The 142526-nt window shown below is 47.7% G+C and overlaps 5 protein-coding genes across 8 annotated transcripts in view; 3 read left to right on the top strand and 2 right to left on the bottom strand.

The window, feature by feature from the left end:
• Positions 1 to 1764: 1764 nt before the first annotated feature.
• On the top strand, positions 1765 to 27496 carry LOC142250355 (uncharacterized). Of its 2 annotated transcripts, none has more exons than XM_075322508.1 (7): positions 1765 to 1848; positions 2800 to 2966; positions 21735 to 22049; positions 22258 to 22390; positions 25079 to 25110; positions 25367 to 25440; positions 25519 to 27496. In XM_075322508.1, the coding sequence occupies exons 2-7, from the start codon at positions 2933 to 2935 to the stop codon at positions 25612 to 25614; spliced, it is 684 nt and encodes a 227-aa protein (XP_075178623.1). In that variant the 5' UTR covers positions 1765 to 1848; positions 2800 to 2932; the 3' UTR covers positions 25615 to 27496. The 2 variants fall into 2 exon arrangements, with proteins under 2 accessions (XP_075178623.1, XP_075178622.1); XM_075322507.1 differs by lacking the exons at positions 1765 to 1848; positions 2800 to 2966 and adding exons at positions 20269 to 20360; positions 21464 to 21574.
• Positions 27497 to 30803: 3307 nt separating this feature from the next.
• DDAH2 (DDAH family member 2, ADMA-independent) lies at positions 30804 to 45651 on the bottom strand. 2 transcript variants are annotated; one of them, XM_075323453.1, is made up of 7 exons: positions 45630 to 45651; positions 37236 to 37647; positions 37022 to 37121; positions 35987 to 36060; positions 34068 to 34187; positions 33795 to 33938; positions 30804 to 31732 (listed from the first exon to the last, which is right to left on the bottom strand). In XM_075323453.1, the coding sequence occupies exons 2-7, from the start codon at positions 37497 to 37499 to the stop codon at positions 31616 to 31618; spliced, it is 819 nt and encodes a 272-aa protein (XP_075179568.1). In that variant the 5' UTR covers positions 37500 to 37647; positions 45630 to 45651; the 3' UTR covers positions 30804 to 31615. The 2 variants fall into 2 exon arrangements, with proteins under 2 accessions (XP_075179568.1, XP_075179567.1); XM_075323452.1 differs by lacking the exon at positions 45630 to 45651 and adding an exon at positions 38603 to 38712.
• Positions 45652 to 48303: 2652 nt separating this feature from the next.
• Positions 48304 to 63879, top strand: LOC142250356 (CCN family member 1-like). The gene is made up of 6 exons (XM_075322509.1): positions 48304 to 48389; positions 48479 to 48683; positions 50350 to 50529; positions 59418 to 59570; positions 61593 to 61792; positions 63390 to 63879. The coding sequence occupies exons 1-6, from the start codon at positions 48324 to 48326 to the stop codon at positions 63699 to 63701; spliced, it is 1116 nt and encodes a 371-aa protein (XP_075178624.1). The 5' UTR covers positions 48304 to 48323; the 3' UTR covers positions 63702 to 63879.
• A 10445-nt stretch (positions 63880 to 74324) lies between these two features.
• On the bottom strand, positions 74325 to 116838 carry CLIC1 (chloride intracellular channel 1). Its single transcript, XM_075323454.1, has 6 exons — positions 116650 to 116838; positions 90741 to 90850; positions 85830 to 85955; positions 83909 to 84015; positions 78204 to 78385; positions 74325 to 77171 (listed from the first exon to the last, which is right to left on the bottom strand). The coding sequence occupies exons 1-6, from the start codon at positions 116683 to 116685 to the stop codon at positions 77010 to 77012; spliced, it is 723 nt and encodes a 240-aa protein (XP_075179569.1). The 5' UTR covers positions 116686 to 116838; the 3' UTR covers positions 74325 to 77009.
• Positions 116839 to 131714: 14876 nt separating this feature from the next.
• The window catches only part of MSH5 (mutS homolog 5), a 72711-nt gene continuing 61899 nt past the window's right edge, over positions 131715 to 142526 (top strand). The window contains exons 1-3 of one of the 2 annotated variants that reach the window (XM_075323455.1): positions 131715 to 131856; positions 137611 to 137699; positions 141854 to 141977. In XM_075323455.1, the coding sequence (XP_075179570.1) occupies positions 137628 to 137699; positions 141854 to 141977 (196 nt within the window). In that variant the 5' untranslated portion in view covers positions 131715 to 131856; positions 137611 to 137627. Of the gene's footprint in view, positions 131857 to 132277; positions 132376 to 137610; positions 137700 to 141853; positions 141978 to 142526 lie in introns of those variants that run through there. The other variant, XM_075323456.1, reaches the window with a different exon arrangement.

The following is a 142526-nucleotide window of genomic DNA, read 5'->3' on the forward strand; positions in this document are numbered from 1 at the left end:
AGTGGGGATGGTGGTGGTGTGGGACGAGGCGCGCAGCCGGGGAGGGCCGCGCTGTCGTCCAACGGGTCGTGACACCACCCACGGGTCGTGGTGACGGGATGCACCACCGCTGTGGCTGAAGCGAAGGCGGGCTCGTCTGGGATCGGTGTTGCGGCTGCAGCCTAGATGGCAGCCCCTCCATGGGTAGGGGTGGTGTGGCCCGGGGCCCGGATGGTTGGGGAGACTGGAGCGCTGGTGTTGTTGTCGGGGTGCAGGGGTGCCGTGCTGCGGTGCAGTGTTGTGCCCGGATGGCACTGGTGTACTCACGATTAATTCACACTCAGAGTCACTGGTAAACCAAAGTTCGGGTATGATCGGGTCCCGCAGCCGACTGCTCGTGTCCCCTGTGAGGTTGATAGGTTGATGGTGGCCCCTTTCCCGTGCACTTCTGTTTGTGGTTTGTTCGGATCCCCTGCCTGAGTAGTGGTAGCCTGCTCCCCGGCGTTGAGCTGCCTGTAGGAGCCCTCCGTTGCCCGCAGGCGCTGGCCCGTCGGGTGTTTGGCCCTTGGCGGTGGCGCTCACCCGGTCTCGGTGGGCTTTTGCCTTCTTTCGGGACTTTGGGTGTGGATGAACCCGTGAGGTCCAGCCAGCAATCAGTCAATTTGCCTATACTCAGTGGCTTTTAAGCTAGGACGGGGTCTGAGTACCCTTCTTCTGGTGCTCCAGTACACGGTTGACTCCCCGGTTCAGGGCCGGCGGGCTCCAACCCTGGCCCGGTCCCTACGGTTCCGCCGGTTGCTGTACCGGTACTCCTGCAGGCGGCCACCACCATCTGCCTGCCTGACGTTTCAAGGGGCCCAGGCTCCAACCCGGGTCCCTGACAGCTCTGCTCCACTACCACTTCACTCTCTCCCTACAACTGTTCTGCTTGTATTTCCTGCCTCAGGACAGTAGTCTCCTCGTTGGGCGTTCCTTTCCGCCTGACTCTGCCCACCTGGTGTGCCCTACTGGCCCTGAGGGAGACATCAGGTCTCCCTTTCGGGTGACTAGTGTGTGACCTCACAGGGGGTGGGGGTGTGTGTGAATGTGGTAGGTGTTATTACCTGTGACCCCTGGGGTCCAGGGCGTCACATATTAACGTATTGTTAATGTGAGTAAAGAAAATCAATACAATTCTCACTATCTAAGGAAGGGATCCTAGATTCCCACTTATCCAACACCGTCAAGGTTTTATTTTGTGCTTTGGCATATATAAGTGAGGACGACAGTCTTGATATTAAGCCACCAAGACCTTGAGACCTAATAATCCCAATTACAGAAGAGAATTGTCATGGTGACTATGGGATAGCGGGGAACTGGGGCTCCTAAACTGTCCCTCAAGCTAGATTTTAGATAATTTAGAGGAAAAAAAGGGGGTTTATCTTACTGAGGGGGGTGGCAGCAGTGGTGGAGTGGGGTCGCAGGAGGCAGGGGCAGTGGTGGAGCAGGCCGATGCTGTAGGCAATGAGGCCAACGAGTGTCCCAGATGCTGTGAGATAGGCAAGTTCCTGAAACCATCCGTGGTGCGAGCTTCAAAGAAATGGCACCCGGAGTCAGTATGTGAGCAGATTGAGCTATGGGCTCAATGACGAGCTGAAATCTCATCTCCTCACGCGCCACCTCCTGCTCCTGTGAGATCACTGGGCCGGAGGCGGCGTGTGCACTGATGAGATCTTGAGCCAATATCTCCATCTCCACATGTACTGACTCTGGGCGTCCTTATTTGAAGCCCCACCCCTCACAGCACAGCAGCCCAAAGCACCGCAGCACAGCGACACGCAGGCCCCAGCATTGCCCCGACCTCTTGCTACCCCTCTCCACCCCCTCCTGGTAAGGTGCATGCGGATTGTAAGAGGCACCCCTCATTTTCCTCCAAAATTTACGGGAGGAAAAGTGCGTCTTATAATTTGAAAAAATACGGTATCTTCCTAGACCACACTATCTACGACCTGTCACCAAATTTTTCATGTTGCACAGCTATATACCTGCTACTAAGCTGTGCCATCTGCATATATCTGTTCTCTACTTGTGGGAATCAGGAATCTTTTATGACCTCTTTAATGATAGCAGTGACTTAATTTATTATGCTGCGCTGATGCCATCCTTTAACCCATCCATATACCCATGAACTCATAAGGCTCTGTGCGCACTAGAGCTTTTTACCCGCGGATTTACCCGCGGATTTGCCGCGGAAATTTCTTGAGAAACTTCACATTTCTAGTGCGCACATAGCCTTATACTGCTAATTAACTGCAGTATATTGCCCATAAAATGCCATATCTTACATGACTAATGGGGTGTTTTGCATCGAATTTTGTGTGTCGCCCAGGGAATAGGGTACTCGGTTCCGGGCAGTTGCAAATGGGGGATGTCACTTTGGTGGCCGTTGCCCGGTCCCGTGCCCTGGGTGTTTCCCTTTTAATGGGGAGAATTTACAGTAGGGATAAAAGTTAGTTGTATGACGCCACCTTGCGGATAGGATGGTAGAACCGCCACTGCTGAATGTGGGTACTCCCAGGGCTGGTGGTAGTTTCAGCTATGATGGTAGGAAATCCGCAGGTAGGGCTGTGCCCGGGAGATGTGAAGGAAATAACTGAGACCACACCGGGGTTGTAATGAACAGTCTCTACTTACTACGGCCTGTGGACGACTGGTTCAGGTCCCGTGGAGTGCCAGTGCCAATGTAGTGACCCTGGTTGCTCCGTCCCCGGCACTCTCTGTTTGGTTGGGTCCCTGTAGCATGGAGCGTTTGGGGCCCAACTGTCCCTTTTCTCCACTCAGGAGAGGATGGAGGCCGCAGCCAAAAAGGAACTGATTTCTCCATGAGAGGAGGGCAGAGCTGAGGGGACAGCAAGAAGATGGAGGCCACACAGCTCCACATCCACAGCAGGAGAGGAAACACAGGAAAAACTCCATGGGTCATCAGCAACCTATGAAGAAACAGAGAGGTGAGTATATACTGTGTTTGTTTTTACATACCTATGTTGCTTGTACTGTATATAATTGTGCATGTATCTGTTCATATCTATATATATATAATTACCTTATTCTGTCTGTCTGTCTGTCTGTCTGTCTTGCTCCAAAATTGTGTCCTTACGGTGACACAAAGCTGATTGGCCGCTGGGCTCGCCATGGCCCCGCCCCCCCGCACGGATTGGCCGCTCGCCTCGGCTCCGTCCCCCCCACGGATTGGTCGCTCGCCTCGGCCTGGCCCCGCCCTCCGCATGGATTGCCCGCTCGCCTCGGCCCTCCGCACGCATCGCCAGACATAACCTTGCGCTGCTAGGATCGTGACGGAGCCGGTGAACGCTGGTAACCATTATACACATCGGGTAACTAAGGTCCCTTGGTTACTCGATGTGTATCATAGTTACCAGTGTACACCGGCTCCGTCACGATCCCAGCAGCGCCACACATACCCTTGCGATGCTGGGATCGTGACGGAGTCGGTGAACGCTGGTAACCATTATACACATCGGGTAACTAAGGTCCCTTGGTTACCCGATGTGTATCATAGTTACCAGCGTACACCGGTTCCCGGTACACATGTGCAGGGAGCCGGCATTATACTCCTCTCCCCCCAGGACTACTCCTCCTATTATAGTCCTCCTATTATACTCCTCTCTGAGTATAATAGGAGAACTATTATGGCATGGGGATGGAGCACGATGGGGTGCACAGCATGGGGGATGTAGCACCATGGGGGGTGCGCAGCATGGGGGATGTAGCACGATGGGGAGTGCGCAGCATGGGGGATGGAGCACGATGGGGAGTGCGCAGCATGGGGGATGGAGCACGATGGGGAGTGTGTAGCATGGGGGATGGAGCACGATGGGGGGTGTGCAGCATGGGGGATGGAGCACGATGGGGGGGTGCGCAGCATGGGGAATGGAGCACGATGGGGAGTGCGCAGCATGGAGGATGGAGCACAATGGGGAGTGCACAGCATGGGGTATGGAGCACGATGGGGAGTGCGCAGCATGAGGGATGGAGCACGTTTGGGGAGTGCACAGCATGGGGGATGGAGCATGATGGGGGGTGGCAGCATCGGGGATGGAGCACGATGGGTAGTGCGCAGCATGGGGGGTGCGCAGCATCGGGGATGGAGCACGATGGGGAATGCGCAGCATAGGGGATGGAGCACGATGGGGGTTGGGCAGCATGGGGGATGGAGCACGATGGGGGGTGCGCAGCATGGGGGATGGGGCACGATGGGGGGTGCGCAGCATGGGGGATGGAGCACGATGGGAGGTGCACACCTCCCCCCAATACACACACACACAACACACCACACACACACTGGGAACCTCAAACACCGCCCTACACAGACACCCACACACACAGACAACGCCGCACACACACAACACTGAACACACAAACACCGCGGCATACATAAATATACGCACATACCGCACAACACACACATTGCACAAAACATACCTCCCCGCAAAACACACCACACCCACACAAACCGCGCAACACACACACACACAACGCGACAGACACACAGCGCTCCACAAACAACGCAACACACGCAACACACATACAACACCGCTCTCACCCCCGCCACACCCAGAAAACAACCAGAACATGTACAGCGCCCTACACAAACACTTGGTAACTACACACAACAACATCTATATATATATATATATAACAAAAATCATACATGAACTACACAATACGTAAATTCTAGAATACCCGATGCGTAGAATCGGGCCACCTTCTAGTATAGTATATGTGTGTATGAGAATGTATCTCTGTGCATAAATAGTATTTGTGTATAGGTGTATGTGCCTCTGTGGATATATAGTATATGTGCTTGTGTATATCTGTATATGTGCCTGAGTGTATATTTAGTATATGTGTATGTGTGTGTATATAGTATATGTACTGTATCTCTGTGCAGAAATAATGTGTATATGTTCCTCTATCTATATATGTATTTGTGTATATAGTATATGCGCCTGTGTATGTTCCTGTATATATGTGTATATGACTCTTTGTATTTATAGTATATGTGCTTGTGTGTATATATAATATATGTGTGTATGTGCATATGTGTATATAGTATATGTATCTCTGTGCATAAATAGTATGTGTATATGTGTGTCTGTGTATATATATTTTCTGTTGTATTTTTTTTAAGCCCTTAGTCTTGTGCTAGGGAAAAACAATAAATTCAGGGTCTCTTGTCCTCCTCAGGACCAGCAATTCCTCTTTACTATACTCTGGTCTATGTTAGTGTTGAGGGCGGGGGCCAGCTTTCCCCGTCGCGGGGGCTGCTTGGGGAGATCGCGCTCGGATCCGGTGCCTTCTCCTCAGTGGCTCAAGTGGGCCGCACCCGGGGCTCGAGCAGCGCTCCTCGCCCACGAGTGAAAATGGGAGAAATTGGATTTGTTTTGGGATGGATAAAGTTCGTGACGCCACCCAAGGGTTGTGGTGATGGTGGGCACCACCGCTGCTGGTGACGGGGTTCCCGGGAGCGATGGCGGGGAGCAGCTAGGTGTTGACCCCTCCGTGGTTAGGGGCTGTTGGTCCCGGGGCCCGGTGGCTGGTTGGATTCCCGTAGGCTGGGGTTCGCAGGGTGCAGGGTTGCGGTGCAGCGCAGCGCAGCGCGGTGCCGGATGGCACTGGTGTACTCACTTAGACACAGATGGACAGAGTCTCTGGTAAACCAAACGGCTGGATGGACGGGGCCCGCAGCCGGCTGCGGTGTTTTCCCTGGATGGGTTGATGGTGGCTGTCGTTTCCCTGCACCTGTGTTTGTATGTTGACTCCAATGCCTGGGCACCGGTAGTCCGCTCCCCGACGTATACGTGCCGGAGGAGCCCCTTTGCCCGCAGACGCTGGCCCTTTGGATCTCTGGCCCTTGGCGGTGGCACTTATCCGGAACGGTTGGGCTGTTGCCTTCAATCGGGACTTGGTTGGGAATGAACCCCTGAGGTCCAGACCGCAATCAGAGAATTTGACTAGAGGTTGGCTTTAAGCCTAGTCGGGGTCTGAGTACCCTGCCTGGTGCTTGGCTCCAATCGGCTCCCCGGTTCGGTACCGGCGGGCCACCGCCCGACCCCGGTCTTACGGTTCCGCTGACCTTCGCCAACTCCTGCAGACGGCCACCACCGTCTGCCGACCTTGCTGGATGTGCCTGGGCTCTGACCCAGACACAGACAGTTTTCACTCCTCACTCACTCCTGCCCAGAACTGGACTCTTTGACCATCACTGGACTGACTGACTGACTACTGTGTTTTTCCCGCCTCCAGCCTGTGAACTCCTCAGTGGGTGGGGCCAACCGCCTGGCTCCGCCCCACCTAGTGTGGACATCAACCCTGGAGGGTGGCAACAAGGGTTTAGTGTTTGACTGGTGTGACCTGTCCAGGGAAGGGGGTGTATGGTGTGGTGTAGTGACCTGTGACCCCTGGGGTCCAGGGCGTCACATTTGCAGCTGTGATATCATGACTAAAGGGGGCTTTACACGCAACAACATCGCTAACGAGATGTCGTTGGGGTCACGGAATTCGTGACGTACATCTGGCCTCGTTAGTGACGTTGTTGCGTGTGACACCTACGAGCGACCGCTAACGATAAAAAATACTCACCTAATCGTTGATCGTTGACACGTCGTTCTAATCCCAAATATCGTTGCTGTTGCAGGACGCAGGTTGTTGGTCGTTCCTGCGGCTGCACACATTGCTACGTGTGACACCCCAGGAACGAGGAACATCACTGTACCTGCGTCCTCCGGCAACGAGGTGGGTGTGACTTTCATGCGGCTGCTCTCCGCCCCTCCTCTTCTATTGGACGGCTGCTGTGTGACGTCGCTGTGATGCCGCACGAACCGCCCCCTTAGAAAAGAGGCTGTTCGCCGGCCACAGTGACGTTGCTAGGAAGGTAAGCACGTGTGACGAGTCCGAGCAATGTTGTACGCCACGGGCAGTGATTTGCCCGTGACGCACAACCGATGGGGGCGGGTGCTTTCACCAGCGACATCATTAGCGATGTCTCTGCATGTAAAGCAGCCTTTAAACTTGTGACTGCCAGAACCAGCCACTGAGCTCAGCCGTCACACCAAGGTAGATGGCGTCAGTTGCGGAGCTCTGTGATTAGCTTAAAGTGGTCACTTGTGACATAATCACTGCTTCCTGTAAATATAGACGGAGCGGCAGAGAGACCTCACTGGACTAGGTGAGTGTTACGGGGGGGCTGTCTGATAAGAACCTAAAGGAGTATCAGACAGTCAGGGTCCACCGTGCAAAGACTCTGCTGCAGACTATGGCAGAGTGCAATACCTCTGTTAACTCACAGAAGGATATAATAAGTAAGTAAAGCAATTCCTCCCTTACTTGGAGGGTGTGTGGAATGATCTCTGTTAATAATCACAGAGACAAAGGCAATGTGTGCGAAATGGCACATAGCTAGGTCCGCTCTTCTAGTGGTGCAAAAGAGACGGACAGCAGCGTAAGCCGCACAAATCTCCTACCTGCGTTCGCTCCACTAGTGTGCGAGGACACGAACCACTAGATATGGCACCTGCCTAGGTCCGCTCTTCTAGTGGTGCAAAAGAGACGAACAGCAGCGTAAGCCGCACAAAGCTCCTACCTCTGTTCGCTCCCCTAGTGTGCGAGGATACGAACAACTGCCAGACGCAGTATAAGGAACGTTACCCTAGCGGCAACGTCCACCTACGAGTCGAACCACAAGGCCCAGCCAGACCATGTGCCCAGGCACCTGCCTATGTCCGCTCCCCTAAGAGGTAAGGATACGGACAGCAGCCGAAGCTGTAAGGTATAAGAACGCTACCCTGCCGGTAGCGCTCACCTAACATAGACAGAGGAATGCCTAGAGGACCACGCACAGAGCGTCTACTCTTATGCATGAACCAAGAGGACTGAGCGCCGTGCGGCGTGCGTCAGGGTCTTATATAGACTCTGTGCCTCATCCAAGATGGAGGACACCAGAGCCAATCCGCTGCCAGAAAGACAGGAGTGACGTCATGCTGGCCTATCACTGAGCAAGGCATCACAAGCACATGACCAGCGACCAATCGGCATAGAAGGTGTCAGAGACATGTGACCTCGTGTCAGCGATGATGTCACCCGCACATGTGCAATGGCTCCAAGATAGGACTTAGTCTCTGGCGCTCGCACATGTGCAGTAACAAGAAATCTGGACTTAGTCTCCAGCGCTCGCACATGTGCAGTAGCAAGAAATCTGGACTTAGTCTCCAGCGCTCGCACATGTGCAGTAGCAAGAAATCTGGACTTAGTCTCCAGCGCTCGCATGTGTGCAGTAGCAAGAAATCTGGACATAGTCTCCAGTGCTCGCAGCAGCCATAACAGTGAGAATGAGTAACTCTGATTGTATTATTTTTTTCCCCAGTGCAAAATGATGAGCCCAATAAAGCTTAAAATGGTAAAATAGAAGACCCCAAGAGGCAGAGGGAGGTAGGGGAAGGGTCCGGGGAGGGCGGCCCATGGTCAATTCTTGCACAGGGGCCCTTTGCTCTCAGTGTCCGCCCCTGGTGATTAAGTATTATCACAATATACAGACAAACTGAGAATGCCCCGGTCGCCATGTCTCAAAACACCCATGAGTGTTTCCACAGCAATAAGTCATATTGTCCCCAAATAAAGTCCCTATGTCAGATATAGAGTTCCCCTTTAATTTGTACTAACCGGGGGATAGCTCAATAAACAACGTCAGATCGTGTCCAAAATCAGTTTGAACTCCAGGAACCAAGCAGGAAACTGGGGAGAAATATTCATGTGCGGTCACAAGCGAAGCCATTGATACTTCAGTGAATAAACAGAATATAAAACAATCATTCCAAACAATATTTTTTTCCTTGTTGCACTGTGTATAGTAACCGAGATGATATGTGTTATCAGACGCATTCAGAGTTAATACAGGGACATTATCGGCCATAAGTCCTTGTGTGTAATCAGTGCAGAATTTCCTGGTTGCACAATTTTTTTTCTCGATCCCTCAGTAAACTCTTCTAATTCCGGCAAAGTAAACTGGGTCCAGAATGTCGTCTATATAACGAATACAGGGCCAGGTGAAAGGGAGGGCACATGTGTAAACAGGTTACAAGGATGCAACAGCGCAGAGAAGGATGAGTCAGTGGTAACTAAAACAACAGATATTTATTTGGCTAATACAGTTCGATGTAACATCTAAGGCGCAATATCAAAGCGGAAAAGCAAAGAGTGAAGTTACAATGAATTATTGTGCAAAGCGTTTACAACAGTATTCACAAGACTATAGTAACACACTACCGGTTTGACTATTGAGAATAAATGAGGATCATATACAGACAGTCAAGAAAATACAATAATTAAAGCAAATATAATGACAAGACTGCTCGTAAGAGCTTATGTGTCGCACCACCTGCATCGGCCGGCCAAGGGACTTCACTCCACCTTCGGGGACGCCGCAGGGTCTTCACCTTGGTACTTCTGGCTACAGGTAAGTCAGGGTTATTCACATAGGAGTCGTGACGCCACTCTCGGTTTGCGGTCAGGGTTTGGGTGACCGCCACTGCAGCTTTTTTTTTAAACTTTGAATTTTTATTGAGATTTTCAATTTACGTTTTTCATACATAAAATAAAACATAAAATTCACAATTCTTATCGAACCTAGACAAACAATGACAGGACAGGTGAGGAGGGTTAGGAGGGGAGAGGAGAAATAGGAGGGAAGAGGGAAGGGTTTCAAGAGTCCATGCTCCTTCCATAGGACCCATAGGCCTCAGTCTCACAGATCCTCCTGTCCCGCAAAGTAGTCCCATGGTGCCCACACGGCCTGGAAGCGGTCAACTGTGTCATGCAATAGTGCCGTGAGATGTTCCATGCGTCTAACGTCCAGTAATCTATACTTGAGGCTCTGGAGTGAGGGTGTCCCTGGCTGCCTCCAATTCTTTGCAATTAAGCATCTGGCCGCCGTAAGGATGTGGGACAAAAGCTTAGAGGCCGTTTTTCCCAATCCCCCATTCCCAAGACCCAGAACATAGATCAGGGGATCAAGATCAACCTCTATATATAGTACTTTATGGATCAACCCTCTAACCCGCTCCCAGAAGGGGACTATCCCTGGACAGGACCAGAATATGTGCAGAATGGTGCCCCTGCCTCCCCCGCATCTCCAGCAACAAGCCGGTATGGAGGGGTCTATGCCATGAAGGAAATCTGGAGTGTGGTACCAAAATAGCAAAATTTTATAGATATTTTCCTTATATAGTGTGCATATTGACGTCTTGGCGGCGTTTCCCCAGATTGCTGCCCATTCCTGAGGAAGTATCCGCCTTCCCAATAGAGACTCCCATTTCCGCATGTATGGAAAAGACCCCTCGGGCCCCTCCCGTGAATCAGAAAGCAAAATGTAAATTTCCGAAATCAGCCCCTTAGTATCAGTGCCCCTTCTGCAAATTTTCTCAAAATCTGTGGGAATCGAGGCCCCTGCCCTGCCAAACAAGGAGCCAGCCAAGTCTCTGATCTGCAGATATTGGAAAAACTCTCGATTAGAGAGAGAGAATTTATCTCTAAGGTACTCAAAGGAATGGATCTGCATTGTACTTCCATCTATAATGTCTGCAAATCTGAATAGACCTGCCTTGAGCCAGGGGTGCACCATGTCCGACTCCAGACTGCTTGGGAGCAAGGGTTGGTATATGAAGGACACCAGAGGGGAGCAGGGGGATGCCAAAGGAAATCTTCTAATGCAAAATGCCCAGAGGTCCCTAGTGAACTGCATCGGTCCAAGAAGAGGGGGGGGCGAATCACACTGGGCCGGGGGCCACAGGAGCGCGTTTGGATGTATAGGCGCCAGCCAAAGTTTTTCAATCTCAGTCCACCTGTTGTATGCCCAAAGGGACACCCAACAGGGGATCCTCCTAAGATGGGCCGCCCAATAGTATTTTAGGATGTCCGGGACAGAAAGCCCCCCCCTGTTTCTCCGAGCCATCAACACCTCCCTGGCCACCCTATGACGTTTGTTACACCAAATAAATCTAAGGATAGCCGCCTGAAGGGACTTCAGCTCCTTTATTGGTACCTTAACTGGGAGGGTTTCAAAGAAATATAATAATTTTGGGAGCAAGCTCATTTTAACCGCCGCAATGCGCCCCATCCACGAAAGAGGGAGGGGCAACCACTTGCTCAAAAGAGTTCTCAGCTCTCGGAAAAGGGGGGGGAAGTTAAGGTTATAGAGGGAATCATAAGTAGATGTGAGGTTAACCCCCAGGTACTTGACCGCATCTGTCTTCCAACGAAACTTAAAATTCAAACGCAGGTAATCCAGGGCCACCGGGTCGAGATTCAAGGGCATTGCCTCCGTTTTGCTAGAGTTGATCTTATACCCCGAAAGGCTCCCGTACCTACCCAAGGTGCACATTAAAATTGGAAGGGACACATGGATGTTAGTAAGTGTAATGAGCACATCGTCGGCAAAAAGTGAGATTTTAAATGGTTTATTCCTGACCAGGACCCCCGAGATGTCTGGGTTGCTCCTGACCGAGGCCGCGAGGGGCTCTATGCATAGCACAAAAAGGAGGGGGGACAGGGGGCACCCCTGCCTGGTGCCATTGGAGATGAGAAAAGGCTTAGAGATGTGGAGGGGGAGTTTGATAGAGGCCGTAGGAGCGCTATACAGGGACTTCAAGGCCCGCATAAAGCCACCCGAGATCCCAAAGACCTCCATTGTCTTGAAGAGAAAAGGCCACGCAAGGCGGTCAAAAGCCTTCTCTGCATCTAGACTCAACACCAACGCCTGTTGCTTCGTCCGATTTGCCACATCCACCAGGTCTATGACCTTCCTGGTGTTGTCCCCCCCCTGACGGCAAGGGACAAAACCCACCTGGTCTTTATACACGAGTTGGGGCAACCATCGATTAAGCCTGGCCGCCAAGAGCTTGGTGAACATCTTCAAATCGGAGTTCAAAAGGGCTATTGGTCTATAATTAGCACAGTCCAATGGGTCCCTGGGTGGCTTGGGCAGGAGGATTAAATGGGAGTGTAGCATGGATGGAGGGATAGGGTCACCCTGAAGGAAAGAGTTAAACAAGGCGGCCATGTGTGGGAGGAGCTCCGCCGCAAACACCTTGTAATAAAAATAAGTAAAGCCGTCCGGGCCCGGTGACTTCCCGCCAGGCAGGGCTTCCAGAACTTGCTCCAGTTCCTCTGTAGTAATCTCTTCATTCAAAGCCGCGGCTGCTCCGCAAGGCAGTGAAGGGAGCTCAAGGGCCGAAAAATAGTCCCCAAGTGCCCCAGCCCCGCGCGAAGCCATGCCCGGGGGAACCGGAAGGTTATAAAGCTTGTTGTAGTAATTGAAAAAAATGTCAGCTATTGAAGCGGGGTGATAGTGGATAGTGCCCTTTTCATCGCGCAGAGCCTGAGGGCATGAGGATGTAGCGCGCTCCTTAAGCTGCCTGGCGAGTAAGGTATGAGCCTTATTACTCCTTTCATAGTATCTTTGTTTGGAAAAGGTTAGCAATTTTTCTGCTCTGCCAATTGCCAAGTCTCTCAACTTTTCCCTAAGGCTGATGACTCTCCTAAGAATAGTCAGTGATGGGGCAGCCGCCAGTCTCCCCTCCTGTAGCTTAAGATGGGCCGTTATAGAGTCCCGCTGGCTTGTGGCATTCTTTTTAGCCCTGGCGCCCTCTCTAATGCATAGTCCCCTCATCACTGCCTTGTGAGCTTCCCAGAGTGTTGCCGGCGACGTGACCGTGCCCGTGTTCAACTGAAAGAATTCGACCAGTTGCTTATTTAAAAAGGCCCTAGTGTCGGGATTTTTGATCAGAGATTCATTAAGGCGCCAATGCTGAGGCCTAGGTCGAGGACCATCTTTCTTGAAGTCCATTATGAGTGGGGAATGGTCTGACCACGTAATGGATCCCATTTCCACCCTCTCAAGACGCCCCAGCAGCTGTGAGTCAATGAAAAAATAGTCTATTCTGGTGTGCGTCTGATGCGGATGCGAGTAGAAGGAAAAGGCCTTCTCTCCCGGGTGGTCCACCCTCCAAGCGTCGTATAAAGCCCCTGATCTAATGAGCCTACGAAAGTCCCGGGACAAATTTTTCAAAGCACCCGATGGAGGGTGTCCACCCACAGAGAGTCTGTCGGCCACCTCCGAAAAAGGAATGTTAAAGTCTCCCCCCAACACCGTAGAGGCCGGTGCCAGTCCGCCTATCAGATCGAGTATTTTCTTAAGAAAGCGTATCTGCCCTTCATTAGGTGCATAAATGTTGGCCATTATGTGCGGGGATCCCCCCAGTTGGCCCTCCAGAATCACATATCTACCCTCTGGATCGCAGTGAGAACCCGTAATTTGTAGAGGACAACTGGAGGATATTAAAATAGCAACTCCCCCCCTCTTGGAGCCCGAGTAAGCCGAGTAATGGATGGGAAAGCGGTGGGACGCAAATTTGAAAGTGTTTGATTCCACAAAATGTGTTTCTTGGATAAAGGCTATGTCTGCACCTGATGTTTTCAGTTCCTGTAGCAGCAATTTCCTCTTACGGGGTGAATTCAGACCTTTTACGTTAAGAGAGATAATGCGGGTCATATCTAAAACTTAGAAGTAAGAAAAAGCTAATGGCACACCTATACCGTCGGGGGCATGACTTCCCCTGTGAAGCCGGCCAGAGGAGATGGTCCATACGACAAAGGGCCGCAGCTCCCAGGGACTCTAGAAGGGGTGGTACCTGAAAGGACACATAAGGAAAAAACATCGGGGAGGGGGGAAGACAAGGACAAACATAGAAATGAACATGAATTAAGAACATTAACCAAAATGCATAAACCTTAGGCATAGATTCCCGGGGGGTCAACCCGGAAGGGAGAGACCTAGAGGGAGGTTCCCCAACCCGTCTGAGCTAAGAGAGCCACCCACCTCACTCCCCAGTAGCCCTCCCACGGGGGTCAGTCCAGTGGGCACGGGCCCGTGCCAAAAGGAAACAAGGGGAAAAAAAAACAAAACAAAAAACCTCAACCACTAACTCCAAGTAAGGGGACCGGGCTCCCGCCAACCCCCCTACCACCCACGGCATCATTGTGGCTACAGCCCCCCCCCTTATGCAGCTCAACAGACCCAGAGGGCCGCAGATGACACAATGGACAGTCAGAGGCTTGCTGTAGAGAGAGTCACAGTATCACAAAGCATGCTCAGCCACTGGAACTCAGAGGGTATAAGAAATAGGCACCAACCAGGTTAAGAAGTGTCCTCAACGGTGAGCCGGGGAGGGGGGCGACCCGCGGCCCCTACCTCCTCTCCCCCCCAAAGCCCCACGCCCTCCACCCCTCACCTTGGACCACACGGGAGGGGGCGGCCCTTCCAACCTTTGCAAGTCCCAATCTGGGATACAGACCGCTGGAATGTCCAGTGCTTCACAGAACAGAGTGGTATCTGCTGGAGTGCGAAGGGTCGCCGATTTACCCCCTCTGCGCGCTGTTAGTGCAAACGGGTAACCCCAGCGGTATGGAACCTGGTGCTCCTTCAGGCTCGTGAGGAGGGGTTTGAGGTGCCGCCTTTTCTGGAGTGTGATGCGAGAAAGATCCGGGAAAAGCTGGATTTCCTTGCCATTGAACACAGGTGCCGTGCGCCTCATTCTAGCCTTAGCCATGATCAGTTCTTTGGTGGAGAAGTCGTGAATGCAACAAATGATGTCCCGGGGTTGGGTGGATAAATTCTTCGGCTGTAAAGCCCTGTGTGCCCTGTCCAGCTTGATGATGTTAGAAGGGGGAGCGTCCAACACTTCATTAAAGATGGATTGTAGTATGGAGTTTGTGTCCTCGGGCCCATCTGACTCTGGGACCCCCCTCACACGGACATTGCAAAAGCGTCCTCTGTTGTCGAGATCCTCTATGTGAGACTGCATATCCTCCATTATTTTTTGTTGCGATGTTGCCAGTTTGTGTAATTCTGATACATGGGATCTGGTGATGTCATGCTCTTCCTCCAGGGATTCAATTCTGCCAGACAATTGCTGCAAATCTCTCCTCACTTCAGCTATTTCTGACCTGCAAGTTGCTTTAACCTCACGTATGAGGCATTGAAAGTCCTCTTTAGAAGGAAGTTTACTTATGAAATCATGCATGTCCTTATAGAAGGTGTCTGGCCCTTTAAGGTGAGCACCTGCAGTAATAGACACTGGAGTTTTAGTCTTGTGCTGGGGAAGCTGGGGAAGTTGATCTCCACACCGAGGCCCAGAGGGGGGAAGCAGGCTGCTCTGTTCCCTGATATTACCAGCTGTAGCTGCAGTCCCTTCTCCCGGCAGTGGGGAGGGCTGCCCCCCGACCTCCACCTTATCTCCCACGGCCACTATGTGCTCCTGGGCCTGCTGCTGCTGTGCCTGAGGATCCGATGCAGTGCAGGGCTGCTGAGCCAAGGCATTCCCTGTTGGAACTGCTGCAGAGATTCCTCCACTTTCCCCTGTGTCCCCGCTCACTCACTCCTCCTTCTCTTGCTGCTTAGCAGGCCAGGCCAGTGCCTCCATTTCCCCTCCATGCTCCTGGAAAGATGGCGTCCGGGCCTCCCCTGGACCCTGTTCCAGGCCCAAGAAAGTATCCAGCGCCGTGGTGTGCAGCGGGGGGGCCACCGATGCCTGCTGCGATGGTTTAATCCTCCGTGGTCCCATCCTGAGAGCCGGTGAGTAGGTTTATGCTTATGATAAGTGCTGATTTAGCTGAGGGTCAACAGGAGCTCCTCTTCCCCACGTCCACTCAGCTCAGCATCCTGGACACCCGCCACTGCAGCTTTAACGAGCTTCTGGGGCTGATGTGGTCTGCAGTCTGGTGGTGTAGCCTCCCGTGAGTGAGGCTGGCCCCAGGGGCTCTGGTGATAGAACAACAGGTCCCAGAATAACTCAGGCACAGTCCAAAATGTCTTTCAACTTGTTTACTCACTTTCAGGTGTTTTTGTGAGGTAACCCGGGCGATGCTGAGATAAACCAGGTGAAACCAGGTATCCTTCAGGCTGGTATAAGGGTAACCGTTATCTCGCCTTCCTAGCACTTCTTGTTTCGGATAACCCCTGACTTGAAGTACCATGGGGTTCATCCAGGGAAGTCGCTACTGCCTTTTCTCCCCTTTTTGGCCCATTTGCCGGCAGCGTGGACCAAGGTGGATAGTAGCTTCAGGCTCAATCCCCCTTATGGGCCCCCTCGTTGCTGCTGAGGCTCGGACTCTAGTTGGTTGGTGAGGGACTTGTGGTCTCCCTCACCGGCAGGTTTAGCAGATCATTAAATGGACGTCTACTTTAGGGACCTGTTCCCCATGCGTGCCTAGCTACCAGGAGTCTCTGTACTCCTCAGCGTCTTTCTAACCGACTTGCTGATAACCGTTCTCCCCCGCCAACGGCTACCACACGTGCAGGGTCTGACTAGCATGTCCGCGCCCGTCACTCTCTTGCCACTTCTCTTGCGCTTCTCCACTAACAGACTTGCTAGCTCCTCCTATTTTCCTTACAACCGCTGCAACCTTAGCTTCCAGGCCCTCCCTTAGATCCCTAGCTGAGATATGGAGTAACGCCCCCTCTTGGGTCTGCCCAAGGGTCCCCTCTAAGGTGTGGGAGACCTGGTTGCTATGTGTCTGTGCGTACACACCCTATTTCTGCCTTTGGATTTACCTGAAAGTACTGCCCCAGCAGGGGTGCAATACTCAGTGGTGCCTGACCAGGTCAGGGGCGCCACACTTACAATCTACAATGAGGTGGGGGTGACACAAAGCAAAGGTGTTTATTTACAGTGATGGTCCAGCCATCGTGAAGAAATGGGGGATAGATAAAGGCTACATGAGCCGGTCAACGGCCAATCTTTGGGTGAGATGGGGTATGATGGAAAATTATGTTCAGAGAAAGAGTGAATGGACTGTATATAAAAGGACTCTGATGATTAGGGAACGTGATAGGCCACCCTAATAAGATGTTGTTTTGAAGGAACGTCTAAAACTGTAATTTCTCGGGGTAGAGCATTCCAGAGAATTGGTGCAGCGCGGGAGAAGTTTTCAGACATGAAAAAAAAAGAGTAGATTGGGGACAATGATGAGTGTAGAGAATCTGTAACTGTCTGAGGGTCAATGGCCCGTAGATTTCTGAATGTGTGATGGGGTGGGCGAGGATTTATGAGCATGAAGGAGAGAATGTTGTGGTGAGGGTGAAGAGGCGAGTTATCTAAGTGAGAGATTGAGCAGAGGTGGACAAAGACCAGATCAAGAGTGTTACAGTCTTTGTGTGTCTCAGAGGATGAGAGCTGTAAGAGGCCAAGAGAGGTGGATAGAGATTGAAGATGGGATGTAGATGGGGAGGTCGGATTGTTTAAGGGGACGTTAAGCCTTCCAGGATAAGGGTTGATAATTCTGAGGACATGACGTGGGGCAGCTAGACAGAACAATGGTCAAGGCACTGGGTGGGTGAGCATCCAGCCCCTCGCACCCCGCTGTATAAAATCTGGCCCTGAGGAGCAGAGGGCAGAAAAGTCACCACCGCTCTGCTGACCCCATAACTGCAGAGTCCAGACCTCCTCCGGTAACATCAGCACAAATTCTGCGTCTGCCGGGAGCTTCATGGCAGAGCAGCTGCAGCAGGCATACATCACCAAGCACAATGCCGAGCCGTACATCACCAAGCACAATGCCGAGCCGTACATCACCAAGCATAATGCCGATCCGTACATCACCAAGCACAATGCCGATCCGTACATCACCAAGCACAATGCCGATCCGTACATCACCAAGCACAATGCCGATCCGTACATCACCAAGCACAATGCCGATCCGTACATCACCAAGCACAATGCCGATCCGTACATCACCACGCACAATGCCGATCCGTACATCACCACGCACAATGCCGATCCGTACATCACCAAGCACAACGCCAAGCCGTACATCACCAAGCACAATGACGAGCCATACATCACCAAGCACAATGCCGAGCCATACATCACCAAGCACAATGTCGATCCGTACATCACCAAGCACAATGCCGATCCATACATCACCAAGCACAATGCCGATCCGTACATCACCAAGCACAATGCCAATCCATACATCACCAAGCACAATGCCGATCCGTACATCACCAAGCACAATGACGAGCCATACATCACCAAGCACAATGACGAGCTGTACATCACTAAGCACAATGCCGAGCCGTACATCACCAAGCACAATGCCGAGCCGTACATCACCAAGCACAATGCCGAGCCGTACATCACCAAGCACAATGCCGAGCCGTACATCACCAAGCACAATAACGAGCCGTACATCACCAAGTACAATGCCAAGCCGTACATCACCGAGCACAATGCCGAGCCGTACATCACCAAGCACAATGCCGAGCCGTACATCACCGAGCACAATGCCGAGCCGTACATCACCAAGTACAATGCCGAGCCGTACATCACCAAGCACAATAACGAGCCGTACATCACCAAGTACAATGCCAAGCCGTACATCACCGAGCACAATGTCAAGCCGTACATCACCAAGCACAATGCCGAGCCGTACATCACCAAGCACAATGCCGAGCCATACATCACCAAGCACAATGCCGATCCGTACATCACCAAGCACAATGCCGATCCGTACATCACCACGCACAATGCCGATCCGTACATCACCACGCACAATGCCGATCCGTACATCACCAAGCACAACGCCAAGCCGTACATCACCAAGCACAATGACGAGCCATACATCACCAAGCACAATGCCGAGCCATACATCACCAAGCACAATGTCGATCCGTACATCACCAAGCACAATGCCGATCCATACATCACCAAGCACAATGCCGATCCGTACATCACCAAGCACAATGCCAATCCATACATCACCAAGCACAATGCCGATCCGTACATCACCAAGCACAATGACGAGCCATACATCACCAAGCACAATGACGAGCTGTACATCACTAAGCACAATGCCGAGCCGTACATCACCAAGCACAATGCCGAGCCGTACATCACCAAGCACAATGCCGAGCCGTACATCACCAAGCACAATGCCGAGCCGTACATCACCAAGCACAATAACGAGCCGTACATCACCAAGTACAATGCCAAGCCGTACATCACCGAGCACAATGCCGAGCCGTACATCACCAAGCACAATGCCGAGCCGTACATCACCGAGCACAATGCCGAGCCGTACATCACCAAGTACAATGCCGAGCCGTACATCACCAAGCACAATAACGAGCCGTACATCACCAAGTACAATGCCAAGCCGTACATCACCGAGCACAATGTCAAGCCGTACATCACCAAGCACAATGCCGAGCCGTACATCACCAAGCACAATGCCGAGCCATACATCACCAAGCACAATGCCGAGCCGTACATGACCAAGCACAATGCCGAGCCGTACATCACCAAGTACAATGCCAAGCCGTACATCACCAAGCACAATAACGAGCCGTACATCACCAAGTACAATGCCAAGCCGTACATCACCGAGCACAATGTCGAGCCGTACATCACCAAGCACAATGCCGAGCCGTACATCACCAAGCACAATGCCGAGCGTTGTATGGAGCAGTGTAAAGCCACCACCACTGGACTCTGGAGGAGACGTGTTCTGTGCAGTGATGGAGCGCACTTCTCTATCTACATCTAATGGACGAGTCTGGGTTTGGTGAATGTCAGGAGAACGTTACTCGCCTGAGTGCCTTGTGCCCGCTGTACAGATTGGCGGAGGAGGATAATATTATGGGCTGTTATCAGGGGTTGGCCCCTTAGTTCCAATGAAGGGAACTCTTAATACTTCAGCACAAGACATTGTGGGCAATTGTAGCATCCAGCTTTGTGGGAACAGTTTGGAGAAGGCCCTTTTCTGTTCCCCAGTGCACAAGGTCCATACAGACATGGTTGGGGGACTTTGATCGTATGTACAAGGAAATAACTCCTATAATACTGCCCCTATGTACAATAATATAACTGTTATAATACTGCCTCTATGTACAAATAGCATAAGAATTGTCCCAGCTGGCTGCAATTATTTTTGCAGATAATTATTTTGCTATAAGAAGTGATGATGAGTCATGGTGGATGTTTCCGCTCTTTCCTCTGTCTCTTGGTTTATACCCATGTATAGCCCGGCTGGCATCCCAAAGATGATGGATATAACATGTCAGGGCTGCCCGTCACAGATAAAGCTTCACATCCTCATCTCTTTCTGATGATGGGAAAGAACAGTGAAAGAAAAGAACAGACTGACACTGAGGCCCCTTCATATACAGGCAGACTGGCACATAGTAGGTGCAGACACAGAGAGAGGCACGCAGGAGGTGCAGACACAGAGAGCGGCACGCAGGGGGTGCAGACACAGAGACCGACACACAGGAGGTACAGACACAGAGACCAGCCCACAGGAGGTACAGACACAGAGACCGGCACACAGGAGGTGCAGACACAGAGAGCGGCACACAGGAGGTGCAGACACAGAGAGCGGCTCACAGGAGGTGCAGACACAGAGAGCGGCACACAGGAGGTGCAGACAAAGAGACTGGCACATAAGAGGTGCAGACACAGAGAGCGACACACGGGAGGTGCATACACAGAGTGCGGCACACTGGAGGTGCAGACACAGAGTGCGGCACATAGGAGGTGCAGACACAGAGGCCGGCACACAGGAGGTGCAGACACAGAGACCGGCACATAAGAAGTGCAGACACAGAGACCGGCACATAAGAGGTGCAGACACAGAGACCAACACACAGGTGGTGAAGACACAGAGACTGGCACACAGGAAGTGCAGACACAGAGACCAGCACACAGGAGGTGCAAACACAGAGGCCGGCACACAGTAGGTGCAGACAAAGAGACTGGCACATAAGAGGTGCAGTCACAGAGAGCGACACACAGGAGGTGCATACACAGAGTGCGGCACACAGGAGGTGCAGACACAGAGGCCGGCACACAGTAGGTGCAGACAAAGAGACTGGCACATAAGAGGTGCAGTCACAGAGAGCGACACAAAAGAGGTGCAGACACAGAGTGCGACACACAGGAGGTGCATACACAGAGTGCGGCACACAGGAGGTGCAGACACAGAGGCCGGCACACAGGAGGTGCAGACAAAGAGACTGGCACATAAGAGGTGCAGTCACAGAGAGCGACACAAAAGAGGTGCAGACACAGAGTGCGACACACAGGAGGTGCATACACAGAGTGTGGCACACAGGAGGTGCAGACACAGAGGCCGGCACACAGTAGGTGCAGACAAAGAGACTGGCATATAAGAGGTGCAGTCACAGAGAGCGACACACAGGAGGTGCAGACACAGAGTGCGACACACAGGAGGTGCATACACAGAGTGCGGCACACAAGAGGTGCAGACTCAGAGACTGACACACTGGTTATGTAGATAGTAATGTTCTCAGTAGTATAGATGCGCACGCTGGCACCACAGTAAAGCTTAGGTGACAAATTCCGTGTCTGATAAATAGGATTGAACTATACTTGGTAGAGAGCACAGAACATGAGTGCGATGATTCAGGACGTGATGGATTTTCGGGTCATTTTGGCACTGGTCCTTGTGGTGCCCTGTGTTGTAGAAGGTGAGATGGACGGTGCGGTGCACATACATTGGTGATGGCTATTCTGATCACATTATATTCAGAAATTCTGTAATTTTCTAATATGACGCCTCTCAATATGCTCAAGATGTCTGCTTGCTGTCAGTGAATGTAACCTTTCCCATTTCTTTTTCCCCCACAGCTTGCTCTGTTTCTGCGCCTCCCTCCCTCTCCCTGTCTTTCCTGATCGGACAGAAGACCCCCGCCCTGCAGTGTCTCCTCTGTCCAGACAAGAAGGCTTCTGCTCAGCGAAATTTCACCTTCACCCTCACCAGGAATGGAAAAGTCACTCGCTTCAGCCAGATATCGAGCAGGAGGATAGTGTATACACTGGAGAACAAGAAGAACCACACCGGCCTGTGGAGGTGTCATGTGCTGGAGTTCCCCAACCTCAGGGCGGACTATTACTTGGGACCCCCTGTACCTGCTCCGCCGGCGGAAAAGAAGAAAGATGCAGGTAGGTAGGGGCTGGGGTGACATACTGGGGGGACACTGGGCAAGAATGTGGGATCAGTATGGTAAATATGACTGTGCCCCTGGCCCTTTAAGGGGAAAAACATGACACATATGAGCTCATCTGTCCCCCCATATCCCCCTAAAATATATACAGTCATTCCATTTCTCTCCCCCATAGCTTAATACATTTTTCTCTGCTCACATATAAGAAGAGACGTCGTCCCCTCCCTCGGCGGTGTCCACCAAAGTCCTGCTGACCATCGCGACTGCGGCGGTCCTACTGCTCATCCTCATCATCGTGACATCGGTCACATCGGGCATCTGTATAAGGAAACGATGCAGGTAGGGGATGTCCTCAATAAGGCTGAAGTACATTCAGCCTGGTCAATTAGGGGGGTTTAACCCTATATTCATGCTGTCAATCACTAATAGAGGCATTTTAATGCACTGGTTGCCAGTGTAGGCACGCACAGGTAGCCAGTGGGCTCATATGACTCCTGGGAGGCTTCCGCTGCTGCCATCTCGGTCCTCCTTTGAAGCCTGACCTCGAAATGTCAATTCTACCTACATATTGCGTTAGAAGGAAGAAATAATCACAGGTTCAGGAGACAAAAAAAAATTAAATATATTAAAAAACTAAAAACATATACAATTTTAAATCACTGCTTTTTCTTGGTTAAAAATAAAGAAGTTAAATAAAAAAAAATAAACATTCGGTAACACTGCAACCGTAAAAAGTTCAAGGAAAATGTAAAAAGAACATATTTCTACCATACATTAAATAAAAATTTAAATGATTCCCCCCAAAAAAACAAGCCCATAAGTCTTAAGAAAAGGCAAATTTTATTTTTTGTTTTTTGTTACAAACTTCTGATTTTTTTTATTAACCAGTAAAACATATATATAATATACACACACTATATTTATGTATCTATCTATATATATATTATATTATATATATATATATATATATAAAAAGGTGTGTGTGTGTGTGTGTGTGTGCGTGTGCGCGTGCACGTGCGTGTGTGTCCGCTAAAGGAATCCGCACCGTCGCATTTACAATCACGAAATTTTGCACAGACGCCCCATGTGACTCAGGGAACGTCATAGATTATGTTTGGACGGGAAAATTTAACCCCGCACTTTACTCTCCAAAAATCCTGCCTCCGTTTAAGTCAATGGAGCTGCGAGTTATTAGGTTATTAATAGCAGCTGTGATTGGTTGCTATAGGAACAAAATAAATAGTTAGTATAAGAAGCTTATGTGTGAGGTAATAGGATGTCGGTGGGGAGATGGATAGAGACAGACAGAGAGAGTGAGACAGACGGTCAAATAGACAGAAAGAGGCAGACAGACACAGACAGACAGGGAAAGAGACAGACAGGCAAAGAGGCAGGGAAAGAGACAGACGGGGAAAGAGGCAGGGAAAGAGACAAGGAAAGAGACAGAGACAAGTAACTAGACAGGGAAAGAGACAGAAACAAGTAAAGAGACAGACAAGAAAAGAGACAGGGAAAGAGACACTTTTACATATAGCTATTGGATTTTTCAAGTCAGTATTCACACAGCAGTTTCTGCTATTACATGTATTCCTCTTACATAGTCACTGGTGTGCATACCTTATCTCCCCATAGTGATGTTTTTTTAGGTTTTTGCACCCAGTTCAGACTTAGAATGGAGTTCCAAATGTTATTCCTTATTTGTTAGTAGTTTTTCGTTTGTGAACCCTCCCCAACCACACCTATTGCCAATCCATATCATACGCATAAATAGCCTGGGTCTCAGCTTCCCATACACGGTAAGTTTTTTAACTGCATGAGAGGACACACACAAGCTAGGGGCCCCAACGTAGAGAAATACTTTGGCGTAGTCTTGCGGCTCTATTGCATTGATCAATTCAGTAGCTAAATTTCTCTTAATTCATATGTTCATGGCAGTAACGCAGATTCCATTTTTCACATTTCATTCTTACATATAGCTATTGGATTTTTCAAGTCAGTATTCACACAGCAGTTTCTGCTATTACATATATTCCCCTTACATAGTCACTGGTGTGCATACCTTATCTCCCCATAGTGATGTTTTTTTAGGTTTTTGCACCCAGTTCAGACTTAGAATGGTGTTCCAAACGTTATTCCTTATTTGTTAGAAACAAGTAAAGAGACAGACAAGAAAAGAGACAGGGAAAGAGACAGAGACAAGTAAAGAGACAGGGAAAGAGACAGAGAAAAGGAAAGAGACAGAGACAGACAGGGAAAGAGACAGACACGGAAAAAGACAGACGCGGAACGAGACAGACGGGGAACGAGACAGACGGGGAACGAGACAGACGGGGAACGAGACAGACGGGGAACGAGACAGAAAGATAGAGACAGACAGAGAGAGACACTGAAATAGAGAGACAGAGATAGAGACAGACAGAGAGACTGATACAGACAGACAGAGACAGACAAATAGAAACTCGGAGACAGAGAGACAGTTACTATCCCGGGTACTACAGCTAGTTTATATATATATATATATATATATATATACACTGTATGCATGCATACAGTATATATATATATATATATATATAAAAATAAATAAACAGTGTATATCTATATATAGACTAGCTGTAGTACCTGGAATTGCCCGGGATAGTAACTGTCTCCCTCTCTGTCCGTCTCTCTCCCTGTATCTTTGTCTACCTCTCTATCCGTATCTGTCTCTTTGTATGTCTCTCTCTGTCTGTCTCTTTCTCTCTCTGTATGTCTGTCTTTGTCTGTATCTCTATCCATATCTCTGTCTCTCTCCCTGTCTGCCTCTCACCCTGTGTCTCTGTCTGTCTTGCTCTGTATTCGTCCCTTTCTATCCGCATCTCTCTCTCTGTCTGTGTCTGTCTCTCCACAGAAATCATATTACCTCACACATAAGCTTCTTATACTAAGAATGTCCTTTGTTGCCTATAGCAACCAATCAGAGGTTCAGAAAGGGGTTAATAGAAAATATTTTTTGATATTAAGACAATTTTATACTTTTATTTTTAGAAAAAAATCCACTCCCTGTGAACATCGCAAAGGTAAGAGTGAAATATTCCACAGATGAAATTCTGAGGGGGTCACTTACTTCCTCAGCCTATATCTTACATTACACGACGTCGTCTATGGTTACAATACGTTCCGAATGCTGTGGGTCCCGGTTTGGAGCACAAATCACAGTCATATGTCACGTTGGGGCCAAACTGCTGACTGTTTCCAAGAGCAAAGTATCAGAATATTGGAACAGATAGACTCTGGGGATTTTTCGCTTGTGAACCCTGACTTTTCTTTGTACAGATGGAGACAGATCTGACCACTTCCCTCTTACAGAGAATCTTGGCCCCATCCTGAGCAATCCTGATCTAGAGACAGTGAGTATCGCCCCCTGCTGGACACACAGGGAATCACATACTGATATTTATGAAATCATTTTGTCCTAATTTTTCCAGGACACAGAAGTTTCTTACGTGGAGCTGGAGATCATCCGGGATCCTTCTCGAAAACCATCCAAGAGTATTAATACGATATATGCAAACATCGTGTGACGTCAAAAGAAACGGCAGGAGACTGTGATCAGCGGAGGAAGGACGAGTGCGGGCGTCCTATACATCATGATGAAGACCCTACAATCATCCTCTACCGGAGAGCTGCCTATTGGAGGATCCATACGGTTCCAGTGGAGATAAGCGGCGCCGTGGCTGCATGTATGACGCTTATCTCCAGTGTTAGTAAAATATCATACAACTTTATGGGAAAACTTAAATCCTGCTTTTTGTATTTTAGACTCTCCCATCCTGGGATAATCACACGTCTCTACATTTATAGGCAAAATGCTCACCTTATTACCCTCGTATTATAGGGCAATTCACCACATGTACATGCAAAATAAAGAATAGCGGAGAATATTGTGCTGAGCATTTCTACATTAGGCACACACCAAAAAACACCAAATGTGAAATAATGGATTTGTGTGATCAAGAGATCATCTATCACCAAGAAATTATTATAGCAGAATAGTGAGTGCAGCTCTGGAGTATAATTTAGAATGCAACTCAGGATAAGTAATGTAACATATGTACACAGTGACTGCACCAGCAGAATAGTGAGTGCAGCTCTGGAGTATGATAAGATGTAACACAGAATTAGTGATATAATGTATGTACACAGTGACTCCACCAGCAGAATAGTGAGTGCAGCTCTGGAGTATGATATAAGATGTAACAGAATTAGTAATATAATGTACATACACAGTTACTGCACCAGCAGAATAGGGAGTGCAGCTCTGGAGTATAATACAGGGTGCAACTCAGGATCAGTACAGGATAAGTAATGTAATGTATATATGTATAGTGACTCCACCAGCAGAACAGTGAGTGCAGCTCTGGAGAAAAATACAGGCGGTAACTCAGGATCAGAAATGTAATGTATGTACACAGTGACTGCACCAGCAGATTAGTGAGTGCAGCTCTGGAGTATAATAAAGGATATAACTCAGGATCAATAATGTATGTACAAAGTGACTGCACCAGTGAGTGCAGCGCTGGAGTACAAAACAGGAGGTAACTCAGGATCAGTAATGTATGTACACAGTGACTGCACCAGCAGAATAGTGAGTCCAGCTCTGGAGTATAATACAGGATGTATCTCAGCATCAGTACAGGATCAGTAATGTAATGTATGTACACAGTGACTGCACCAGCAGAATAGTGAGTGCAGCTCTGGAGTATAATACAGGATGTATCTCAGCATCAGTACAGGATCAGTAATGTAATGTATGTACACAGCGACTGCACCAGCAGAATAGTGAGTGCAGCTCTGGAGTATAACACAGGATGTATCTAGGGATAATTAATGTATGATACAAGAATAAATTGGGATAAGGGAGCAAAAAAAAAAAAAATTAAATTTTTTTTTTTTTAATATGTCTGTATGGCATTTTTCTTTCTCCACACAAAGAACACATTTTGTCTTGACCCCTAGGGAAGGCCCCAGAGAAATTATGGGTGCTGTGGGGGGCAAACATTTAACTGACATCCGCTATTAGCATTGTGCTCTGCTAAGTGAAATCATATGGAGAATTTTTATCCATAGAGGTTAGGGGAGTATATGGGAAAGTGCGAGCTGTGCCGTATACCAGAATCACTGCATTCAGCATTCCACCATTTAATATTAAAAGCATTTTTAGATATCATGTCACACTTCATTTAACCATTGTGTGCCCGTTATTGCACATGTAGCAATGTGTGCCTCTCATTAGAGAATGTGCGCCTGTCGCACAGACCTACATTGCCCTCACTAACTCTCTCCTGCATTCACATATGTTGCCGCTTCCTTAGACAAATCACTTGTATTAGTAATAAAGCATCCCCTTCTCTGGTCCTCAGTTATTCTATCCCTGCAATAGTCTGGAGCAAGTCAATGTGTGTTTTGCTGGGTGACTAAATTTTTATGAAAAAAAAAGAAAAAGTGCTCTATTTGCTTTCTATAGCCTCTGTGTTGCACTGCCTATTGCTGGCTGCAGAATGGGTTAACTGACAATCTGTCAGTGAGCTCATTCTGAAAGTCCAATGGGAGAGTTTCAACTATTGCCTGTTTTTTTCCCCGAGCTCATTTTAGCCATTTATGTCCACAAGTAACAAAGTTGAATGTGAACATCTCCTTCCAAGAGGTAGCCCTAGAATTCAAGTTCCTTTCCTCAATGAAGAGGCAATTTGCATATCTGTAAAATTAGAATTTTTTTTTTTCCTTTTTAGGCTGTCTTTATGGTACTTTAGTCATGTGCACTTCTCGTGTCCATAAGGCTGATAGTTGCTCTGGCCTTTCTATATAGGTCTTTATATCTTGTTTTTCCCTCATCTTTTTTTAAAGATATATTCAAAAATAGGGGTTGGTGTTAATTTAAACAATTACAAATATTAGGTTAAGAGGTTTATACTATTTTGAAGCAAACAAGTGGGGCCACTCCTCACTAAAAACTAACATCTGACTTTATATAAATCGATTTAGTTGAACATATGGTCAACAAAATCCACTTCCTCTTTCCACCAACCAAAGTAGATGTTTGCAAAAGTTGGCGTGATACTTGCCCCCATTGCGGTTCCACATTTCTGAAGAATGTATTATACATCAATGTAAATGGTGATTAATACAAATTGTTTGCACACTGGATAATAGTCAGTCACCACACAAAAGTGGGAGTGAGATGTAAAAGCCATACAGCATCTCATTGTTTATACTGGTGTTTTAATTCTCTACATCACATCTCAAATCATTCATTAGTCCAAAAGTGCTTTCTTTGAGTTCTGTAAGACTTTGTATGGTGACTTATATATGATGCCTATTTATAACCTCTTCATTCTTGATCTAGACAATTGGTATGGGTATTTTGACTATAAAAACTTCCCAAAATCCATAAGAACTCAGCAGTGTTAGACAACAACTAAAAATGGACACATATACACCATTATATATTAGATTATATTTCACATTATACCAGAAACATCATGCAAACTCTTAAAGAATTTGAGGGAAGTATCTTGGAACCATCTGAATTACTTGCAACACGTGATCTAGAGCATTAATACTCCAGTATAAACAAAGTCTGTTGTAAGCTATTTTTGTTATGGAGAGCATGACTAATCAAGAACACAGATTTGTATTTTGCTTATGATTTATGTTGAAGCTTAACTACTTCCTCTGTCGGTCACTAATATTTGCAGATAAATGGAACTGCAATGGGAACAGCAGTCACGCCAACTTTTGCAAACATCCATTTGGGTCAGAACAAAAGAAGGGGAAGTAGTTTATGCTGACCATGTCAAAAATATAACAAAACAAAAAAAAAAAAAAAAAATATATAAAATTGTCTGATATTTTATAGACCATGTATTAGTAGTCTAGACCGACACCTTGTGAACACCAATAAGTCATAAACCTCAAGTAAAATGAGAACCTTTTATTAATGTCTTTTTAGCCAAGATCCAATCCCCTTTTTGGATATAACTTTAAAAGATGAGAAAGGGGGGGGGGGGGGACTCCCCATGTTATTCTATGGGATTTGGGGAGTGCTATATCAATGCTGCAGAAAATGCTGCGGATGTCCTGTGCAGCTGCACGTAACTGCATGCCCATTATTCATGCGTAAATATCTGCGGATGTCCCGCCTTTCCACTATGGAGGTAGAGGTCGGGACGTCCGCAGGTATTTCCGCACTTGTCCCGCAGGTTTACCGCAAAAAAAAATGCTCGAATCCCGCAGCAATGGATAGCTGCGGATTCCAGGGAGCAGCTGCAGGAAACCTGTGCTAAAGTTCGCAGGTACATTGTCCCGTGGGCACATAGCCTTATAGAGAGGCTACAGCAAACCGTAACTAGTATTAGACGCAAGAAGTGCCCATACCATATTATCAGAGCAATCCAAGTGATGTAATGTATGTACACAGTGACTGCACCAGCAGAATAGTGAGCGCAGCTCTGGAGGATAATACAGGAGGTAACTCAGGATCAGTAATGTATGTGCACAGTAATACAGTAATGTATGTGCATTGTGCAATCATTTTCTGTGAGCATACAAACTGATATTCCGCTCCATCTATTGCGCAGTATGGTAGGAACTAGAATACATCAGACAGGTCACATCATCTTGAAGCAGTTTATTTATAAATTCAGAGTTAAAAAAACAAAATTAAAACAGTTTCCAGCATATATTAGATTAGAGCAGAGGGTGATGTGCGGCACAGATCTTCCAACTGACCGTGTATTAAAAGGAACAGAAAAAAGATCAATCACTTTCTCAAAACCACAGGGAGATAACGCTCCCCATACCACCATCCAATCAAAAGTAGCACCAAAAAAGGCAGCGTTCGATGACATCACCAGTCAGGATCCCACAGGCCGGATTTGCCGCTGACAATCACGATGTTTACATTCAAGATGACAATGGAAGAAGTGACGAGTGGTGCGGCCGTAGTCTGTAAAGAAGAGTTGCAGCACCCCCTAGTGGACATCTGCCTGATTGCTTCAGACCAGTTCTCCACAATCTAACTTTTTAGCTGTAGGCAAACTACAAACCCCAGCATGCCCTGGGAGCGTAAAGCTGTCTCGCCATGTTTTTTTATTTCGGCAGACAACAACATTAACCCTAACATGTATGCAAAAAAAATTAGTTGGAAAACCACCTTTTCTTCCTTATCTCAAACTTGAAAAACAAAATGTCCCTTATACTATGCTTTACTGAATGCAGGGAAGAAAAAAAAAAAAAAAAAAAAAAAAAAAAAAAAAAAAAGAATTGGGGATTAAACCTCAATCATCCAAGATGTCCATAACAGTGTGCAAGGGGGCAAAGGCACCGGAAGAGAACTGCGGTCAAGTTTTCACTCCCTTTATATAAAAACCACAGTATTACCACCTCAGTGCTACAGCAATGGCTCAAGGGGGTGCCCATCTAAAAGGGATATTTATATACAGGGAGGTCCAACAGTAGGTGGACAGTATGTGTAATAGGGTTATTAAACATGGTGTAAAGTGAAACTGACTCAGTTGCCCTTAGCAACCAATCAGATTCCACCTTTCATTCTTCACAGACTCTTTGGAAAATGAAAGGTGGAATCTGATTGGTTGCTAAGGGCAACTGAGTCAGTTTCACTTTACACCATGTTTAATAACCCTATTGCACATACTGTCCACCTACTTTTGGACCTGTGTGCATATGTATGTATGTATGTATGTATGTATGATATATATATATATATATATATATATATATATATATATATATATATATATATATATATATATATATATATATATATATATATATATATATTTCTCAAGAACAGTGTGAATTTAGTGCTAAAAATCCTCCCTCCCCCTCCAATTTAGCCGTAAAGTGGGAATCTAGACAACCCCCTGCACCCTGGGACAGGCTCATAGGCCAACTATGACTGGGAATAACAGTTTGTCACCGAGCTATTCTATAGCTTATTTTTCCCGGTCACAGTCGGCATTAGTAATCAGATTTTTTACTATACTGTATAGAAACACCAACAGTTCTAACCATAGAGTATATTGCATTCTTCAGGTGCTTGTGAGCACCATCTAGTGGTCAAATAAGACATTACAGTGACAGTCATTTGTGTAAGCTTGAGCTAGATATTTGTAGAGAAATTTTTTTTATCCAAGAAAAAAAAAATATCAGGCCTTGAAAAAGCCTTTAAAATGTTCAGATATGAGTGTATTCTGCTGGAATGTCATTTATGAATTATATAAGCCACTAAAAAGGCGAACATCCCACAGCCGGACTCCATTATCCGGGTATGTCATCTATAGAAAGAAGTGAAAAAACAAAAAAACAAAACCCAAATCTATAATTCCAGATAACTAGTGAGATGTACCGGCAGCCTCAGACGGTTCCTGGATATGTGGACGCCCCGGTGCTGCAGGGTGCGCGTCAGTGTAAATATGAGACCAGGAGACGGATATGTTGTCTGTATGATGATATTGCGGGGAGGCCGCCCCTATACTAACAGCTCAGCGGCACCGCGGCCCCTCAGATCTCCAGCTTGCGGTTTATCAGTATGGAGCAGGCGGTCAGACATCCTCCGATCTTCGACACTTCTGTGCAAGATGCTGGGACCAACGTATAATCTGTCAGCTTCTGGAAAACCTAGAAAATAAGGAGTAGGTTACCCTATATTAGTTATTTTTCTATATCATGTATAGAAACAGCTGTACAACTACAACTCCCAGCATAGCCTGGAGTATGTCGGCTTAGTTTAATATCAGATTAATCATTCAAATCCCAGTTATATTACATATTTTATTAAGCAATAAAATGCTGCCTGTAGGAGCCACCCCCACCCCACCCAAGCGCGGAGGGGCTCCCGCCAGGGGCCACCCCCCCACCCCACCCAAGCGCGGAGGGGCTCCCGCCAGGGGCCACCCCACCAAAGCGCGGAGGGGCTCCCACTGGGGGCCACTGTACTGTGTTAGGGTCATTGTGGGAGTATCAAACACTTCATGGATGTTACTGTGTAGGAATATCGTGTTTAGGGGGGTACTTTTGTTGGTATCATACTTTCTAGGGGCCATGAAATCGGTATCAATGAGTGGGAACACCAAGGGGCTTCAAGGAGGAAAATTACTTAGTAATTGCTGCAGAGTTGTGAGATATGCCCTCTGTGACCCTGCCAAATGCAACTTATTTTCTTGTGGGGGGTTGTCATGGGGCACACGATTTCTATGTACAAAAATCACACACCCAAGACTACATTATAGCAGCTGTATTACTGTAGGAGGTGGGCTGGTAGTCGCGTTCCTCCTTGAAGACACCAATCGCACTGTTGTATTGTAATGTGAATTATGCCCGCAGCGAGTGAAGTATAATGTGAACTAACAGTGGTGAATGTAGTATGATGTACTGTAGTGTATGTTTAAAGTATAATATATAGTGATAAGGTAAAGTTTGTATGTATAACGCATAGTGATGTAAGATTTATAGAATTATTATATAGGATACTGATAAGCGTCGTGTCCAGTGACATACTGTAGGGCAAGTAATAGTTAAATGTTGGCCCACAATGGGAGGCGTTACCCTGAAGGCTAAGACTTTCCTTCTAGAACTTTAGACGAGGCCCAGCTAGTGACTCGTACGGACATACAAGTCTGACAGGTCAAGGCTGCATGTAGTGGGTGACTCGTGCCAACTCCCAACATTGAGCGGGATGGCGTGATCCTTGGGTGTTTAAGAATCGGTCGAAAACAATGAGCAGGCTAGAGAACGACCCTCAAATGAGATGGTGTACATGTTAGCGGCCAGGCCCCTTAGTCAAGGTATCGGGTCACCCTCAATGGCGTGTTACTAGTCAACCTTCCTGGACGAGACCACAAGTGACTGAGCAAAAGGCTCTTCGCTTATTCTTCGGTAAATGCCCTACAGGGAGAAGAGACATGGAAGCGTGTAGGAACATGATGCTCCATTCCCACTTTAGTGGTCAGACCCCCTCAACGAGAAAAGACATGGACCTGCTGGATGGGAAGGTGACCATCATAGAGTGTACGGTTTTGTTGGGCTGGAAGTCATAGGACAAGAAAAATCGGGAACAACCCAGGGAAAACTAGAACCATATCTCATGCTACACTGTGGAACTGAACTTAAAGGGTTAGTCCCAGCTCCAAGATCCTATCCCAATATGTATAGAAACTTAGTATAGTTCTGATTAGCCAGGTGTCTTACCTCATGTGCAGGGCATTGCAGCTTTGGTATCCATGGTTACAACCACTCAGTGATAGTTGCTTGTGGTTGTACACAATGGATACCCAAGCTGCAATGCCCTGCACATGAGGTAAGAGACATTTCTAATTGGCATTTGCTATTACACCTACTGCATATTGGAGATGGGAATAACCCTTTAAATTGTGCCTGAATAACTATTAAAAGCGAACTGTGTCTCAGTCTGAACCAGTATCTGGTCCTGGCCTGACCAACCACAACTTGTGGCTTGCTAACAGGTACGGCCTACACTACACAAGTCCACACACCCAGCCAGGACCACGGTTTTTATGTAGCGCGAGTGTCCAGAGTCACCCGGCCACGACTACTGACCCACGCCACACTACATTACCATCCATTAAAACAGTGACAAGACCCAGCAATGTGAAATCTCGGCGTCACACAGGGCCACAGCGCAGCTGCCTCTATGGTACGTACACCCTGTGGATATAGTCACCTGCACACTATTGGGATATTCCTCCGCACTACGATGGACCAGGATGTTGGCTTTGGGCCCCACGCGAGCGTAGATGCAGTTGGCGGCAGCATCGTCGGGCACAGTCAGCGTCTCGTAGTGATGATCCGTCATCTGCTCCATCATCTGATAGAGATATGTGGCTTTTACATTTGTCATTGCATTATTTATACAGATAAAGCGGAGGTGCAGTGTGAGCGGACACTTCCGGTAGGAGAACGCCGACCCTTCCACCTGCTGACAATCCACATTTACCTTCAGAGCTTTTTTCGCCGTGTTGCTGCTGCCGATCACCAGCGTGTCGGGGCCGGCCATACTGCAGAAGCTTTTTAGATGTAAATCTCCAGTAACGGGCACAGTGGAAACTGCGTAATCCTAGGAGAAAAGAAGAATTCAAGCATCACCGGTCATATGACATCAATATTTATCTCTGCCGGACCCCCACTGATTACAAGTGTGGAGACCCCTTTAACATACAGTCAGACTTAACAGTTAAGGGAAAGTATAAGAAGAGAGTAATATATATATATATATATATATATATATATATATATATATATATATATATATATATATATATATATATATATATATATAAACACATACATACATACATACATACATATACACACACACACACATACATATATACACACTATTGCACCTCATTTCTATTGTTACTGTAGCACCCACGGGGCAAGGGGTTAACTTCACTCGTCGCCGGGCTGGTAAGGTCGGGTCTGGACATGTCACCGGTGGCCCTGCCCGGCTTCGTTGCCCTGAGGCGTACAATAAAAGGGGAGGATGATGGGGACAATTTGTCTCGCGACACCACCTGCAGTATGCGGCCAGGGATTAGCCGCTGTCGCTGTCCTCCGGGGCGGATGGTTGTAGCAGCAAGGATGGTTCTGCTCCCCACAGGTGGAGTGGGCCCCGGGGAGGATGATGAGGGGAGTAGTGGCTGTTGGCGCTGAAGCACGGGGCGATGGCACAGGCAAGGACAGGTGGACACAGTCTCTGCGGTTTCAAGGTTTATTTACTGACAGTCCCGGTTGCCACTCCCAGAGTACCGGTCTCCGCCGTGCTGGGCCCCAGAGTTGATCCCGAGCAATTTGAGGGGCACCGCCGGTGTTCCCACGGTGAATCCTTTCTGGTCGGTGTCCCTCCAATCCCGGTGAATGTTGAACGGGTCGCGGGTGTTTCCTGCACTCTCCGCAGACCCTGGAATCCCCGGTAGCTGTAGAGAACCCGGGCAGAGCTGCCTGCTCCATGCCGCGGATCCTATGGTGCTCCCAGAAGTGTGAGGTAAAAAGATTGGACCGAGGTCCCAACTGTGCTTCTCACCCAAAGATGTGCCCGGGATAACTATATGTGTAGAGATGCTCCCTCCCCCACCCCCCAAGTGGTACCCACCCCCCAGGTGGTTGTCCTGGTGACCGCAAAAGTCCCATGCTTCCTGATGGCCAGCCCCCTATCTACCCCAGGCCACGGGGGGAGGGGGGGGGGGGGGTAATAAGGCAACGTGCAACTCACGGTCAGATCTGCCATTGTATACAGGAGTCCAGACTTTCCCCACAATAGCAGATGTCAAGGGTACAGAACGATCGGACTGATCGATTTCAACATGCCCAATTTTTTGTTCAGGGAAGCTGCCGCCAGAGACGTTTGGCAGCTGATCATTCCTTCTAATTGAGAATACATGCACTCTGGGCTGAAGTGAGCATGCATATGTATAGAGCGAGAACAGGTATTGAAGGGGTTTGTCCTGGGCTTTGATATTGATGGTCTATCTGTAGGAATGTCTTCAGTGTCTGATCGGTGGGAGGTGAGCCACCAGTTACCCATGCCGCTCAGCTATTCCCAATGCTGACAACAGCCTGAACTAATCAATTGCGGAGCTGCACAGATACATCAGCTATATAGTGGTCGTGCACTGGATATCTGACCCCTATTCGAATCACTAGGCAGTGGATGTGCCTTACCCGGCTTCAGCTGGTGGCATCACCGGGAACAGCTGATCAGCAGGAGCGCCTGGTGTCTCACCCCCCACCGATCAGACACTGATGACCTATCATTGTTAAAGTCCTGGACAACCCCTTTAAATATATAATGTCAGGTGAATCAATATATCACTATTGAGGTGGTGCCAGGGATGGGAACATTTGGCTTACTACCTGGTAGGTTTTTGCCACCATCTCAGCACCTTGGATATTGGTCCACTTTGACAAACCCACAAAGATTTCTGAACCTGCAAGAAGAACATTAGAAATAATGTACAGAACGAACCATAAAAACAATGAAGTCAAGCTGCAATACCAGACGGCCATTGATAAGGTGGGGGGGGGGGGGGACCGTTTCCAACAACCTATACTTTGACTGTTTTAAGGGTTCCTAAATCCAATTATACATGTTTCACATCTGTCAAAAGAAAAAATAGTTGACCATGATCAGATATACATCACTCATATCTGAGGAAGCCATGTATTTTGTTATTTTTAAGAAGCGAAACGTACGTTAGGTCTCCTGTCTTCTTTTGCTCTGGATAACCTTTGTCCTCTGACTACTCAACACTGAGTACATGGGCGATTTATATCTGATCACGGTCAACTATTTTTGTACACTGCAACTTATTTATACCCAATTGGTTAACATGCACAGGGGTCTCTGCATTTACTTGGTCATATTTGATTAATCACAGACGGTTATTTGGTCATATTGTCAGTTTGCTTGAACCTCCATGATGCTACTTAAGGTTCACTGCTGTAATGTTTTGGTGTACCTACAATAATTTTTCTGACCTTTGATCAGATTGTCCCTTTACTCTCTACGTGGGGTATTAAGTCATTACCATGTGACTATTTCTGGTCAGTTTATTTTATTGGCGTCCTATGCCTTTATCTATGTATTGCTATATACGGATCACTTACTGTTAATATGGACATTGGTTGTTCTAGGGTTCTGGATTCTCATTTTAATATTGTTGTTAATAAAAATTTGTAATTTTCTATTGAACATTGTTTACTGATGTGCATTTTTTTAATCCATTTTCTCCTGCGTTTTATGTTTCACAGCTGTTAAAAGATCCATCTACTTTAGCAGCCATGTTTTCTACATGACCACTATCTTACCGCCTGACTTTACAGGTCTTCTCTCATGCTGCGCCCGTCCTCTATAACGCGCTACCTCCCGAGGCTCAGAGCATCGCTCACCTGTAAAGAGGATGTCGCTGGCGTCCAGCGTGGCACTGTCGTCTGTAAGTTCATAAACTCGAAATTTCAACTCTTCGAATAACTTCTGTAAACCTTCTGTCTGAGAGGAAGATGGAGAAGAAGAGCGGAGGATGAGGAGGAACGACCAGATGGCAGATTATGAATCCAAGATGGGCTGTGTACATAATCATACCCAGACCGGCAGACAACTCACCTCTTTTCTCCTGGCAGGGTTTGCCGGGCGGGTGATTAAAGCCGTATCTGCTATTACCACTGCGGTGTCGCCGATTAGTTGTCCTCGGGGCAGATCTTCATTTGGTGGAAGCTCCATCACCTGGAGCCCCAGTTTCTGTCTTAAGATGCCGGAGAAGACTCCACTTTCCCTCTGCGCCCTTGCGAGGTCCACCTTCCCGTCTGCCTCCTGCGCCAGAGAGGTGGGCACCCCTCTGACCACAGCATGGGTGTATCTACCAGTCATTTTACTAAAAAGCCCCAGGTATGGGAACACCAAAGATCTCTCCGTCAGCCCCCTCTTCCACGGTTCCCGTTGTTTTCCTCCCTCGGTCTCCCGCCTGGATCAGTTCCTCTCGTCCCGGAGCCTCTGGTTTCCTTCCTGATTTCACATCCTGCAAGAAGAAGAAGGAATGACAGCAATGTCCAGAAACGTATACATTGACAAACACCCGGCGATCACCATGCGGATGACAATAAACAAAATGTGCGGTCCGAGCAGCCGCGCGGCTAAATTTGGTACCAAAACTTAGAAGGTGATAAAAGCCTCTGGGTAACAGCAAAGCCCTGGAGATTTTGGGACATTCCAGCACCATGATAGAAGCAGACAGCTATAGATGACAGACCGGACCTTGGATCCGGCAAGTGGCAAATATTAGAAATGCCAGACCTCTCGGCCTTGTTGTGCCCGGGCACCACCCTGTGGATCTAACGCGACCCTAGTGTTAACCTATTAGCATAGTCACCCTGCTCCGGACCCCCATTTTGAACTTTTCGGGGAGGGATAAATTAATACTCGTGTTCTCTTTTGGAATCTTAACCCGTTTAGCACTGGTTACACGCAACCCCCTTTCCTGTAAGTGATGGCCTGCAAATAGTATTGGGGTACACGCCAAGTTACCCTTTGCATCGCCGTGCACCTCCCAGAACTAGAGGTTAATCAAGGCCACAACATGGGGGCGACCCAAGGGTTGCTACATGGACTTCTAGAGCAGCCAGGGGTTAATAGTGACAATAGATATGGGTGGTCCTATCCCAGTTATGGTAAGTCCCGGGCTCACAGGATAGCAAGGATATTCGGGATTGTAGCGGGCGGCTCTTATTGTTATCCCTTTATAGGACAGAAAAGCGAATTTGGAGGGGATGGTGAGAAGTGAGGGGGGGAGACGGCATGCACTGGACATGAAGTCACAGGGTGGGGAGACCCTGCCAGACACAAGGGGTCACCTCCAGCAGAGGCTGTGTGCAGGGGTGACATGCAGCAAGGCTGGGGGGCTGTGACAGCAGGGAGGAGGGTGACAGGGTGAGGCACACCACAGGGCCAAAAACAGGGAGGGAAGGAGCACTCACCACAGGGAGGCCAGGGTCCACACACGTGACAAGTCCTTGTCCCCAAACCACAGAAAAACTGGGGGTCACCCAGCCCAAACCGTCCCTGCTGCCTCCCCCCTTATCCCTCCCCTCTCTCCATCTCCCCCTTCATCCCTCCCCTCTGTCTCTCCATCCCTCCCTCCAGCAGCTCCCTCCTCCTCCTCCTCCTCCTCCTCCTCCCAGAGCTGCACTCACTGGAAACAGGAGGGAAACCAGACTCCAACGTGTCTCATACAGACACACACCCTGAAGCTGTAGTTATACCAGACCCCAGAAGAGAAAACCCCAAAAGTTGAAGAGACCAATATTATCAAACAGCCATGAGCTGGGGACGCTTTGGACATTTTTCATTGGAGCCAACAAGTTTTAAAATAGGCCCCTCTCTAGACATGAACGCAGACCACGTGTCCCTCCCCCCTCTAGACATGCACGCCGTGTGTGCCCCCCCTCACGTCCAAACTCTGACCCCCCCCACCCTCTAAGCATGAAGAGGCCATGCATCCCCCCCCTCTGTAGACACATGGAGATCACGCATACCCCCCCTCTAGGCACGCAGAGGTCACGCATACCCCCCCCCTCTAGACACACACACGGTGGTCACGCATACTCCCCCCCCCCCCCCTCTAGACACGCACACAGAGGTTATGCATGCTCCCCCCCCCTCTAGACACACGCACACGGCGTTCATGCATACTGCCCCCCCCCTCTAGACACGCACACGGAGGTTACACATACTCCCCCCTCCCTCTAGACACGCACATGGAGTTCATGCATACTGTCCCCCCCCCCCTAGACACGCACATGGCGTTCATGCATACTGTCCCCCCCCTCTAGACACGCACACGGAGGTTACGCATACTCCCCCCCCCACCCCCTCTAGACACGCACACGGAGGTTATGCATGCTCCCCCCCCCCCCTCTAGACACGCACACGGCGTTCATGCATACTGTCCCCCCCCTCTAGACACGCACACGGAGGTTACGCATACTCCCCCCTCCCTCTAGACACGCACACAGAGGTTATGCATGCTCCCCCCCCTCCCTCTAGACACGCACACGGAGGTTACGCATACTCCCCCCCCCCACCCCCCTCTAGACACGCACACGGCGTTCATGCATACTGTCCCCCCCCCTCTAGACACGCACACGGAGGCTACGCATACTCCCCCCTCCCTCTAGACACGCACACGGAGTTCATGCATACTGTCCCCCCCTCCCCCCCTAGACACGCACACGGAGGTTACGCATACTCCCCCACCCCCACCCCCTCTAGACACGCACACGGAGGTAGGTTACGCATACTCCCCCCCCTCTAGACACGCACACGGAGGTTACGCATACACCCCCCCCCTCTAGACACGCACACGGAGGTTACGCATACTCCCCCCCCTCTAGACACGCACGCGGAGGTTACGCATACTCCCCGCCCCCCCTCTAGACACGCATACGGAGGTTACGCATACTCCCCCCCTCCCTCTAGACACGCACACGGAGGTTACGCATACTCCCCCCCCCCTCTAGACACGCACACGGAGGTTACGCATACTCCCCCCCCCCTCTAGACACGCATACGGGGGTTACGCATACCTCCCCCCCCCTCTAGACACGCACACGGAGTTCATGCATACTCCCCCCCCCCTCTAGACACGCACACGGAGTTCATGCATACTGTGCCCCCCCTCTAGTCACGCACTCGGAGGTTACGCATACTCCCCCCCCTCCCCTCTAGACACTCACACGGAGGTTACGCATACTCCCCCCCCCTCTAGACACGCACGCGGAGGTTACGCATACCCCCCCCCGCCTCTAGACACGCACTCGGAGGTTACGCATACTCCTCCCCCCCCTCCCCTCTAGACACGCACTCGGAGGTTACGCATACTCCCCCCCCAGACACGCACTCGGAGGTTACGCATACTCCCCCCCCCTCTGGACACTCACACGGAGGTTACGCATACTCCCCCCCCCTCCCCTCTAGACCCGCACACGGAGGTTACGCATACTCCCCCCCCCCCTCTCTAGACCCGCACACGGAGGTTACGCATACTCCCCCCCCCCCCCCCTCTCTAGACCCGCACACGGAGGTTACGCATACTCCCCCCCCGCCCCCTCTAGACCCGCACACGGAGGTTACGCATACTCCCCCCCCCCTCTAGACCCGCACACGGAGGTTACGCATACTCCCCCCCCTCTAGACCCGCACATGGAGGTTACGCATACTCCCCCCCCCCTCTCTAGACACGCACGCGGAGGTTACACATACTTCCCCCCCCTCTAGACACGCACGCGGAGGTTACGCATACTCCCCCCCCCCTCTCTAGACACGCACGCGGAGGTTACGCATACTCCTCCCGCCCTCTAGACACGCACGCGGAGGTTACGCATACTCCCCCCCCCCCCCCTCTAGACACGCACGCGGAGGTTACGCATACTCCCCCCCCCCTCTAGACACGCACACTGAGGTTACGCATACTCCCCCCCCCCTCTAGACCCGCACACGGAGGTTACGCATACTCCCCCCCCTCTCTAGACACGCACGCGGAGGTTACGCATACTTCCCCCCCCCCTCTAGACACGCACGCGGAGGTTACGCATACTCCCCCCCCCCTCTAGACACGCACGCGGAGGTTACGCATACTCCCCCCCCCCCTCTAGACACGCACGCGGAGGTTACGCATACTCCCCCCCTCTAGACACGCACACTGAGGTTACGCATACTCCCCCCCCCCTCCCCCCTCCCCTCTAGTCACGCACTCGGAGGTTACGCATACTCCCCCCCCTCCCCTCTAGACACTCACACGGAGGTTACGCATACTCCCCCCCCCTCTAGACTCGCACGCGGAGGTTACGCATACTCCCCCCCCCCTCTAGACACGCACTCGGAGGTTACGCATACTCCCCCCCCCCCCCCTCTAGACACGCACTCGGAGGTTACGCATACTCCCCCCCCCCCCCTCTAGACACGCACTCGGAGGTTACGCATACTCCTCCCCCCCTCCCCTCTAGACACGCACTCGGAGGTTACGCATACTCCCCCCCCCCCCCCCAGACACGCACTCGGAGGTTACGCATACTCCCCCCCCCTCTGGACACTCACACGGAGGTTACACATACTCCCCCCCACCCCCTCCCCTCTAGACCCGCACACGGAGGTTACGCATACTCCCCCCCCCTCTCTAGACCCGCACACGGAGGTTACGCATACTCCCCCCCCGCCCCCTCTAGACCCGCACACGGAGGTTACGCATACTCCCCCCCCCCCCCCTCTAGACACGCACTCGGAGGTTACGCATACTCCCCCCCCCTCCCCCGACACGCACTCGGAGGTTACGCATACTCCCCCCCTCTAGACACTCACACGGAGGTTACGCATACTCCCCCCCCCCCCTCTAGACCCGCACACAGAGGTTACGCATACTCCCCCCCCCTCTCTAGACCCGCACACGGAGGTTACGCATACTCCCCCCCCCTCTCTAGACACGCACACGGAGGTTACGCATACTCCTCCCCCCTCTAGACACGCACGCGGAGGTTACGCATACTCTCCCCCCCCTCTAGACACGCACGCGGAGGTTACGCATACTCCCCCCCCCCTCTAGACATGCACGCGGAGGTTACGCATACTCCCCCCCCCTCTAGACATGCACGCGGAGGTTACGCATACTCCCCCCCTCTAGACACTCACACGGAGGTTACGCATACTCCCCCCCCCCCCTCTAGACCCGCACACAGAGGTTACGCATACTCCCCCCCCCTCTCTAGACCCGCACACGGAGGTTACGCATACTCCCCCCCCCCTCTCTAGACACGCACACGGAGGTTACGCATACTCCTCCCCCCTCTAGACACGCACGCGGAGGTTACGCATACTCTCCCCCCCCTCTAGACACGCACGCGGAGGTTACGCATACTCCCCCCCCTCTAGACATGCACGCGGAGGTTACGCATACTCCCCCCCCTCTAGACATGCACGCGGAGGTTACGCTTACTCCCACCCTCTAGACACGCACACGGAGGTTACGCATACCCCCACACATTTATTTTGCTAACAGGATTAGATGCCCCCTGCTTTCAGTGCTGCTCATTGAGCCAGTCTACTTTTTGGTACAAGCTTGTGCTTGATTTCCTATTTTTGTTCTTTCCCAATCCCCATCACTAATACACCACACACACACAATACTGTACATCCCATCTACAATGGGGCAGACCGCTCATCAGCCATGTAGGCCTCAGTATCACAGCCATTACTAATCACTGCCCAACTCCAGCCAGGCCCCTCTTACCACCACAGCTCCTCACCCAGGAGCAGCTACAGTCATTAGCTTTAACCACCTACTTCACCTGTAATTAGGGGGGAGGGGATAATTATAATATTAACCCCTCCATTACTAAACAATTCTGCACTAGCTGCTCAATGTCACTGCATGAGCAAAATGGGTTTCTGGTTCTTGCACCTCCCGACGGTATATATTAGGCTCCTGTATGGCGGTGACCCAGAATTATCTGTATTTTGTAAGGACGCTGCAACATTTTTCATTTTTTCGCTTTCATTTTTTATTCCCCCTCTTGAAAAAGCCAGAATTTTTTTTTTTTTCCATTGACATTACAATTTTATATTTTTTTGTTTTTTTTTGTGGCACGTGTTGTAGTGTTGAATGACGCCAATCACTTTGTCATAAAACATATTGAAAAATGAGAAAAAAAAATTGTGGAGAAAATGTAAAAAAAAATTCCACCATCATTTATGGTGTTTATTGTGCAGTAAAAATGACAGGATTCTCCGGGTCATTATCACTTGCGCATTTTTTTACTTTTTTGACGCTGCGTACTATTTTAATGGATGAAAAAAAAATAAATCAGATCTCTGTGGAATAAAAAAAAATTGGCTTGTGTTGCCATTATCTGAGACCTGTCAGATTTGTTTTACTTTTCTTGATTCTTGAGTGACAAGTTCACGTCATCATTGGCTCCATCTTGGCGTTCATATGTCGTGTTAATCAATTTAAAAAAAAAATAAAGAAAAAAACATATCATCATCATCAAACCTATAAAGTCCAATCTATCAAAAATATCATATTATTTAATCCATATGGCAAACATAATAAAGGAAAAATAGAAATGGCAGAAATGCGTCTTTTTTATTTTTATTTTTTTTTAAAAAAAGTGGCATTTCTGCCATTTCTATTTTTTCCCATATGAATTAAATAATATATTTTTGATAGATTGGACTTTTATAGGTTAGATGATGCCAAATATTTTTTTTTTTTATTTCTTTGTTTTTTTTAATTTGTTTATGTTTTTTTTATTTCTTTGTGTTTTTTTTTTTCTCATTGGGAAAGAGGGATTGATTTAAACTATTAGTCTATGTTCACACACTGCATCTTTTACTGTGTTTTCTGTGCATTTTTGAGGTCACAAAGATGCACCCAAATGCATGCATTTCCTTCCCCCTGCAAAGTCTTCGGTTTTGCTGTCCACACTGGGTATCTTGGCTGTGTTTTTGAAGATGCACCATGTCAATTCTTTTTGCAACGTTTTTGAGCCCTTCCAGTCAATAGATTTGACTTAAAAACTGCATTGGGCAGAAATGCTGTAAAATCATGTAAAAAAAACGCATGCATTTTTGCGGCAGGTGCGTTTTTGGGGTCAAAAATACTGCATCTTTGTGGCCAAGAAAAGATGCAATGTGTGAACATTCCTTTTTATTTTTACGCTGCGTTTCTGTACGTTTTTGGCAGCTAAATACGCACAAAAACGCACCCACGGCAAAACCGCATTGGTAAAAACGCACTGTGTTTTACCGCGTTTTTGGCCGTGTTTTGCTGCATTTTTGCTCACTGCGTTTTTCCAGTGCATTGCATGGGTGGAAAAACGCAGGAAAGAATTGACAAGCTCATTTTTTTTTTTTTCTGTACAAAAACGCAGCCAAAAAAAACTGCACTGTGCGGACAACAAAAATGAAATCTCATAGGCTTTGCTGGGGAAGCAGTCATGCAGTTTTGAGCACAAAAACGCACCGCAAAAACGCGGTAAAAAACGCAACATGCGCATATAGCCTTAGGGTGTGTTCACCACAAAACTGCACCCTGTGGCCCCCAAAACGCATGCGTTTTCCATGCGTTTTTGATAATGCCGGATTTTTTTTGTTTTTTATTCACCTTATTGAATTCAATGGGTGAAAAATGTAGGGAAAAATGCAAAAAAAATTAACACAAAATTGTAGACATAAAAAAAAATCTCATAGACTTAGCTGGGGAAGGAAATGCATGCAGTTTTGTGCCACAAACTTCACCCAAAAACACACTGTGCACATGGGGCCTTATATTATTTAAACTTTTTTAAGTTATTTTTTTATTCCCTGTCAAGATGTTCCCATATCCAAGATCCTATCCCAATATGTCATAGGTGTTATAATAATAATAATATTAGCAAATACCTCCAATGAGAAATGTAGTATCGTTCTCCTGATTAGCTATGTCACTTACCTCATGTGCAGGGCATTGCAGCTTTGGTATCCATGGTTACGACCTTGCGCAATTAACTGTCACTATATGAGTATCGTAACCATTGGGATTCCTAAGCTGCAATGCCCTGCAAATGAGGTAAGTGACATGGCTATTATCAGGAGAACTATACTACATTTCTAATTGGAGGTATTTGCTAATATTACTACTAGATATTGGGATAGGATCTTGGAGATGGGAACACCCCTTTAAGGCTCCCCTTGGCTACAACGTCATACGTGCTTGTGACATTACTGTTTCATTGAGCGGTGTACTTAGTTACCCAAGTCCATCTAGTTCAACCTTTTTCCACAAATTATACATTTTTGTCACTAACTCATCTATAACCCACCATGTTGTGTACTGAGGAAATCATCCAGCTTTTTTTTTTTTTAAAAAAGCTGTTATATTATCTGCCATTACTACTGGGGCATTCCACAGTCTGACTGCTCTAACTGTAAAGAACCCTTCATCAAATTATAGAGCTACTCTCTCCTACAAACCTTATAGGCCTCAGTGACCAAAGCCATGGTGTCCATAGCAACCAATCACAGAGCTGCTTTCATTTTTTAAACAGCCCTGGTAAAATGGAAGCTGCACTGTGATTGGTTGCTATGGGCAACAAAGATATTCTTTTAGACAACTATATTTTTTAATTCAATTTGCCCCAATAATTGCCTGTAAAGGATAATGGCGCCGTATATAAGGGATACCTGAACCCGTCATTACTGGAAATGTCCATAGACATATCCATATACTCCCATAGTTGTGTACACGTGGCGGTTTATTATCTGTATACACCAGATTTCCCGTGACCTTTATTTATAACAGGGAGGTTGCACTTTCCATTTTAATGCTTTTTTTTTTTTTCTATGTGGTTATATATCAATAAAGAAGGGAAATGCTTCTAAACGGGGCCGGTCCATGACATGTCATTAGATTTTACAGCCACGTTTTACAGCGTGGCTCCATGTTTTATGACGCCGTGTGTCAGAATATCCTTATATAATGTATTATGAGGCCGGAGTCACAGTTGCGTATGACTCGCACGAGTGCAATGTGAGAAAATCTGGCATTGCACTTGGCCCCATTTCGGATAATGCCGCAGCTCAGATCTGCGAGTTTTTCCTCAGCCCTAAATGGACCGAGGAACAAATGGCGGCATGCTGCAATTGTCCATGAGAGCCGTGTCACTTGCACCCATACAAGTCAATGGGTGCGAGAGAAATATCGGACTGCACTTGGATGACACCGGAATGCAGTGCGATAATTGCATCGTCTGACAATGGAGGAGATGGGGAGATTAACCTCTCCTTTTCCTCCACAGCTGTGACCCGAGCAGTTAGTCAGTATACCAGTCTGCTAGCTAGTTGTCAGGTCCCATTATCCCTGTGTCCGTTACCTGTCACAAGAGTCTGTCTCCCTATACCAGGACACCATTCCTGTCTATACCTGCCTATCCAGCCCACCTCAGTCAGCCTGCCTATACATGAGTCCGTTACCTGCCCTGGGGGTCAGCTGGCACATTCCCAGTCTCTGCACTGGGAGTGGTACCTGGCATCCGCCTCGCGCTGGGCGCTAAGTTAAGCCCCTCCCACTAAAGGGTAAGCCCGGGTCCCCCTGTGGCCCAATGGGTCCACTATACCTGCTCGCTGCTCGTACACCGGCCATGAGCGGTACACACAGACAGCACCTGCCTTGTGTTGAGCGTGCGGCTATCAATTTTACCAAAAATTGAGAAGTTGGACATCAAACAAATAACAGAGTAATATAATGTGAGAGAAGTCAGAATGATTTGCATCATGCAATGCCCCATTTCCCCTGCGGGGGAGCTGCAGGCAGAGGGGAATGGTTTTACATCATGCAATGCCCCATTTCCCCTGCGGGGGAGCTGCAGGCAGAGGGGAATGGTTTTGTATCATGTAATGCCCCATTTCCCCTGCGGGGGAGCTGCAGGCAGGGGGGAATGATTTTGTACCATGCAATGCCCCATTTTCCCTGCGGGGGAGCTGCAGGTGGAGGGGAATGATTTTGTACCATGTAATGCCCCATTTTCCCTGCGGGGGAGCTGCAGGTGGAAGGGAATGATTTTGTACCATGTAATGCCCCATTTTCCCTGTGGGGGAGCTGCAGGCAGAGGGGAATGATTTTGTATCATGTAATGCCCCATTTCCCCTGTGGGGGAGCTGCAGGTGGAGGGGAATGATTTTGTACCATGTAATGCCCCATTTCCCCTGCGGAGGAGCTGCAGGCAGAGGGGAGTGATTTTGTATCATGTAATGCCCCATTTCCCCTGCGGGGGAGCTGCAGGCAGAGGGGAATGATTTTGTATGATGTAATGCCCCATTTCCCCTGCGGGGGAGCTGCAGGCAGAGGGGAATGATTTTATATCATGTAATGCCCCATTTCCCCTGCGGGGGAGCTGCAGGTGGAGGGGAATGATTTTACATTATGTAATGCCCCATTTCCCCTGCGGGGGAGCTGCAGGCAGAGGGGAATGATTTTATATCATGTAATGCCCCATTTCCCCTGCGGGGGAGCTGCAGGCAGAGGGGAATGATTTTGTATCATGTTATGCCCCATTTCCCCTGCGGGGGAGCTGCAGGTGGAGGGGAATGATTTTACATTATGTAATGCCCCATTTCCCCTGCGGGGGAGCTGCAGGCAGAGGGGAATGATTTTATATCATGTAATGCCCCATTTCCCCTGCGGGGGAGCTGCAGGCGGAGGGGAATGATTTTGTACCTTGTAATGCCCCATTTCCCCTGCGGGGGAGCTGCAGGCGGAGGGGAATGATTTTGTACCTTGTAATGCCCCATTTCCCCTGCGGGGGAGCTGCAGGCGGAGGGCACCCTTTGTTGTCAGGGTTTTCTTGCATTGCAGTTGATTGTAGGGGTCCCCAATATTAGGACATTTTGTGCTTTCCTTATCAGAAAGGAGAGGAGCAGAAATACTTAATAATAACTTCATCTTTAAGGACAAGAACTTCTGAAAATAAGGCCTGGCCGCCCCCTTCCTTCCGATCTCATATAAGCCGTTATCTCCCGGCACAGGCGTCCTATTCTTGGTGTAAACCTCAGGCCCTGTACATTATGACTCAAGCACTGGTCTGGCCAATGGCAGGCGGCCATGTTGATGTATATAAAGTGGCAGTGTCTTGTGGGATTCCTTGCAGACGTCTCCGCTAATGCGTGGAAATGGCCTCCTATATTGCGTTCTGCTTGATGTTATTATGTGCGACGTGTACATTAGCGGAGAGAGCGGTAGGATTGTTCTATGCGTTCCATTAGGTCTGCATTACGCTGTATATACACTAATGTACTAATGTATATTCTTGTTTCTTGTCCTCAAGGGATGTCCTGTAACTTGTGAGTGCTCGGATGCCCCTACCTGTCCCCCAGGAGCAGCGCCGGTGCCGGACTCTTGTGGTTGTGGGTGCACAGTTTGTGCCCGAGGTCTCGGCTCTGAATGCGATGGGTTTAAACCCTGTGATGCTACTAGAAATCTCATCTGCGACTATCAAGGAGACCCAAGTGGACGGGAAGGAGCGTGCAAAGGTTTGTCATTATTTTCTTCTACCACATTCATTGGGTGGGTCACAGTTAAGCTGGACTTTTATTTCGTGCAGCATTATGTGAAGGACCCCCATTTCAGAGATGGGTGAGGGTCCTGGAGAAATGTCTAAGGTGAGAAAATCCCTTTAAAGGGAGTATGTGAGCTCAAAAATGACTGGTTAGATATAAATCAAGTAGTTGAAAAGCTGCACTGAACTGTTTGGCCACACCGAGGGTGCACCGTCCTTGTTGGCCACGCCGAAGGTGTACTGGGCTGTTTGGCTACACTAAGGGTGCACCGCCCTGTTTGGCCACACCAAGGATGACCATGCTTTTTGGCCACACCAAGGTTGCACCGTGCTGTTTGGCCACACCAAGGGTGCATGTGCTGTTTGGCCACACCAAGCGTGCACTGTGCTGTTTGGCCACACTGAGGGTGCACTGCCCTGTTTGGCCACAGCAAAGGATGCACCCTGCTGTTTGGCCAAACCGAGGATGCACCGAGCTGTTTGGTCAAACCAACGATTCACCGAGCTGTTTGGTCAAACCAAGGATGCGCCACACTGTTTGGCCAAACCAAGGATGCACCGCGCTGTTTGGCGAAACCACGGGTGCACCGTCCTGTTTGGCCACAACAAAGAAACCTGGGCTGTTTGGCCACACCAAGGGTGCACAGGGCTGTTTGGCCACACCAGGAGTGTACCAGGCTGTTTGACCACACTGGGGGTGCACAGGGCTGTTTGGTCATACCAAGGGTGTACCAGGCTGTTTGACCACACCGGGGGGGCACCGCCCTGTGTGGCCATACCAAGGGTGTACCAGGCTGTTTGATCACACCGGGGGTGCACCGCCCTGTTTGGCCACACCAACGATGCACCGCACTGTTTGGCCACACCAAGGATGCACCGCACTGTTTGGCCACACCAAGGATGCACCGCACTGTTTGGCCACACCAAGGATGCACCGCACTGTTTGGCCACACCAAGGATGCACCGCACTGTTTGGCCACACCAAGGATGCACCGCACTGTTTGGCCACACCAAGGATGCACCGCGCCTCTGCTTGGTTTAAACAGTCATTTTACTCTGATAGAATCCCTTTAAGTACCTAAGCCTATTAACGAAAAAAAATAAGCGTTTTTGCAACTTTTTAATATACATCGACCTTAATTCATCAATTGTGTTTTTTTGGGGGTGGACTTTGCTTCAAATGCATCAAAATTCACACACCTTGTTGATGAATATGGTAAAAGTTAGAGGATACTTTTTTTTACCCTGTCTTTGGCTTTGCTTTCATTTTGTGCCTTTAAAAGGGAAAAGTTGCGCGATCCCTTCAATGATATTTAAAAAGTTGCACATTAGTCTCCAATAGGCAAAATATAAATTAGATTCGGTTCCATTGTGGGAAAAATGTTCGTAAATGATGAATTATCTAATTGTCTAATGAAAACTGCGCCCAAACCCAAAATATGTCCAGGACTGAAATAAGTTGTCTAAAAATGTTGTAAAACTCATGATGAATTTACTAAAAATGAACGTACAAAAAAATTAGAAATTCCCTTTTGTGTTTTTAATTTTCCCCCATTTGTAAAATGTCTTAGTTTAGGTATATCTCCTCATATGATCATCAATGTGTACCTGACCCATAATTTGTTTTCACCCCTTTTTAGTCCATCAGGAGCGACAGTCTTGCCTCCACAACGACAATGAGATCCTCCATGGACAGGAATTGGATCTAGGCTGCGAAAGTTACTGCAAATGTGAGAATGGGAATATCCGCTGTGTCCCTCTGTGCCCCCCACTGGAGAAACCCACCAACCCCAAGTGCAAGGAAATGCAATTAGTGACCGGTAAGGACATGTGTGGCATATAGGCAGAGGTATATGTATAGAAGGCATTTAGGCGAGGTATATGTATGGGAGGCATATAGGCAGGGGTATATGCATGGGAGGTGTTACGGGGGGCTGTCTAATAATAACCGAAAGGAGTATCAGACAGTCAGGGTCCACCGTGCAAAGACTTTGCTGCAGACTATGGCAGAGTGCAATACCTCTGTTAACTCACAGAAGGATATAATAAGAAAGTAAAGCAATTCCTCCCTTACTTGGAGGGTGTGTGGAATGATCTCTGTTAATAATCACAGAGACAAAGGCAATGTGTGCGAAATGGCACCTACCTAGGTCCGCTCTTCTAGTGGTGCAAAAGAGACGAACAGCAGCGTAAGCCGCACAAAGCTCCTACCTGCGTTCGCTCCACTAGTGTGCGAGGACACGAACCACTAGATATGGCACCTGCCTAGGTCCGCTCTTCTAGTGGTGCAAAAGAGACGAACAGCAGCGTAAGCCGCACAAAGCTCCTACCTCTGTTCGCTCCCCTAGTGTGCGAGGATACGAACAACTGCCAGACGCAGTATAAGGAACGTTACCCTAGCGGCAACGTCCACCTACGAGTAGAATCACAAGGCCCAGCCAGACCATGTGCCTCAGGCACCTGCCTATGTCCGCTCCCCTAAGAGGTAAGGATACGGACAGCAGCCGAAGCTGTAAGGTATAAGAACGCTACCCTGCCGGTAGCGCTCACCTAGCATAGACAGAGGAATGCCTAGAGGAACGCGCACAGAGCGTCTACTCATATGCATGAACCAAGAGGACTGAGCACCATGCGGCGTGTGTCAGGGTCTTATATAGACTCTGTGCCTCATCCAAGATGGAGGACACCAGAGCCAATCCGCTGCCAGAACGACAGGAGTGACGTCATGCTGGCCTATCACCGAGCAAGACGTCACAAGCACATGACCAGCGACCAATCGGCATAGAAGGTGTCAGAGACATGTGACCTCGTGTCAGCGATGATGTCACCCGCACATGTGCAATGGCTCCAAGATTGGACTTAGTCTCCGGCGCTCGCACATGTGCAGTAGCAAGAAATCTGGACTTAGTCTCCAGCGCTCGCACATGTGCAGTAGCAAGAAATCTGGACTTAGTCTCCAGCGCTCGCACATGTGCAGTAGCAAGAAATCTGGACTTAGTCTCCAGCGCTCGCACATGTGCAGTAGCAAGAAATCTGGACATAGTCTCCAGTGCTCGCAGCAACCGTAACAGTACCTCCCCCTCAAGGACCCCCCTCCCGGCGACGCAGGTAATCGGCAACTAAGTCGGGAGCATGGACAGCCTCCTCAGGCTCCCAAGAGCGATGTTCCGGGCCATAGCCCTCCCAATCTATCAAGAAGAACCTGCGCCCTCTAACCATCTTAGAACCAACTATGGCTCGTACCTCATAGCTAGAGCGAGAGGAATCAGAGGCAGGAGAGTGCACTTCACGAGCGTGAGGTAAAATAGCCGGCTTTAGCAGTGAGACATGGAATTTGTCATGAATCCTAAGATGGACAGTTAACTTCAATTGATAGACTACAGGATTTACCTGTTGAAGAACCTCATAAGGACCCAGGAAGCGAGGAGCAAATTTGACAGAGCTCACTCTAAGTCTCACGTGTTTTGCAGAGAGCCACACAAAGTCCCCTGGAGAAAAGACAGGAGCCGGGCGACGAAACCGATCGGACACCGTCTTCATACGGTCCTTAGCTGCTTGGATCGACTCTTGAGTCCGATCCCAAACCTCTCTGGCATTAGTTGCCCAGTCGGCCACAAGAGGAGGAGGTGCAGCAGCGGGAAACGGTACCGGTACCCTAGGGTGTTGCCCATTATTGAGTACGAACGGTGTCTGCCCAGTGGCCTCAGCCAGCGAATTGTTAAGGGCAAATTCTGCCCAGGGTAGGAGGGAGGACCAGTTATCGTGGTTCTCAGCAACAAAGTGTCGAAGGTATATAATCATAGATTGATTGGTACGTTCAACCAAACCATTAGTCTCCGGATGGTATGCCGAAGAGAGATTCAACTCAATTTGCAGAAGGCTACAAAGATCTCGCCAGAAACGGGAAGTAAATTGCGGGCCTCTATCACAAATGATACGATCTGGCATCCCGTGAAGCCTAAAGACATGCTTGAGGAATAGTTTGGCTAGTACCCTGGAAGATGGGATTCTCGATAACGGTACGATATGAACCATCCAGGAGAAATGGTCCGTAATGACCCACACAAATCTATGTCCCTGTGAACATGGAAGATCACCCACAAAGTCCATGCCTACCACCTCCCATGGTCTATCTGGCACTGGTAAAGGATGCAAGAGCCCAGCCGGTCTCTGCCGTAATGGACGGTTGCGAGCACACGAGTAGCAGGAACCGACATATCTCTTGATGTGGCTGGCTAAGTGTGGCCACCAATACCACCTCTCCAGTAACTCTCGTGTCCGCCTAATACCAAAATGCCCACCCACCTTTGAGGTGTGGGCCCATGACAGTATATCATTCTGTCGATCAGGCGGAACAAAGGTCTTGCCCGGTGGGATTTGGTCTAACGTCACAGGGGAGAGCGTATGAAAAACCCTGGAGGGAAGGATAAGACGAGGTTCGTCAATCTCTTCCTGGGTAGAAAGCATAGAGCGAGACAGGGCGTCTGCCTTGTTATTCTTACTCCCAGACAGATAGTTGATGGAGAAGTGAAAGCGGGAGAAAAACAAGGACCAGCGGGCTTGGCGAGGATTCAGACGCTGAGCGGTTTGTAAGTACGTCAGATTCTTATGGTCTGTATAGACCTGGAAAGGATGTTTCGCTCCTTTCAGCAAGTGAAGCCACTCCTCCAAGGCTAATCTCAAGGCGAGCAGTTCCCTATCCCCAATGGTATAGTTTCTCTCTGCCGGTGAAAAGGTTTTAGCAAAGAAGAAACACGGCCTTTTTCTACCTGCACCGTTCTTTTGATACAAGACCGCACCAGCACCCACTGAAGAGGCATCAACCTCTAAGAGGAAGGGCTTATTCTCATCGGGTCTTTGAAGAACGGGAGCAGTTGAAAAGTGTCTTTTTACTGTCTCAAAAGCCTGAGATGTCTCAGTAGACCAGGCTTTGGGATTAGCACCTTTCTTAGTCAAGGCCACCAAAGGGGCCACCAAAGTAGAAAAATGGGGTATGAACTGCCTGTAATAATTTATGAATCCTAAGAAGCGTTGCACCGCCTTCAAGGAATGAGGTTCGGACCATTGCAGGACAGCAGAGAGCTTCGCAGGATCCATAGCCAGACCCTCTTGTGAGATAATGTAACCCAAAAAAGGCAATGAGGACTGCTCGAATACACATTTCTCGAGTTTAGCAAACAATGAGTGCTCCCTTAAACGGGAAAGGACACGAACGACATCCTGACGATGAGTCTCCAGATCAGGAGAAAAAATCAGGATGTCGTCCAGATACACCACTACTGAGGATAACAGTAAATCCCTGAACACATCGTTTACGAAGTCCTGAAATACTGCGGGTGCATTACATAACCCAAAAGGCATGACGAGGTATTCATAGTGACCGTCTCGGGTGTTAAAAGCGGTCTTCCATTCGTCACCCTTTCGAATTCGTACCAAGTTATACGCACCCCGCAGATCCAACTTCGTAAAAACTTGAGCTCCTCTCAGTCTGTCAAAGAGCTCTGAAATTAAAGGTAATGGGTATTTGTTCTTTATTGTGATTGCGTTGAGACCCCTGTAATCTATGCAGGGACGCAAATCACCCTCTTTCTTCCGAACAAAGAAAAACCCAGCTCCCACGGGAGAGACAGACTTACGAATGAACCCCTTCTCTAAACTCTCTCTTATGTAGGTCGACATGGCCTCCGACTCAGGTATCGACAGGGGGTAAACCCTGCCTTTAGGTGGAACCGAACCTGGGATAAGGTCTATGGCACAGTCATACGGCCTATGGGGTGGAAGAACCTCAGCACCCTGTTTGGAGAACACGTCAGCGAAATCCAAATAGGGTGTAGGTATGGGAGAGAGATCAGTTGATGCAACCGCAACGACCTTAGGTGGTAAGGGAAGACATCGGGACTGACATTTCGAACCCCAACTAATAATGCTGTCAGACTCCCAGTCAATGTGAGGAGCATGAGTCCGAAGCCATGGAAGACCCAGAAGGACGTCGTCTATACCCTCAGGCAAAACAAGAAAAGAAATCTCCTCTATGTGACCCTGAGACAGGGAAAGGCGCAAGGGAACTGTCCTCAATGTAATGGAGTCAGACAACATAGTTCCATTAACAACACGGACAGGAATAGGCGCCTCTAACATGATAGAGGGAATATTGTGTCCCTTTACAAATCCTGAGGACACAAAAATCCCGTCAGCTCCGGAATCCACAAAAGCCATAATAGGCCATGTATTCTCAGATAACGAGAGCTGACCTGGGATACAACACTTAGAGGGTGCAGAAGACGTCTCTAGTAACCCCCCTCTAATGGTTACTAGGCCAGGGAGTTTCCCTGACGACTAGGACACTTGTTGGCATAGTGCCCAGCCTGACGACATACGTAACATATAGGAGGACCAGACTTGCGTAGTCTGGAAAACGTATGACCTAACTCCATAGGAGTGGGAGATGTTTCAGATGCTGAGGAAGATGGTAGTGGACCCTCAACAACTGGAATAGCCCGATGCTTAGGGCGTGAGGAAGAGACCTCGAGTCTACGTTCCTTATGGCGTACATCGATCCTCGTTGCTACTGTGATCAAGTCCTCCAGAGAAGCAGGGACCTCACGAGTAGCAAGGGCATCCTTGACATAGCCTGCCAACCCTCTCCAGAAGATAGGAATCAACACCTTGTCTAGCCAATCTAGTTCTGCCACCAGAGTTCTAAAAGCAATGGCATAAGAACTAGTGGATAACGAACCCTGAGATAGATCTAACAGTCTCAGGGCCGCATCATGGGTAACCTGCGGACCCATGAATACCGCCTTAAGAGCATCAAGAAAGTCTTGATGTCTCAGAGTAACCACATCAGAGCGCTCCCATAGGGGAGTCGCCCATTCTAAGGCTTTGTCCTGAAGTAAGGAGATGATAAAGCCTACTCTGGACCTCTCCGTAGAGAAGCGAGAAGAGTTGACCTCTAGGTGTATCTGACACTGACTAATGAAACCACGACATGATCTGGCATCGCCAGAATATTTGTTTGGCAGAGCAAGTCGAGGATCATGTGCAGCTGTCACCATGGTCTGAGGTTTATCCTCTATACTCTTGAGCCGTGACTCAAGTACTTGTATATAACGGTGTAACTGCTGATATTCTGCCATAACTGCCAGACCCTAGGCTCAGTCCTAATGTTACGGGGGGCTGTCTGATAATAACCGAAAGGAGTATCAGACAGTCAGGGTCCACCGTGCAAAGACTTTGCTGCAGACTATGGCAGAGTGCAATACCTCTGTTAACTCACAGAAGAATCTAATAAGTAAGTAAAGCAATTCCTCCCTTACTTGGAGGGTGTGTGGAATGATCTCTGTTAATAATCACAGAGACAAAGGCAATGTGTGCGAAATGGCACCTACCTAGGTCCGCTCTTCTAGTGGTGCAAAAGAGACGAACAGCAGCGTAAGCCGCACAAAGCTCCTACCTGCGTTCGCTCCACTAGTGTGCGAGGACACGAACCACTAGATATGGCACCTGCCTAGGTCCGCTCTTCTAGTGGTGCAAAAGAGACGAACAGCAGCGTAAGCCGCACAAAGCTCCTACCTCTGTTCGCTCCCCTAGTGTGCGAGGATACGAACAACTGCCAGACGCAGTATAAGGAACGTTACCCTAGCGGCAACGTCCACCTACGAGTAGAATCACAAGGCCCAGCCAGACCATGTGCCTCAGGCACCTGCCTATGTCCGCTCCCCTAAGAGGTAAGGATACGGACAGCAGCCGAAGCTGTAAGGTATAAGAACGCTACCCTGCCGGTAGCGCTCACCTAGCATAGACAGAGGAATGCCTAGAGGAACGCGCACAGAGCGTCTACTCATATGCATGAACCAAGAGGACTGAGCACCATGCGGCGTGTGTCAGGGTCTTATATAGACTCTGTGCCTCATCCAAGATGGAGGACACCAGAGCCAATCCGCTGCCAGAACGACAGGAGTGACGTCATGCTGGCCTATCACCGAGCAAGACGTCACAAGCACATGACCAGCGACCAATCGGCATAGAAGGTGTCAGAGACATGTGACCTCGTGTCAGCGATGATGTCACCCGCACATGTGCAATGGCTCCAAGATTGGACTTAGTCTCCGGCGCTCGCACATGTGCAGTAGCAAGAAATCTGGACTTAGTCTCCAGCGCTCGCACATGTGCAGTAGCAAGAAATCTGGACTTAGTCTCCAGTGCTCGCAGCAACCGTAACAGGAGGTATATAGGTGGGGTATATGTATAGGAGGCTTATAGGCAGGGGTATAGGTATGGGAGCCATATAGACAGGGGTATATTTATAGGAGGCTTATAGGCAGGGGTATATGTATGGGAGGCATACAGGCAGAGATATATGTATAGGAGGCATATAGGCAGGGGAATAGGTATGGGAGCCATATAGACAGGAGTATATGTATAGGAGACATATAGACAGGTGTATATGTATAGGAGACATATAGACAGGGGTATATGTATAGGAGACATATAGACAGGTGTATATGTATAGGAGACATATAGACAGGGGTATATGTATAGGAGACATATAGACAGGGGTATATGTATAGGAGGCATATAGGCAGAGGTATATATATATATATATATATATAGGAGGCTTATAGACAGAGGTATATGTATAGAAGCCATATAGGCGGGGTATATGTATAGGAGACATGTAGGCAGGGGTATATGTAATGGGGCATATAGAGAGCAGAAACACTGTGTTTATATATATATTTGGTCCAAAAACAGCTCCTCTCTGGCCAATAGTCAGTATTGCAGCTCAAACCCATTCACTCCAATATACAGTATATTGAGCAAAAATCTAAACACAACATTTTGTTTGTGATCCCATTTTTCATGAGCTGAACTCTAAGATCTAAGACTTTTTCTATGTACAAAAGGCCTTTTTCTCTCAAATATTGTTCACAAATTTGTGTGAATTTGCGTTAGTGAGCAATTCTCCTCTGTGGAGATAATCCATCCACCTCACAGGTGTGACATATCAATGTGCTGATTAGACATCATGATTATTGCACAGGTGCGCCTTAGGCTGGCCAGCATGATTATTGTACAGGTGCACCTTAGACTGGCCACAATATAAGGCCACTCTACAATGTGCAGTTTTATCACACAGCACAATGCCATAGATGTGGCACATTTTGTAGCAGTGTGCAGTTGGCTGCTGACGGCAGGAATGTCACCAGAGCTGTCACCTATGAACTGAATGTTAATTTCTCTACCATAAGTCGTCTCCAAAGGTGTTTCAGAGAATTTGGCAAAACATCCAACCTCAGACCACATGTAACCGCACCGGCCCAGGACCTCCACATCCGGCATCTTCACCTCCATGATTGTCTGAGATCGGCCACGCGGACGGCGGCTGCAACAATCAGTGCAAAACCAAAGAATTTCTGCACAAACTGTCAGAAACTGTCTCAGGGAAGCTCCTCTGCTGCTCGTCCTCCTCATCAGGGGTCTCTACCTGACTGCAGGTCCTCAGTGGGCAAATACTTAAATTCAATTGCGTCTGGCATGTTGCAGAGATTTCTCTGTATGGATGAATCTCAGTTTTGACATTTTCGAGTGACCTTTTATTGTGGTCAGCCTAAGGCGCACCTGTGCAATAATCATTCTGTCTAATCAGCATCTTGATATGCCGCATCTGTGAGGTGGATGGATTATCTCTGCAGAGGAGAATTGCAAACTAATGGATTTAGACAAATTTGTGAACAATATTTGAGAGAAAAAACCTTGTGTCCATAGAAAAAGAAAAGTGTTAGATCTTTGAGAAATGGGAGCAAAAACAAAACTGTTGCGTTAATATTTTTGCTCAGTGTAGATGAGCTACAATTACAGACTTAAAGGGATTGTCCACTACTTTTATATTGGTGGCATTTCGTTAGGAGAGGTCATCAATGTCTGATCGGCCGGAGTCTGACACCCGGCACCCGCCACGGATCAGCTGTTCTGGGTCCCGGAGGTGGCAGCAGGCAGCCAGAAATGCTCAGTTCCGGAGCTGCTCCATCTTCTGATAGTGGCCGCGGCCGGGTACTACACATCCGCCTTCTATTGATTAGAATGGGAGGCAGATGTGCAGTACCCGGCCATGTCCGCTATCAGAAGACGGAGCAGCTCCGGAACTGAGCATTTCCAGCCACCTGCTGCCACCGCCGGGACCGCTGCTGATCCGCGGGTGTGAAGTGTCGGACACCGGACGATCAGACATTGATGACCTATCTTAAGAATAGACCCTCAATGTAAAAGTAGTGGACTACCTTTTTAACCTATAGGCATCCATTGTGGTGTTTTTGGAAAAAAAACATGAGACATTTTCTTTCTCATTTTGGATAACCCTTATAATGTCTTCTTTTGATTAATGTATTATTTTATATAAGTCCGATATGTTATCTCCCTTCCCGTGCGCTCTGCTTTTATGCCGTGGGATTATTAATATTTAGTAAATTTTATTTTGCCAAAAACAGTGCTACACCCGTGCATAGTTTGTGTATGGCATTGCAGGTCAGCCCTATTCACTTCAATGGGGCTGAGCTGTAGTACCACACACAACCTATTGACGGGTTTGGTCTCATTTTTGTAGAACGCCGCCATGTTTTCCGAATACTTTACAATTCCTTGTGATGATCTTATGATTGGGGGCAGCTCTATTGTAAGGATGTTCATTACATTTGGACTGTTCTCATAGTTCCAGGTCAGTGCTGTGCCCAGTGGAGATGTCTGGAGGAGTCAAGGGATCACGAAGATTCGACTGATCCCCAAAATGTGCCCCCAGCTCCTGATGACGTGTCTGCGGATGAAGAGGCAAATATCAGGACCAGAAGAGACGCCTCTGATTCAGGTGCTGAAATCGCTCTGAGTGCGGAGCTAAATAATGGGGGTAGGGATAGAGATGTGGGTGGTGGCAGCGGAAACTTTCATGGCTGCCCGAGGGAGCACCTGAAAGATGAAAGGCATAGGGCAACGGTTCTAGGCTATTTCTTCTTCTTAAATGCATGTACTTATGGCTAAAAAGGTGCATTCAAATCTTTGCACCGTTTGCCTCCTACAGCCTCTGTGTTGCACTGATTATTGCTGGCTGCAGAACGAGTTACCTGAGAATCTATCAGCGAGCTCATTACTTGTTATCTTCCTTTTTCTGATCTCAGCTGATTTCTCACCACATAGAAGCTTAAGCTGAGAGGAACCTGAAGAACAACGATAAGAGTCAAAACCTCTCCTGTTAGAAGGACTTCACTGACAAATTCTCAGTTAACTCATTCTGTGGCCAGCAATAGACAAGGGCTATAGGAAGCAATGCCTTTAAGTAACTGCCTTTAAGTAAAAAAAAATGGCACTGAAGATGGCTACAACCTTTAAGGAGTATCTGTAAGATACCATAATATAAAGGGGTCGATCCTAGTAAGGCCACGTGCACAGGTTGACTATTTGGTGAGGTTCCCAGTATGGATTGGTGAGCTTCCCAGTATGGATTGGTGAGTTTCCCCAGTATGGATGGGTGAGGTTCCCAGTATGGATTGGTGAGTTTCCCCAGTATGGATGGGTGAGGTTCCCAGTATGGATGGGTGAGGTTCCCAGTATGGATGGGTGAGGTTCCCAGTATGGATTGGGTAGTTTCCCCAGTATGGATGGGTGAGGTTCCCAGTATGGATGGGTGAGGTTCCCAGTATGGATTGGGTAGTTTCCCCAGTATGGATGGGTGAGGTTCCCAGTATGGATGGGTGAGGTTCCCAGTATGGATGGGTGAGGTTCCCAGTATGGATTGGGTAGTTTCCCCAGTATGGATGGGTGAGGTTCCCAGTATGGATGGGTGAGGTTCCCAGTATGGATTGGGTAGTTTCCCCAGTATGGATGGGTGAGGTTCCCAGTATGGATGGGTGAGGTTCCCAGTATGGATTGGGTAGTTTCCCCAGTATGGATGGGTGAGGTTCCCAGTATGGATGGGTGAGGTTCCCAGTATGGATGGGTGAGGTTCCCAGTATGGGATTAGGGAGTTTCCCATTATGGATTGGGTGAGGTTCCCAGTATGGATTGGGTAGTTTTTCAGTATGGATTGGGGAGTTTCCCAGTATGGATTGGGTAGTTTTCCAGTATGGATTGGTGAGGTTCCCAGTATGAATTGGGGAGTTTTCCAGTATCGATCAGTGAGGTTCCCAGTATGGATTGGGTAGTTTTTCAGTATGGATTGGTGAGTTTCCCAGTATGGATTAGGTAGTTTTCCAGTATGGATTGGTGAGGTTCCCAATATGAATTAGGGAGTTTTCCAGTATCGATCAGTGAGGTTCCCAGTATGGATTGGTTGAGGTTCCCAGTATGGATTGGGTAGTTTTCCAGTATGGATTGGTGAGGTTCTCAGTATGGATTGGGGAGTTTCCCAGTATCGATCAGTGAGGTTCCCAGTATGGATTGGTTGAGGTTCCCAGTATGGATTGGGTAGTTTTCCAGTATGGATTGGTGAGGTTCCCAGTATGGATTGGTGAGGTTCCCAGTATGAATTGGGGAGTTTTCCAGTATCGATCAGTGAGGTTCCCAGTATGGATTGGTTGAGGTTCCCAGTATGGATTGGGTAGTTTTCCAGTATGGATTGGTGAGGTTCCCAGTATGGATTGGGGAGTTTCCCAGTATCGATCAGTGAGGTTCCCAGTATGGATTGGTTGAGGTTCCCAGTATGGATTGGGTAGTTTTCCAGTATGGATTGGGTAGTTTTCCAGTATGGATTGGTGAGGTTCCCAGTATGGATTGGTGAGTTTCCCAGTATGGATTGGGGAGGTTCCCAGTATGGATTGGGGAGGTTCCCAGTATGGATTGCCATAATTGGTTTTCCCTGACAATGGCGGCGTCTCATTTCCATTATCTTCCATAGATCCAGAAGAGGATGAGGAGTCGCTGGAAGACGTTCACTCCTGTAAACCGGATACTGAGTGGACGCCGTGCTCCCGCACATGTGGATTTGGGAACTCGCTGCGAATAATCTACGAGAAGGAAACTTGTATCCCTAAGGCTGAGAAGAGGCTATGTATGATCAGACCCTGCAAGGGCCAATACTCTAGCGCTAACTACACGGTAAGAATAGACAGGAGTCACAAGTAGGGATGAGCGAACCTGAATTGTAAAGTTTGGGGTTTGTACTGGACACCTAGTGTCTGGTGCATGAACCCGAACAAAGACTTCTCATGGAAGTCCGTGGTCGAGTTAAGTGTTCGGATGCTGAATAAAGTTTGTTGAAAGGCTGCAGCTCAACCAATCAACAAACTTTTCGGCATGGGGAAGATGCCTGGACACTGCTGGGAACAAGATAAATTAAAAAAAATACATCAGGTCCACCTTATTTTTGATAACCTGTGTAGGTAAAGTAGACAGCTGAGGGCTGATGTTATAAGGCTGGGAAGGTCCATGGTTATTTGATCCCTCCCAGCCTAAAAATAGCAGCTTGCAGCCGCCCCAGAAGTGGCGCATCAATTAATTGCGCCAATTCTGGAGCGTTGCTCAGCTCATCCTGATAACCCTGGTGCAGTGGCAATCGGGGTAAATTTTTTGGGTTAATGTCAGCTGTAAATTGACAGCTGGTATCAAGCCCAGGGGTTAGTAATGGAGAGGCGTATATCAGGCACACCCCCATTACTAACATGGCAAGTGTAAAGTAAATAAAAAAAACACTGGAAAATAGTTTATATGAATGGCTGTGCCACTTCTGGGGCGGCTGCGGTACCCCACGCCACTTTTTTAGATTTATTTACTGCCTATCCACATTTGTTTAAGGGGAATTGTCCTGCTTTTACCCCAATTTTGCTTCCTTTTGCAGCCCCTTAGCCCTTATACCCCTTACTACGACCTTTTACAGCTCATTGGGGTTCGGGGTCAAGTTTGGTCGCCGAACTGAACTTTTAACTAAAGTATGGTTTGCTCGAAACCTACGAACCCGAAGATCCACGAGTCCTCTCATCCTTAATCACAAGCGCATTGTGTATTTCCATTCTCTAGATATTGTAAGTGTGACCACCGTGCAGTGGTACGAGGAAGATGGATAACAGGTCCGGCGATAAAAAAAAAAATCAAAAAGGTCCAAGGCACCAGACCTTCTCCTCCAAGGAATTTCTTTTTTAGTTACTGCATGCAAAAGGTACAAAAATAGGCAACGTTTCTGCCACACGGGGCCTTTTTTAAGAAGTGTCCACTGTGTGGCGTAAACGTCACCTATTTTTCTACATTTTGTATGCAGTAACTAATAAAGAAATTCCTTGAAGGAGAACGTCTGGTGCCTTGGACCTTTTTGATTGTTTACGTGCCGGAAATTTGTGGAGAGTTGCACCAAGATTGCATGGACCATGGAGGTTCGGCAGCGGCATCCGGCAAACCTGGAAAAGTGCAAAGGTCCACTATATTAGATTTCCATTGGTGGGTCCACAGTATATGTTCGGGGGATGTGCGCATTGCATTTATGGGCTGTCCTCAGGAATTTAGCCTCCTCCATACACTGCAGGTGCCGGCTGTGCCATACAGCCAGCACCCGAGTCTTATTGATTTGATGAGAGCTAGTGACAGCGGCATTTAAGAGGTTGGAATTGGTATGGAAGGAGGGTCTCTTCCAGGACTTGCAAATCCCCCCCCCTGCAACGAGGTTCTGGTTTATATTATTTCGATCCTCTTGTCTTTCTGGCAGGTCGTGAAGGCGAACAACGTCTGCAGTCACCTCATACGCTGGTCCAATCCAATGCACCTCCGTTTCCGTGACTGTCTGTCAAGCCGCCCCTTACTCCCCAAATTCTGCGGCCTTTGCTCCGATGGACGTTTCTGCTCACCATCACTGAGTAAGACGCGCATGGTGGACTTTCGGTGTTCCCAACTCAACAGGAAAGTCACCCGCCAGGTCATGTGGGTGCAACGGTGTCAGTGCGGCGGTAAGAGAGGAAAGAAAGGGAAGAAGGAAGCAATAAACAGAAAGAAGACAAACGAGGTGGTGGGAGATGATTAAATCAATGCCAGGAAGGAGCCGGAAAGCTCCGGGGGTCATCCCTACAACTGAGCACTGACGCTGACGGATCATCTAGGAGCCGGTATCATCGGGGGCCGACATATTCACTCTCCACAGAATCACTTGTATGTTCTTCATCCGTCAGTGAATGAAATAAAATACTATCACATGTTCCTGCCGTCAGTGTTACTAATTATTGCCCCTAATGAAATGCAGATGACGGGTGAGGGGGGGAATTCAGAAGAGAAATGATGGTAAAAAGTCTCACAGGACATAGTGATCATGATTTATTTATATCGCACCAACATAGGCTGCGGCGGTTCATATGGGTTCCATGTCCATAGATAAGAAGTAAAAGGAAATGTAATGCGCCTTTGTGAATACAGCCTTAAAGCCAGTGCATTGTGCTGCACATGTGGGTGTAGTATGCGTGGAGGTCAGAGGCACCATAATGTGCTGCGCGCCAGCCGCGTGCCAGGTATCATGCATGCTTCAGCCTCTTAATAATAGGACGGGTGCATCATACCTGCTGGCCGTGCACCATACCTGCGGACTACGCACCATACCTGCTGGCCGTGCACCATACCTGCTGGCCGTGCACCATACCTGCTGGTTATGCACCATACCTGCTGGCCGCGCACCATACCTGCTGGCCGCGCACCATACCTGCTGCCTGTGCACCATACCTGCTGCCTGTGTACCATACCTGCTGCCTGTGCACCACACCTGCTGGCTGTGTACCATACCTACTGGCTGTGCACCATACTTGCTGCCTGTGCACCATACCTGCTGGCCGTGCACCATACCTGCTTTCCGTGCACCACACCTGCTGGCTGTGCACCACACCTGCTGCCTGTGCACCACACCTGCTGGCTGTGCACCTTGCCTAGTGCCTGTGCACCACACCTGCTGGCTGTGCACCATACCTGCTGCCTGTGCACCATACCTGCTGCCTGTGCACCATACCTGCTGGCTATGCACCATACCTGCTGGCTGTGCACCATACCTGCTGGCTATGCACCATACCTGCTGCCTGTGCACCACACCTGCTGGCTGTGCACCACACCTGCTGGCTATGCACCACACCTGCTGGCTATGCACCACACCTGCTGGCTATGCACCATACCTGCTGCCTGTGCACCATACCTGCTGCCTGTGCACCATACCTGCTGGTTGTGCACCATACCTGCTGGCTGTGCACCATACCTGCTGGTTATGCACCATACCTGCTGGCTGTGCACCATACCTGCTGGCCATGCACCATACCTGCTGGTTATGCACCATACCTGCTGGCTGTGCACCATACCTGCTGGCTGTGCACCATACCTGCTGGCCATGCACCATACCTGCTGGCTGTGCACCACACCTGCTGGCCATGCACCATACCTGCTGGTTATGCACCATACCTGCTGCCTGTGCACCATACCTACTAGCTGTGCACCATGCCTACTGGCTGTGCACCATACCTGCTGGCTGTGCACCATACCTGCTGGTTATGCACCATACCTGCTGGTTATGCACCATACCTACTAGCTGTGCACCATACCTGCTGGTTATGCACCATACCTGCTGGTTATGCACCATACCTACTAGCTGTGCACCATACCTACTAGCTGTGCACCATACCTGCTGGTTATGCACCATACCTGCTGCCTATGCACCATACCTACTAGCTGTGCACCATGCCTACTGGCTGTGTTGCTGCAAAGAAAACAATGGCAAATGCACTAAATAGTGTCAAGCAGCTCCTGAAAGGGGCTTCATTTTTATCGTTGTCAAGCAGCCATCCTCTATTCACCTCATTGTCCAGTTTCCAAAAAAACCTCCGCAATTTCTTAAGAATAAACAAAATAATGAACATACAAGAAGCACAGAGGCGTCCACACAAAGAGGCAGTGTGAGCTAGCCCCCTGCCCCCGCCGCACGTCCTATAATGGGAGGTCCTGTCCCTTGTGATCATCACGAGGATGTCCATACAGTTATTGTGAGTCACTGAGGAGCAGTGTAAGGAGGGAACACAGACGACTATTATCCCTCCAGTGCATCACAGGCCATCTGTTAGAAAGCCCCCTCCCCTCCTAGTATTCTATGGGGTATCGGGTACCGGCAAAGATTAGACGTTGGCCGTGTTCTCCATTACTGATGAAAAATTCTTAAATGGGTTCATTGGAAATTAGTAAATAGTGGAAAATGTCAGAGCCGATGCCCTGGATTATTAATATATCCCTAGGTGTTAGTGTGGCGGAAGATGTGGTGCGGAGCGGGAAGAAGAGCAATATCCATAGTCCTGGGCATGGTCCATCCATGGTCATCTATGGGTGCGATGTTACAGAACCTTCTATAGAAGTTTCCGACATATACCACTCATACACATGACCCTCACGGTCCTCAAGGATCAACATCTGGAAATTCCAGGTCTCTCCCATAATGACAAAGAAACATTCGAGCCCATAATAAATAGACTTTAAAAAAATGTGATCATTAAAAAAAGGAGCAGATGAAAAACAGTAAAAAAAAAAACCCCAGCAAAAAGTAATTAAAAAAAAAAGCAGAGATGGAATAATGAGTCAGGCATCAGATCTGGAAGGTTCAGGGATGAAGAACATGAAGGTTGAAGAATATCTACCATCATTGATGGACAAATCCACCTGAGGACCCTGTGGGCAGCCTCTAATTATAGGGCCCTTGCGGACCAGCCCCATGTGAATTTGACCTTGAAGAATCTTGAAGATCAATGAGGACTTTGTGGTGGATCCATAGGAACTGTACCCCATCCGCCATGGAGATCCTTTGAGATTACAAAGCACAAAAACCCCCCAGAGAATATTTTAATATGACAGGAGTTGTCTGGATTATACCACAATATTGGGTCTGTTATCTTCTCCGGTAGCCGCTACACGTATACAATAAGCAACCCCGTTCATTGTGCAGTTGCTCAGCTGCCATTCACTTTCATGGAAGCTGAGGGGAAGGTCTCAGCAACTGAGTTGTACTGTTCCGGATACGTCAACTGCTTATATCAGATTGCCTGGGCAGCCTTTTCACAATTAGTGTTAGTTACATCAGGCCGCCCGGGCAACCTTTTCACTATTAGTGTTAATTACATCAGGCCGCCCGGGCAACCTTTTCACTATTAGTGTTAATTACATCAGGCCGCCCAGGCCACCTTTTCACAATTAGTGTTAGTTACATCAGGCCGCCCGGGCAACCTTTTCACAATTAGTGTTAGTTACATCAGGCCGCCTGGGCAACCTTTTCACAATTAGTGTTAGTTACATCAGGCCGCCTGGGCAACCTTTTCACAATTAGTGTTAGTTACATCAGGCCGCCCGGGCAACCTTTTCACAATTAGTGTTAGTTACATCAGGCCGCCCGGGCAACCTTTTCACTATTAGTGTTAATTACATCAGGCCGCCCGGGCAACCTTTTCACTATTAGTGTTAATTACATCAGGCCGCCCAGGCCACCTTTTCACAATTAGTGTTAGTTACATCAGGCCACCCGGGCAACCTTTTCACTATTAGTGTTAATTACATCAGGCCGCCCAGGCCACCTTTTCACAATTAGTGTTAGTTACATCAGGCCACCCGGGCAACCTTTTCACAATTAGTGTTAGTTACATCAGACCGCCCGGGCAACCTTTTCACTATTAGTGTTAATTACATCAGGCCGCCCGGGCAACCTTTTCACAATTAGTGTTAGTTACATCAGACCGCCCGGGCAACCTTTTCACAATTAGTGTTAGTTACATCAGGCCGCCTGGGCAACCTTTTCACAATTAGTGTTAATTACATCAGGCCGCCCGGGCAACCTTTTCACAATTAGTGTTAGTTACATCAGACCGCCCGGGCAACCTTTTCACAATTAGTGTTAGTTACATCAGGCCGCCTGGGCAACCTTTTCACAATTAGTGATAGTTACATCAGGCCGCCTGGGCAACCTTTTCACAATTAGTGTTAGTTACATCAGGCCGCCCGGGCAACCTTTTCACAATTAGTGTTAGTTACATCAGGCCGCCCGGGCAACCTTTTCACAATTAGTGTTAGTTACATCAGGCCGCCTGGGCAACCTTTTCACAATTAGTGTTAGTTACATCAGGCCGCCTGGGCAACCTTTTCACAATTAGTGTTAGTTACATCAGGCCGCCCGGGCAACCTTTTCACAATTAGTGTTAGTTACATCAGGCCGCCTGGGCAACCTTTTCACAATTAGTGTTAGTTACATCAGGCCGCCCGGGCAACCTTTTCACAATTAGTGTTAGTTACATCAGGCCGCCCGGGCAACCTTTTCACAATTAATGTTAGTTACATCAGGCCGCCCGGGCAACCTTTTCACAATTAGTGTTAGTTACATCAGGCCGCCCGGGCAACCTTTTCACAATTAGTGATAGTTACATCAGGCCGCCCGGGCAACCTTTTCACAATTAGTGTTAGAAAAGGCCTTTAAGAAACGTTACCAGATCTCTCTCATTTCTATGTTCCATGACTCTGGAGTAGAACCAGTTTAGCTGTAGATTCAAAACCGAGTGAAATAAATGAAATTATAGTTAATTAGAAGAAGAACGTTGGTAATAAAGGCGAAGGAAGCAGATATAAGGGACGGGCATGGGACAGAGGAGGCAGATGAGGAAGGGATCGACCATGAAGATCTTCATTGTGGCTACGACCTTGGTCTTCCTCATACAATGTGGTAAGTAATATAAATATATATATAAATATATGGTCTATAATGAACGTGAGCGGGAAAACTTATGGACTTAACCTTTCGATCATAAAATGTAGGGATCAATGAGCCCTACAATTATTGCAACATTCACCCTCTATGTTCAGGTCTTTTGAGTCCTTCCAATACACGGGGAAAATATTAAGCTGTGTACGGTACATACATACCCTCCTGACCGGGGCAATAAGGCCACAAGACACTCCCCACCAGCTATGTTTGGTTGTGGCAAAAGGGCTGCAATACCAGGCACAACCTATGGACAAGAGTGGCGCTGTTTCAGGAAATTACAGCAGCTCCTTTTCTCGGATCTCACACAACCTCTCTGCGTTAGAGCCAGTCGTAGGCTTGTGACGTCCCATCCCATGGGAGTGAATGGAATCCAGTTTTCCAAATATTTTCTGCAGCTCGGCTTTCATGGCTAGACGTCATCTAGAATAGACCGTGGAATGCTATGAAGGAATGAAAACTGCAGCTTATTCCCAAATCCACTCTGCAGATCCAGGCAGACGTGCAGCATCTCCACTTACAATTATTGCACATCATTTCAGGGCACGGACATACAGGAGGCGACCTAGGTACAGAGTTGGCCATATCAGGAACTGCTCAGAGAGGACCGGTCCCTGGCTTATAGAAGTGCCGCTGTTCTCCTGAATCCGGCGATGTTTTTCTTTAGTTCCTGCTCCCCTTCATTCCTGAGATATGACCCTTTTTCCCTGTATATAAGTCTAGCCTTGTTAGCCAAGTGGGCATGGTCTTAAAACTGTCTTTTTGTAGACTACACCTGGTTGGCTAAACATACTACATTTATATCATGGAATAGGGATATATCTTAGAAGCAGGAGCAGTAGGAACAAAAAAACCCACCAGATTCAGGAGAACAGCGGCAAATACACCAGAGATAGATAGAGATAGATAGAGATATTATATATATATATATATATATATATATATATATATATATCTCTCTATCTCTCTATCTATCTATATATATATATATATATATATATATATATATATATAGTGACAGGATCTTTAAAGAGGTAGAGTCACTAAAATTACCATTGGTCAAATGCTCTTTCAAATAGCTGTAATAAGGCAATTATATGACTGCAGGTAACATGACGTATTGTGAATGGTGGATCCTGTGTTATCTACTGTATATAGAGGTGTTAGCAGTCATTGTACAGGAGGTGAGCTGTGACACCCCCTATTAGTGGATCCTGTGTTATCTACTGTATATAGAGGTGTTAGCAGTCATTGTACAGGAGGAGGTGAGCTGTGACACCCCCTATTAGTGGATCCTGTGTTATCTACTGTATATAGAGGTGTTAGCAGTCATTGTACAGGAGGAGGTGAGCTGTGATAACACCTATTAGTGGAGCCTGTGTTATCTATTGTATATAGAGATGCTAGCAGTCATTGAACAGTAGGAGGCAGAGGTGAGCTATGATATCTCGTATTAGTGGAGCCTGTGTTATCTACTGTATATAGATGTTTTTCCAGTCATTAAACAGGAGAAGGTGGTAAGCTGTGACATCATCTATTGTGAATGGTGGATCCTTTGTTATGTACTGTATATAGAGGTGTTATCAGTCATTGTACAGGAGGAGGAGAAGGTGAGCTATGACATCACCTATTAGTAGAGCCTTTGTTATCTACTGTATATAGAGGTAATATCAGTCATTGAACAGGAGAAGGTGAGCTATATCTCCTATTAGTGGAGCCTGTATTATCTACTGTATATAGAGGTGTTACCAGTCATTGAAATGGAGGAGGAGGTGAGCTGTGACATATATTCTGAATGATGGATCCTGTGTTATTTACTGTATATAGAGGTGCTATCAGTCATTGAACAGGAGGAGGAGGGCCATCACCTCTCTACTGTAAACACTAGATGCATCTTTCACAATGTGTGATATCACAGCTCTCCTCCTCCTGTACAATGACTGATGGCACCTCTATATACAGTAAACACAGGCTCCATCTTTCAGAATAGATATCATAGCTCACCTCCTCCATTTCAATGACTGGTAACACCTCTATATACAGTAGATAACACAGGCTTCACTAATAGGTGTTTCCAGTCATTGTACAGGAGGAGAAGGTGAGCTGTGACCACCTATGGTGTATGGTGGATCTTGTGATATTTACTGTATGTAGAGGTGTTATCAGTAATTGTACAGGAGGAAGTGAGCTGTGACATCACCTATTGTGATTGGTGAATCCTGTGTTATCTACTGTTTACATAGGTGTGACCATTCATAGTACAGGAGGGGAGGAGGTGAACTGTGATTTTGCTGTATATAAATGTCTTACCAATCATTGTAATCCTGTCTGTGACGATAATGAGACTGCTGTAATTTGATCTGGACAGAATCTAAAGCATGGGTCTAGTATCAGGCCTGGTGATTGTGTAAAAATCTCCAGATTTGATTTTTTTTTCTATAGACTATATGGAAAATTGTACAAAGAAAAAGAAAATCTGAACTTCTATAAAGGTGATTTAGGCAATAGGTCACTTTCTGACAATATTTTGTGTAAGGTGTTAACCATTAACTCCACTTTTCTGGAAGCGACTCTGAAAATAGAATCCTGATTACACTGTGATTATGCAATGTGGCCGCACTTTGTTTTGGCTGATGGCTTCGCAGAGAAGCTGCCACCGGGCGCGACAGGCCGTGACTGACAGCGCTGTGTTTAACCCTGCAGGGGACGGGCTGAGATGTTACACCTGTCTGTTCCCAACCCTCTCCCCAATGGACTGTATTAAATTCCCGGTGAAATGTCCTCCCAAAGAAAGATGCCTCTACTCTACAGCCTCCGGCAAAACAAGTAAGTGTCGCCCTCTGGTGGTCCGTGTGGGCATTACAACTCACGTTTTTTCTGATAAAAGTGACGGCATTTGTTTTTCCCCCCCCATTTAAGAATGGTCTCTACAACAATTTACAAATTAATACAAGATTTAGAACCCAAATCGTGTCTGTCCTCTATTACTCCTCCTGCAAATGACAACTAGGTTGTACCAGTCCTATCTAAGCATCCTCAATCTGTCAGCACTGATTGGACAGGGTCAAACGGTGCAGAGAGATACCGCCAAAGTGGTAACTATGTATTCACACATTTCCAGGAGGAGTATCAGAGGAACCGTCAAAAAGAACCACAGATCGCCCTCTTGTGGTGAGTATTGGGATTGCAGCATTGAAACCTCTGTACAGTGATGCTCCTTTTTCTCCCACAGAAAACTTTCCATTTATCTTACATGAGATGAGCTGCGCGGTGAACAGTCTGTGCGGGATCAGCGGGGAGAAGAGCACGCTGGGCGTCAACGTCACCTATCACAACGTCTGCTGCGACACCGACCTCTGCAACTCTGGCATGGTGTCCACATCATCACTTAGCATCGCCCTGATACCGGCCCTACTACTGCTCCTCCTGTCCTAACCCCGTTATGTGAGGGTCGGAGCACTGCACCCGCTTTTCTACATTTAAAGTGCATATATGATGCATTTAAATGTTATTATTCCATATGGAGTGTAATAATTTAATAGGAATAGAAATGTGACAAGTATGCCGTTAATCAATAAAGAGGATACGATAGAAAAATCCCCTTTAAATAAAAAGATTTACAATGGCCAAATTTAAAAAAGTAAGATCCTGGTATTTTTTTTTTTTTTTTTACTCTCTGCAACCACCACTAGAGGGAGCTGTTTGTACATAGATGTACACATACTGTACATAAAGAGCTCCCCCTGGTGGCAGCAGCCTGTAGCTGCTAGGACAATGTCACCAAAGCAGTTCCATTGGTAAGAGGTATGTAGGGGAAAGAGGTATGAAATGCGAGACCTGTGACTGCCCTGGGGGGTGTAAAGCGATGCCGAGGCAAAGACAAAACTAGATATGCAATAATAGCTTTACATGCTAAAGTGAACCCCGCTACATCTGTGCAATGTTTGTATACTGAAGTGTAATACATATATATATATGTGTATATATACACACACATATATACACACATACATATTATATAAACATATGTGAAAGAATATTATATATATATATATATATATATATATATATATATATATATATATATATATATATATATATATATATATATATATATATATATATATATTATATATATATATATATATTATTACACACACACACACGGTGGTCCAAAAGTAGGGGGACAGTATGTGTAATAGGGTTATCAAGCATGGTGTAAAGTGAAACTGACTCAGTTGCCCTTGGCAACCAATCAGATTCCACCTTTCATTCTTCACAGACTCTTTGGAAAATGAAAGGTGGAATCTGATTGGTTGCTTCGGGCAGCTGAGTCAGTTTCACTTTACACCATGTTTGATAACCCTATTACACATACTGTCCACCTACTTTTGGACCACCGTGTGTGTGTGTGTGTGTGTGTGTGTGTGTGTGTGTGTGTGTGTGTGTGTGTGTGTGTGTGTGTGCGCGCGCGCATTATATATATATTATACACACACACACACACACACACACACACACACACACACACACACACACCTCACTAGACGGTTCCTGGCAGGTATATGTAGCGTGCAGCAGCATGTTCGCCGGCTTCTGCTAGAGAACGATTTCTCTATATGTGATTTACAACCTCAAAGCCTCCTCTGCCAAAGAGTAACTCCACCCAAAATCCAGAAATCACCCCATTACCTCATATTGTTGGAGCTCAAGAAATGGGAGCATTTGTAGACCAAGATGTTCACAACCTGATTATAAAGAAAAGTCTCCCAGGCTCACATGAATATTAGCCTTTACTTACTAGGTCTATGACTTTTACCATGTTTTGCATAAGTATTCACCCCTTTCCCACTATTAAGAAACCATAAAGTGCTCCAGATGAATGATAAAGAGAATGTGCAGTGACTGTCCTGTCTGCCCGATCTGTCATAGGGGCTGGAGAGAGGCTGCAGCGTGCCGTGAGGTCAGATATGGCGGAGGTGAGAGTCGCTGCAGCGTGCCGTGATGTCAGATATAGCAGAGGGGAGAGGCTGCAGCGTGCAGTGATGTCATATATGGCGGAGGGGAGAGAGGCTGAAGCGTGCCGTCAGATATGGCGGAGGTGAGATGCTGCAGCATGCAGTGATGTCAGATATAGCGGAGGTGAAAGAGGCTGCAGCGTGCTGTGATGTCAGATATGGCGTAGGTGAGAGAGGCTGCAGCGTGCCGTGATTTCATATATGGCGGAGGGGAGAGAGGCTGCAGCGTGCCGTGATTTCATATATGGCGGAGGGGAGAGAGGCTGCAGCGTGCCGTGATTTCATATATGGCGGAGGGGAGAGAGGCTGCAGCGTGCCGTGATTTCATATATGGCGGAGGGGAGAGATGCTGCAGCGTGCCGTGATTTCATATATGGCGGAGGGGAGAGAGGCTGCAGCGTGCCGTGATTTCATATATGGCGGAGGTGAGAGGGGCTGCAGCGTGCCGTGATTTCATATATGGCGGAGGGGAGAGAGGCTGCAGCGTGCCGTCAGATATGGCAGAGGAGAGACACACGGCCTAAACCCATAAAAAAAAGAAGATATCTCAATTTTTAATCTGGATCACGAATCAGAAATCACCCATATTTGTTTTTTTCCCTCTACACTTATACAAAAATCAAACATGGACGTGTGAATAGAGTCCTAAGGTCCTGCCCAGAGGCAGAGTCTGGTATTACCCTATTGAACTAAATCAATTCAGGCTGCAATACCAGACCAAGCCTCTAGACAAGAGTGGTGCTGTTTTGGAGAAACTCTTAAATCACCACTACCCCTTTGGCCTTTGTATGGAAACAGTCAGCAAGGAACCCAAGTGTATTTTTTAGCTTTTTTTTTTTTAACCCAGTCGCATATACATAGAGACCACTCCAACGTAGGGTTTTTCAGGTTGGTTTTTTAATATAAATGTGAATATTCAGGCTGATTTGTTTTATAATATTAAATATACAACTTCTATGTTGGGTTTATAAAGTGAGAATGAGTCCTAGCCAAACTATTGTAATAAACACAAAGTTAGACTCTAGGGGGCGACATTGTCATCTGCGAATCAAAAGGTCAGCATCTGCTATTAGAGGGCTAGGTTGGGGGGGGAGGGGGTCGGGTGTGTTAATAAAAAAAAACAAAAAAGGCGCCTTAACATTAGAAATATACAAAAAGTCTATAAATGGCAGGTTTTGTGCCCAGTGATCAGATCCTCGAGGGCCTCCGTGTCGTCAGACGGGGGCAATAGCTAAGTGGAATTGCGGTGAACTGGAAAAAGAGGTTCTCCACCTATAATGACACCCTTCTGGGGTCAGATATGGGATTACTTTTACAGAACTACATGACATTCTTTGGAGCATAAGTGATTACACCCTGCAGACCTGTTCTATTGAAGGGTTTCGTTAGGTAAAAAACAGAAACTTAAAGGGGTTCTCCATTTTAGATGAACCATTTTTGGTGCCTCTAATAAGATGATCATAGAGTTTTCCACTGCTGGCACCACCAGTGATCGCTGCTGGAACCTGGCAGGAAGTGTTCATCTTCCCTACAGCACTCCCACAGGAGAAATGAGGTATTACACCATAAAATATAAGAGTGGAGTTGTCTGATCCTCCACACACTCAGAAGTTGTTAGTTGATAAATAAGGAGCCTTAAATGCCCAAAATCCCCTCCTTTAAAGTAATTGACCCACAATTATCTGAAGGAAAGGTCATAAAGATGATGCTCCTGGGGCTCCAACTTCTAGGATCCTTAACACTAGAAGTCCCAGAGAGGGGTCATTTAACATTTCTACCATTGAAACCCTATGGAGCTCGAAATTCCTGGGACTTCTTAAAGGAACAAATTACTGGGAGTCCCAAAATCCATTGTGTAAATGAGCATGTGCAACTAATAGGCGTGGTGGCCGCACATGCTCACATGCTTCCTTCACACAACTGGACTTTTGGGCTTTTTGTTCCCAGGGTCGGTCGGATCCTCAAAGATCATACATGAATGTTTATTGGACAACCCTTCTAAGTATTAACAAAAAAGTCTAAAATGGACAACCCCCTTTAACTGTTTAGGGGAAGGGGTGGGGCCCAAAAAAAATAGGACAAGCAGCCAGAGAGGAGAACTTTATATCAGAAAATATACATTTGGGGTCCCCTATATAATTTTGGTCCCTCGTCCTCATCATATTTACAGCTGGAGGGTATTACCAGGCACTTGTGACGGACATGGTTGACCTCAGTATATCATCCCATAGTCCTTTTATAGATTTTTTTTTCTGCCCATAAGGACTATTGTATAATTATAGAAAGAGGTAGCGAGAATTGTATATTGTGATTGTCTGAGCCCATCTAGCGGAATGTTGGCATTCATTAGAAAAACATTATCGGACTACAAACGGTTAATAGGAACTGTCCCAAGGTCAAAAGTGATCCGTTTTTGGTCTTGTTTTATTCCCTCTGCTCCCCGTACAATCCATTTTTTTCTTTTTTTAAATGCGCCATATGGTTCTAGAAATATGGATCATCTTATTTGGTACTAAAATGTAGGGATCGTCATTAAGGAGGCGTGGCTCACTGGATAATTATATAGAGCATCTAAAGACACGCCCCTGAGGATCCTGTTAGCAACGCCTCCAAGGATCCTGTGAGCCACACCCACTTGTAAAAACCAACAAAGTTAGTGCTAAAGAAAGGTCCATCATGCCTGTGGAAACGTATGGCAATTTAAAAAACAAAAAAAAAAAAAACAAACCCAAAATATACAGTATATTTAAAAAAAAAAAAAAAAAAATCAGGGGAACAGCGGAAACAAAATAGAAACAAAATTGGCTAATTTTGACCTAGTGACAGGTCCTCTTTAAAGGCACAGCAGAAAATATCTCCTTTCTCTACAGAATACAGATAGTCCTAAAAGAGAGGCACAGGAAATTTACCCTATACACTGCCACCTAGAGGCAGCCTATGGGAACTGCACTGGTTCATTTCTATTATAACAGTGCCCTCAGTTAGATGAGGAGGTTTTTAGATTTATTAAAAGGGGTTCTCCACTACTAAGACAACCCATTTTGATTCCAAATGTTTCCCCCAGGTAAAAAAAATAATAGACTATACTCACCTCCCGTACCAGCGCCTTTCTAGTGGTGTCCGGGATTGCGGTGCCGGGGGCTCGTGACGTCACACGAGCCCCACGTCCAATCAGCACTAGCTTCCTTCTACCCGCCTTCCGACCAATCAACAGGAAGTAAGCGCAGCTGCTGCACTCACTTCCTGTTGATTAACTCATTTAGTCGGAAGGCGGGAAGAAGGAAGCCGGAGCCGATTGGACGCAGGGCTTGTGTGACATCCCAATCCCAGACACCACTAGAAGGGCGCTGGTACAGTATGTGAGCATCGTCTTTATTATTTTAAATGGGGAAACGTGTGGAATCAAAAGGGGTTGTTCTAGTAGTGGACAACTCCTTTAAGTGGTAATTGGACGGGCCAATCAATGCTCTGTCCTCCTTAAAGGAACATAAGATTTTTTTGTTTTCTTTTTATCACAATGAGTTTAAATAGGAGGAGTTCCTCTTTCTCTTCAGGGGTCTTGTTACTTCAGGGGTCTGGCCACCTGGGCGTATGCAAGTTCAATTTCAACTTTGGCCGGGCACGTGCTAACAAATTCTTCCCGCTTGTAGGCGTTTGTCAGATAGCGATGGATTCCACTGAACTCTTCTGGGATCTTAAAGCCTCGATACTTCTCACAGACCACCTGCAGAAACAAAAAAATATATAGCTCAAAAGGTGAGATTTTAGGTTCCTGCAGGCAGAGGGGGGCAAGGAGGTCCCCTTTCAAAGGACCTGCAGGGGCAGGGAGGTCCCCTTTCAAAAGGACCTGCAGGGGCAGGGAGGTCCCCTTTCAAAAGGACCTGCAGGGGCAGGGAGGTCCCCTTTCAAAAGGACCTGCAGGGGCAGGGAGGTCCCCTTTCAAAGGACCTGCAGGGGCAGGGAGGTCCCCTTTCAAAGGACCTGCAGGGGCAGGGAGGTCCCCTTTCAAAGGACCTGCAGGGGCAGGGAGGTCCCCTTTCAAAAGGACCTGCAGGGGCAGGGAGGTCCCCTTTCAAAGGACCTGCAGGGGCAGGGAGGTCCCCTTTCAAAGGACCTGCAGGGGCAGGGAGGTCCCCTTTCAAAGGACCTGCAGGGGCAGGGAGGTCCCCTTTCAAAGGACCTGCAGGGGCAGGGAGGTCCCCTTTCAAAGGACCTGCAGGGGCAGGGAGGTCCCCTTTCAAAGGACCTGCAGGGGCAGGGAGGTCCCATTTCAAAGGACCTGCAGGGGCAGGGAGGTCCCATTTCAAGGTCCTGCAGGCAGAGAGGGAGCGACAGGTGAGTTTTCAGGGACCTGCAGGCAGAGAGGGGTTGAGAAGACATTTTTTGGGATAAGAGACAAATTTCACAACAATTGGCAAGAAGTGGAGGAGGAGGGGGATGGAGCTGCATTTTTTTTTTATCTCTGCTGCTGCTTACTGTGATTGTAGGACAAGCTAAATCATATTTAAGTCCATTCTCATGGATGTTTTTTTACTTTTTGTCCGCTTTTAGCTTTGTTCTGCTAGGATGTCCCTATTCTCAGTGACTTTACTTTAGCCGTATGGTAGTCTAAGCTAAAAAAAAAAAGGGTATCAGACATTTTGAAACAAACCATTTATTGTAAAGTGCACACTGCAGCCCTCACTTCCATGCTTTATACTGCAGCTCCTCTTCCCTAGGTCCATATCAGAAGACCATCCTGGAAGATGCCTCTCACCTGTACTATGTGCAGCTTTGGGAGAAGGTTGCAGTCCGCTAGCGTCAGCTCGTCTCCATCCAGAAACTTGCGGTGAGACACTGTCTCGTCCTCGGCGCTGTTCTCATCGATTTCTTCCGGGAGGGGAGCGTTCAGGTAACTGTCCAGAATCTTTAGAGCCTTCAGGAGGCCTTTCTCCAGAGCTGTGGAACAGAGGAGCCAGACAAATAAGTGGCGTATACAGAGAATTGAGTAAAATCAGTCATTTACTGACACTAGGATACTATATAGTCAGTAACTAGAGACTGTTCTCAGTCTGTTGTCACCCCTCATGCTTTACACTGCAGCTCTGCTTATTTTTCACAAAGACTTTGCAGGCCAAAGCCTTGTGTTTCTTCTTGATCTTTCTGTAAGAGAGGAAACTCCCTGGAGCTAGATATGACTTCATACACGACACAAACCGCGGAAATAGTGTGCAGTCAGCGAGTGTCGGCGGAGGGAGGAAGCTGTGGTGGTGACTGATAGTGACGAGGCCTCCAGACTGCTAGAATACAAGCCAAAAACTGAAGCCAGGTCCACAATTAACGCCTTAATATATAAAGGAGACCATTTATTATGGATCTCATTTATAATGGCTGCAGGAGAGACGGGAATACAGCCTGGAAGCCACAGCACAAGGCCGAAACTACAGTGTCCGTCCAGATCCCACTACACACCGGAGTCACACGACCGCCATCCCAGCCTCCACTGGTGCCAGCGACGAGATCCCACAGCTCTAATGGACCCCAATGCTGGGAGGAACTGGATTCAGCGCTATTTTACCCTGCCACTGGGGCTGCTATGGCATTTTATTATTTTTTGGAGTACACAGCATTCAGAATTATTGTTATTAATAATTGCAAAACTATGAAAAAAAACCCCACATATATAAAAAGGTAATTAAAAAACATTGACTGTATATATATATTTACATATATACACACATACATACCGTACATACACACATACATACATACATACATACATACATATATATATATATGTATTTGTATATATTACACACACTGGCATATATTACACTTTTTTCATACAACTACAGGGAGTGTAAAATATATATATTGTAGTATAATATATGCTAGTGTATGAAATATAATATATTTTAAAATGTATGCACTAACGTATTACATTATATAAAATTATATATTTAATTTTACACACTCCTTGTAGTTGCATGAAAAAAAAAAAAAGTGTAATTATGCTAGTGTATAAATATATACAGTAGCATAAGTACACTATTTTTTCATGCACCTACAAAGTGTAATATATATATATATATATATATATATATATATATATATATATATATATATATATATATATATATATATATATATATATATATATATATATATATATATATATATATATATATATATATTAGTATGCACCAACATATTACACCAATATATATTTTATATAGTGTAATATATGTTAGTGTATAAATTATATATACTGTATATATCCTATATAAATTTATACACTAACATATCACACTATATAAAATGTGTGTATAAATTATATTATATAATTTATACACACATTTTATATAGTGTGATATGTTAGTGTATAAATTTATATAGGATATATACAGTATATATAATTTATACACTAACATATATTACACTATATAAAATATACTATATATATATACATACATATATATATATATATATATATATATATATATATATATATATATATATATATATATATTTTACATTACACACACAGTCATATGAAAAAGTTTGGGCACCCCTATTAATGTTAACCTTTTTTCCTTATAACAATTTGGGTTTTTGCAGCAACTATTTCAGTTTCATATATCTAATAACTGATGGACTGAGTAATATTTCTCGATTGAAATTAGGTTTATTGTACTAACAGAAAATGTGCAATCCGCATTTAATCAAAATTTGACCGGTGCAAAAGTATGGGCACCCTTATCAATTTCTTGATTTGAACACTCCAAACTACTTTTTACTGACCTGACTTACTAAAGCACTACATTGGTTTTGTAACCTCATTGAGCTTTGAACTTTATAGATCTGAAAACAAAGATTATTCAACATAGTAGTTCAGGGGAAGGTACAAAGAGTTGTCTCAGAGATTTTAACTGTCAGTTTCCACTGTGAGGAACATAGTAAGGAAATGGAAGAACACAGGTACAGTTCTTGTTAAGCCCAGAAGTGGCAGGCCAAGAAAAATATCAGAAAGGCAGAGAAGAAGAATGGTGAGAACAGTCAAGGACAATCCACAGACCACCTCCAAAGACCTGCAGCATCATCTTGCTGCAGATGGTGTCAATGTGCATCGGTCAACAATACAGCACACGTTGCACAAGGAGAAGCTGTATGGGAGAGTGATGCAAAAGAAGCAGTTTCTGCAAGAAGACACAAACAGAGTCGCCTGAGGTATGCACAAGCACATTTGGACAAGCCAGTTACATTTAGGAAGAAGGTCCTGTGGACTGATGAAACAAAGATTGAGTTGTTTGGTCATACAAAAAGGCGTTATGCATGGAGGCAAAAAAACACGGCATTCCAAGAAAAGCACTTGCTACCCACAGTAAAATTTGGTGGAGGTTCCATCATGCTTTAGGGCTGTGTGGCCAATGCCGGCACCAGGAATCTTGTGAAAGTTGAGGGTCGCATGGATTCAACTCAGTATCAGCAGATTCTTGACAATAATGTGAAAGAATCAGTGACGAAGTTGAAGTTACGCAGGGGATGGATATTTCAGCAAGACAATGATCCAAAACACCGCTCCAAATCTATGCAGAGAAACAACTACAATGTTATGGAATGGTCATCCCAGCCCCCAGACCTTGATAGCATTGAAGATCTGTGGGATGATTTGAAGCGGCTGTCCATGCTCGGCGACCATCAAACTTAACTGAACTGGAATTGTTTTGTAAACAGGAATGGTCAAATCTACCTTCATCCAGGATCCAGGAACTCAAAAGCTACAGAAAGCCACTAGAGGCTGTTATTTTTGCAAAAGGAGGATCTACAAAATATTAATGTCACTTTTATGTTGAGGTGCCCATACTTTTGCACCGGTCAAATTTTGTTTAAATGCGGATTGCACATTTTCTGTTAGTACAATAAACCTCATTTCAATCCAGAAATATTACTCAGTCCATCAGTTATTAGATATATGACACTGAAATAGCAAAAACCCAAATTGTTATAAAGAAAAAAGGTTAACATTAATAGGGGTGCCCAAACTTTTTCATATGACTGTATACACACACACATATATATTTTATATAGTGTGATATATGTTAGTGTATAAATTCATATATAATATATACAGTATATAATTTATACACTAATATATTACACTATATAATATATATTATATTCATACACACATATATACACTAGCATATATTACACCTACAAGGAGTGTGTGAAAAAAAAAATAAATTATATAATATATTATTATATATAATACATACATACATTATATATATATATATATATATATATATATATATATATATATATATATATATATATATATATATATATATATATATATATATATATATATATATATAGTTAGGTCCAGAAATATTTGGACAGCGACACAAGTTTTGTTATTTTAGCTGTTTACAAAAACATGTTCAGAAATACAATTATATATATAATATGGGCTGAAAGTGCACACTCCCAGCTGCAATATGAGAGTTTTCACATCCAAATCGGAGAAAGGGTTTAGGAATCATAGCTCTGTAATGCATAGCCTCCTCTTTTTCAAGGGACCAAAAGTAATTGGACAAGGGACTCTAAGGGCTGCAATTAACTCTGAAGGCGTCTCCCTCGTTAACCTGTAATCAATGAAGTAGTTAAAAGGTCTGGGGTTGATTACAGGTGTGTGGTTTTGCATTTGGAAGCGGTTGCTGTGACCAGACAACATGCGGTCTAAGGAACTCTCAATTGAGGTGAAGCAGAACATCCTGAGGCTGAAAAAAAAGAAAAAATCCATCAGAGAGATAGCAGACATGCTTGGAGTAGCAAAATCAACAGTCGGGTACATTCTGAGAAAAAAGGAATTGACTGGTGAGCTTGGAAACTCAAAAAGGCCTGGGCGTCCACGGATGACAACAGTGGTGGATGATTGCCGCATACTTTCTTTGGTGAAGAAGAACCCGTTCACAACATCAACTGAAGTCCAGAACACTCTCAGTGAAGTAGGTGTATCTGTCTCTAAGTCAACAGTAAAGAGAAGACTCCATGAAAGTAAATACAAAGGGTTCACATCTAGATGCAAACCATTCATCAATTCCAAAAATAGACAGGCCAGAGTTAAAATTTGCTGAAAAACACCTCATGAAGCCAGCTCAGTTCTGGAAAAGTATTCTATGGACAGATGAGACAAAGATCAACCTGTACCAGAATGATGGGAAGAAAAAAGTTTGGAGAAGAAAGGGAACGGCACATGATCCAAGGCACACCACATCCTCTGTAAAACATGGTGGAGGCAACGTGATGGCATGGGCATGCATGGCTTTCAATGGCACTGGGTCACTTGTGTTTATTGATGACATAACAGCAGACAAGAGTAGCCGGATGAATTCTGAAGTGTACCGGGATATACTTTCAGCCCAGATTCAGCCAAATGCCGCAAAGTTGATCGGACGGCGCTTCATAGTACAGATGGACAATGACCCCAAGCATACAGCCAAAGCTACCCAGGAGTTCATGAGTGCAAAAAAGTGGAACATTCTGCAATGGCCAAGTCAATCACCAGATCTTAACCCAATTGAGCATGCATTTCACTTGCTCAAATCCAGACTTAAGACGGAAAGATCCACAAACAAGCAAGATCTGAAGGCTGCGGCTGTAAAGGCCTGGCAAAGCATTAAGAAGGAGGAAACCCAGCGTTTGGTGATGTCCATGGGTTCCAGACTTAAGGCAGTGATTGCCTCCAAAGGATTCGCAACAAAATATTGAAAATAAAAATATTTTGTTTGGGTTTGGTTTATTTGTCCAATTACTTTTGACCTCCTAAAATGTGGAGTGTTTGTAAAGAAATGTGACAATTCCTACAATTTCTATCAGATATTTTTGTTCAAACCTTCAAATTAAACGTTACAATCTGCACTTGAATTCTGTTGTAGAGGTTTCATTTCAAATCCAATGTGGTGGCATGCAGAGCCCAACTCGCCAAAATTGTGTCACTGTCCAAAGATTTCTGGACCTAAGTGTGTGTGTGTGTGTGTGTGTGTGTGTGTGTGTGTGTGTGTGTGTGTGTGTATTATATACACACACACACACACACATATATATATATATATTATATATATTTGTTTGTTTTTACACACACACTCCTTATAGTTGCATGAAAAAAAGAAAAAAACAAAACAAAAACAGTGTAATATATGCTAGTGTATTAGTGTGTGCTTGTAATATAATTTATATAGCTGTCCCTGTAGTTGCATGACTAGAGTGTGCGCTCCCATAAGTGTTTGTGTCCATACTTCACGTTGATGTGGTCTATTCTCAGCATTACAGGATGTGTGGAGATGGGACTCATGTAATTAAATCACCTACGTCCCGGGGAGGATAACGTTCCCTCCAGGGCAGGAGCTGCCGCTATGGATTTGCAGGATATTAGATGCAGATCACCAGTGCCTGCGGCTTCCAGGATTTTGCACTTACCTTGGTTCTGATTGGGGTTGGGATTCTTGATGTAGGCGGAGAATTTGGCAAAGACATCAAGTCCAGCGGTGTTCGATTCTGGGCATTTGGCAGCCAACTTTGGGTATCTGAACAAAAGATGTACAGTAGGTCAGATGGAAATTCCAGGCGGCAGGGCTGAGGGAGCGCGGCCTAGTTTTCTTCTGTACTCCATTATGTCCTGTCCACTCAACCGGTCACAAAATTAATCAGTAATGGCCAAAGTGTCCTCTAGTTCTGTATAAGAAGTAGAACACCTTCCTGGGCAGCACTAGGCTGGAATTCACACTATTTTTCATAGACCTGTATGGGCATTATTGAAGTCAGTGGCTTCTTGTAGACGTCTATAGGCTCAATTCACTTAAGTGCTGAAGCCGAGAATCCATAGACCTCAGTGGAACCCATAGAAGCTGAACATGCACAAATAGTAGCAGAGCGCTGCTCAGGAAGGAAAGCGTCCGCCCGGTAGGTTTTCCACACTATTGGGAGAGCACTTCACCTTAAGCCCCAGAAAAAAATTCTCTCTCTTTCTCAAAATGCACAATAATTGTAAAATTAAAAATAAATTACAAACTACTTTTCTTTTTTTCCCTTTTTCAAAAAGGGACGAATTTAATAGGACAACTTGGGGAATAGGAGAACACGTAAAAAAAATTAAAATATATATATATATATATATATATATATATATATATATATATATATATATATATATATATATATATATATATATATATATATATATATATATATATATATATATATATATATATATATATATATATATATATATATATATATATATTAGTGCTTTGTGCTTTTTTTTCTCGCGAATCACAAGCATGGCCGCTCTTTGCCAAAGCTTAGGAAGAGCCAGTCCTATTCCCATCAACTACCACAGTACAGCAGCAACAGCAGGAATAGAAGCGGATTGCTGTCCGCAGGCTCATGGTTGCTTACAGGTATCTATTGGGCAAACAAGCAGACACCCAATGTCTACATCATTGAGTGTATAACTGTACCAATCTTTTACAAATAATCCAACCCTAGCCACAGGAGGAACAGACACCTCCATCCTGGGTAAAACATCCAGATTTATACTGCAGAGCTGCGTTCACTATTCTGCTGGTGCAGTCACTGTATACATACATTACATTACTGATCCTGTACTGATCCTGAGTTACATCCTGTATTATTCTCCAGAGCTGCACTCACTATTCTGCAGTTTGTGACTGAACAGAGTCAGTAAGCTTGCTGATGTACACAGTCTGAACAGCTGAGCTCCTGTAATACAGGGGATACTTTTCACTATAAAGTGCTCAATGTAGAGAATAATCATAGACGTTCTATGCAGACAACACCGAATCTGGTGGAAATGCTGGAGAATTTCAGCTATGAAGCCTCAAGAACTATGAATGCAGCTCTGGGGTATAATATCTTCTAAGAATGCAGATTTCTTTTAGATGTAAACCAGAACATGAAGGTGACTGTACATGTATCTGGACAACTTTTGAAAATTGGCATCGGGTAGAGGCTGAATGTGGTGGACCCTGTTATGGTGGTGTGACCCTGTTATGGTGGTGTGGCCCTGCTATGGTGCGGCCTGCTATGGTGCGGCCTGCTATGGTGCGGCCTGCTATGGTGCGGCCTGCTATGGTGCGGCCTGCTATGGTGCGGCCTGCTATGGTGGGGCATGTTAGCGCTTTCATAGCTTCACCACACGCGGTCTCCACTGACTCTGTCCTGCCTCCGCATGGCGCCAGGGTCTAAGGTTTCAGCGAGGTCGGTGAGATTTGCGAAGATTTTTTGGTAGGTATCATTTTTTCGGGTGGGTTGGCAGGTATGGATATTACCAAGACCTTAAGAAAGTCATTTGCGCCATACGAGCCACACACACACATACTTAGGGGGGGCCAGGGTCTCCTCCAGGAATTCTTCTATCTTATTGGTGTCTGTTCGGACCTCTCCTTGAAACAGCAGGAAAGGCGGCTGGGCTCCGGGCGCGATACACGTCAGGATTTCTAGCTTCCTAAGAAATAAAAAGGGAAAATTAAAATCATACCGAGAGCATTGGACGAGTGCAATAATATCACTGTGCACCTCGCACGGGCAGCGAAACCTGTAAAACCGGATCTTTGGACGGTAAGGTATAATTTATACAACAGGTTGTAAAAATATCATTGGCAAAACAAAGAAGCTGCACAGTATACCGTAATGGCGGATAGATGAGGGGCGTACTGCCCACCTAACAGGATAGGGGTATCCGACTTCTTGTCTTTCTGCATTCCTACCAATATACCTTTTACCCATCGCTTTGGACATGGTTATGCTTAGCCCTACCCCTTTTGCAACCCTGTTCTTGGATTGTCCCAGCAAAACAGGGAACTGTTGACAAGTATGTATTCTGTAACAGATGAATGATGAAATTCATACAAGTGCATAGTCACCTGTCTATTAATTATGCATAAAAGGAAAAGGCATAGCTCCATTAGCCCATGATAGAGGTGCCACCTGAGACCCCTAGATGCCACCTGTGAGATCTCCCCTAGATAGAGATGCCACCTGAGAGACCTTCCATATTCTCCCCTAGATAGAGATGCCACCTGAGAGACCTTCCATATTCTCCCCTAGATAGAGATACCACCTGAGAGATCTCCCCTACTCTCCCATAGATAGAGATGCCACCTGACAGACCTTCCATATTCTCCCCTAGATAGAGATGCCACCTGAGAGACCTCCCCTATTCTCCCCTAGATAGAGATGCCACCTGAGAGACCTCCCCTATTCTCCCCTAGATAGAGATGCCACCTGAGAGACCTCCCCTATTCTCCCCTAGATAGAGATGCCACCTGACAGACCTTCCATATTCTCCCCTAGATAAAGATGCTACCTGTAAGATCTCCCCTATTCTCCCATTGATAGAGATGCCACCTGTGAGATCTCCCCTATTCTCCCACTGATAGAGATGCCACCTGTGAGATCTCCCCTATTCTCCCATTGATAGAGATGCCACCTGGGAGATCTCCCCTATTCTCCCATAGATTGAGATGCCACCTGTGAGATCTCCCCTATTCTCCCATTGATAGAGATGCCACCTGGGAGAGCTCCCCTATTCTCCCATTGATAGAGATGCCACCTGTGAGATCTCTCCTGTTCTCCCATTGATAGAGATGCCACCTGGGAGACCTTCCCTGCTCTCCTGGAAGAGTAGTGGACAATGGTGGTCACGTTCCTACCCCTGAAGACACCAGTCGCATCGATGTATTGTCACGTTATGTAATATGAATAATGCCTTATCTTCTGTAAATACTGTGTCATGTGAGGCGTAATGTACTGTATTGTGATGTAGAGTGTGATAAGCCTTGGTAATGTGAGATGTAATGTTGATGGAGTAATGTATAGTATTTATATTACAATATGTTGTAAGGACGTTCTTCCCAGCAACAGACATCAGGGACAGAAATAGTTAAGTGTTGGGACTAGCCCACCCTGGGAGGGATCAGTTGACAGGGAAAGTGACGATCCATTGTAGAAGAGTCCATGAAGGCCGGGTAAATGAATGTGACAGATAGTCGGTCAGTCATGAAGGTTGCATACAATGGGTGGTTTTTGGCAACAGAGCAAAGGGGACAGATAGGCAAGACAGCGTGAATCTCAAGAGTGGCTGGAGACGCAGGGTCTGAACAGCGTTGTAGCTTGAGACCGACCCTCGAATGGAGTGGCCCAGAAGATAGAAACTTGAGGACGGAACCCTAACATCCAGGCTCCTAAACCATCATGGTACCGGGTGACTTCTACTGGTGGAGGACTCTTGTGGGTAGGCCCCTTAACCGTCAAAGTACCGGGGTAACCTCAACTGGCGTGAGTGTAGTCATCAGATGTAGAGGTATCCCACTAGAAATTCGGGAATGCAAAGCTTTACTAGGTCACCATGGGAACCCTAATTAGACTGGACATACGACTGCAGGAAGGGAAAGTGATTGTCATGGTGGTGTCAAGCTAGGTACGGGGAAGTACCAAGTGAGCGGCGAAAGGGACCCCCTGTGTCTAGGGAAAGGGGAGATGGTGACTCCTGACCAAACCTACCGCTGGTCCCTGGGGTCCCTCACCGCCGTAAATAGGTTCCACACCCATGCACCGAGCCAGTTATCTAACCCTAGGTAATCCCTAATGTTGCAACCTAAATACTGAATGGATGGGATGAGCTCTTTGTCAACCCCACTAAACGCTAAAGGAAGACACAGGGGAAAGTACATGAACTACTTATTTCACAGATAGGATTTCAGGAATGATACTACAGATGAGAGCAAGCCACCTGCTTGCAACCAGAGCTAGAATGAACTGAATAATATCACCAACACAAGTCCAGTCAAGAAGGGGGTATTTAAGCACCAAGAGAATGCTGATGATCAGCAGCTGGGTGTCCTGCTGGGTCCAAAAGGGGGAAGAGATCAAAATATAGCAGGAAAGCTACCTATTACAATGAATACTAACAGCAGGAATAAGAGAGAGTCAGGGAGAATTTTGAACCAGCGAAACGCTGTGACCTTCTACGGCCAGAAACCACATGACTGTCACCCGTGACAGGTGTGTGCTGTAACGCTGGACTGGGTTGCACTGGGATTCACCGGCCCAGTTAGATCCAACACAACCCAGTGCTGGAAGATATGTGCTTGATGCCTGGAAAGTAAATGTTGAGAACAACAATGAACAGTCCAGTAAAGAGTTGTGGTTTATAGTGAACAGTTGATCTCCTTGTGTGCGTGAGTCATCATCCGGTCCTGGCCAGCCGACACTAGCAGTATGTGGCCTGCAGGGGTTCCCAGCCCGCACAGCCGAAGTCCACACACCCAGCTAGGACCAGACATTTCATGTAGCGAGCTGAGACGTCCGGAGTCAGCGTCACCGGCTATGACTACCACCACAAGGCCCCACTCTACACTCCCATCGATAGAGGTGCCACCTGTGAGACCTTCTGGATTCTACCATAGTCAGAAGCGCAAATTCTATTTCTTCATCGAATTTTGCAAACCGGGTGTGGAAAGGAAAACAGCAGCCGTGCCAAAATGTTTTCAGTGAATGAATGAATGAATGGATGGCTAATGGCAGGCAGCCACCGTGTAATCGGGGCGAGGGCAGAGCCAGGGGTGACTCACGGCAGCGTCTCACCACATACAGCACGACTCCGGGACCTGGTCCGCTCACTGCACTCATTTCTGTTATTATTGCTTTCAGGCACCTTGACAGCTTATAAAAGTGCAGCGCTATAAAAGGATGTAAAGGTCAGCCTTTTAAAGGGTTTTTACTCGTCGCCGAGCTGGTGATGTCGGGTCTGGGATGTCACGGGTGGCCCTGCCCGGTTTTGTGGCCAGGAGGCGTACAATAAAAAGGGGGGGGGGGTGAAGGATGATGGAATGGTAGATTGTGTCGTGACGCCGCTGTGGGTGATGTCCTCTGGGGCTGTTGGTGTCGAAGCAAAGATGCTTCTGTTCCCGACAGATGGAGCGGGCCCCGGGGAGGATGAGGAGGGTTGTAGTGATGGCCGTTGGCGCCACAGCACGGGGCAACGGCAATGAGAGGCAGAGTCAGCTGCTGCTGTTCCAGGTCTTTTTACTCACAGTTCAAGTGCTGCCTCAGGGTGAGGGTCTCTGCAGTGTTGGGCTCCAGCCGATCCCGGCTAAGTTAGAGGCAGACACCAGTATTTGAAAAGGTCCCTTCCTAAGGGTTGCCCCTGTGGAAGTCAGGAACCCGGGCTGAGCTTCTCGCACCAAGCCACAGGCCCCGTGAAGAAGAAAGAAGGAAGATGGTGGTGTCGTGTTGCCAGAACTGAAGTCCCAACTTGACAAAAGTTTGTGTAAGAGTTGCTCCTACTTCTACCCCAAGTGGTGCCCACCCCCCAGATGGTTGTGCTAGTGACCGAGAAAGTCCCAAGTATCGGGATGGCCACCCCACTGTCTACCCTAATCCAATCCCCAGTGAGAAGGTACCTAAGCTGTATGTAAGGTGAAATGAGGAAACACCGGTGATAATCCCCCTCCTTACCCGAGATGAATACTGCACCTTAAGTGAGGTGCAGTACCCTATGGTGACTGAAGCCTCAGCGGCGCCACACTTCCATGAGCCTCTACAGTTCCTCCTGGCACTCCTTTTATTTTCTCATTATTTCACCCCTGGTAGAAGCCTGGGTTGCTAAAAATTAACAGCAGAACTCCTTTGTGGATCCCTGGTGTATCTTGTGTTGTGCCCTCAATACAAACACCTGAGTGGTACTTGTGGTACCAAACCAGGAGGGGGCTCCTAACCCACATGTGGAATAGAAAGGTCACAAGACCCTATATTAGCAACATATTGTGGAGGTGCCACTTCTGCTGGTTCAGGGAAGCTGGGCACAACAAAGTCAGTGATTCCCTTAGGCTTCAGTGGTCGTCTCTCTACTTCTTGGTTGAATGGGATTGCCAAACAGTCAATGGTCATTCTTGTATTTCCAGCTAGAGAGTGTTGGGCAAAAAGATTCACCCCTGGCGTTCAGTCCGGTGCTGCATGGTAGCCGGATCAGGGCAGTCTTTACATCTACGGATGGCATCATGGGTTCCTCAAGTGGTGCTGACTGCAGAAGTGAAGACTGCCCTCGTCCAGATGCTATCGAGGACCGTACTGGACGTCAGACCAAAGAAGCTTTTGGGTCATCTCTACCGACACAACCAGTTCTCCTCCCCACAACCAGATAGGAAGGTCTGGGAAAGGCCGTAAATGTGTGAAGTTGGGTCCACCTCGGTCCCCAAACGTTTTTAATTAGGTACCAACAGTTCCTCACCTTTTCATATCGACAGTGGTGACATTGAAGGTGACTCCTTTCAACCAGAGGACCATGAAGAGACGCTGGGAAAAGGGACAATTTCCAATGGTCTGTCCATCAGAGCCCGCCTGGATGGGAAAAAGAAAAATTTGGAGTTTATAAACAGTTGGAAACATGGAGAACCCTGCTCTACGTTACACATTAACAATAACCCGGTTGTGCAAGAGAGGAACAGAGAAAGCAGCAAGGAAGGAGGCGAAACGGAGGAACTGAGCCAGAGAAAGAGCAATAACGAGAAATAATGAAAAATGAGGAATGTGCGGCTGAGAAGTGCAAGGTGGTGGCTAAGGTGTCAGGAGGTATCCATGGAGGAGGGTGCGGGTGACGTGGAGGAGTAGGTGAGCCCCAGTCCTGTCTCCATTACTTGGCACGTCCATCCTAGTGAATTCCTGAGTTTTAAAGGGTCACACCCATGTCTTACCAGGCTGGAACGGAGCAGACAGTGTGTTTGCTATAAGCAATAGCAGAAGAACTAATGTTGGATGAAGCACAGCAAGCAGAGATGGGAAGGCGAAGTCAGAAAATTGAAGGGGTAAGTTCTTGGCAGAAGAGGATGCAGAAAAAAAAAATAAACAATGGCGAAAAACCTAGAGGAAGGTATGATTGCGATGGGCGCAGAGTTTCTGTACATATTGCTGTCAAGAAGGATGCAAAATAAAAAGGAGCAATCATGCAAAAAGGGGTTTACATGGGACTGCGGATAAGTCTACGTCATTCATAATCGATGCACAAAACAATCAGCGAGACTGATAACACGGCCGCTATGTTGTCTGGTTCATCAGTAATAGACAAGTTTTTCCTTACAAAATACAATTTATACCCATCACCAAGATGTCTCATACAGTGCATACATCCGTAGAGCCAACATCGTCTGCGGAAAGGACTTGGTCTTCTCCAAACACTTGACCACCAATGGACGCAAAAATGCATGGCTCATACAGCGATACCAGGGAGAGTTTGGAATTGGTGAGGGTTAAAAGAGAGGGGCTGGACAGCTCGAATGTGTGGTGGGGTTATAAAAGACAGAAATATCCTCTTTTTAGAATGAAGCACAGTAAAGGAGGCGGCAACCTGTCATGGGACGTGTAGACCAGGTAATGAGTGGATAGATGGGCGCACAATCATGGTCCGTTTAATGAAAAGTTGCAGCTGATCACCGGAGTGCAACCACTATCGATCTGATATGGATCACTGATACATTCAATATCAGAAGTATGGAAAACCCACTCAAGAAGAAAAATAAATACGCAGGCAAAAATCTATTCCAGTGCGCTGTAGAAATATTTGACGTGTCCGGTCAATAATCTCCTAGAGAGGAATGAAGCTATTTTCAGCCGGACACACCCGTGTAAAATTACTGGATTAGGTTCAGTAACGCGATATGCAAGGGCGACCTAATAGGACCAAACCCGTCACGGGATTATCTCTGACCCTATACAGCTGAGCCAGGGGCATGAGATGGGAAAATTAATGGTGTTAAACCAGTAATTCAGGCGTAAAGGAGCCCATACACTGTTAATAGCCATCAGCTCATTTGTCGGACAGCTATTGTACCCAATCTCCCACGCACGCTCAGTTTACATGAGCGTGCATCTGTTCTCAATGAGGGGAGTAAACCAATGCCAGACTCTCATGGCGAAGGCTGTTCTTCCATAAGAGCAAGAGGATTGGGCAGTGAAGTTAATATGCCTGATCTTTTTTTTCCCTCCACCTCAGCATCATCAATTAGTGGAAAGTTGGAAGCCCCCCCCTACAAACATTAGTGAATGTATCCTCCTGTAACATACCATTCATGATTACTGAGGTGTGACCACTGCGGGAGAGGAGTAGCCTGTTCTGCAAACGTGGTATTGGAGATCTGCCATGTAATATTTTACTAAATGACACACATAATGGGCTTTTAAGAGAATACAGTACCATCTAAAATGGAATTATGGCTCCAGGGCATAGAAACCGAAAAAATGCCTTATTAACTGTTTAATAGGCAAAAATAAGTAGTCTACGTACAGAAATAGCTGTGAGCAAGAAAGTACACAAGTCACACCCAGACCCTACAAAGCGATGAGGTCATTCAGTAACTCTGAAGTTGGGTGGTGTCCCACCAAATCACCAGGTTCCTCCCAAAGGAAAGGGCAAGTCATGGCTCAAAAATTGTTCTTATAAGGGGCTGGATTATTTATAAGTGCCAGCTCCCTCTCCCACAAGAAGAGAATTAGTATTACACCTTTCCTGTCTAAAGCTGGAATCCGAGCCAAGAGTACCTCCTTGTATAGAGAGGAAAGGAAATATGATCTTTACTTCTAATACTGTGGAGAATATCAAGACTGTGAGATCATTGTGGGTATCGAATCATCACAGAAGGACCACGATAGTGATAGAGTTAGAATTTAATAAATGTATGGTAGATATATCAAAGTAAATGTCTTGTTGGCTGTAAAGGTCAACAAAGTTGTCATCTGAGAGAAGTGGTAATGAAGGAGAGGGGGTCATGAGGGAGTCTACCATGAGGGAGTCTACCATGAGGGAGTCTACCATGAGGGAGTCTACCATGAGGGAGTCTACCATGAGGGAGTCTACCATGAGGGAGTCTACCATGAGGGAGTCTACCATGAGGGAGTCTACCATGAGGGAGTCTACCATGAGGGAGTCTACCATGGCACAGGTCAACAGAAATGTCACTTGTAAAAAAGTGAACATCCTGTTGGCTGCCAAGATCAACAAAGTCGTCTTCATCTGAGAGAAGTGGTAATGAAGGAGAAGGAGTCATGATGGAGTGTACCAAGGAGGGAGCATACTATGGAGGAGCCTACTGTAGCTCTGGTCAACAAAAAAGGTCTATTGTCCCAAGACTTTACCAGTAGAAATTAACCATGGAGGAGCCTGCCATAGAGGAGCCTATCATGGAGGAGCCTACCATGGAGGAGCCTACCATAATAATGGGCGACATTCAATTTCTTACTTTGAACTTTTGACATTGGTTGGATCCAAATCTTCCTATGGTAGTCGAAAAAGGTGCCCACAAACAGTTAAAGGATTAAAAAAAAAACACCAAAAAAAACAGAGGACACAAAAAGTTGTCCTGACAGAAATATTACACTGACAGAAACACGTCCAGGAGTATTAACCAAGAGATATCGTAACCAATACCACACGCTGTCCTCTCCAGGTCACAGGAGCGAGGCTATAGGACAAGGTTCTGTCAGTGTAATGTCCTCTAATGCTCCTTTTTTTTTTTTTTCTTCATACTGACATTTTCTTCATTTTTGTTTCTATTCCCGGAAAATCCCATTTAAGGAACAGCGAAAAGTCTGTTGGTTCTTCAAAACAGCATCTGTTTGTTAACGTTTGCCAAAAGCCACAGACCGATAAGACATGGGATTAGTCAGACTGAAACTGCCATGAAAAGTGCTCCGGTGTTCTCCACGAGACCCGCTAGCCGGCTCCACTTATCTCTCAAAGAAAAAATAAAACAAAATGAATTAGGCAATCGAATTCCAGTTGCCCCATCTTTATCTCTCCTCACATAACCTATCGGGAGGAGGTGAGCAATGGAGGCAGATCTCACCCAAATGGTCAGGTTCAGCTGACGTAATCTATGGTGCATGAGTTGGAGGGGAGATGACTTAATGATCTGTCATGGTCAATAGGTCACTAATTTGAGGACCATGGCTTTCTGCTAATAATTCTGCACACTCACTCAAGACACATCTAGTTCTTGTAATACATGTGGATTTGATCAATGACTTCTCCATCTGGCCAACAATACACAGCATTGACGGCCAGTGGAGGAAAGGGAGGGGGGGCAGCATAGTAAAATCCTTGCGTTATGCTCGAGCAATAGACAATCAGGTCAGGAAACGGACAGCAGACAGGAAGATGAGCGCCACATCACCCCACATAACACCTCTAATTGTGGAGAATACTGGTAGGTCAAAGGGATGTCCTCGAAACGTGGCCGGAACCAAGTGGGAGTGAACACGATCTGAGCATTATTTTATCAGAAGGCAAATGAATGAGGGTAAATTGTAATACCAGCCACAAACTTGGTGCAATTTCTGGGAAAACTCCTTAATAATACTTAGACTGCTTGGCCCCCAAAATCCACTTTATGTGAAAGTGGAAAGAGTAAAGTGACAGCTAAAGAGCCTGAAGTTGGTCCGAGTGTGTGGCCCGGACGGAGCAGCAAGGTTGGCAGACGGTGGTGACCGTCTGCAGGAGTGGCCTATCGGAGTTTGCCGTAAGACCGTGGACGGGCGGTAGCCCGGCGGTACCGGACCGGTACACAAGGAGAAGCCAGCACCATTGGCAGGGGCTTTTCGGACCCCGGCAAGGCTAGGAGTCGCCGTGAAGTTGCCGAATCCATTAGTGAATGGGACCTCCGGGTTTCCAAACAGTCAAGTCCCGACAGAAGGCAACCGTCCAACCGTGAAGGGGAGACACCGCCACTGCCAAGGGTAACCGTTTCCCAGGGCCAGCGCCTGCGGGCAAAAGGGGCTCCTCCGGCCCACATCCAGGTCGGGGAGCGGGTTACCGGTGGGAACCCATCGGAATCAACATAGAACATAGGTGCAGGGAGAGACAGTCATCACTAACCTGCAGGGAACAACAACACCGCAGCCGTCCGAGGGACCCGTCCATCCAGCCGCTTGTTTTACCGTGAACTGTGTCATCATCATTGGGCTGAGTGAGTACCTCCGTGCTGTGCGGCACAGCGCTGCCCCTGCGACCCTGCACCTCACCAGGCCCCGCAACCCGCCTGCCATCCACTCTTACCCCATCACCGGGCCCCGGGACAACCAACCCCCTACCCACGGAGGGGAGAAATAACAACAAAGCTGCTCCCTGTCACCGCTCCCGGGATCCCCGTCCAGAGCAGCGGTGGTGTCCACACAATCACCACAGCCGTGGGTGGCGTCACGGACAATATCCCCAAAACCAAACCACCCCTTTTCACTCACGGGCGAGGAGCGCCGCTCGAGTCCCCGGGATCCGGCCCATCGCTCGAGCCACCGAGCAGCAGCAGCCGCAGAGCAGCGGCAGCCGGACCCGAGCAGTGGGAGAGCGCAGCGTCCCCTCCTCCGCCCGCGACAGGTACAACGAGGTACCCCTGGAACCAAGGCACTGACGGGGCGCAGGGCCCTAGGTTAGGTGAAGGCTTCAAGCTGTGACATACCTGCACAGTGAGGGGAACTTCAGGGACCTCCCTGACCCAAGAATCTGGGGGCACCAGCAGTAACGATTGAGCGAGGGACCGGAACAGAACACCGACCCGACAGGGTTCACACTGCCCGCTGTACGGACCAGAGCCTGACGACCAACAGCAAGAAAGCCCCAGACTCTCCAAGCTACGGGATTCCACAAAACAACAGAGAGGTGCAGGGAAAATAAGCCATCAGGGAACCACACCAGCACTGGGACTACAGGGACCAGGGGTCTGAACCAGCCGTCCAACGACACCATCTGCTGAGAGTAAAGTCCTAGTTGCACTGCATTCCCGTCGTGTGGTCTCAGTTCTTTCCACGCAGCACCCAATCATCTACACCCGGGGGCTCAGCCCTAATTGCAGAGGGCCCAACATCTCAGCTGCCATCACCACCAGCCCCAGTCGCCATAGACTGTGCCGCGGCAGCTCCAACTACTTACCCACAACCCGCACTCTTTCAACTTCCCTGTAAATATACCCCTTTTAAAAGCTACCCCCAGGGTCATGGAACCGGACAACGGCCACAGCACACCCATGACTCAGTATCCCCATACATATACGGACCGGGACAGAGTACCCCATAGCCCTGGGGCGGCACACAATGTGTGAGGTTATTGAGGTATGCTGGGGTCAATAAGCAAAGACACCAACGGAGAAGGGGGTAAAGCACAATTTGGCTTTAAAAAGCAATCGCAGCTGGGGGCCAGCGGTTTCTAAAACAGCCCTTGAAAAAGAAGTAAAGAAAAGAAAGATATGTATATGTTGCTCCAGGAATAAAATCTGTAATTCGTGATTCCGCAGGAAATTAAGGATAATGTGCAAAGAAGATATAGGAAATTAAAAATAATCCAGGCGTAGATTTGAGGAGCGGCCCTTCCCCAATGTGATAATATTCTGAGAACCGATGATGATCAGTAAACATACGAGCACGACAGCAGCGACGTTACTGTGTCAACACAGGGAGCGTTCTGTCGCCCAGGGGCCTCCGCCAGCCGCACCGCAGGTCACAAGTGGAAAACTCAAGATCTCAAGAGCCGACAAAAGGAATGTAAAAGAAAAGGATCCCCACGCCCGTCTCATACACACGTGCACAATGGCCGCCTTGAAGTGTCCCCAAAGAGATTGCCCGGACCGACCCAGTTACCCAATCTCCATTATTTTCATTATTTCTCCCTGATTTTACTAGTCTGCAAATCTTTAAAAAATAGCCACATTTTTAAGCCAGTAAAACCACAAGTAAAAAAAAAAATAAAAAATAAAAAAAAAAAATAAAAAAAAAAAAACACACACACACACATCGGGTGCTGTTGTGTGGCTTTCTACAATGGCAGCAGCATGTCAGCTACATAAACGGAGGAACCCCCCCCCCCCCCAAAACTGACTCCCTGTCCCCCACCAGATCCGTGGGCGCCGCACAGGCCTCCCTCTCCCCCACCAGATCCGTGGGCGCCGCACAGGCCTCCCTCTCCCCCACCAGATCCGTGGGCGCCGCACAGGCCTTCCTCTCCCCCACCAGATCCGTGGGCGCCGCACAGGCCTCCCTCTCCCCCAACAGATCCGTGGGCGCCGCACAGGCCTCCCTCTCCCCCAACAGATCCGTGGGCGCCGCCCGCACAGGCCTTCCTCTCCCCCAACAGATCCATGGGCGCCGCACAGGCCTCCCTCTCCCCCAACAGATCCGTGGGCGCCGCACAGGCCTCCCTCTCCCCCAACAGATCCGTGGGCGCCGCACAGGCCTTCCCTGCATATATGTTGCCGCTACAAAGGCCTATATGTGAGTGTGCCACTCCTGCAGCGGTCGAACCGCTCGGATCCGGGGGTTGCTGTGGCTCGAGGGTCTCCGGACCCGGGGGCTCACGGCCACTTCAAATGTAAAGGGGGTATTTACAGGGGATAAGAGTTCGTGACGCCACACGTGGTTTGCGGTAAGGGGAGTACCGCCGCTGCCAATGGGAATACCCAGTGGAGATGGAGTGGGGCAGCCAGATGACGTTACCCTCCACGGGTGGAGGAGGCCCGGGACTCTGGATGATGGATGTGTAGGGGAGCGTGGTGCAGATTGGAAGCAGGGGAGGACAGCGTACTCACTCAGGCAGTGTTGGTGGTGGTGGTGCGACCACAAAGCAGACTCTGACACAAAGGTAAACCAAGTCTCTGGGTGCCGCTGCCACTTCAGGGAGTCCGCTCCCATTGGTATTTGCAGATAGTCTATACCTTGCCTCCATGCACTGTATTTTAGATGTTCTGAGTGGCCCCTCTTTGAAGCTGTCGGGGACCCGCTCCCCACTGTTAAGTAGGGAAGCTGTGCTATCGATGGCTGACACTTGGGATTTCAGTGGGCCGCATAAGCTGGAAAGCCCTATCCCCCTCGTTGTGTTGATGCCTTCGATCTCTGACCTCTTGGGGAAAGTTCATAAAGAGACTATCCTCCACAGGTTAATTATCAGGTTGCGTGAAGCTACTCCTTGAGCTAGGGTCCAGTACCCCGCCATGCTCGGTACCGGTTCGATTACTAGGTACTCCGATGCCGACCGTTCCCCAAAACTAAGCCTGGCACCTTTCTTAAATACCCTGCGACCGAGTCTCCGACTCCTTCGGTCCCAGACTACCGTCCACGACCTAGCCTAATGTCCCCAGGGAGCTCCAACTCCCAGCTCCTCACTCTTTGGGAGCTACTACTGCACTAACTAAGCTTTTTCATTTTCTTGGATTCTAAGCTTTGCTCTGCACTTCCTCTCTCTGACTTCCTCCCTCCCATCAGTCTGCCTGACCCCTAGGCGAGTGGCCCTGTTCCAGCTAGACCACCCACTGGCGAGCCTGACAGGGTGTGGTGTGAGGTGTGACTAGGATTTGCTGATGGAGCAATACCAAAAGGTTAGGATCCCAGAACCATGAGGGGTTGAGTCCTGCACCAGAAGAGAAAGAAGTGAAGTACCCTGTGACAACCTGACTAGTTCAGGGGAGTCACATGAGCGCTGCAATGGCATTGCCTAAAGGGGGCTTTCCACGCTGCGACGTCGCTAGCGTTCGCACCCGCCCCCGTCGTTTGTGCATCACGGGCAAATCGCTGCCCGTGGCGGACAAACTCGCTAGTACCAGTCACACGTACTTACCTTCCCAACGACGTCGCTGTGGCCGGCGAACAGTCTCTTTTCTAAGGGGGCGGTTCGTGCGGCGTCACAGCGACGTCACACGGCAGGCATCCAATAGAAGCGGAGGGGCGGAGAGCAGCCACATGAAAGTCACGCCCACCTCATTGCCGAAGGACGCAGGTACAATGTTAGTCGTTCCTGGGGTGTCACACGTAGCGATGTGTGCTGCCTCAGGAACAACGATAACCTGCGTCGTAAACGAGCAACGACATTTGGGAAATGGACGACGTGTCAACTATCAACGATTTGGTGAGTATTTTGCATCGTTAGCGGTCACTCGTACGTGTCACACGCAACGGCGTTGCTAACGAGGCCGGTTGTGTGTCACGGATTCCGTGACCCCCAACGACATCTCGTTAGCGATGTCATTGCGTGTAAAGCGGCCTTTAGATACATGCTGGCCACCGCAGGCCTACCCAGATAAATAGGTATGGGCGCCACCAAAAATGCTTTGCGAAAGGCTTTCCAGATTACACATGGCAAGATCTGATCCATTTCATCTCCTGTAGTAATTCGGATAAATCACAAGGTGACCAGAAGCCACATGTGGAGCCTCTACAAGTGGAGGTTCTGCTTTTCCAGGAGAAAAGATCCCTGGCATTTATCAAAGGACAGTATAGGCCCATAGAAGGCTGCATGCAGCATATTATGGATCACAATCTCACATATACAGAAAACCATTAGTGAGCAGTTCACTCCCAACACACGGAGCAATGTGCTTCCGAAAATTTGACAGAAATTGCTCTGCTACCTACAGTAACACAACACCCGAGCCGTTCTCAGACAACAACCCCTATGATATTGTACAGAATTATGCAGCGTTTACACATGACTGGATGCAAAAATGTCAGACATGGGGGAAACGCCGCCTGTGTATAAGAGGACTGGATGAATTTTACACAGACATCTCCAGAAACAACATATTCTGCAATTATTTTTTTCCCTTCCGTTAGGAGATGACCGAGTGGCCAAAACCACCAAGCATGAGCTGTTGAGTCAAAGGGAGTATCCATATTTCCAACACTTTCCACTCCAAAAAAAAAAAAAAAAAAAATTAAAATAAAAGAGGTTATTAGAGTTCATCAGATGCAAGCCATGGATTCTCATCTTTTAGTAGTGAAGAGCGGCTACGAGGACTCGCCGTGGAGGACTCTTCCTATAGTGCCTGTTCTTATGAATGGACATTATGTAATGCTTTATTTCTCCTGTGGAGGCAATTCATACTGACAGTGTCGCGAGCGTAGGAGGGGACGCTGCGCTCTCCCACTGCTCGGGTCCGACTGCTGCTGCTGCTCGGTGGCTCGAGTGATGGGCCGGATCCCGGGGACTGGAGCGGCGTTCCTCGCCAGTGAGTGAAAGGGGGTGGTTTGCTTTAGGGATATTGTCTGTGACGCCACCCACGGTTGTGGTGAGATTGGTGACAACACCGCTGCTCTGGACGGGGATGCCGGAAGCGATGACAGGGAGCAGCTTGGATGTTGGTTCTCCCCTCCGTAGGTAGGGGGGGGGGGGGTTGTCCCGGGGCCCGGTGAGGTGGGTAGGGATGGTTGGCAGGCGGGTTACAGGGCCTGGTGAGGTGCAGGGTCGCGGGGGCAGCGCTGTGCCGCACGGCACGGTGGTACTCACTCAGCCAGTAACGAACACACAGTCTCCGGTAAAACAAACGGCTGGATGGACGGGTCCCACAGACGGCTGCAGTGTTTCTCCTCCCGGCAGGTTGATGGTGACTGCCTTTCCCTGCACCTGTGTAGTGTGTACGGTTCCAATGGGTTCCCACCGGTAACCCGCTCCTTAGCTTGGATGGGTGCTGAAGGAGCCCCTTTTTCCCGCAGGCTCTGGCCCTAGGAACTGTAGCCTTGGCGGTGACTGTTTCCCTCTAACGGTTGGACTGTTGCCTTCTATCGGGACTTGGCTGCTAGGAAACCCCGGAGGTTCCCTTCGCTAACGGATTTGACAGTTTCAGCGGCGACTCCCAGCCTTGTCGGGGTCCGTAGGCCCTGCCGGTTGGTGCTGGCTTCTCTTTGCGTACCGGTCCGGTACCGCCGGGCCACCGCCCGTCCACGGTTCTTACGGCTAGCTCCAATAGGCCTCTCCTGCAGACGGTCACTACTGTCCACCAACCTTGCTGTTCCGTCCGGGCCACACACCCGGACCACTTTCTGTCTGCTCCTTTACCACTTCACTCCTCTCACTTCCAAACTAATCTGCTCTGCGTTTCCCACCTCCAGGACTGTGAACTCCTCGGTGGGCGGGACCAACCACCTGGCCCACCCCCTGGTGTGAACATCAGCCCCTGGAGGGAGGCAACAAGGATTTTTGCTTGATTTAGGTGTGCCTGACCGGGGTGTGGGGTGTGGGGTGTGTTGGTGTAGTACCTGTGACGTCCTGGCTTGTCCGGGGCGCCACAACAGGACCCCGGGCAGCATGAATCAGACACTGACTCCCACATTACAAACATCTATGCTTCACTCTAAAAAGCTGCAACGTTTCGGAGAATATAGAGCCAGAAACGAGGATCAGTCCCCACAGACTTCTCCCCGGCCGGTTTGATTGACAGGTCTGTTCCATGTACACAAAAAGAGATCTGTCTGTGCCCCCCTGTGTAAGCAGCCGGGCTGCTCGGATCAGGATCCGCGGTGGCTCGAGGGGGACTCTGGACCCAGGGGTCGTGCGGCCACTCGAAATAAAAGGGGGTGGGGGGGTGGGATGTGTGACGCCCTGGCAAAACCAGGTAGTCACAGATGACTGTACCCCCTACCAAGGGTAGAGGAATCGCCTCCTCCTTGGGAATTTACACCACACACACACACACACACACACACACACACACACACGGGAACACCACCCACAAATCCTATTCGCCCCCCCATGACACACAGGACACACCAGTGGGCGGGACCAGGCAGATGGGAACGTCCACCTAGGGGTCTTGAGGTGACACTGGGAGGGAACCAGTTAGTTAAGCTTTGAGTAGAGTCTGGAGCAGTTTGGAGTTGAGAGTGGACTCGGTGACAGAAGCTGAAGTACAGTATGGTCAGGGTTGGAGCCCTTGGACCACGGGAGGACTGACTAGGTGGCAATCAGCTCTGTAGGGCCACAGGAGATGGCGACTCGGTCGCGGGAGACCCAAAGTGGACCGGGGCAGGGTCGTAGCCCGCCGGTACCGACGGAGGGAATCCGGTCCAGAGGCCGTGCACAGGCGGGGTACCTGGACCCTAGGACGAGGCAAGCTTCAAGCCCCTTGTTAATTAACCAGCGGGACAAGGTACCAGGCCTTGTTCCCAAGGAAGGAAGCCCAGATAGAGTAGACCGGCAGCCCAACGCGGGGGACAGGGTGTCCGCCAAGAACCCACTGAAGTCCCACGGGTCAGTGTCTGCGGGCGACGGCTCCCTTTTGCGTCCAAAACAGCAGAGGAGCGGATTACTCCAGTTCGACGCGGGATTAATCCACACACCACAAAAACACGAGTGCAGGAGGAAGGGTCCCTACACTGCCAACCCGGGTGCGGGACCAGCACACCCCTCCAGAGGCAACCGGCATCTGGCCTTGGTTTACAATACGGACTTTGTGTGATTTCTTCCTAATCATGAGTACACCGGTGTCATCCGGTCCAACCTGCCGACAGCTCCCATACCCGTGGAGGGGGTACCACCTTGCTGCCCCAACATCATAGGTCCCGGACGCCAGCCCCGAGAGGCAGCGGCGGTGCCACCATCCCATCACCGCAACCCACGGGTGGCGTCACAGACAATCTCCCCTGTAAATACCTTCCTTTTCATTGTGTGCGAGGACAGGCGGTTGCACAAGCCCCGGGGCCGGTCACCACTCGAGCCCAAGACACGATCCCGAATCGGAGCGCCACTCGAGCAGCCCCGGTTGCTGCAGCAGAGGCGGCACCCGTCCCCGACAGATGTATTTACAGGGGATTGTATGGTTAAAGTTCGTGACGCCACCCACGGTGTGTGGTAAGGTGGAGTACCACCACTGCTGTTGGGAGCACCCGGTGGCAATGGAATGGCAGCCAGGTGTTCAACCCCTCCGTGGGTAGGGGGATGCCCCGGGGCACTGCGTACTCAGTCCAATAACGCTGACACCGACAACTTGTAAACTGAAATTCTGAGCACCGCTGCAGCAGGGAGGGAGCACGCCTGGATCCCATGCCCGTTGGTGTTGCTTGTTAGCCTGTGACCTTTTCCTTGGCACCTTTCTACTGATTGGCCCCTGTAGTGCAGAACTAGTTGGGTCCCGCTCACCCGTATGGCTAACTGAGTGAGCTAGCTCTCAGGGTTCATGCTTGGGATTTTCTGGACTGTATAGTGGGAAAGTCCTATCCCCCTCGTTGCGCTAGTACCCAGATTTTGGAGTGGGTGGACAACGAATCTTGAAGACTCCGTCCTCGTAGGGTGAATTACCAAGACGCTTAAAGCTACTTCCCGGCCTAGGGTCCACGTACCCCGTCGTACCCTGGCCCCTGCCTGGAGATGGCACAAGGCCGCCGGCTGCCCTTCTCGGCAGTTCCGTGCCCCTTGTCACGATCCCCTGCGACCGGGGTTCCAGCTCCTACCAGGCCCAGACCAACATCTGCCACCTAGTAGTCTCAAGGAGCCCTGCTCCCCAACCTCTCTACTTGAGAGTCTCGTCACAACTGACCGCTCCTGACCCTCTCTAACCAACCCCCCAAGTGGGCAGCCCTATTCCCTTCAGGCTACCCATTGGTGTGTTTGGTGGGTGTGGTGCAGAATGTTCCTAGGATTTTGATTAGCTTGTTCTTAACACCACCAAAGGTCAGGGACCCATAACCAAGGAGGAGATGGATACTGTGCAGAACGGCAGATTACACAATACCCTGTGACGACCTGATAGGCCAGGGCGTCACATGTCAATCATGCAGAGCCTGAGAGGCCAAGACATGCCCTGGTGACTTGTCTTCTTAGTCACATTGTTTCTGACTCCTCTTTTCAATTATGGGCAAAGTCAATAAAAATAGAATAGCTGGGCACCACTGCTGTGTGTGCTCAATTACTCACGGTAACTGATGTTTTTCTGCTAAAGGTGTCCATATATTTTAGGGTCTTAAGCTGAGGAACTCTATGCACCACCAGGGTTTGCCTACAACAACATATTACAAAAGGTATAGTCTCTAAGGGTAAAAAAAAATAAAATACTCAAACCATCTAGGACGTTACAGCAGTCAAAGTGAGAAATGATGAGGGCATGTGTAAGCCCCTTTTGATTGGGCACAAGTTATCGAATACAAGGACTGAACTCCACCTGAATGGCGATACAGTCACTACGGAGGAATTTATGACAAGGGATGCAGCTTCTTTATCAAGAATAGAAAGTGCACAATAATAACGTCACGGGAAGGCTATGAGTCAGTCTGAAGTGTAATAATGTCACAATGAGTAGTTTCATGGTAGAGCCTTTAAAGGACAATTTCAGAACATCTCAGTAGACTTGGGGTCACCTTAAAGGCATTCTGAGGTAATGTTATAGGGCAGAGAAAGTGGTCCTGGCATCCATTAGTAAGGTGACTGGACGCCTTACATAGGTAGCACAATGCAGACTAGAGAACGGCAGCCTCCATTTCGCGCTTCTAACATCCTGACCAGGAGAACAAAAATGTCCCAACATATTGGACATTCAGGGTCTGAGTATGGACCGTGATGTCTGGATTTGCTGGGATCGGGCGCAAGTCTCTCGAGTCAAAACTCAACAACCCCATAGGCATATATGAGTCTGCTAAGTTCAGGTTGAAGACCCAGAGCCGGGCCAGACATCTTGGTCCATCCATACTTGGACCATGACTATCAGACATGTGAAACCCACTCAACAAAAAAAAAAAAGAAAAAAATATATACTCAAGATGATCTACCACTACTGTTGGCCAAGTGTTGCCACAATAACCTAAAGATATCCACCTGTGAATCGTCCCTACATAAGGGAAGTGCAAACAACTGAGACACCAAGTGGAGATCGACACTGTCAGACCACGCCGATCTGAGATATTTAAGAAGATGGATGACTATCCCTTTAGGATTATGGCTTTAATCCTGGCTCTAATTTTCCAATGTGTCATCTCCTTTACAATCATTCATTGCAGTCTGGAATTTCTATTTCATGCTTCAGATTTGATTTCGTAGGAGAGTCTCTAAGTACGCGGGGCCCGGCTCCTAGGGGCCTCTGGTGCTCATCAGATTTTGCTGTTGGAAGCCACTAGTCACCCAAAAAAAAAAAATTGTAGGATTACATGCGGGCCTTTGAATGTGTGTCCATACGTGGATGTGTGCCGCCCCCGTGCCAGCAGCCAGCACTGCTCAGATCCGGGCCTTCTGGGGTGGTGGCTCGAGGGTCTCCGGACCCGGGGATCTCGCGGCCACGCCGAACAAAAAAGGGGGACGTAAATGTATGGGCTAGGCCGTATTAAGTTTGTGACGCCACCCACGGTGTGTGGTGAGGTGGGACAACACCACTGCGGTTATGGGGCACCAGGGGGAGATGTTGTAGCAGCTAGATGTTAACCCCTCCGTGGGTAGGGATGGTTACCCCGGGACCCAGTGTCTTGTGCAGGGTATAGCGACGGCAAGGGGGTACTTGATTACTCACAGTCAATGAATCACCGTAGTCTCTGGTAAACCAAGGTGATGGTGGCCGGCGCCGCGGCCGGCTGCATTCGGACCCCCCACCCGGGCTGGTGGTCTCTATCCTTTTCCTCTGCACTGTTTTTGTGTAAGGTGGACTTCCTAGTCTAGAACTCAGGAGTCCGCTCCCAGCTGGATGTGGCCTGAGGAGCTGTGCCCGCAGACGCTGGCCCGTGGGATCTATGGGCTCTGGCGGTGACTTCCTATCCCTATCGGTGGGCTGTTGTCTTCTATGAGGGACTTTGGGTGGGACAGAACCTCTAGTCCTGGCCTCAATCGGTTAATCAATCAGGCCGCTTGTTTCCGGTCCTGGCTTCAGGGTCCGAGTCCCCCCCCCCCCCCTTTGTGCTCCGGTTTCCGGGTCGTTCCCTGTGTCGGTACCGGCGGGCTACAACCCTGTCCCGGTCCACCTCGGTTCTGCCGAGCAGTCTTCCCGTCTCCTGCTGACTGAGACCACCGTCTGCCACCTAGCCAGAGGCACCAAGGCTCCAACCCTGGCACCGTTCAACTTGAACTTCATCTGATGGAGGTACACCTAGCTCCAGCCCACCTCCTCTCAACTTGAACTCCAAACTTAATCTGCTTGTTTTCCTGCCCTGGGCTGTCTAGACCCCCTAGGTGGGCGTGTCCCAACCGCCTGGTCACGCCCACTGGTGTGTCTCTTTCCCTAAGAGGGGGTGACTAGGGTTTCAGGTCGGCTGTGTGTATCCTAGGTGAGGGAAGTGTACCGCCCCACGCTTGGCCGCAGCCGAGCCGCTCGGATCCGGGCTCGTGTGTTGGTGGCTCGAGCGCCTCCGGACCGGGGGTCACGTCGCTCTGCAAGGAGGGCTGGCGCTTTGAAGGGGGGTTTTTAGATTTAAAGTTTGTGACGCCACCCACGAGTTGTGGTGAACATAGGCACCACCGCTGCCGTTAACTAAGCTCCCAGGGACGGTGTTACGCAGCTTGGTGTTGACCCCTCCGTGGGTAGGGGGGGGGTTGATTGTCCCAGGGGGCCCGAGGGAGGTGCTGAGGCCAGGGGATGGGTGCGTGCTGGCGTGTTGGTGCGGCGCAGTGCGCGGCCCGAGGGCACTGCTGTACTCACTATTACAGACACACTGGAGTCTCTGGTAAACCAAACAAGATCGTGGACGGTGCCTGCAGCCAGCTGTGCTTTTCCCCTTTTTCCAGGTTGGTGGTTTCCGCCTTTCTCCTGCACCTCACTTAGCAGAATGGTGACTCCTATGCCTGAGCAACGGTAGTCCGCTCCCCAGCTGTGTGTGCGCCAGTAGAGCCCACTTGCCCGCAGACGCTAGCCTGTGGGATCTCGATGCCTGGGCAATGGCTTTCTATCCCTCTGGTTGGGCTGTTGTGGGTCTTGGGTAGGGAAAGGACCTAGAGTCCAGATCCCAATCAGTGAATTTAACTCGGTCCAGTGGCTTCTGGGCCTCGTACGGGGTCTGAATACCCCCCTGAACTGGTGCTCTGGTTTCCAAGCGGTTCCCCGGTTCGGTACCGGTGGGTCACTACCCTGCCCCGATCCCTTACGGTTCCACCGGCTGTAATCCCAGCTCCTGCAGGCAGCCACCACCGTCTGCCTCCTAGCCAAAGTGCCCGGGATCCAACCCAGGGCACTGGACAGATTTACTCCTCTTAACGTCTCTCCTCCAACTACTCCACACTCCTCTCCGAACTGATCTCTGACTAAAACTGGCTTTTTACTGCCTCAGGGCCTGTGAACTCCTTGGTGGGCGTGCCAACTGCCTGGCTCCGCCCCCCCCGGTGTGGACATCAGAACCTGAGGGAGGTGACTAGGTTTTGTAGTTTGGCTGCTGTTACCTTATTAGGGGGGTTGGTGTTGTGCAAGGGCCTGTCTGTGACTACCTGGCTAGTCCAGGGCATCACAGAAGGTGTTATATGGGGGCCTATTTGTGAGTACCTGGTTTTTGCCAGGGCGTCACAGATGACTCGATCGCATAGGGCAAGAGCAGCCCTAAGACACTAGATCTTACCTCTATGATGTGTTCCAAGTAGACAACCCCTCGTATCATATCCATATCCCATAACATGACATATGGAAAGCTAGGGGCGGACATTCTCATACAGCTTGTCTGGTATCAAATGGCGTAATTCCTGCATGATCTGAGAATCGAGCTCCGTCAAAATTTATGACGAGAACGGTGCTATTCTGGCCATCAATCATGAAACCCCGACAGACGCCATTAAAAAGTAAGAGAGTCCACCCAGCATCGGACGGGTCCAGAACTTGTCATGGCTTTTGTCCATAACAGATACCACGTCAATGACTACAAATACTTATGTGACGCCCTGGACAAAGCCAGGTCGTCACAGGTACTGCAACAACACACCCCCACCCCCAGCAGTTTACAGCAGACATCCCCAGTGAGACCTGATTTCCTCCCTCGGGTTCAGACAGACACACCAGGTGGGCGGAGTCAGGCAGATGGAGACGCCCACCCAGGAGTCTAGCTGGTCTGAGGCAGGAAACAACGGAGTGAAGTCCAGGCAGAGGAAGAGAGAGGAGGTCTGCAGAGAGGCAAACGCAGACTGGGGCCTAGGTTGGAGCCTAGAGCCCTCGTGTAGAGAGTCAGGCAGACGGTAGTGGCCGTCTGCGGGAGTCGGGAAGACAGTCTTGGTGGAACTGTAGGTAGTCGGGGCTGGGCGGTGGCCCACCGGTACCGAACCGGGGAGCCAGCTGGAAACCGGAGCGCAGGAGAAGCGTACACGAAGGTGAAGGAAAGGACTTACACTACCAAGCTGGGGTCAGGGAAAAACAACCGCAGCCATCTGTGGGACCCGTCCATCCAGCCGTTTGTTTTACCGTCGACTTTGCATTCATCATTGGCTGAGTGAGTACCACCACCATCACCAGGTCCCGTAATCCACCTGCTATTCCTCCCTCAGTGGGCCCCGGGACAACCAACCCCCCTACCCACGGAGGGGAAAAAACAACATCTAAGCTGCTTTCTGTCATCGCTCCCGGGATCCCCGTCCAGAGCAGCGGTGGTGTCACAACCTCACCACAACCGTGGGTGGCGTCACGGACAATAAATCCCCAAAACCATTCCCCTTTTCACTCACAGGCGAGGAGCGCCGCTCGAGTCCCCGGATCCGGCCCACCGATCGAGCCACCGAGCAGCAAGCGAAGCAGCAGCAGCACCGGACCCGAGCGTGGTGAGCGCAGCGTCTTCCTCCCCGCCCGCGACACTTACATATCAACCCTTAAAAAGGGAATATCCACCTATGCATGCCATTTTGTCCAAGCTGCTCCCAGTCTCTGTGCCGATTCGTATCATTATATTTGTTGTAGGTTTCTTTTTCAAGTACAGATCTCTAAATCTCTCACTTCCATTCACCATAGTGTTAGGTGTTACAGTTCTGTCTACCTACAGACACCACTAGGGGGAGCTCACAGAAGAAACTGAACTAAAATCTGTCTGCAGTAAGCTCCCTCTAGTGGAGGCTGCAGGAACAACAACTGTGGCTGTGCGAAGGAAGCAAGGGATGTGTATCTGCTATGTCTCCACTGATAATATCAAACTGTAAGACACATGGTTGGCACTTAAGTGCCAACCATGTGTCTTACAGTTTGATATTTTTGTAGAAATAGTAAATGTAACAAGTTAGCCTCTGCTTATGATCAGAGGCCTTAAGTCATCATATGCAGCCATAGCATGAAGGGCACAAGGGGTTGAGGCGGGAGTACAGACCTCGGCCCTGGTATGTGAGCGCGCGCAGGATGTTTATAGAGAGATCTCACTTCCTGCAGGATTCAGGCAGCTGTTCTCACAGGAAGTGGTCCCATATCTCTCACCCCCCTCCACAACGGTCTTGCGCCATTACTCCCTCAATCTATAAACTATGTGTCATTCAAGAACAATTTGCTTCCTTCCTAGGGAACAGAATCATGAGGGAAAAAAAAATAAAAAAATATCAGAATTAAAAAGTTTATTTTTTTGTTGCGAACCAGGGTCAGCAGAGTTACTTGGGTGGCATACTTTCTAATGGCCAGTCCAAAATAATAAAAAAAAAAAAAAAAAATAAATAAAAAATTGTAAACCAGCTTCTGGAGCGGTCAGACAGGCTCCTGTAATGTCCGTCCCTGTAGCTTGTGATCTCCTGAAGGGCTTGTAAGATAATATTTGCTGAAGGGGAGTACTCCCAATACAAACCAGCAGATTCTGAATGTGCAGTATTGGTGGTAACACGAGTCCGAACTCCACGCACAAGGGGCGATACTGAACGTCTCATGTCCATAGGATGTCATGACATGCTGGGAGTTGTAGTTCTTGAAATGGAAGAGCCACAATTTGGAAACCACTGATTGCTGTGCAGACTATAGCCTACAAGTAAGTGTCCAATTTCCCTGCAGCACCTCCACAGGGGAAATGAAGTACTGCATGCTGTTCATTGAACTAAATGGGCCAAGTGGGCAATGTTCATGCCTCCAAAGACCGAGAATCACCTCTGACTAACTGAAGGGGGTCCCAACATTGTTCCTTGTGAAAATACTCACTGAATGAACAAATGAATGAATGAAGCTGCACATCATGAGTTTTCCAAACCACTTAGAAAACTTATACATTGAAAAAAAATGTGAAATCATAAACATGAATGTGAAAGGAGCCTTATATGGCGGCAACCTCCACAGTGAGAAGGGAACCGAGCGGATCACAGGGGCTCGTATTTCCTCTGTAATACGTTTACACATCACCATATAGCTCTTGGATATTGCATGTGGGATTCCGTCATTTAACCCTTGAGCTGTGGGTCTCCAACTGCTGGGAAACTACAAATTCCAGCATGCTTTGTCGTTTGGCCATTGCTACGGTAGTTACGAGCGAGCACTACCATGCTCAAGTGCTCGATACCTGTAATGAGCAGGTAGGATGCGCGGAAAGGCTCAACTCATTTACAGAGTATAATGGAAAACTCTAGGATCTTTCCAGAAAAATTCTCGATTTCCCCATTGATTTCCATTATACTCAGCAACTGAGTTGAGCCTGTCCGAGCGTCTGACTGCTCATTAAGAGTACTGAGCACCCGAGCATGGTAGTGCCTGCTCATCACTAGTTACAAGTACTGAGCCCCCGAGTATGGTAGTGCCCGCTCATCACTAGTTACAAGTACTGAGCACCCGGAGCATGGTAGTGCCCGCTCATCACTAGTTACGAGTACAGAGCACCTGAGCATGGTAGTGCCCGCTCATCACTAGTTACAAGTACTGAGCACCCGAGCATGGTAGTGCCCGCTCATCACTAGTTACAAGTACTGAGCACCCGAGCATGGTAGTGCCTGCTCATCACTAGTTACCAGTACTGAGCACCTGAGCATGGTAGTGCCCGCTCATCACTAGTTACAAGTACTGAGCCCCCGAGTATGGTAGTGCCCGCTCATCACTAGTTACAAGTACTGAGCACCCGGAGCATGGTAGTGCCCGCTCATCACTAGTTACGAGTACAGAGCACCCGAGCATGGTAGTGCCTGCTCATCACTAGTTACAAGTACTGAGCACCCGAGCATGGTAGTGCCCGCTCATCACTAGTTACGAGTACAGAGCACCCGAGCATGGTAGTGCCTGCTCATCACTAGTTACAAGTACTGAGCACCCGGAGCATGGTAGTGCCCGCTCATCACTAGTTACGAGTACTGAGCCCCCGAGTATGGTAGTGCCCGCTCATCACTAGTTACAAGTACTGAGCACCCGGAGCATGGTAGTGCCCACTCATCACTAGTTACGAGTACTGAGCACCCGAGCATGGTAGTGCCCGCTCATCACTAGTTACGAGTACAGAGCACCTGAGCATGGTAGTGCCCGCTCATCACTAGTTACAAGTACCGGACACTCGAGCATGGTAGTGCCCGCTCATCACTAGTTACGAGTACAGAGCACCTGAGCATGGTAGTGCCCGCTCATCACTAGTTACAAGTACCGAGCACCTGAGCATGGTAGTGCTCGATCACTAGTTACGAGTACTGAGCACCCGAGCATGGTAGTGCCCGCTCATCACTAGTTACAAGTACTGAGCACCCGAGCATGGTAGTGCCCGCTCATCACTAGTTACGAGTACCGAGCACCCGAGCATGGTAGTGCCCGCTCATCACTAGTTACGAGTACCGAGCACCCGAGCATGGTAGTGCCCGCTCATCACTAGTTACCAGTACAGAGCACCCGAGCATGGTAGTGCCCGCTCATCACTAGTTACGAGTACCGAGCACCCGAGCATGGTAGTGCCCGCTCATCACTAGTTACCAGTACAGAGCACCCGAGCATGGTAGTGCCCGCTCATCACTAGTTACCAGTACTGAGCACCCGAGCATGGTAGTGCCCGCTCATCACTAGTTACCAGTACCAAGCACCCAAGCATGGCAGTGCCCGCTCATCACTAGGTATGATTACAGAGCACCCAAGCATGGCAGTGCCCGCTCATCACTAGGTATGATTACAGAGCACCCGAGCATGGTAGTGCCTGCTCATCACTAGTTACAAGTACCGAGCACCTGAGCATGGTAGTGCTCGCTCATCACTAGTTACGAGTACTGAGCACCCGAGCATGGTAGTGCTCGCTCATCACTAGTTACGAGTACTGAGCACCCGAGCATGGTAGTGCCCGCTCATCACTAGTTACAAGTACTGAGCACCCGAGCATGGTAGTGCCCGCTCATCACTAGTTACGAGTACCGAGCACCTGAGCATGGTAGTGCCCGCTCATCACTAGTTACGAGTACCGAGCACCTGAGCATGGTAGTGCCTGCTCATCACTAGTCATTAAAAGAAAATTACTCAACATTGGACTCAAGCCAAATAACTAGGGTAAAAAAAAAAAAAAAAAAAAAAAAAAAAGATGGAGAAGTCACTGTCCGCTCTACCACCCCAACAGTTGGTGTGACATCCACCCCCTGTGGTCTATATTATAAGACAGCTCACCATGCAAATTATCTTCCACGGATGAGCAAGTAGCAAAATCCAGACAAGATAGAGTAAATCTGACAGACAAAAAAACATGTTCATCCGACAGCTGTCTCCCGTCTCCCCCGTACACACGAATGCTTGATTTTGCTGAACAATCTATTTTTTAATGGGAAGAGAGGAAGAAAGCTTCTGACGGCAGCTTATCCTCCAAAAAAAAAAACCAAAAAAAACAAAAACACATTGATATTACAGTGGAAGGTCACATACACATCAGATGTCTGGTCGGTCAGGTTGGGCCAATTTTTATCAATTTACCAGGAGGTAAGAGATCATATATAGATAATGACGTGTGGTCTCAATTTTGTTTTTTTAAAACTAACTCCCAGTGTATTAGGAGATGTAGTTTGGCCAAGTTGGAGACCATGAATTCAGAAGATGCTGTAGGTAACATCAAGCTTCCATTTTGAGAAATCTCTTTTCATTCTTGGACCTTCTGACCTATAAACCCTATCCTCCTCCTAAAAATGTAATAAGTAGTGTTGAGCGGACCCGGATCCGCAAAATCCGGATCCGCACGGTTTGAGCGTCCGATCCTAGTCCGACCAGTACCCGGGATTCAGGGTGCACGATCCGGATTTTTCCCTCTCTCTCTCCCCCCCCATTGATTAACATGGCCGCGGATTCCGGATCGGATCTGGACTTCGGCGGCAACCCGATCCGGATCAGCCGGACCCAGATTATGGGCAATCCGCTCAACTCTAGTAATAAGATAGTCAATGGAAAGCAGGTCATACAAGGTTAGAGTCTTGACTGAATTGTACAGGGTCAGACTCTCATCATATCTGGTCTTGGATGAACCACAGATTCTCACCAGATCATTACAATTGGCCTGGGAAGACATTGGCAGAAGTAGTGACTTTGGCCATCAAGTACTATTGATGAAGGCCTAAGCGTTTTATCCAGGAGCATAGCCATTGGACCCAACTTGGGCCTACCCTGTAAATGACCATCTGCCATGATCATAGACATTCCTCGAGCCCATGGACTCCTCTTCTCGTGTCTGCCATCACTAAAGTTCCTTCAGCTGTAGGATCCAATAACACCTGCTATGTTTACATATATGCAATACAACTGTGCTCATCTGCCATCCACATGCTACCATCAGTTTCCACAATGAGAAAGTCTAAACTCAGGTCAAGTTTTTGAAGACTCAAAATGTGATCGAATTGAGCTGGTTTGGGCCTGTCAAGACACTAAAGATCGGATTCCTTTAGGAGCAACCAATAGCCTGTAGGTCTCTTTTTGGGGATATTGACCATCAACAGGCCCGTAGTCTTGAGTTAGGCCGGAGTCACATCGCGAGTCTTGCATCACCCGGCACGGCCTGATGCTGTCCAGACAGGAGCCTCTCAGCTGCATAGAAATACATGCAGCCGACCCGCTCCTGTCAGGACAGCGTGCAGCTGTGCCGAGTGATGCCGATGCGAGACTCAGCGAGTCACTGTCTCTAACCCTGAGCTTGAACCATTTCAAATGCCTCTACTATTGTTTCACACTATTGTTGACATCACCCCCCCCCCCTTCACTACATATATGTATTTCAAGCATTGTTTACAAGATTTCCAGCCAATTCTAGGTTACCTTAAAATGGATAAGACCCCCCCCCCCCTCCTCGAATCCGTAGCTCAGCCCTTTTCAGTTAAATAGAAATGAGCTGCAATACCAAACACAGCCTGTGGACAAGAGTGGCGCTGTGCTTTAACCTTAAAAGGTAGGGTTTAAAGTAAATCATAAGCGGCAAATGGGTAATAATAGCATTCTATCCAGTTTCTATGCCCTTTATGGACAGATATATTGTCTTTCTGAAAATGTTATTAAATTGTTGCACAAACCATGAAATCTAGCCATGACAGCAGCTTAGTGTACTAGGCCATTCGACCTGACCTGCAGGCCCTTACCGGACAGAAAAAAGGTGCACTCAGCCTTTCCATTATTTACCACCATCTCCCATCCCCCTCTACTAACAACCTGAACCTGTTACTCTACACAGAGCTCCTACAATCACCGGAAGAACAGACTGCGCCATATACTGATTTTTTTTTTCTTTTTATCATGTTTTTGGTTATATTTTACATACAAGGGAAACCATTTGCAAGTCTGTTTGCATTTTACTGGAGCTGTAGGACATGCACTAGAATGTATAAAATAATAATAATAATAATAATAATAATAATAATAATAATAATAAAAGAATAGAAGCACAAAAAAACCCAATAATGGTTTTGGTTTAGATTACCAAAACCCACAGAAAAAAAAAAAAATTATATAAAATTATATTTATTTTTTTGTGGGTTTTCGTAATCTAAAGCAAAACCATTATTGGCATTTTTGTGCTTTTATCATTTATTATTATTATTATTAAATGATAAAAGCACAAAAAAGCCAATAATGGTTTTGCTTTAGATTACCAAAACCCACAGAAAAAAAAAATCATTTTATATAAAAAAAAAAAAATTTTTTGGACCCCCAACTACAATACCTGTGTCCACCCCAACTGGAGGGGAAGTGAGCGTCCAGGGCATTAACATGCAGAGCTAGGGTAGCAAATCTCGGCTAGGTTCAAACGTTGCGTCTTTCGGTGCAGATTTTAGGCACGGATATCAAACTAAAATCTGCATTTCTGCATCAAAAATCGGCAGATACTTTACTCTCTTTTTAATGTGGAAATTTTTGTTGCAAAAAAAAAGGCACAAAAACACTGACCCCAAAAAAATACAAAAAAAACCCAAGAACATATACAAAGACAATGGCTTAAGAGTAGTTAGCCAGTGTATTTAGGATGCCCATTGAAATAAATGTCACAATCTGCCCCCAAAAAGGTGCATTTTAAAAACAGAAATTAATATGCTAAAAATAACAAAAAAAACTAAACTAAAAATGCTACCAAGAGGCCAATTTCTGCACCCCCCCCCCCCCAATAAAAAAAAAATAAAAAAAAATTAGGACCATGTGGATGAGACTGGGCACTGGCGGACACAGACAGAAAAGGGTCCCTGTGCAAGAACAGTATATGGGCCCTCTGCAGTCCAATAACTCATCAAAATTCACAATTCCACCCATTTTGGAAAGAGATGTGGCCCCCCCAGCCTCTTGGGCCCCGTGCGGCTGTACAGGTTACACCAATGATATGGCCGCCCCCGAGACTGGGCTAAAAACTCATCCACATTGCCGGTACAGTAAAAAAACATTATACGGATTTTACGTGATTAAAATCCGCACCAAATATACAATGTGTGAACCCAGCCTTAACTTTTGCCCTGGATGATGGAAAGTCTCGCTAGGACTTTGCGGCCAAGTTTGGGTCAAATTGATTAAAAAGTGACATGTGGACCATAAGCACAGAAAGTTGTAGCAGGTTTCCGTTTTCGCCACCATTAATTTAGGCGTAAAATAAGGTTCATGTAGCACGGAGTTTGGCGGGCTCCGGAATGTGCTCAGATTTGGGGAGGCCCTATAATGTACAGAACAGTAAGTAGCTGCCCATGCTATTGGCTTCATGATAACATCTCGTAGGGAGCGTCATTCCCACACTGGATATATGTTGAAGATATATACCTTGAGCAATGTGATCTCTGAATATTACAGATGGATAATGATCCATCTCCAATATTCAGGGATCAAAATACGTGAAATTGGTATAAAGTCGAAGAATTAACTTCTTCCAAAAAGTAATAAAAGTTTGTAATTTTTGTGGAAAAGATGAAAGACCGGTAAATATTACAGAAAGTTACTTGGAGAAATCTGGTCACCAAGAAATGATGGAATCAGTAGAAGCTCTGTTTCGAACAAAGTTGGGTACTGGTCATCGTACCGGTCGTCGCCCAGTTCCCCCAACTTACCACCTGTTTCCAAACAATGAACTTAAAGTCTCATCAGACACAATGAATCTGTCCTCACCTTCACAAAGAGCTCCACATCAGCCTGCTCTGACATCTTGGACAAGTCTTCAAGGATTTCTGGCTTCGGATTTGTGCACAAGTCCACCGATAAATGAAAAGGGGGTTTATTTCGTAGCAGGGAAAGATCCAGAGAGTGCAATGTGAATGGGTGCTGGCTGGTGCTTTAGAGAGGGGTGGGGTGGGAAGTGGCTGCAGGAGGCTGTCTCTGAGGCTCAGGCAGGAAGAGACAGCAGCAGAGATGGGGGTGGCGGACTCTGCGGATTGGAGAGAGGAGAGAAGTGGGGTGGTGGCTGGGGGCTAGGCAGGAGAGGGCTGAGGCAGGAGAGGAGGCACAGTTTGGGCTGGGGGGGGTCACACTCACTATTTGTACAACAGTGGTAACTTTTTACGCGCAGATTTGTTACAAGTTGCATCAGGTCGTCTGCGGCTGGGAATATTAGTACTTTGTATTGTTTGTATTGTTCCAAAATCCTCATGAAGTTTTCTTTAAAAAAAAAAAAAAATGTTTAAAAGAACTGAGAGTCCTCAGTGGTTGATCCCTTTTCTTTGTGTTTCTGGTTGTCTATGGTTGTTTGTTTTCTTTTTAGATACTTCAGAGCACTATGTTCAGCCACCTCTTATGCATAATAAGTTATGTCTTAACCCCCTTTGTGTGACTTGTTACCCCTTAGGCTAGTTTCACACTTGCGTTGAACGGCATCCGTTGCATTGCGCTGTGACGGATGCGTTGCATATAATGGCACAACGGATCGTACAAAACAACGGAAAGCTTTTTTTTGCTTTTTTTTTTTTTGTTCTTTACAAATTTACCAGCAGCAGACTATTGTGAACGATCAGCTGATCACCCGGCTGCCGGCCGCTCAGCTGAGTGCTCTCAAAAGCCGGCTGCCGGCCGCTCAGTTGAGTGCTCACAGAAGCCGGCCGCCGGGCGATCAGCTGAGCGCTCACAGAAGCCGGCGGCCGGGCGATCAGCTGAGCGCTCTCAAAAGCCGGCGGCCGGGCGATCAGCTGAGCGCTCACAGAAGCTGGCCGCCGGGCGATCAGCTGAGCGCTCACAGAATCTAGCCACCGGGCGATCAGCTGAGCGCTCACAGAAGCTGGCCGCCGGGCGATCAGCTGAGCGCTCACAGAAGCTGGCCGCCGGGCGATCAGCTGAGCGCTCACAGAAGCTGGCCGCCGGGCGATCAGCTGAGCGCTCACAGAAGCTGGCCGCCGGGCGATCAGCTGAGCGCTCACAGAAGCTGGCCGCCGGGCGATCAGCTGAGCGCTCACAGAAGCTGGCCGCCGGGCGATCAGCTGAGCGCTCTCAAAAGCCGGCTGCCGGGCGATCAGCTGAAAGTTCGGCCACTGAGAGGCAAAATAAAGTTTCTGTGATAAAAAAAAAAAAATGAGCATGCGCAGTGAAAAATAGAGGATTCCGCCTCTCAAAAAATGTTACATGCTGCGTTCCTTCCGCCCGGCAGAAGCAACGCAGCGTCGGCCAGCGGAAGCAACGCAGGTACTTTTGGCACAATCTGTCATCCATACAAGTCTATGGGAAACAGCGGAATCCGTGAACGGATTCCGCTGTTTTCCAAAGGGCGGATTGCGCCAGAAGGTAATTAACGCAAGTGTGAAAGTACCCTAAAGAAGTTAAAAAAAAAAAACAGCTTAGTTTCTAGTTGAATTCCTTTAAAAAAGAAAAATTAGGTGTTTTTTTTTTTTTTCCTCTACATTTCAATAACTTTTTTTTCTTATGTGAATGATTTTTTTATTTTTTTATTTTTTTTTGTTTTAGCTCCTTCACCCCCAGGTGATTTTCCGTTTTCGTTTCGTCCTCCCCTTCTTCCAAGAGCCATAACGTTTTTTTATTTTTCCGTCTATATAGCCATATGAGGGTTTGTTTTTTGCATGACGAGTTCTATTTTTGAACAACACTATTTATTCTGCCCCATATTGTGCTGGAAAATGGGAAAAAAATTCAAAGTGCAGTAAAATTGAAGAAAAAAAAAGTGCAATTCCACAAGTTTTTTTTTTTTGGGGGGGTGGGGGGTGGGGTTATTTACCAAGTTCACCATTTGGTAAAACTTAACCTGGCAGTACGGATTCCCCAGGTCTGTCCGAGTTTGTAGATACCAAACATGTATAGTCTTACTTTTATCTAAGTTGTGAAAAAAATCAGAATAAAAAAAAAACAAAAAACCTGCGCTTCTGGCAACCTTTCTGAGACCCGTAGTGTTCTCGTTTTTTGCGATCTGGGGCTGTGTCATGACTTATTTTTTGCATCTTGAGCTGGTGTTTTTCATTATAAAATGTTTGCGTATATGTGATGTTTTGATTGCCTGTTATTGCATTTTAATGCAATGTTGCGGCACCAAAAAGCATAATGTTGTCGTTTGGAATTTTTTTTTTTGCTATGCCGTGTTCTGATTAGATTAATTGATTTTATATATTGATAGATTGGGCATTTCTGAATGTGAAGATACCAAATATGTATATTTTAATATTATTATTATTATTATTTTATTTTCAATGGGCGTGATTTCAACTTTTAGCTTTTTTTTATATTTTTTTATTTATTTTACTAGTCTCCTTAGAGGACTTTGTTTGCACTGTCTGATCGCATCTGTAGTTCTCCTGTGAATGGCAGTGCTCTGCCGACATTCACAGGAAGAGGGTCATGACAGCAACAGGGGTCATCATCTGACCCTGCAATGTCATGCGAACCCATTGGCGCCCGATGATCATGTCACAGGGATGCTGATTGCAGCGGGAAACAGCGCAATCCCGTCTAGGGCTTGTTAGATTGCACTGTCAGTGTTTGACAGCGATATCTAAGGGGCTAACAGGCGTGAGTGGATCTCCGATCCACCTGCGCCTTGTTAGTAACTGCACATGTTGGCTGATCAGATCAGCCGACACGACATATTCGGGCTCACAGGAGCCCGCATTAAAGGAACAGACACTGCCATGGACGTATAGGCACGTCCTTGGTCGTGAAGAGGTTAATGTGGGATATTTTGTATTATTTTCAGCGCTGTTTTGGTATAGGTGTCAATAAGGCTGAGTTCACATGTCCAATAATCTCCCGTTAGGACGGATCCAGCAACAATCTGTTGGCAAAAAAAGTTGTTCTAACACAATTTTTTTGTCTCCCACCTAAAAAGCTCTCCCTAAAGAGGGGTTTCCACAGCAGTGTTGATGTCTTTAAGATCTACCATGGGACCACAATGGATCTTAGGAGGCTACTGACTTCATAAAGTGACTTACAGGAGCTTTTCTCACAAATGCCGTGTCCTCCAGTTCGATTCTCTCCCATAGAAGTCAATGGAGAGTGAAAAATTGGATCCATAATCCCATTCTCCCTGCAGTAATGTGGTGTGTGGAATTTCTACAGTCGCAGGATTTACTCCTCATCATCCTCCAGTGTTTACTTAATTCCCCAGTTATGGATATCCGTCCCATCATAACAGGCCGCCGTGTAGTGAATACTGGTGAAGCTTAGGAATGGCTCCTTCCTGTGCCAGGGGGAGACTGGCAGAAGTTACTAGTAAAATAATGGAGGGGGAGAATCCCATCTGTCAGATCACATGCCAAGGAGCTAGGAGCAGAGCCATGTAATAATTAGGGTGCAGGCAGGACTCCAGAAGGACATGAAGGAGCCGGGCTCCAGGATATGTATGCTACAGTACAGCTATAGTTATGTGTATATCTCATCAAAACACACACCAGCTGCTGCAGAACCTCATAATACACACCTCGGCTGCTGCAGAACCTCATAATACACACCTCGGCTGCTGCAGAACCTCATAATATACACCTCAGCTGCTGCACAACCTCATAATATACACCTCAGCTGCTGCAGAACCTCATAATACACACCTCAGCTGCTGCAGAACCTCATAATACACACCTCAGCTGCTGCACAACCTCATAATACACACCTCGGCTGCTGCACAACCTCATAATATACACCTCAGCTGCTGCACAACCTCATAATATACACCTCAGCTGCTGCACAACCTCATAATATATACCTCAGCTGCTGCACAACCTCATAATACACACCCCAGCTGCTGCAGAACCTCATAATACACACCTCGGCTGCTGCACAACCTCATAATACACCTCAACTGCTGCATAACCTCATAATACACACCTCAGCTGCTGCAGAATTTCATAATACATAGTCTAGCTATTGCAGAACCTCATTATACCTCAGCTGCTGCAGAACCTCATAATACACACCTCAGCTGCTGCAGAACCTCATAATACACCTAGGCTGCTGCAGATCCTCATAATACATACCCCAGCTTCTGCAGAACATGACAATGTACACCCTAGCTGCTGCAGAACCTCATAATACACACCCCAGCTGCTGCAGAACATCATAACATCTCAACTACTCCGCAACCTCATAGTACACACCTCAGCTGCTGCAGAACTTCATAATATACATTTCAGCTGCTGCAGAACCTCAGAGTTGATCCCTCAGCTGCTGCAGAACCTCATAATAGACACCTAATTTGCTACAGAACCTCATGATACACATTTCAGCTGCTACAGAACCTCAATGCACACTTCAGCTGCTGCAGAATCTCATAATACACACCTCAGCTGCTGCATAATGTCATTATACACACCTCAGCTGCTGCAGAAACTTATCATAGACACCTCAGCTGCTGCATAACCTCATTATACACACCTCAGCTGCTGCATAACCTCATTATACACACCTCAGCTGCTGCAGAACCTCATAACACATATTTATTAGACCACATGGATCCTGTTAATTACAGTATTACTGCTGAGCACTATTGACTTTTTTAGGAACAGAAAATAATCATCCATCTCTTCAAAGTGCGTCCAAGTCCCTACAAGAAGCCAGAGGAAGGAAGACGGGGAGGAGTGAAGTATAAGGACGGATATTAGAAAAAAATATCGCTGACGTGGGAGTGCTGGGAGGGGTGCGCTTCCTCCCTGCTCAAATTTAGTCCTTCAGACTATTTACCTCAGGCAGAGACAGCTCCAGGGCTCTTGTGGAACTACAAGCCCCAGAAGGTTAAGATTTTGAGGGAACGCAGCGGCCTGAGTCACCATAAATGAATCTTTTATGTTATGCGTTAGCCAAGTAAATTTCAGTAACTATACGCCATGTACCGGCTGTGTATAATGGTTGCCAGAATGTGAGGCCTAGTCAGGCTCTGGACTGAGGCCTAGTAAGCGGTTAGTTCAGGTCAGGCCGGTCCGTATATCACAGATGTGGGAACCCGGCCTTCCTGATGTGTGACACACGGGGCCACATGTAGCATGTTTTTCCTCCTGTAGCTAATCCATTTTTTTTTTGGCATATGAGAAAAATTGATCCGTTTTCTATTAGTGAGCTGGATCCGGTTTTCATCCATTTTCGGGTTGTCAGGTGTTTACCATCAGTTTTCTCATGAGACCTATGGCCTAATTTTTTTTTTTCTTATTTCTATGACCTTGGCTTAGTTGATCTGTGACTTGGATCAAAAATGGACGTGTCTGGTTTTTTTTTATTGCAGACACCGGGTCTGGAAAAAACCCTCACGAATATGTGATCAACCCCATTTACTACAATGGGTGCAGGAAAAACCCCTCACGGATATGTGATCAACCCCATTGACTACAATGGGTGCAGGAAAAAGCCCTCACGGATATGTGATCAACCCCATTGACTACAATGGGTGCATGTTCTATCCTTGAACATCATGATACATGAAAAACTGACGAATGGACGTCTCCCTTCCAGCTTGTGTGAAACGACCTCAATAATAATTTTTTTTTGGTGTTTTTTTTTTTTTGTTTTTTTTTTTTACCTATAAAGAAGTTTACGGAAAAAGCTAAATTATTGCAAACATTAAAACCATGTCTTCATGAGCAAACTGCTGCTTTTATTCTATTTTTTTGCAGTTTTATCTGCACCAAAATACACAATAGCAATCCGCACTAATTGTTACCTTTTTGTTGTGTTTTCTACTTTTTTATGCTTTTTTTGTGCCGATTTGAAATTTTGTTTTTATTCATTTTTTAGTGCAGATTCTGCACTTAAAATCTCCACCTTGTAACGTGCTTTTTAGGCTATGTTCACAGACTGCATCCTTTAGGCTATATGCGCACACTGCGTTTTTTTTCTGACTACAAAGATGCAGCGTTTTTGGCCCCACAAAAAAGCACCCACAGGAAAAACACATGCGTTTTTGTGCGTTTTTTGATGCATTTTAATGCGTTTTTTTTGCTGTGTTTTTGTCCAATGTATTCAATTGGTGAAAAACGCAAAAAAATTTGACATGCTGCATCTTTATGGTCACCACAAAAACACAGCTAAAAAGCTGCACTGTGCATACAGCAAAAATGAAATGTCATGAACTTTGCTGGGAAGCTGTAGTAGGAGTGAAAAGGCGCAATAGGGTCTTACCCGATTTACAGGGCAGAGGGAAAAAGGGTTAAAAACACACTCACCTGGCTGGGTTGTGCCAGTCACAACCCCTTAGAGAACGTGGATGAGTGCTTTAGTGGTTCAGCAGCGGCCCCGTGTCTGAGCAAAGGATATCAAAGAGTAGACTGGAGGAAAAACGGGTTTAAAAACCGCGCTAGGAAACCACGAGCAAGGATGTAAATGAATATTTTTCTTTTATTTAGATAATTCCAACGTGTTTCGGAGACCCATCTGTCTCCTTCCTCAGGGAAAAAGAATCACATCCCTGAGGAAGGAGACAGATGGGTCTCCGAAACACGTTGGAATTATCTAAATAAAAGAAAAATATTCATTTACATCCTTGCTCGTGGTTTCCTAGCGCGGTTTTTAAACCCGTTTTTCCTCCAGTCTACTCTTTGATATCCCATGAACTTTGCTGGGGAAGGAAATTCATGCAGTTTTTAGAACAAACGCACCCAAAAAATGCACAAAAACGTGGCAAAAAACGCAGCGTGCGCACATAGCCTTACTGCATTTTTGGTGCACATTTCAGGTCACAAAGATGCACGTAAATGCATACATTTCCTTCTCCCAGCAAAGTCTATGAGATTTCTATTTTGCTGTCCACACCGGGCATCTTTTTTTTTTTTTTTTGAAGATGCAGCGTGCCAATTCTTTATGCTTTTTTCCATCGTTTTTGAGCCCTTCCAGTCAATAGATTTTACTTAAAAAAACACATTGGGCAAAATGTGGTAAAAATGCATGCGTTTTTTGATGCGTTTTTGCCGCGGGTGCATTTTTTGGGGCCAAAAAGCTGCATCTTTGTGGTTAGAAAAGATGCGGTGTGTGAACTTAGGCTTCTCATTAAAAGAAAAAAACAAAACACATAAAAAAAATCAAAGTTCGAAACGCGAGGCAGGCCAGAGTTTTCATGAAATCACATAGACTTTGCTTGAATTGGTCATCGCAGACGATTTTTCTGCACAAAAAAAATGAAGTGGAAAAATAGTGTTTACATACTCTACATGAGGAAAATGAGTGGAGATGGGCGAAATCACAGATGTTCGGGTTCAGTTCAGGCCTGGACTTGACCCCGGACACCATAAGTCTAAGGGAACCGTACTTATGTGTTATCAAATGGTATTAGTAAGGGCTAGGGCTTTTTTTTTATCTGGGTAACCGAACCCAAACAGTAACACGGACATCTCTGAGAAGTCCGTGTTTGGGGTCCATGCACGGACATTAGAGTCTCAGTATAGACCCCAAACTTTACAGTTCAGGTTCGCCTATCATTAAAAATGAAGAAAAAGATAAAGAACCCCCTCCACTGTATTCTATTCGGGGTCGCCCATGGAAAAGGTTCACATAGGGGTTTGGATAGGTCATCGGCTGTCACTATACAACCCATTGGGTTTCTACAATTATATTGCAGAGGCCCATTAGGGGTAACAGAGAAGACCCCCATAAACACTGGCGGACAGATGCAGAAGAGGACCCCTGTGCAAAAACAACATATGGACCCTTTATAGTCCAGTATCTTATCAAAATGCACAATCCCTCCTGCTTTGGAGGTTGTAATGGGCCTCCTTTCCTCCTGGGCCCTTGTGCGGCTGCACAGGTTGCACCAATGATACGTCCGCCCCTGCCCATAAACCTACTTAGATGCAATGTTCGCTGTTAAGCATGGCATCTAAGCAGTTAACCCGCTGCTATCAGGGAGCTCCAATCGTAGCAGGTGTCTGCCGTGCTAAACAGCTGGCACCCACCACATATAGGCGGTAGATGTCCAAAGAAGCGGGTGGATGCCAGGCAGGGCCCTATAGGGGGTGGCGTGGGCTGGCACCATTCACAGTGCACTACTGGATTGTAGCATTTCATATAATTCCCTATTGATTGTCTGCAGCGTTTATGTAAGGCGCAAAAACCCTACACAATATTGTTTTCCCAAATATTGCTGCATGTAGAGGTATCCCTAAATGTAATTTCCCATGAAATGCAAGGAATTTTTCCATATTGTGCTCATCTACACAAACGGAGCGGTACATTTGTCAGTGAAAAATCAATGTTCTGTAGGTTACACGGACCAGACAAAGTCTGAAGTCTATCCGGGAGGACACTACCTTCTCGCAAGCAGATTTATTGCTTATTCATGATGTCCTCTATTCTGAAACCTTCTAATATTAAAATATAGATATCTATAGGTTTTTACAAACAAAAGTCCTCATTTATTAAAACTGGCCCTGTTACCCATAGCAACCAACCCTGGCTTAAATTTGAATTCTTAAAAATTATGATCTTAAAGGGTATTCCCATCTTCGTAAATAAATATTGTCGGATAGTTCTTGTAAAAAGAAGCACTTTTACCATTTACTGTTTATTAAAATTTTACACCATTCTTGAGATATTAACACTTTTTTTTATTTACAGCTGGTTGCCTTGGAGACCGACCACTGCTGTTAGCTAACTTGTAAGCACTATGCTGAAGCTGGGCAGGAGTAGGACGTAACAGTGCGCTCCGGTGATCACATCCAAATCCATAGCCGTGTTTACAAGCTCATGAGAAAAGCGTTTGTAAGCACAGCGCATTTTCTGCAATTGCTGCTAAACTGTAGTGGTCGGTCTCCTAGGCAACAAGATGTAAACAAAAGAAAATCGTTAATATCTCAAGAACGGCTTAAAATGTTGACAAACAGTAAATTGCAAAAGTGCTTGTTTTTACATTCACTATCCAACAATACCCATTTAGGAAACTGGAAAAAAATCCTTTAAAATCATTCCTATGGCTGTGATGAGATAGTGATATATTCCTCATATGTATTCTAAGCTCCAGGAAGTATATATCTCACCCAGGGAGTCCGGATGGGCATACTGACAATCTCTGCACAGCACTGTAGAATATGTTGGCTCTATCCAAATATTGGAATTAATGCATCAATATTATAAGGGCGTCGCTGGTCCTTAATCTTGTATGTTGAAGCCACCACCCTCTTTCATCACTGGACCTTGGCCTTTGACTACATTATGTCATACTTGCTTTCTAAATTGTTTTTTATTTTTTATTACCATGGTCCCCAATTAGAGCCACACCCCTTTAATTTTCCAACCGCTTGAATGCTGCGTCTCAGGCATCTCGGCAGTATGCAAAAGTAAGTTTGGGCAGTTTTCTGAGATGCTACCATGATCGCCAATTAGGGCCACACCCCTTACCTTTTCCAACTGCTTGAATGCTGCGTTTCCATCTGATGACAAGGCATCTCGGCGGTATGCAAAAGAAAGTTTGGGCAATTTTCTCAGATGCTACCATGGCCTCCAATTAGGGTCACACCCCTTTCCTTTTCCAACCGCTTGAATGCTGCGTCTCCATCTCATGACAAAGCATCTCAGCAGTATGCAGAAGAAAGATAAGGCAGTTTTCTGAGATGCTACTATGATCGCCCAATTGGGGCCTCATCCCTTTCCTTTTCCAACCATTTGAATGCTGCGTCTTAGGCATCTCGGCGGTACGCAGAAGAAAGATAGTGCAGTTTTCTGAGATGGTCGCCAATTAGGACCTCACCCCTTTCATTTTCCAACCGCTTGAATGATGCGTCTCAGTCTGACGACAAGGTATCTTGACAGTATGCAGAAGAAAGTTTGGTCAGTTTTCTGAGATGCTACCATGGCCCCCAATTAGGGCCAAAACTCTTTCATTTAACAACTACTTGAATGCTGACCCTCAGCCAGATGACAAGGCATCTCAACGGTATGCAGAAGAAAGTTTGGGCAGTTTTCTGAGATGCTACCATGTCGCCCAATTGGGGCCTCATCCCTTTCCTTTTCCAACCGCTTGAATGCTGCGTCTCCATCTCATGACAAGGCATCTTGGCGGTATGCAGAAGAAAGATAGGGCAGTTTTCTGAGATGGTCGCCAATTAGGACCTCACCCCTTTCATTTTCCAACCGCTTGAATGCTGCGTCTGTCTCACAACAAGGTATCTCGACAGTATGCAGAAGAAAGTTTGGTTACTTTTCTGATATGCTACCATGGCCCCCAATTTGGGCTTCATCCCTTTCCTTTTCCAACCGTTTGAATTTTGTGTCTTAGGCATCTCGGCAGTACGCAGAAGAAAGATAGTGCAGTTTTCTGAGATGGTCGCCAATTAGGACCTCACCTCTTTCATTTTCCAACCTCTTGAATGCTGCGTCTCACTCTGATGACAAGGCATCTCGACGGTATGCAGAAGAAAGCTTGGGCAGTTTTCTGAGATGCTACCACCATGGTCCACAATTAGAGCCTCACCCCTTTCATTTTCCAACCGCTTCAATGCTGCGTCTCAGTCAGATGACAAGGCATCTCGGCGGTATGCAGAAGAAAGTTTAGGCAGTATTTTGAGGCACGTGAGAGATTTCCAGGAGAGAGGAATTGCTCCCTTTTTTATGGGAGCCTCATGGACATTGTGGGTGATTTGACAAGTATAATCATGCTGGTTATAATGATCGGGAACTCGTTTGCGCCAATTGCTCCTTGCCTAAGGCAGATAGATATCACAAGAGATTAACCTTGGCAAGAGAGATACCTTGGCAATGATTCTGGTAGAGCGTTACCTTTGCATGACTTATATCTGCTATGTGGCGGGTATAATATCGGCACTACATTTCTTCCTGTAACCCATTTTTTGGTAGCCTCTGTATCCCAACTTTTGGTCCTATTCTTGACAAAGTATGTGAACCGAGTAGTGTGTAAAGGGGCCTGGCTGACTGCTCATCTAATTGCTAAGGCAGCCCCCTTCTCTATCACCGAAAAGTTCACTCTAGACCACATATGTAAAATTCTGTCCTACAGGCTGATTTTATTTGGCCCGCGATGCCAGGACCTCATTAGTCTGTATGGAGGGCTATGTGTGGCCCATTATTCTGTATAGAGGGCTATGTAGGGCCCATTATTCTGTATGGAGGGCTATGTGGGGCCCATTATTCTGTATGGAGGGCTATGTGGGGCCCATTATTCTGTATGGAGGGCTATGTGGGGCCCATTATTCTGTATGGAGGGCTATGTGGGGCCCATTATTCTGTATGGAGGGCTATGTGGGGCCCATTATTCTGTATGGAGGACTATGTGGGGCCCATTATTCTGTATGGAGGGCTATGTGGGGCCCATTATTCTGTATGGAGGACTATGTGGGGCCCATTATTCTGTATGGAGGGCTATGTGGGGCCCATTATTCTGTATGGAGGGCTATGTGGGGCCCATTATTCTGTATGGAGGGCTATGTGGGGCCCATTATTCTGTATGGAGGGCTATGTGGGGCCCATTATTTTGTATGGAGGGCTATGTGGGGCCCATTATTCTGTATGGAGGGCTATGTGGGGCCCATTATTCTGTATGGAGGGCTATGTGGGGCCCATTATTCTGTATGGAGGGCTATGTGGGGCCCATTATTCTGTATGGAGGGCTATGTGGGGCCCATTATTCTGTATGGAGGGCTATGTGGGGCCCATTATTCTGTATGGAGGGCTATGTGGGGCCCATTATTCTGTATGGAGGGCTATGTGGGGCCCATTATTCTGTATGGAGGGCTATGTGGGGCCCATTATTCTGTATGGAGGGCTATGTGGGGCCCATTATTCTGTATGGAGGGCTATGTGGGGCCCATTATTCTGTATGGAGGGCTATGTGAGGCCCATTATTCTGTATGGAGGGCTATGTGGGGCCCATTATTCTGTATGGAGGGCTATGTGGGGCCCATTATTCTGTATGGAGGGCTATGTGGGGCCCATTATTCTGTATGGAGGGCTATGTGGGGCCCATTATTCTGTATGGAGGGCTATGTGGGGCCCATTATTCTGTATGGAGGGCTATGTGGGGCCCATTATTCTGTATGGAGGGCTATGTGGGGCCCATTATTCTGTATGGAGGGCTATGTGGGGCCCATTATTCTGTATGGAGGGCTATGTGGGGCCCATTATTCTGTATGGAGGGCTATGTGGGGCCCATTATTCTGTATGGAGGGCTATGTGGGGCCCATTATTCTGTATGGAGGGCTATGTGGGGCCCATTATTCTGTATGGAGGGCTATGTGGGGCACCTTATTCTGTATGGAGGACTATGTGGGGCACCTTATTCTGTATGGAGGGCTATGTGGGGCCCATTATTCTGTATGGAGGGCTATGTGGGGCACCTTATTCTGTATGGAGGACTATGTGGGGCCCATTATACTGTATGGAGGGCTATGTGGGGCCCATTATACTGTATGGAGGACTATATGGAGCACATTATTCTGTATGGGGGGGCTATGTGGGGCCCATTATACTGTATGGAGGGCTATGTGGGGCCCATTATACTGTATGGGGGGGGCTATGTGGGCCCATTATTCTGTAAATAGAAAACAGAAAAAGGAGTTATTGCAATGAGCAGTCAGCTGGCCTCACGCTAGATTTAGGACTCTCGTAGCGTCCCTCGCTCAGTTTCTCTGCTGTGCTATCTGTTTGTTGTTTCAGATATTACTGTGATTTTCACCCACAGATTCAATCAGTTCACATTACAGGAGCGCTCACTCAGGATGGCCGGTCCTGCCTCTGTCAGTAAACACTGATTATAGTGTGGACATTTGGCACACTGGTAGCGGAGCAGCTGTACAAGCAGCTGACGTTTCCTGCCCGGCCCTTATATACGACTATTAATAGTCACATCCTTCATGAGGACGTCACATCAAACAAGCATCATAACTCCATCTGATAGAGAGAAGTGGCACTTCATGATCCCCTGAGATGTCTACAAACTATAAGAAAAAATTTCAATTTAGATATAGCTCCTCAGCTGTAAGTGTCGTGGATATAATTTATAAGAAAAATGAGCCTAGAAACTATAACCAAAAATGACCCCGCCTCACGCCAAAATAATTGTCATCATAAACATATGATAGTATCACCATACAGGGATCAGACACAGGTCCCCTATACATTGTCCTTTCCTCTCCATCCGGCCCAGACCGCTACGACTGCATCTTCCAACCACAACTCATCTCTGTACAGTTTACTGCTCTGATAACTTTGATTTTTCAGTCTCCTCTTCATCCTCTCCACAAACGTCCCAACCTGTGAGCGTACAATGTCGTTGCAAAAATAGAGCTGCCTTTGGCTTTTTCCCACACTAATATTCCTCCCACCACATAACAGTGCCCTTTTTTGACCCACACAGTTTTATAGTGTCCTCCCCATGTGACAAACAGTGAATCCATATAGTGATAACGCAGTGCTAGTGACTACTTATTGCCCCAAGACAATAAGAATGCCCCCTTATTGTCCACAGACTAAAAATGACCACTTATTGCCCCAATACAGTAAGGCTGCCCCATTATTGCACCAACAATAAAAATGACTACTTTTAGCCCCAAAACAGTAAGGATACCCCGTTATTGCACCAACAATAAAAATGACTACTTATTGCCCCAAGACAGTGAGGATGCCTTCTTTTTGCCCCCACACCTTAAAATGACTACTTATTGCCCCAATATAGTAAGGATTCCCCGTTATTACCCCCCGACACTAAAAATGACTACTTATTGCCCCAAAATAGTAAGGATGCCCCCTTATTGCCACCGACACTAAAAATGACTACTTATTGCCCCAAAATAGTAAGGATGCCCCCTTATTGCCACCAAACTAAAATTACTACTTATTGCTCCAAGATAGTGAGAATACCCCCTTATTACCATGCACATTAAGAATAACTACTTGGTGCCCAAAACACTAAGGATGCCCCATTATTGTCCAAACACAGTAAGGATGCCCATTATTGCCCCACACGAAAAATGACTACTTATTGCCCCAAGATAGTAAGGATGCACCCTTATTGCCCCAACACTAAAAATGACTACTTATTGACCCAAAACACTAAGGATGCCCCATTATTGCCCAACATTAAAAATGACTACTTATTGCCCCATGACAGTAAGGATGCCCATTATTGCCCCACACTAAAACAACTACTCAGTGCCCCAAGACAGTAAGGATGCCCCATTATTGCCCTCACACAAAAAAAGACTACTTATTGCCCCGATATAGTAAGGTTTCCCCCTTATTGCCCCAACACTAAAAATGACTACTTATTGCCCCAGGACAGTAAGGATGCCACCTTATTACCCTGCACACTAAGAATGACTATTTAATGCCCCAAGACAGCAAGGATGCCCCCTTAAAACACCCACACTAAAATGTACTACTTATTGCCCCAAGACAGTAAGGATACCCCCTTATTACCCCACACATTAACAATAACTACTTGGTGCCCAAAAAACTAAGGATGTCACCTTATTGCCCCCACACTAAAAATGACTACTTATTGCCTCAAAACACTAAGGATACTCCCTCATTACCCCGCACACTAAGAATGACATATTGCCCCCATACATTAAGAATGACTACTTATTGTCCCACACAGAACCGATGCCCCCTTAGTGTCGATCACATAGTAATGACGCCCCCTTAGTGCCCCTACTTCATATTCAGGTCCCCTTTGTGCCCCACAAACACTGATAATGCCACTTACTGCCATCCACAAAGGCATAATTTTCCCTTACAAATAATGACTATACAGCATGCCCCATTTCCATGACCGAGAGCACATCATTCTGCAGGCCTCGGCCTAGGCGAGAGTAATGGCGTTAGTGACTCTCACCAGCATCCCACTAAAAGCCAGCACAGCTACAAGACCCCCGAGCAGGACCCCATCGCTGTATGGGACACTGCGCTAATAATCTGTGATAGCAGACGCCAGGCCGAACATTTGCTGCTTCCAACCAATTGAATGTAGGTGATTTTTGGTAAATTGAAGGCCTTGCTTAAAGCGAGCGGCGCCATTTTGAACACTGAGGCGACCATTTTGTATAAATCTTTCATTTCATATTTTCTCATAAAATATGAAACCAGAACATTATATTAATGATGTTAGTATTCAAAATATATGTTGTTTTTTTTTTCATTTTGGGCATTTTTTGTGTCATTTAAAAAACTATAGGATAAAAGCAAAATAAAAAAATGGCACTAAAAACCCATATAAAAATAAAAAAAGTCATGAATGTTTTTTTTTCACCAGCATTGTATTTGATGGAGGAATACACGTCCCATTATACCGTACACCCCTCTCTCCGCACGGTGTAATGGTCTGTGGTATTGTTTCTGTGGTAACCTGACTAGGCCTAAACAGGGTGGTAGTCGTGTGACCTGCTGACATTCGCTTAGCAACCGGGTTTCATGACAGCGCATGTCCTGCACGACGTGACACGTGACCTGCGCCATCTTTAGCGGGTTTGTTGGGACACTGTCCAGGTGTGTGACAGGAAGAGACGGCGCCTCCATTTCTCTCCTCTCTTCTATGTCTTTTTTTTTTTTTTGGCGGGAAATTAACTTAATTCACTACATGACAGATCCAGCCATGTTATACAAGACCTCCCCCCCGCACCCTTTTACCACCCACAGCTTAAAAATTATGGAATATCACAAAAACAACACTTTTAGTACAAAAATTCCCTCAAACATTTGCAAAATGTAATGGTTTTTTGCACTTTTATTATTGTTATTTCACATATTTGCTGCTACTTATACAGATTCTGAAGGTTTTCTATGAAATAATAGAATACATGCTGCTCGCAGTCACCACAAGGAGGTGATATCTGCATATAGATTAATATGGTGTCTGCAAGGGGCTCCCCCTAGTGGTCACTAATATGGAACATTTTTTTGCATGCACATTTATCCACTTTTGTTAGGATTTGGCATAATACTATCTCTGCTGAAGTAGTACCCCCCCTTTTTTTTAAAGATTGCTTAGTGCTTGTAATAACAAGCAACTTTGCCATCTACCTCCTATTAAAAATAATTGTTCATCTCAAGTAGGGAAGGATTTTTAACTTTATAGTTTACTGCCCATTGCTTAGGTTACCAGCCACCTATGTTGTCCATCTTCGGTGGCCAGTTTCCTGGGCAAGGAGTGCAGCGCTTACAAGCTCTTTATGGAGCTGAATTCTGCCAGTTTTGGTGCCCTACACTCTTTTGATTCTGCCTTATGTAGCAGAATAGGTGGGAGAGCACACCATGAACTTTCAATCATTAGGATCGCCCTGCCCCCCTGGCAAGAGGAAAGTCATGAAGCTGGGGAGCGGTGTACTCCTGAAGATCAATGATGAGAAAACCCCTTACGAACATCATAGAAGGGTCTCCGCTGCTTAGCACCCCCTAATAACCTGTAATCTTTAATAGTCATATATCTATCTGAATTAACTCCATGTAATACTACATTGCTCCAGTAGTGGCCACTGCAGGAGAAACGTGAAGGTCCCTGCCGCAGCTTGATTTACACCAATCATCCGATGCGGGTGATCGGAGGAGACCGCCCTGTATGAGCAATACAGTATTGCCTCTACTAATACGGTAGATTACACAAATTTAATATTTTTTTTTCTCACTTGGGGATGGCACACAACACACCCATTTAATGATTACCTAATTCCGGGCTGCCTGGGGGCACTGTGCAGTACACCCAAAGTGAGCGCTGTAACAGAAGCATAAACAGGAAAATGAGATAATTAGTATCGTAATCAGATTTTATGAAGAGTCTTAAGATCGTTCAGTGAATAGTGCAAGAAATATATAGAGTGAGATTCCCCATTACCAGATTTCTTAAAGGAGGTGTCTCAATTTAGCAAGTTAGCACTAGTGATGAGCAGACACTACCATGCTCGGGTGCTCTGTACTAGTAACTAGTGATGAGCGGGCACTACCATGCTCAGGTGCTCTGTACAGTACTCGTAACTAGTGATGAGCGGGCACTACCGTGCTCTGGTGCTCTGTACAGTACTCGTAACTAGTGATGAGCGGGCACTACCATGCTCAGGTGCTCAGTACTCGTAACTAGTGATGAGCGGGCACTACCATGCTCGGGTGCTTAGTACTCGTAACTAGTGATGAGCGGGCACTACCATGCTCAGGTGCTCGGTACTGGTAACTAGTGATGAGCGGGCACTACCATGCTCGGGTGCTCAGTACTCGTAACTAGTGATGAGCGGGCACTACCGTGCTCTGGTGCTCTGTACAGTTCTCGTAACTAGTGATGAGCGGGCACTACCATGCTCAGGTGCTCAGTACTCGTAACTAGTGATGAGCGGGCACTACCATGCTCGGGTGCTTAGTACTCGTAACTAGTGATGAGCGGGCACTACCATGCTCAGGTGCTCGGTACTGGTAACTAGTGATGAGCGGGCACTACCATGCTCGGGTGCTCAGTACTCGTAACTAGTGATGAGCGGGCACTACCATGCTCGGGGGCTCGGTACTCATAACTAGTGATGAGCACCCAATCATGGTGGTGCCCGCTCATCACTACTTATCACCTATCCAAAGGACAACATTCTGATCGCTGGGGGTGCCACATTTGGGACACTGATCCATAGTACAGAGCACATGGGGAAATTGTCTATGACAATAAATGTCTCCATTTCAACTGGGCACTGGGGACCTGAAGATAACACGTGGGGTGCCCCCCAGTGATTTTCATGTTATCACCTATTCTGAGGATAAATGATAACTTGAGAAGTTAGGACATGCCCTTTAAGGGTATGTTCACACATGTGAAGAAAAGGTGCAGTTCCAGCAAAGTGGCTGAGCGCAGAGCCGGCTGTACACCTGAGGTCGCTGCCGGATGAACGCTCAGTCGGCTGTAAGGGGTGGGCAGACCCCTTACAAGGAAGCACAGGTTTTCTCTGAAGTGGTTAAGGCTGTCCCCATAGAAACTGTACAGGAGGGAGGAGGAGCCGTCAGCTTAGGGGGAAAGGAAGTGTGTGCTGAAGGCAGTTGTGTCCGGGACTGGAGAGAAGAAACAGCCAGGGGCAGAGTGTGGAGCTGAGTGGGCAGAAAGAAAGAAAGAAAGAAGGGAGCTGGAAGAACAGGGAAGCCGGAGAGAAAAGGAGCGGGCGGAACCTCATAGTGCGAAGCAGTCCCGGTGTGGGTCCGGGCTGTGGGTAGCCATAAGTGGGAGCCAGGTGAAGTAGAGTAGCCGGGCACATCCCCACCGGAGGAGACGTCAGGGCAGGCTTTCCCCAGCTAAGAAAAGAACGTGAAGTCATCTGTAACTGCCGGTTTTTGGAAAGAGCTGTGTAATAAAGAATGTATTTTATTTGCACCGAATCATGCCTGGAGAGTGTTTATACGTTGGACAACATCTGCACCACCACACTCTGCCCCACCAAGACATCTCCCGTCCCGATAGTGACGGCGGAGCCAGGGGTAAGCCTGACAGAAGGGGCCACGACTACAAGCCCAGAGGCGCCCCTGGCACCCCGTTACATGTGGCGTAGTCGGCAGGATCCGGATCATATGCAAGGGGTCCCGCTCCAAGAAGAAGGAGATCAAGTGATGCCGAGGACACTGGATCCAGATTATTGGAAAAGAGTCCCGATCCCATGGTGGGAAGAGGAAGAAGTGCCTAAGGCGTTGGACCGGGCACAAGATGGCGGCAAGATGGCCGTTGTCTGTGAAGACACAGAAAGCGCGCGCAGAATTGGCGCCAAAAGAAGAGCCTGGGGCTGGCCGGTGCCGAAAAAGAAGTTCGGAGTACTCCGCCCAAAGAGGGGAGGTGCCGGTCCCAGGGCACGAAGGAAGATATGTGAAGTGGGCGGTGTTCCAGAGAAAAAGAAGAACCGCTGCGTAGGGGTCGACCTGATGTGTGAGACTGGGGGTGGAGTATACCCAAGAGCGGGAAAAGTAAGCCCGCCTCCACTTCCTCCAGCATCTCCACTGACCCCGACGCCATTACCAGAAACGCTGACTCCGAGCAAGATGGAGACTCCAGGAGACAGCAAGCTGCGGTAGCCGCACTAGTAGCGACTAGCCTGGGCATAGGACGCCCGAAGCAGACTGCGGCTGCGGAAGGACCCACCCTTAACCTACCGGCTGTGCCAGGAGGACCGGAGCGGCCCACTACACAAGAGGCCGCACAGTGGCAACAGGAAATCGAGTGGGAGGAATGCCAATACCGGCGGCGGTCGCAGCAAAGACCGGTGCTAGCTGAACTCTCCCACCCAAGACGTTGGAGCAACCCGCCAACTACGAGCCCTTCCGGAGGCTGCGCCGGTTGCCCGGACAGTCCCTGTCGGAGTACGTGCAGGCCCAACGAGCCGAATGGCAACGTGCATATCATCCGGAGTGACTTTTCAAGACCGGAAGATGGCGGGCCTGTTTTTGTTCAACACCGGCGTTGTTTTGAGCCGGAAGAAGGTGTGTTGTTTGTAACCGTTCAAGTTGCTGAGCCCGGAAGAGAGCCTGATGCTGGACTGAGCCAGGGGCTCCCTCCGCGTCGTTAAGAAGATTTTTGCCGAGTTGTGTTCCTGCCAGCTAACGTCTAAGACCGGGAGTGCTGCAAAAGCCTCCGGGCAGAAACTCCACTAAGACCGGGAGTGCCTGCCGACGGCCTCCGGGCACGACTAAGATCGGGAGCTTCCAGGAGGAACTCCGGGCGCTGGACTGGTGTGCCCTTGCGGGTGCCCTCAGGTGAACATGTTCGCAGTTTCATTAAAATGACTTTGTTTAGTTTTAAAATGTGATTTTAGATTTGTGCCTTGCCGGGAGGCTTAGGCTTAAAGAGGGGAGGTATGTAAGGGGTGGGCAGACCCCTTACAAGGAAGCACAGGTTTTCTCTGAAGTGGTTAATGCTGTCCCCATAGAAACTGTACAGGAGGGAGGAGGAGCCGGCAGCTTAGGGGGAAAGGAAGTGTGTGCTGAAGGCAGTTGTGTCTGGGACGGGAGAGAAGAAACAGCCAGGGGCAGAGTGTGGAGCTGAGTGGGCAGAAAGAAAGAAAGAAAGAAGGGAGCTGGAAGAACAGGGAAGCCGGAGAGAAAAGGAGCGGGCGGAACCTCATAGTGCGAAGCAGTCCCGTTGTGGGTCCGGGCTGTGGGTAGCCATAAGTGGGAGCCAGGTGAAGTAGAGTAGCCGGGCACATCCCCACCGGAGGAGACGTCAGGGCAGGCTTTCCCCAGCTAAGAAAAGAACGTGAAGTCATCTGTAACTGCCGGTTTTTGGAAAGAGCTGTGTAATAAAGAATGTATTTTATTTGCACCGAATCATGCCTGGAGAGTGTTTATACGTCGGACGACATCTGCACCACCACACTCTGCCCCACCAAGACATCTCCCGTCCCGATAGTGACGGCGGAGCCAGGGGTAAGCCTGACAGAAGGGGCCACGACTACAAGCCCAGAGGCGCCCCTGGCACCCCGTTACACGGCAGACACCATCTCTCCTGACCATACACAGGAGCGCTCAGCTCGACCACCTCTGGATGAGGCTTTTCTTACTGAAAGCAAAAGGATCAAACATTAAAAGCCAAAATATGAAGTTGGGGAGAGTCAGGAGCCTCCACACCCCCCCCCAACAAATCCAAAGTCAGGTTGGACCAACTCTCATGTAATGTGTATGGAGACCTTGATATTCAATTTTCAACAATTTCTGCCTAATGTATGAATATATGATCATTTATGTATCATTTATAGATAATGTACTTTTATTTTTCAGGCTGTGAATATTCTCCGATGAATCACATGCAGGCGATGACAAACATTATAATAGCCGATTCTCAAGAAGATGAGGAACCACAAACAGAGGTCATTATTTATAAATCAGACGAGGAACTTTAAGGGGTTTTCCAGTGTTACAAAAACCTTTGTCCCTTGCCTTGCTTTAAAAAAAACAAGATTTTGTGCTTTACTCACCGTCCTCAGGTCCAGTGCTGTCTCTGCTCTCCTGGTGTCTGTTATTGTATTCAGTGCTTATGTACCGCCCCGTGGGCTCGGCTGCGGCCGCCGAGCCGCTCGGGTTCGTGCTAGCGGTTTACGGGTGGTGGCTCGAGCCTCTCACGGACCCAGGGGTCACGTCGCTCTGCAAGGGGGTTTGGCGCTACGCGCGGGGGATGCGGGTATTTGGTTTTGGGATGATTGTTCGTGACGCCACCCACGGGTTGTGGTGATTGTGGACACCACCGCTGCGGTGAAGGTACGGGGACTCCCAGGAGCGGTGTAGTGGCGCAGCTAGGTGTTGAACCCTCCGTGGGTAGGGGATGTTGGTCCCGGGGCCCGGTTGGCGAGGGCCGGGGTGCAGGGCGTAGTGCTGCGGTGCAGCGCGGTGCAGTGCAGTGCCTGAGGGCACTGGTGTACTCACTCTGATACAAGACACTGGAGGCACTGGTAAACCAAACGGGGTGATGAACGGGGCCCGCAGCCGGCTGCAGCTTTTCCGGTTAGGTTGGTAATGTCCGCCTTTCTCCTGCACCTGTGTATGTATCTTGACCACTGTGCCTGGGCACTGGTAATCCACTCCCCGGCGTATAAGTGTCGTAGGAGCCCGTTTGCCCGCAGACGCTGGCCCTTTGGATCTCTGGCCTTTAGCGGTGGCGCTTATCCGGACGGGTTGGGCTGTTGCCTTCAATCGGGACTTAGGTGGGAATGAACCCCTGAGGTCCAGACCGCAATCAGTTGATTTGACTATGGTGGTAGCTTATAGCCTAGTTGGGGTCTGAGTACCCTGCCTGGTGCTCCGGTATCCAGTTGGCTCCCCGGTTCGGTTCCGGCGGGCCACTACCCTGTCCCGGTCCCTTACGGTTCCACCGGTCGTATTCCCGATCTCCTGCAGGCGGCCACTACCGTCTGCCTGCCTGACTGATCTGGGGTCCTAGGCTACAACCCAGGCCCCGCACAGAACTGTACTCCTCGAACTCTTCTCTCTATCTGCTTGTGTCTTCCTGCCTCAGGCCAGCAGACTCCTCGGGGGGCGTGTCTTTCCGCCTGACTCCGCTCACCTGGTGTGCCTGTCTGACTCTGAGGGAGGCATCAGGTCTGTGGTTGACTGATGGTACCTTTCTAGTGTGGGGGTGTGTGTAGTGACCTGTGACCCCTGGGGATGTCCAGGGCATCACACTTACATCATATCAACAGCGCTGCAGCTAATCAGTGTGCAGTGTAATACTGTATATGTCAGTCATCCAAACTCTTTAGAATGTAGATATTGCGTTTCTCAGTCCTCACAATGTTTCCATCGGGGTGTTGAGGATGGGAGACCCCCTCTCTATTCACTGTATGATGGCGCACATGAACACCACCGCGTCATTGACACAGGGACTAAAGTATTGAAGACCGTACATCTTTGTTCCAACACATCTGAAAAAAAGAAACAACACTGCAAACAGTCTTCATGACAAATTCTACTACTGTTTTGTGTCTACATCTCCATGGTAACAGACCACAAACAAACCTTGTGTAGTCTGATCTGGAAATCATATTGACTTCCCTACTGATCTTCCCTACTTCCCCTCAGTGGTGATATATAGTATACAGTATTGACAACACCCCACAAGTCCTGTCATATACTGAGGACACTCAACAAGACCTTCCATATACTGAGAACATCCAACAAGACCTGCCATGTATCGGGAACACCCCACAAGATCCGCTGTATATTGGGGACACTCGTCAAGACCTGACGTGTACTGGGAACACCCCACAAGACCTTCCATATACTGAGAACACCCAACAAGACCTGCCATATACCGGGAACACCCGACAAGACCTGCCTTATACCGGGAACACCCGACAAGACCTGCCATAGACCGGGAACACCCGACAAGACCTGCCATATACCGGGAACACCCGACAAGACCTGCCATATACCGGGAACACCCGACAAGACCTGCCATATACCGGGAACACCCGACAAGACCTGCCATAGACCGGGAACACCCGACAAGACCTGCCATATACCGGGAACACCCGACAAGACCTGCCATATACCGGGAACACCCGACAAGACCTGCCATATACCGGGAACACCCGACAAGACCTGCCATAAACCGGGAACACCCCACAAGTCCTGCCATATACCGAGAACATCCAACAAGACCTGCCATATACCGGGAACACCCCACAAGACCTGCCAAATACCGGGAACACCCCACAAGACCCGCCGTATATTGGGGACACTCGTGAAGACCTGACGTTTACTGATGACACCCCACAAGACCTCCCATATACTGGGAACACCCCACAAGACTTGCCATATACCGGGAACACCCCACAAGACTTGCCATATACCGGGAACACCCCACAAGACCTGCCATATACCGGGAACACCCCACAAGACTTGCCATATACCGGGAACACCCCACAAAATCCGCCGTATATTGGGGACACTCGTCAAGACCTGCCATATACCGGGAACACCCCACAAGACCTGCCATATACCGGGAACACCCCACAAGACTTGCCATATACCGGGAACACCCCACAAGACTTGCCATATACCGGGAACACCCCACAAGACTTGCCATATACCGGGAACACCCCACAAAATCCGCCGTATATTGGGGACACTCGTCAAGACCTGCCATATACCGGGAACACCCCACAAGACCTGCCATATACCGGGAACACCCCACAAGACCCACCGTATATTGGAGACACTCGTGAAGACCTGACGTACACTGAGGACACCCAACAAGACCTCCCATATACTGAGAACACCCAACAAGACCTGCCATATACCAGGATCACCCAACAAGACCTGCCATATACCGGGAACACCCCACGAGACCTGCCATATACCGGGAACACCCCACAAGACCTGCCATATACCAGGAACACCCCACAAGACCTGCCATATACCAGGAACACCCCACAAGACCTGCCATATACCGGGAACACCCCACAAGACTTGCCATATACCGGGAACACCCCACAAGACCTGCCATATACCGGGAACACCCCACAAGACCTGCCATATACCGGGAACACCCCACAAGACCTGCCATATACCGGGAACACCCCACAAGACCTGCCATATACCTGGAACACCCCATAAGACCCGCCATATACCGGGAACACCCCATAAGACCCGACGTATATTGGGGACATTCGTCAAGACCTGACGTATACTGTGAACACCCCATAAGATCTGCCATATACCGGGATCACCCCACAAGACCCGCAGTATATTGGAGATACTCGTCAAGACCTGACGTATACTGCGAACACCCCATAAGATCTGCCATATACCGGGATCACCTCACAAGACCTGCCGCAGACCGAGAACAACCTCACAAGACCCGCCGTATACTGGGAACACCCCACCAGACCCGCCATATACTGGGAACCCCTCACAAGACCCTTCTTTTTAGAGATGATCTGACAGTTGTCTAACCACCAAAATGTAACCGAGGTCACAGTCCCTCAGATCCTTACACTCATTTATATGGCTTCCTGACTCTTCACTTTCTTCCTTTTGTCTCCCGCTCCTGGCAGACGCCATTGTCCGCAGATCATTTTGTTCTTCGTCTCTCCTCTCAGCGGTGATCGCTGTAGGTTCCTTGTTTGCTGTTACTATTAAGGCCGCTTCACACGCAACGACATCGCTAACGAGATATCGTTGGGGGTCACGGAATTCTTGACGCACATCCGGCCTCGTTAGCGACGTTGTTGCGTGTAAAGTGCCCTTTAGACTAAAACATTTTCATAAACTTTGACGAATGCAACAACCTTGGTCACAGTTTTGGTCACTTTAGGTCCAGTTGTGCTGAAATAACTTCTCCGCTCTCCAGAAATAACAAGTGTTTTTATTTTCTTTACGAAAGTCAAACTTTGACCAGAAGTTGCAAAAAAAGATAGAAGCTCTAATAAATTCCATATTATAGCCGTGTCTATTGTGAATGATACTAATAACCGGACACTAATGCCCCGTGTATACTGACCTCACGTTGTGCTGTATACTGTAGATATACCTGAGTGTATTGTGGAAGTCCGGACAGCTCGCGGCTGCATTTTATAACTCTGGCGACTGCTCCATTCACTTCATGCCGGATACTGCGGAGACGGAACAGCTTCGCCTACTTAGCAGAGGTGGGTGCATTTAACTCCTTTTTATTTTACCCCCCCAGGGTCTATTATGATTTTATAGGGGACTAGCTGTACTACCCGGCTTCGCCCGGGTTAATAACTGTTGTTAACAAAATAGAATGTATTAACATTCCCGGGATAGAATGTATAAATAGAATGTATTAACGCCCGGGATAGTAACTGTCTCTCTGTTTCTCTCCCATTCTCTGTCTGTCTCCCCCTCTGTATATATCTCTGTCTGTCTCTCTCTCTATCTCTTTGTCTGTCTGTCTCTTTCCCTGTCTGTCTCTGACTGTCTCTGTCTCTTTCTCTGTCTGTCTCAATCTATTTCCCTGTCTGTCTATCTATCTTTTTCCCTGTCTGTCTATCTATCTCTGTCACTTTCCCTATCTGTCTCTTTCCCTGTCTGTCTCTTTCCCTGTGTCTGTCTTTTTGTCTGTCTCTTTACCTGTCTTTGTCTCTTACCCTGTCTGTCTCTTTCCCTGTCTGTCTGTTTCCCTGTGTCTGTCTCTTTGTCTGTGTCTGTCTCTTAACCTGTCTCTCTCTTTCCCT

This window comes from Anomaloglossus baeobatrachus, chromosome 9 (assembly GCF_048569485.1).
Source record: "Anomaloglossus baeobatrachus isolate aAnoBae1 chromosome 9, aAnoBae1.hap1, whole genome shotgun sequence".
Lineage (NCBI taxonomy): Eukaryota > Metazoa > Chordata > Amphibia > Anura > Aromobatidae > Anomaloglossus > Anomaloglossus baeobatrachus.

Bases quoted from the DNA above. Each gene is read 5' to 3' on its own strand.
- LOC142250355 (XM_075322507.1), top strand. From the start codon at position 21,496: ATGAGTGCGATGATTCAGGACGTGATGGATTTTCGGGTCATTTTGGCA. The intron at 22,050-22,257 runs GTAGGTAGGGGC...CTCACATATAAG, and splicing joins GGAAAAGAAGAAAGATGCAG to AAGAGACGTCGTCCCCTCCC. The intron at 25,441-25,518 runs GTGAGTATCGCC...TAATTTTTCCAG, and splicing joins GCAATCCTGATCTAGAGACA to GACACAGAAGTTTCTTACGT.
- DDAH2 (XM_075323453.1), bottom strand. From the start codon at position 37,499: ATGACTGGTAGATACACCCATGCTGTGGTCAGAGGGGTGCCCACCTCT. The intron at 37,122-37,235 runs GTGAGTTGTCTG...TCTTCCTCTCAG, and splicing joins ACCCTGCCAGGAGAAAAGAG to ACAGAAGGTTTACAGAAGTT. The intron at 34,188-35,986 runs GTAGTAAGCCAA...CTTTTCTCCTAG, and splicing joins TGGTGGCAAAAACCTACCAG to GATTACGCAGTTTCCACTGT.
- LOC142250356 (XM_075322509.1), top strand. From the start codon at position 48,324: ATGGCCTCCTATATTGCGTTCTGCTTGATGTTATTATGTGCGACGTGT. The intron at 48,684-50,349 runs GTTTGTCATTAT...ACCCCTTTTTAG, and splicing joins ACGGGAAGGAGCGTGCAAAG to TCCATCAGGAGCGACAGTCT. The intron at 50,530-59,417 runs GTAAGGACATGT...CTGTTCTCATAG, and splicing joins GGAAATGCAATTAGTGACCG to TTCCAGGTCAGTGCTGTGCC.
- CLIC1 (XM_075323454.1), bottom strand. From the start codon at position 116,685: ATGTCAGAGCAGGCTGATGTGGAGCTCTTTGTGAAG. The intron at 84,016-85,829 runs GTATGTGTGTGT...TCTTTTGTTCAG, and splicing joins GAGACCCTGGCCCCCCCTAA to ATACCCAAAGTTGGCTGCCA. The intron at 78,386-83,908 runs GTAAGTGCAAAA...TCTGTTCCACAG, and splicing joins CAACCCCAATCAGAACCAAG to CTCTGGAGAAAGGCCTCCTG.